The sequence below is a fragment of the Heteronotia binoei genome, chromosome 2, assembly GCF_032191835.1.
Source record: "Heteronotia binoei isolate CCM8104 ecotype False Entrance Well chromosome 2, APGP_CSIRO_Hbin_v1, whole genome shotgun sequence".
Classification (NCBI taxonomy): domain Eukaryota; kingdom Metazoa; phylum Chordata; class Lepidosauria; order Squamata; family Gekkonidae; genus Heteronotia; species Heteronotia binoei.
Window position 1 is genome coordinate 135,162,854 of NC_083224.1, and position 144,179 is coordinate 135,307,032.

General features: G+C 41.7%; 1 protein-coding gene across 1 annotated transcript; it reads right to left on the reverse strand.

Annotated features, from left to right (window-relative positions):
- Positions 1-15,781: 15,781 nt before the first annotated feature.
- LOC132566744 (vitellogenin-1-like) lies at positions 15,782-83,308 on the reverse strand. The gene is made up of 34 exons (XM_060232082.1): positions 83,254-83,308; positions 82,797-82,817; positions 82,495-82,646; positions 75,323-75,574; positions 72,235-72,396; positions 71,657-71,799; positions 68,680-68,821; positions 68,411-68,568; positions 68,153-68,318; positions 65,606-65,731; positions 62,980-63,192; positions 59,722-59,939; positions 59,519-59,616; positions 56,705-56,829; positions 55,608-55,712; positions 55,401-55,520; positions 54,967-55,156; positions 54,329-54,422; positions 54,026-54,214; positions 46,485-46,623; positions 45,063-45,273; positions 44,043-44,158; positions 42,724-43,320; positions 40,238-40,618; positions 36,553-36,759; positions 33,612-33,754; positions 33,385-33,523; positions 28,182-28,317; positions 25,432-25,615; positions 23,539-23,630; positions 22,538-22,629; positions 22,274-22,433; positions 20,298-20,347; positions 15,782-15,996 (listed from the first exon to the last, which is right to left on the reverse strand). Exons 1-34 carry the CDS (start codon positions 83,291-83,293, stop codon positions 15,985-15,987), a joined length of 5,373 nt encoding a protein of 1,790 aa, XP_060088065.1. The 5' UTR covers positions 83,294-83,308; the 3' UTR covers positions 15,782-15,984.
- Between the last annotated feature and the right edge of the window lie 60,871 nt (positions 83,309-144,179).

A 144,179-nucleotide genomic window follows, 5' to 3' on the forward strand; every position in this document is an offset into this window, starting at 1 on the left:
AATACAGATGGATACATGGGAATATTTATGCAAGAACTCTATGAAACTTTCAACATGTAAGGGTATTAAAAAGAACTGTTTTAAAATGATGTATAGATGGTATATGACTCCTAAAAAAATTGGCAAAGATGAATAACAAGATGCCAGACAGACGTTGGAAATGCAAAAAACATGAAGGTTCTTTCTACCATATGTGGTGGACTTGTGAAAGAGTGAAAAAGTATTGGCAGATGATCCAACAAGAAATTTCTAGGATTTTGGGATATGAATTCAAGAAAGCTGCAGAGACTTTTCTGTTGGGATTACAAATGGAAACATTTCCAAAAGAAGATAGAACTATAATTTGGTACTTGCTTTCAGCTGCTAGGACACTTTATGCGCAGTTATGGAAGCAAGAAAAAATACCAGAAAAATGGGATTGGATTGTAAAAGTTATGACATGGAGTGAGATGGACAAATTAACAAGAACTTTAAGAGACTATGATTTAGAAGATTTTAAAAGGGAGTGGAAAAAATTTAGAAGTTATGTAGAAGACGAGTGGAAAGTAAAAGGACTTTGGACAATTTTTGATAATGATTAAACTTTAGTAGAAAGAAGAATATTAATTTTAGTTCTTAGTAATTAATGGTACCTTTTAATGTTAGTATTTTGAGTAAATAGCACTGGCGGGGGTCAAGTAATGGGGGGAGGGGTGATTAGAAAGAACCATATGGGATAGATGAAAAGAAGTTATTAACGGAAATTGTTACCATATGTTATCAATTACATTGTTTAAAACACAGCCTCCCACAAAAAATCGGTTTTTATAGATCCTTATTTTGTCCTTTTTTTTTAGGGGGAGGGGTGGAGTTGGTCTGGTTACAGAAACTAAGTGATCCTGCCATCTTTCTGGCTATAGTTTTAAAAGGCTACCTTGAGATGAAGACAAACCTCTTTAGAAGCACTGGTGTGCTCTTTGTTAAACTTCTGTTTGGAGTCTGGGACAAACCAGATTTCCTTGCAAAGTAGAAATCAGGTGTCTCCTATGAGAAGAGAAAAGCTGTGGCGTGATTCACCCTATGGAATGTAAAAATGCACTGCCCTTCAGTGACTGAAAGTCAGGTGCACAAATACCTTAAAAAGGTAAAGGTAGTCCCCTGTGCAAGCACCAGTCATTTTTGACTCTGGGGTGACGTTGCTTTCACAACATTTTCATGGCAGAGTTTTTACAGGGTGGTTTGCCATTGCCTTCCCCAGTCATCTACATTTCCCCCCTAGCAAGCTGGGTACCCATTTTACTGACCTCTGAAGGATGGAAGGCTGAGTCAACCTGGAGCTGGCTACCTGAACCAGTTTCCGCTGGGATCAAACTCAGTCTCTTTTAAACGGAACCTTTTCTGGCCTAGTTACACTGCTTTTTAGAAAAACCTACACTCTTTTGACAGTAATGTCCCGGTGCTTGCACAGGGGACTACTTTTACCTTTTTACACTCTTGAATGTGTCCTCTATCTGGTCTAGTCAATTGAGAAAAACCTGAATCCCTAAACTGGATTACTTAGACTTGTTTAAAAGAAGAGGACACTTCCTAAAACATCCTTATTAGTGGAGCAGCCTATTTACTGGCCTTATTCAAACCAAAAACACCCTCAGATGCCATAAAACTCTAATAAAGCAGAGTAAAAGAGAAACAAAGATTTCAGGTTTTCACGGCTGGTAACATCATTAGGGTTTGTAGAATCTTTCGGGCTCAAGTGCCGTGTAATGGTTATCCTCAAGTGCCGCATAATGGTTAATCTTGATTCTTTGTTGATATTGCCCTTGACTGCAAAAGTTTTTGTTTTTATGAATTTTACTGTTAAACTTTACTCCACATCCCAGAATACTTTGGGCGTTTTCGCACTGACCTTAATCAGCAGCGATGCCCCTCTTCACCACGCAGGATCGGCGCGGATTTTGCACTAATTGCCGCGGAGCACCCGGAAGAGCCGGAAAGTCCCGCGGCTTTTGTGGCGCAAATGGAAACTGGTTTTTGGCGGTTTCCGTTTGTGCCACAAAAGCCGCGGGACTTTCCGGCTCTTCCGGGTGCTCCGCGGCAATTAGTGCGAAATCCGCGCCAATCCTGCGCGGTGAAGAGGGGCGTTGCTGCTGATTAAGGTCAGTACGAAAACAGCCTTTGATTCCCCTCCTTTTTTGAAGAGTGAGATGTATATTCTAAATAAATGTACATGTTCTAAATAAACTTTATATATATTTTTTAAAAATCTACCAATCTACTTAGTTGTGTCCCCCCCCCACTTTTCAAAAGATCTCTCTTAGAGACAAGCTAGGGACTTGAACATAGAAAATAGACTCCTAATTGTGTTACCAATATTCATTTCAAGAAGACTGCCTGTTTGTGAGCTTATGGACTAGATCTCTGAAAGGTGAGGCCAAAATGGAATCTGATGGTTCAGAAAGGTAGCTGGAATGGAACCTGGCTTGTCAGGGTTGAAGTTGGCAGATTACAGGTGAAGCCTAGCAAAATCTGATGTATAATTATTTTTAAGATCCAATAATGATTACCTATCAGAAAATATTTTTACTTGTTGGTTGACAACTTGAAACACTTCTAATTAAAATGTTTGGTGACTGGCCCAAACTTCTGTCATGTTTGAAATCTTTTTCCATTTCAGTGTGGACAGAGGAAGAGAGGGTTACAAACCTGCTAGGGGAAAAATTTGCTATTTCTGATCACTTCTATAGAGAGTCTTCATTGATGTGGCTTAGAGAATAATTATATTAGCATGCTTTCCCCCCTCATATATGCAACTTGTGTGCTGATAAATAAGCAGTTTATGACAAGAAGCACTGTAAGTTTGTGTGACAGACTGTCAAGAGTTAATGCCTAACAGAGTCTGAGAACCTTTGAGTGACAGGCTATTCAAATGGAATTCTGTAGAGAGAGTCAGGCTGTTTTCGCACTGACCTTACTCCGGAGCGACGTCCTTCTTCACTGCGCAGCGTTTGCGCGGATTTCGCACCAATTACTCCGCAGAACCCGGAAGAGCCGCAAAGTCCTGCGGCTTTTGCATCGCAAATGTAAACTGGTTTTTGCCGGTTTGCATTTGCAATGCAAAAGCCGCGGGACTTTGCGGCTCTTCTGGGTTCTGTGGAGCAATTAGTGCGAAATCCGTGCAGACGCTGCACGGTGAAGAGGGACGTCGCTCCGGAGTAAGGTCAGTGCGAAAACGCCCTAATGACTCTTGGGAACTGACAGTTGAAGAAGAGAGTGTTAAGCACAGACTGTGGACTGGGAAGGAGGCAGAAGGAATGGGAGGATCAGAGAGGATATTCTTTCAAGCTAAAAAGGAAAAATGCTTCCGGTTAAGAGAATTAATCCCTGCCCAGTGAAAAAGAAGATATCTCTTAAAAGAAGAGTGATCCCTGGTCTTTATATATTGAAAGATTTTGGGAACATGGTTGTATATTCTTGCCTTCTAGACTTTAAGAGCCAGTGAAACTCAGAAACCTATGCTCAAGGGTTGCCATGTCCCTCCTGGCCACCAGCAGGGGATGAGGGGAAGGCTGCCAAATGCAGGTTGGAAAACTGGAGATCTGGGGATGGAGCCTGGAGAGGATAGGGACCTCACCAGGGTACGATGCCATAGAGTCTACTCTCCAAAGCATCCAGAGGAACTGATCTTTGTAGTCTGGAGATGAACTACAATCCCCAAGTCTCACCTTGAGTTTGGCATCCCTAGAAGCAGAAAGTGAAAAAAAAGCCTCTCACCTCAAAGTTTTTAAAGTTCTTTTTGAATAACAGTTTTTAAAGACCTTTTTGAAATTGTAGGCAGCAAATTTTCTGGACTGAATGCAATTACGAAATGTCCTCAGTTTTATTATCAGTTCACCTCATATACATCCTAGCCTTCATTCTTCTTGACTTTTTCTTCTCTAAGTTAAATAAAACATTTTGTTTGTTTTGAACTCTCAAAAGCCTCTCAAGTGCCATTTTAGAAGCTGAATGTAAGAAGGTGATCATTTGTTCTCTCTCAGTTCCTTGGGCTTTATTATTTATATCATTTACATAATAATTATTTGTATTATTTATATAATAAAGTAACTGGGTGGAACAGCCATAGACATAAGAGCAAAATAGATAAAGGGACTGCTCAGCAAGAAAAAAAGGAAAATCATAGGAAAGGTATAGGCTTAGAGAGTTTATGTTCATTTCCATATATGATGGAAAATAGGGATTTGAAACTCATTAACATTTAGACTAAGCAGGCCTATATTTCAGGATTCCTGGAATGTTTGCAAACTGTACATTAAAGGGCAAATTACTGATTTAAACTAACCCGAAGAACCACTAGGTGGCATGAAGTGTTTGCATTTCAAACTGCAATTCAGTACAATAGTGAAGGTGCCTACATTTAGTTGTCTTTTTTTCATTCTTACACTATTATTTTATATGATGATGGCAAAAATGGCTGCTGACACTGCATGTCAGAAGCCCTTTTCACAAGTTGCAGCAAATGTGTATACATGTACCATCTGTTTGTAAGAAAGAGCTAATGCTTGTAAAAACAAAATTAGGAACCAGTGCTTGGACAAATGTGGGCTTTACATTGCAGTTTTATTATTACTTGCACTGAATGTAGCATATGAGTCAACACATAATCAGAGAGAAGTCAAATCTACACTGCCATAGCTTTGGTCCTCCCTTCCAGGTGCTTAGCTTCCTCCCTTCCAGGTGCTTCCAGGTGCTTGTACAGCGTTATTGAGCCACTTCGGCTCAATAACGCTGTACAAAGGAGGCCATGTCAGGGTTGAGGATCCCAGTCATAGAGGGGTGGGAAAGGTATGGTGGTGGGACTAGGTTTCAGGGAAATGGAAGAGGCTGGAGATATGATTGTCTGCAGCCATTGATGACATTGCTCCCCAGCACCCTCTTCACTGTCACACCAAAGCAATCCCATGGTCTATCCTGGAGTTGCGGAGGATGAAGCAACAGCTTAGAAGGCTAGAGCAAGTGTGGCAGTGTACTCATGACAAGGAGGTAAGACCTTCTTATAGAATGTTCATGAAGGTCTATAAGAAGACAATGAAGGTTAAAATAATAATATATATATATATATATTTTAAAAGAAGGAAATGAAGTCTGCTATGAGGGAGTTTTATGCAGCCTCCATTGCATCTGTGAAGTTGTGCCTGGCCCAATTGTTTAGGACAATTCACTCTTTAACCAAATTGCCTTTGGGCAACAAATTGATAGGGAATTGGATATTATGAGGCTTTTGCAACCTATTTCACAGATAAAGTCTTGTCTCACCACCAGGACCTCGTACCCACTATTGATGCAGTAAGGGAACTGGAAGCCCCTTCTCTGTCTTTGGGTCTGATTCTGGACCACTTCAATCGATACTTGGGAAGATGTTGCCAGGATCCTGGCTGCAGTGAAGCCCACCACCTGCTTCTTGATTCATGCCCATCCTGGCTGATTAAAGCATGTGGGGATGGCATTCAGGACCTCTGAGCGAAATTGTCAACTTGTCCTTTTCATCAGGGATATTCAAGAGGGATTGAAGGAAGTGGTGATTTGGCTTCTTTTAAAGAAACCAGCATTGGACCCCATGGTCCTGGCCAGCTATCGCTGATTTTTTAACCTTCTGTTCCTGAGAACACAGTGTCTGAGCTGTTTCAGGCTTTCCTGGAGGATGCATCTGTCCTTGATCCATTCCAGTCTGGCTTTTGCCTTGGCCATGGGACAGAGACTGTATTGGTTGCCTTCACAGATGACCTCAAGAGACATCTGAATCAAGGCAGGTTAGCATTGCTGTTGTTTCTTGATCTTTCAACAGTGTGACATGGTCGATGATGATCTTATGACTCACTGCCTCGTTGACATTGGAATTCCGTGGATTGCCTTACAGTGGTTCTCCTCCTTTCTCCGTGGCCGTGGACAAAGGATGGTGCTTGGTGAGGAGATCTCCTCATGACACTCACTCATTTATGGTTTGCTGTGGGGGCAATTCTCTCACCAATTATGTTTAACATCTATATGCGCCCCCTCACCCAGTTGGTATGGAGGTATGGGCTGGGTTGTCACAAATATGCGGATTACACTCAGCTCTATCTGTTGATGGATGGCCACCCAGACTCCACCCCGGATCATCTGGCTGAGGCCATGGCTGGGTGGTTGCAACAGAGTCGGTTGAAGCTTAATCCAATTAAGATGGAGGTTCTGTACCTTAGTTAAGGTGGAATGGAATTGGATCTCCAGATCTCAGCCATGGATAGTGCACCACTTACAGCAGCCCAGGAGGTGAAGAACCCAGGAGTGACACTGGATGCCTCACTTTCTATGGAGGCCCAGGTCACTGCGGTTGTCAGATCTGCCTTTTACCATCTTTGGCCGGTCAAGCAACTAGCACCCTATCTCTCCCTTAGGACATAGCTACAGTGACCTATGCAATGGTCACTTCCAGGTTGGATTACTGTAACTTGGTCTACATGGGCTTACCCTTGGGGCTAATCCAGATAATCCAGCTGGTACAAAATGCTAACTGTGTTGCCTTTATGGGCGACCATATGGCCAGCACTACTCCCAGCAGGAACTCATTAGCATATTAGGCAACTCCCCCTGACATCAACATTGTTTAACACAGGGCTTTTGTGAGAAAAGTTCAGCAAGAACTCATTTGCATATTAGGCCACACCCTCTGGTGTCAAACCAGCCGGAACTGCGTTCCTGTGTGTTCCTGCTCAAAAAAAAGCCCTGGCTACACCAATTACACTGACTAATCATTGAGTACCAGATTCACTTCAAGGTTTTGGTACTGACATTCAAAGCCCTGTGTGGCCTGGGATCGATATATCTGAGGGACTGCCTCTTCCCATATTTATGCTCAATCAATCATCATCTGCTGGTTGTCCCCTGCCTGAAGGACGTCCACCTTTTTCTTGACCTGGTGGAATATGCTCTTATTAGTAATCAGGGCCCTACCTGAACTACTATCTTTTTGTATGGCCTGTAAAACGGAGCTATTCCACCAGGCCTTCAGGTGAGGCAGCAGGCATCCATAGTATATTAAGTCTGGCCTCCCTTGTTCCATCTTCTATAGGGCTACTGATGTATTGATGTATCATCAGTTCCAGCTGTTTGTATTATGGTTAGTCTATCTTCCATCTGAACTGGAATAATTTTAATTGTTTTATTGCTTTTATTGCTAAATGTGTTGTTAATTATCTATTGTCTACTGTTACATGATTAAATTTGTTGTACTCTGCCCTGAGCCCACTCACAGGCTAGGGTGGAATAGAAATTAATAAAAATAAAATAAAAATACATGTAGATTGTACAAATGCACATTGTACTCAGATATACTGCCACTATATGGAGATAGGTGAAGCTTTATTGATACATTATGAGTACAGGACCTCTCCTCCTGAGAGGCATTGCTAGGAATAAAAGCACATAAAACTATCACCCCTAAATAGCCCTTAAGGTGAGCGCATACCCCTCCCAGATCTCGTTAACGTAAACATTAGAAGAGACAGTTCCCTGTTAACATAAACACGCCAAGAGACAGGCAAGAAAGATCACACAGTCTTATCTATAAGGTCGCTTCCCTTTTTCAGGTCCAGATGGAGCTAGGGGGAGGATAACTTCCTAAGGATGGTATTCACAGCTCTCTCAACAGACATTGTTCACAGGCCTCTCATTAGACAGACCAAAGATGTTACATGCAATATAATACACACTACAGCCCAGCCCCTCCCCCCCTCAATGTCCAGTAATGCTAGCAACAGAAGAAAATAGAGACTGAAGAAAATATAACAGGGAACATAACAAGGCTCCTGACAATGAACAGGATTCAAACAATTCAGTGCTCTAGATTAATCCTTTAGATCCATTAGGCACAGTTTGCACTAATAATTCGTCACTTCTACTCAGGACTGTTGACAAGAATTTGCTTTGTTTTAAGGCTTTTCTGTTGAACATCAAGTAGCAGTGCCCAAATGCTCTGCTAGGACTGGATACAAGAAATGCAGAAATATTGTTCTATAGGCTGAAATGTCCAGTTTCTGCACTTCGTGGCATGGAAGCCACATTTGCCAGCCCTCCACTTTCAAGTGAGGAGGATGCAGATATGGTGGACTGCCCATGCTTGGGAGTCTTGGCTCTGGCAACAACGAAGGATGCAAGCATCCTCTTTACTTAGAAGAGTTATAGCTAAGTAAGGCTAGTTAGGGCATAACTGAGTAGGCTATAATGGTGCATGTTTGTGCTTAGAAGTAGGGCCAGTTCTGAGTTTTTGTCGGCCCATGTAGATTGTACAAATGCACATTGAAAAGGCTATAACTAGGGGAAAAGGCTGTAACTAGGCTCCCTTTCCTACTCTGAGTTTCTGCTGGAAATAAAGAAAGTGTCCAAATGAAGCAAAATAAATATCTCAAAAGAAGTGTTGTATATGTGATCTGAATTGTGTTTAATATGTAGAGTTCTTGCCTGGCTCATTGGAGCCTGGAAGACTGAGCTTGGGGACTCAGGAACAATGGGCAGCAGGATTCAAACCCCTGCTGTCCTGCTCCAATCATGGACCCCCCACTGGTTTGAATGGTCCAATAGTATGCTAGCGCGGGAACCTTGACTGTATATATAATTGGACCCGTTGGCCCAGTAGTTAGTCTTTTAGTGCAGCCATATGCTATGCTCATTGCATCAAACCCACTATATTATAAGAAGGTAGGTTAGAAAAATCTATAGTGATTACACACTGTGCCTATATTAAGGCTGAGTGAAGAAGTTTTTTAAACCTAGTCTCAAAGGTCTATGTCTAACATTATCATCAAGTGGTTACTCACCTTTAAATTCCAATATAGCACATGTTATAGGTAAACCAGTGCAAAATCTGGTAATTACTGGAGAGCGTTTTGTTATGACATTAAAAAGAATGAAATTGCATGGTGTTTTGTTCACACATAGAACATAAAAAAATAAATCTCATGGACCATGAAAGTTCATTTAAAAGAATTTTTAAAACACAGGAAAAATTATTTATTAAGACTAAAGTCACAGATTTTGAGTTTTATTTTAAAAAATAATTTCCTCAGGATTTCATAACAGATCTGCAATTCAAAATTATCCTAGAATGTAATCTCAGTTTTTTGTAATCTTAGAAGTACAATGTGTCAGAAAATTTCTGTCTTTTTGTGCACAAATCTTAGAGATTCACCAAGTAGCAACAAGACATCTCAGCTCTGAGTCAGCTTTTCACCACCAAAGTTATAGGCAGAGGTACCTGAATCCTTAGTTTGTACCAGCAATGACTGAACATCCCAGAGTAGAATGATGGCACCTGGAATGGTAGGAATGTTCTGCAACTGGAATGACAGGTCTCAGAGTGGAATGACAGCTCCTGGGTGTAGGAGAAGCGTTTGGGACCTGAAATGATAGTGCCCAGAACGGAGTGACTGCTCCTGGGAGTAGTAGAAGTGTTTAGGACCTGGGATGACAGGTCCCAGAATGGAATGACAGCCCTTGGGACTGAAATCACTGCTCTCCACCTATAATCATAAATTTTTGGGTGGAATAAAAATACATTACACTGCCTTCAAAATCAGAGGGACCATTATTCCACTTTGGGGGCTGTCATTCCAGCCCTCGAACACTCATGGTACTCCCAGGGACCAAACATCACCATCATCATAGATGTTAAACAAAATAGTGTAGATGATGGCCCCCTGGGGTACCCAGCACACCAAGAGGTGTTGTGGTGATATCTTCTCTCCAAACACCATTCTCTGTCCCTGACCCTGGAGGAATGAAGTAAGCCACTTCAAGGCTACTCCATGGATTCCCACATTGACAAGGTGGTGGGCCATCACAGGTCCCAGAGCAGTTTATCTGGACCCAGAGATGTTTATCCAAAATCCATTCCACATTCTCACTGCAATTTTGGTGCTGTAATGTGTTTCAGTGGAGCCCATGCAGCAACTATCAGACCATCGCATTAATTTCTCATGTGTCAGAAAATTTCTGTCTTTTTGTGCACAAATCTTAAAGATTCACCAAGTAGCACCAAGACATCTCAGCTCTGAGTTAGCTTTTCACTGTCAAAGTTATAGGCAAAGGTAGCTGAATTCTTGGTTTGTACCAGCACCAACTGAACTTGTCAGGTCCCAGAATAGAATGATGGCAAAATGCTCAAAATCTTAAAACACAAAACATATTCAAAGACTTACCATATATGGAACCAGAAATGCCAAATGTTCAAACTAGATTCAGAAAAAAAGAGGCACTAGAAATCATATTGCAAATTTATATTACTAGAACATACAAGAGAATTTCAGAATAAAATCAAAAGCTCTCATCAACACCACATTTCAAATGAATCAACTTTCTTCCTGCCAGCTGTCTTTATTGTCTAACTTTCATACTCATACATAGTAATAGGGAATATGAATTAACTTAATTTTTTTTAGAGATCAGGAAGACACAGGGGGAATTGGAGAGTGACACGAGTCAAAATGCACAGCAACAGGTGGGGAATTGATCAGTTGAGCTGGGGAAAGCAGAAGCCCAAGGGTGCAGTGACTGCTACTGCAGAAAAGGTGAACATGTCTTTCATAGACTATCGCAAAGCTTTGTGTTGATCATGAAAGCTATGCACCCTTAGGTGTGCTACTGCATCTGATTGTTTTGATGCGCAACTTGTACTCTGGACAAGAGGCTACTGTAAAGACAAAATATGGAGGGACAGAATGGTTTCCAATAGGCAAAGGAGTCAGACAAGGATCTATTTTATCTCCCTATCTCTTTAATTCATATGCAGAACATATAAAGCAAGATGGATTAGATTTTGATGAAGATGCAAGAAAAATTGTCAGAAGGAACATTAATAATTTGAGCTAAGCAGATGACAGCATGATATTGGCACAAAATAGTGAATATTTGAAAGGACTACTACTAAAGGTTAAAACAGAAAGTGCCAAAGCAGGATTACAACTGTACATGAAGAAGTTAAAAGTAATGACTGCTGGGGAATTACAAAAATTTAAGGTTGATAATGATGAAATTTAAATTGTTCAAGATTTTCTATTTGGTGCCACCATCAAGAAAAAGGGAGACTGCAGGCAAGAAATCAGGAGACTGAGACTGGAAAAGGCAACCATGAAGGAGCTGAAAAGATTCTTAAGTGAAGGGATCTGTTGCTAGCGACCAAGATCAAGTTAATTTATATTTCTATTACTATGTATGGGTGTGAAAGTTAGACAATGAAGACAGCTGGCAGGAATAAAGTTGATTCATTGGAAATGCGGTGTTGGATGAAAGTTTCACAGATACTGTGGAGTGCTAAAAATACTAATAAGTGATTTCTACATCAAATCAAGCTTAAACATCTCCCTAGAAACTGAAATGACGAAACTGAGGCTGTCATAATTTGATCAAATTATGAGAAGCATGGTCGGTGTGTGGGAGTAGGCCATGTAGGGATCCACCTAGGGCATGGCATGGCCTATGGGGTGCTGCTAGGCTCCCCCTCCCCATAAGCAACCCAGTTTCTCACCTCCCCTTCTGCCTGCCTGAGACCCGGGCAGACAAAAAAGGCGGCTTGGCCTCGCTCCTAGGCTGCCTCCCCTGCAAGGAAAGGCAGTCTCAGAGTGAGGTAAAGGCACCGTGCTGCCTCTTTCACCTGCCTGATGATCAGCTGAACAATGAGGGTCTTTAAAATGGGGACAGATCAGCTGCTTCTGCCATTTCTTTGTTTAGCAGGGAAATGGCAGAAGCAGCCCCACCTCCCTCCAATTTAAAGACCCCCCCATGAGGGGCAGGAAGGGGGACACAGGTGGGGCAGCTGTCTGGGGCGGCAAAAAAACTGATGAGAGGACAAGAGTCACTGAAAAAGACAATGCTAGGAAAAGTTGAAGGCAGCAGAAAATGTGAAAGACCCAACATAAGATGGATTGATATCATTAAGGAAGCCAAGGCCCTCAGTTTGCAAGAGCTGAGCAAGACTGTTAATGATAGGACATTTTGGAGGCCATTAATTCATAGAGCTGCCATAAGTTGGAAACAACTTAATGGCACTTAACACACACACACACGTGCAAGTCAATTGCATTCCTGGCTCTCATTATAACCAATGAGTCTTCAAGCCTCTCCTAGTATTCCTGTGAGTAATCCTGTCCTTTGTTTTAGTGCATCCTGCAGCAAATACACCAATTCCTCCCAAACATATAGGAGAAAATATGGTGGGCAGACTGTGAAAAGCTGGGGAGAGGGGCGGTAGGTTGGAAGGTGTAGAGGGAAACTGGATAGGAGGTGACTCCTCCTCTGCCTTCAGCTGATTCATCCAGACTTCCTCCTTCACTAACAAGAAACTGTTACTGTGAGTGAGCCCTCTAGCAATTCTCATTGGTCAATAAATGACCATCTAAGCCTCCCTGTGATTCCAGCTTTGCACAAAAGGAAATTTGGAGAGTACCCTGATACATCTCATGATGAAGAGAGGCTTCCCAAACTAGTCTCTCACAGCTGACCAATTGGGATGGGAACCCCTCAGAGCTAGGTCTTCAGTATTTGAAAGCACAGAAGGAGGACGGTTGAAGAACTAATCCTTTTGGCATACCATTGGGTATGCAGACTAGCAGAAATGAACGGTGGATAGAAGGTCACTCCATGCTTTGAGCCAGAGGAATTGCCTGGAATGAGAGGAGGGAGGGGGAGAGGGAAAGAGTGTGGCTCAGGATCACCCAGTAAATTTTATGGTTGTGTGGGGGTTTCAACTGTTGAATCCAGGCCATCCACTACTGCTTTAAAAACTATTTTAACATTTCCTCTTTTCCGGCAATTCCCAACATATTGGCCCCACTATAAGATATGAATTTGAAAGGATGGACCCAGAAGGTATCATGAAAACTTTTAGGCTTTTATTAGAATTAGAAGCAAGAATAAATGCAGACCATGGCTTACATTACTTACTCCAGAGTTTTTCTGTAGGAGGAAGAAGGATTTACACTCATGGAGTATATGTTTCTTACCTCTTTCTCTCTCTCCCAGCAGGGAACCCCAAGAAAGAATTTGGGGGGTGGCAGCATGTTAAGTTGTTGTGGGAGAGGGCAGGTGAAAAGGTTGCATATCCATGAATGGAAATCCTTTTGTCCATGACAAGAATCTTGGGCATCTAAGTAGAAATATTTAAGTATCTTTACTAAGGATGTACTGTTCCGAGGTTTCCATTTTGTGGGACTGCCCTTTTCCCTCAGCATCAAACTTTTTTGCATCACAGTAGACAAATTAAGAAGGAAGTTGTATACATTGTGTTCTGCACTATACAAAATCAATAGTTCATAGCTTTTAGAGATATTCAGTGTAAGTTCTGTATATAAAATAATGCTATTATTTTTGATGCTTAGGTTTAATTTTTTGAAAAAGAGGTTAGGAATAATTTCCAATAAGTTTTTTTATACATGTCCCAGTGGAACTGGCATTGTCTATAGTATTTTAGGGAAAGGAGTATTAGTGTATTGACGTTTCTAACTTTAATATTGTGCTGAAATTCTTTGGCAAGATGGATTTTCCTGTGAGCTAATTCTTTACCTCACCTAGTTCAAGAGATATTTCTAGATTTCATTATGTTTGGATCTCACAGCTGGCAGCAGCTGTGGATCCTCTCTGCCTCTTAACAGAGGCTCAAACATCTCAGTATGGGGGCACTAATGAATGTGAATCGTTGCCTTTGGAATAGACAGTAAAAATGAAAGCGGCTCTTTAAAAATGGAAATAATGTGAGACTTGTCTAACCTCTGTTCTGAATGGAACAGAAGAAAGTAGATCTGTCCTAGCTTCTCTAGCTACTCCCCCTCCAACTCCCCCCTCCATCCTTTTCTCCTGATCTGTTTGAAGCTGCTTTTGGACCAAAGTCTTCCTTAACTCAGAGTGAATGTCTGCCATTCTCTGTGTTACCAAAGGTAAAACCAAACAACTACTGCATCGTTGTGCTTTTTCCCCAGCATGCTCACTTCACCCCTCTTTTTAAGCTCATTGGCTGCTGCTGAGATTTCTGTTACATTTATTCTGAATGCACCAGATTTGGCCTTTGAATGAACCATGTAACTGGATATTGTTTCTTATTGATGTCAGCAGAATGAGAATCAAATAGTTACTTATATCATGACAAACTGCAGAGCCAAGCCGCAAGAAGAATATAAGACAATTATGCTGTTTTGCTGCTACATTCCAGTAGCATTTATATGAGAATGCTTAGGGGTTGTGCTCTATCTTTAAATTACAGGGAAACATTTAAAAAGTTTTGCAAGTTTTTGAGTCTGGTAGGATTTTTTTCAGGTGGAGAAAGATTTGATGCAGAGAGAATCATAGTGACATTTAAAATTCTGTTCTTGGATATGTTCAAAACAGATGGGCACGAGCCAGGAAAATGTGGTGCAGTTAATTGTTTACGGTATGCCCAGTTTACGAACCACAAACTGTCACGAACTTTTAGCCACCAAATGAACTTGTTCAGTTTGTGAGATTTGTGATGTAGTAGAACGACCACCTGGTATGCTGGAAACAATAAAGTCACAGAGGATCTCTGGCTGATTCTCTTCTACCTGCCCTCCAAGTTTAGTGAGGATTGGATTTGCTGGGTCTGATATATGCCCTCCCCTCCCCCGAAAGTGCCCCCCAGGAAAGTGCTTTCTGGAAAAATGATGTGCAGGTTCAGGAGTGTATAGAACAGACCTTATGGAGGCTAGAGACACCAAACTTGCAGAGGACCTCCTGCTGACTCTTCTCATCTTTGGTGAGGATTAGATTTATGGGATCTGAGTTATGCCCCCCTGTTCAAAAAAAAAAAGTGTCCCAAAAAAGTGCTTTCTGGGGAAATCACAGGCACAGGTTCAAGAGGTTCAGGAATGTACAGAACAGGTCCTTCACAAGCTAGAGACATCAGTCTCATAGGGGGATCTCCTTTGATGCTCCTCTACTTGCTCTCTAAGTTCCATCCCCTGTGCTTTGAAATTTGGTAAATATTTAGATTGAGCAGAGACAGTCTGTCTGGAAATGTATCCATTCACAAACTACTACAAATGGCTTGAAAGTTCATGGAAATTTCATACCAGTTGACCTGCCACAAACTTCAGTTCACAAATCACTAACCAGACAAAATTAATCAGAAACTTCAGTTTGTGAGCTGTTTTGTGACCATCTCAAATGTTCAACATTAAATTTAATAGAAGAGGAAATATAAATATGCTAAACTTCTTTAAAATGTACATGTGATCAAAGGGAAAAGAAAAGGTCCCCTGTGCAAGCACCAGTCATTTCTGACTCTGGGGTGACTTTGCCTTCCCCCGTCATCTACACTTTCCCCCCAGCAAAATGGGTACTCATTTTACTGACCTCGGAAGGATGGATCAAAGAAGAGACGGCAATTTTTACTTTTGTGCTTTCAAGAGTGGACATGTTTGATGGGAGATTATGAAGCAATCCCCCCTCCCCTTGTTTAAAAAGATTAAACTGTAAGGGTGTGAAGCCACAATTTGGATAAAGGTCATAGCGTGGGAGGGAACAATGTTAACTTTTTCTCTGTGTTGGTTTTGAAATCTGAATTTCCCCTGAAGTTGCTATTTACTCCTGGTGATTACTCTATTTTTCCTCCCACAGAAAGGACTGCAATTTAACATTTAGAAAACTTTTAAGTAGTTTATCTTATATGGGGATGGCTAATCAGTGAACAACAATAAATTATTCTATCTGTAAGATATTTTCTGCTGGATAGTTTTGTGAGAAAGAAATACTGAGAAAGGTATAGTTTATTTAACAAGTGATTTTATTTATTAAGGATTCCATAGAGTGAGTAACACATTTGCTTTTATGTTTTGCTTCACAGTAGAATATTTTCTACATACTATTTACTTAGTTAATTTAGCATATTTACTTTCAGGGGCAGTTTTGACACATTCCATTATATTCTTGATAACATGCTGTCAGAATTCTTCTGTACTTCAGACAAAATCATTCCATAATCTGTAAGGAAAAAAAGTAAAATTGCCATCAATTAACTATATTTTAATTAACAGAATTCAAAGCAGTATACTGAAGGGCTTTCAGGAATCCTATACTCATCTGAATTGCCAAAAAAAGATTAATTCATCTGTTTACTAAGTATGAATGGTAGCAATATTACACATTTCTAAATATTCATCACAGCTGTCAACCATAGTTTAAAAAGTGTTTAGTCAATGTTTTTGGGTTCAGAAACAGTTCTGCCACCAGTATAAACTAAGCCTGTATTGAGGATTAACTCTACAACCATGGTTTACATAGTAACCCTATTACAAGTTGATTTTGGAGAAATATGCAGGCTTGTCATTTTCTCATGTGCCAAATTATTCCATCAAGAATTTGTTAGTCACAATCCTAATTACCAGCATATAAAGACAAGTGAAAAATTTGTTACAAATATTAAACAAACAAACAAACAAACAAAAAAGGCTGGGCTAAAATGGAATAATGACTACTTAATCTGAATTTTATGATGAAAGGATTGTGTTTACAATAGGAAAATAGTGTTAAATAGCAATGTAATGATAGTAACATTATTGAATTATATATAATGTTTATTTACCAAGTATTTTATTCTATAAAAGGAAGTGAATGTTTGCAATTCACAAATATTTTGTTCTTAAAGTACAGTTGTTAAATACAATGCACATCATTCGACAACTTATTGCAATAATTATTCTGAGATGGATGTTTTAGGGGTTGATGCACCCAAATGGTCACTAGGCCACTTCAAGTGGCTCAGTGCTGAGCAACTATCACAGAGGCATAATCTGGGACTTTTTTTTGCACGCCACTGCACCTTTTTCTTGTGGGTGAGTTGGAATGTTGACCATCAGCTACTGTCCCACCACCTTGTTGATGTGGGGATTCAGGGGTCTGCCCTTCAATGGCTTACCTCTTTTCTCCAAGGCTGGGGACAAAAGACAACCCTCTTCCGGCTAGCTTACACCTAGTCTACATCTAATCTGATATGGGAAATGATAGGTAGCTTACCACGTAGCTCTGTTATACATATTGTTATACTGTTTAGTTTTTAGTTTTTAATTTTTTGAATGTTTTAAATCTTAATATTTTATATGCTAGTTTAAATTATGTCTAATTATTTGTTGTGAGCTGCCCTGAGCCACTTGTGGGAAGGGCGGGATATAAATCATTAAAAAAAAAGAAAAAAAAGGTGGCAATAGGGGAGCAATCGTCCCAGAGACACCCACGTGTGTGGGGTGCCTTAGGGGGTGGTTCTCTCCCTGATGTTGTTTAACATCTATATGCGCCCCCTTGTCCAGATTGTCTGGAGATATGGGCTGGGTTGTCATCAGTATGCAGATGACACCCAGCTCTATCTATTGATGGAGGGGCCGGTCTGGCTGTGCCCCAGAAAATCTGGACTTGGCATTGCAAGCCGTAGTGAAATGGCTCAGGCAGAGTTGACTGAAATTGAATCCAGCAAAGACAGAGATCCTGTGCCTTAGTCGTGGTGGCCTGGGTAGAGAGATCCATTTGCCAGCCTTTGGTGGGACGCCACTGGTGCCAGCATCGAGGGTTAAGAGCTTAGGGGTGTTCCTGGAGCCCTCATTAACAATGGAGGCCCAGGTAGCAGCCACTGCCAAATCTGCATTTTTTTCATCTTAGGAGGATAAGGCAGTTGGCTCCATACCTGGAGTGTGATGACTTGGCAACAGTGATCCATGTGACAGTCACCTCGAGAATAAACTACTGTAACACCCTCTACATGGGGCTGCCCTTGACTCAACTCCGGAGGCTGCAACTGGTGTAAAACACAACAGCCAGGTTGTTGTTGGAGCTACCTGTATGGGAGCACATCCAACCTGCGCTGGAAAAATTACACTGGTTGCCTGTGGCATTCTGGATTCATTTCAAGGTGCTGGTTATAACCTTTAAAGCCCTATATGGCCTGGGACCTGTCTACCTTCGGGACCCCCTTTCCCCATATATTCCCCAGAGAGCACTATGTCCAAAATCTCCTTCAGATTCCCAGACTGAAAGAAGTTCTACTGTCCACCACTAGAGCCAGAGCATTCTCAACAATAGCCCCCACTCTGTGGAATGCCCTCCCTGAAAATATCAGGGCCCTGCGGGTCCTGCCACAGTTCCACCGTGCCTGTAAGACTGAACTATTTAAGCTTGCCTTCAATAGTTAAGGGGAGGTAGCAAATGTCCCACATCACTGACAGTCCCACTGGACAAATATAGATATTGAGAAACACCAATGTGCATCTTGGATTTTATGGTTAAAATGTGTAGAACTGATTTTATTGTATATTGTTTTTTAGAATTCGATGTGGTTTTTAACTGTTGTTAGCTGCCCTGAGCCCGTTAGGGGAGGGCAGGACATAAATCTGATAAAATAAAAATAAATAAATAAAATGTTGGTGAAATGAAAAAAAAAATCTTGATTCATGTTGCAAATCTGCTACATTTCCACCTTAAAGGCTATTGCCATCAGGAGCTACTTATTTTATTTACTTGACACATTTGTTAGCCGCCTTTCTAACTTGCAGAATTCAAGGAGGCTTATAATGTAAACAAAACAATTATTTTAAAACCCACATAAAATATCACAATTTAAAATTTCCAGTTGGATTCTCAATGAATAATAATGAAATTAGACAAATGCAATCCTAAATAAAACTTTCAACTGCATCCTGAAGATCAAAAGTGACGGGGCCAGGCACAACTCCATGGGGAGGTTATTCCATAATTTTGTAGGACTGCCAATAAAAAACCCATCTCCTATGTGCCCTCCAGATGAGTTTCTTTGATTAGTGGGACAGTCAAGAAGATTTCTCCCTGTCAGATTAATTACCAGGCAGGAATGTATGGAAGAAGATTGTCCTTTAGATACCCCAGTCCCAAGTCATATACAGCTTTAAAGGACAAAATTAGCACCTTGAATTGGATTCAGGAGCAGGTCAGTAGCCAGGGTAATTCCTGTAGGATCCAGGAAAACTGCTCCCAGTAACTGGGCCTGACCAGCAGTCTAGCTGCAGCATTCTGCACTACCTGCAGCTTTTGAACACTCTTCAAGGGTACCCCCAAATAAAGCCTTAGATGCATGGATGACTATTCCTTAGTTATGAGCAGTGTTCCCTATAAGCTGAGTTAGCATAAGCTAGCTCATAGATTTTTAGACCCCAGTTCACACATTTTTGTTTTAGCTCAGGAAAAATAGTCTCAGAGCACAATAATTTATGCAATAGCTCACAACTTCAATGCCAGTAGCTCACAACTTTAATACCAGTAGCTCACAAAGCAGAATTTTTGCTCACAAGTCTCTGCAGCTTAGAGGGAACATTGGTTATGAGTGGACCAGGAATGGATATAACAAACACACCAGCTAAAGCTAGGCAAAAGCACTCTAAGTCACAGCGGCTGCCTAGTTTTCTAAGGTAACTGCTGTGTCATGTAATAGGGATGGGTACAAACCTAAAAAATCCAGTTTGATTCAGTTTGGGGTTTGAGGAGGCCCCCAAACCAAACTGACCCAAAAGGCCCCCTCTCAAAAATGCTCATCTATCTGTGAGAGTTTTATAATTGCATCCACAGGGACACTTAAGTAAATGATACTTAAATCCAACTTGAATAATAAAGACTTCAAAATATTTGAGAGAGCTTCATTTTACATTTGGTGTTTTCATTCATATGGCCACAGATTTCGTAGAATACTATATTAAATTATATCAAGAAATAAATTCTGTATCATTTTAATGACACTGATATTTTCTGGTGATTTATATATTCAAGGAAAATAAATCAAATTGAGCTGTTTGTTCTGAAAACATATGGCTTAGCATCTTAACTTCACAGGATAAGTTATCAAACAGAAATTCCATGAATGTGTGTGGGTGGCTGTCTATGTCTCCATCGGAAGCTACATAAAGGTCTTCCATAACATTTATTTATATGAATAGTGTCCTTAAGGTATCTGTGTTGGAAGTGTTACAGCAGGAACAATCTACTTTTTTACCAGTTTTGTAACTTCAAAAAGATATTGAATCTCAGTACTTCCTGTTTACATACCGCTGTAACATAAAAATACAGATGTTACCAAAAATATTAAATTTGGCATCAAATGTTTTTGGTATCAAGATATGTTATAAATTGATCAAATGATGAGATGACACTCCTCTGGCTAGCAATAAAGAACAGGAAAAGGAAACAAAAGGTGAGGGGAATTGCTTCCTTTTGGAAAACAGAAGATGGCATCCTTATATTGTTGTTATACTATGAACAGTTTTACTTACACTGTACCGTTGATCTGGTTGATTAACAAGTTCCACCTCTGGATATAAGTCTATCAGTCAGGGAGAAAAAATTAGTTTTGAATGTATTCAATTTACAGTGACCTAGCCACATTTCTGTAATGAAATTATAAGCATTATAATTAATTTAAAATTGGTAATAATATACAGTCCTGCAAAATATGGATACTAAAGGTTTGATTTCACCTTTTATATTTCATTGTGCTATGACTGTTACAAGTCATGTGAATCTAGGCAACACTGCCTTTTCAAAGCAGTACAGTAAAACTGGACATGAAAGCACAAATATATACATACACACATACAAGCACACTTTAATGATAATGCTCATTTAGCCCACCAGCCCTGGGCAATGCCACACTAAATTTAAAAAAGAGTAATTTCAATAACCAACCAGTTACTGGACTTGAAGTCCCTTAGATTTAATTACATGAGCAAAATATTTGCCTACTGCCAGAGTAACTCCTAAATCTATCCCATCAAAAATTTCTTAAATTTATCTGATGTTAGCAACTACATATTATCACAAATCCCTAATACTGCAAAAGGTACTTCATTCCACTAGGGAATGCTCTGAAGTTTCTATGTGTTCAGAAGTACAGTCACAAAATCTATTAGAGTATGTGGTCCTTTGCATTCCACATTCCTTTACTTTAAATGCTCTTCTGTATTGAGGAGCAGTTTTTTTTAAAATAATCTAAATATGGCAAGGGCACCTTTAGGTAAACAATCCTACAATCCTAAATATAAAGGGGAGCATAACCTACTGACTCTCTTCATGGTGCTAATAAAGTCCAAGATATTCACATGTTTATTCACCACTAGGGATGGACAGGAACCTCATTTCTGTGGCCAAACCATGAACTAATACAAACTGGGAAGTTGGTTCGTGACCTAAATTGGTTAGTATGGGTTCATGATGCTTTCCTGCAAAAAGCAGCAGAGAGCAGAAAGCAGAGGTCTAAATGGCTCCAAGCCACTTAAACCCTGCTTTCTGCTCTTCACAAACCATCTTAAAATTCACAGAGGTTTGCAGCAGCTCTTCAATTCACAAACTTCAGTTTACAACCATGAACCAGCAAAATTATGTCACAAACAGCTACTTGTTCTCATCTCTATTCACCGCAGAGCATGCTGCTGACCTTCCCATTATCTCCAGCTCACTACTGCTAAAACCAGGCAGCTGGAATTTAGTCTCCATGAATTGCTTTCATGGGGTAACACAGGAGTCAGATTTTAATAAATAGGGACACCCACTAGCTTCTGTGGCAAGTAAATTTTCAGCCAAATCCTGAAACTCATTGCCCATGCCTGGGCTTCCAGAGATCACAATCCTAATTCTGCCTTTAAAAAGGCATTAGCCAAACAACTTGGCATCACTGTGATCTTCCACAAAAATAATGATAAAAGGGAATCTAGTGTCTCTTTGTGGGCCTTCATATTGGAGCTCCATAGAGAAGCTGACCACCTATATTTTCAAGTGTACTGATTGAGCTCAAGGACAGAATATATATTTTTCCTTAATCAGTTCCAGGTGTGCTGAGTGGATCTGTTGGGTTGGATCCCATGATCTAGAAATGCAGGGATCAGTGGATTTCTTCCACATTTTCCTTCCTCAAGGAGTTCTTTCTGATCTTGGAAAGTTCACTACAGGGGTTGTGGGCACCCTTGTGGATTTATAGCCAAACAGGGTGGGAGCTGCACTGGGGAGGGGAAAGGGGCAAACATCTCCCTTCTTCCACTTCCATCAACATGTGTTTCACTGACAGATTGTAGGATCCAACACATGTGAATTTTGTGGAATGTTTTTGATATTCTGGAATAAGGAATTACTGTTCAATTTGGTACAAGTACAAAAATAATTGCAATGTGTCTATAATATAAGGATAGATTTGCTGACCAAAGTTGAACTCATACATTAACATATATTGCTATTGTAATTTGTAGAATCAACTGACCTGCAACACATTCACTGTCTTCCAAAAGCCAGGAATGGAACAAAGCCATATCGTTGTACGCCAACTCATGATTTGGCATGTGGCCTTCATTTCGTTTTTCTCCATCATTGCTTCCACAAAGTCCACAGGTCTTACCTCTCATTCTTGAAGAAACTGTAACCTGCATGAACAGTAGAACTTTGCTGTATATGGTTGCTTACTCATAAAACTTTGAGAAAGAAATAATCAGGGACGGGTGGCATAAAGGTAGGCTGATTAACTTACCCATAGTGTTTCACAATCATACGTCACATTCTCTAGGCCATGTTGTGAAGCATTGATGAAAACAAGACTCTCATTTATGAAGATTTTTATGCCTGTTGTGGAGAGATGGGCCAGCTTTAAAAAGATTGCCTGTTTCTGAAACAGCAATAATTTAAAGTACCAAACACACATACACCTTTCATTTACTTATAGAAGTTGAGATTCAAGATCATTTTTTCCCCTGTAAGATTTATTGTTTTAAAACAATTTTATTGGTAACATATGGTAACAAATCTATTTCTTACATCTTAATAACTTCTTTTATCTACCCCATATATTACTTTCTACCCACCCCTCCCCCTGTTACTTGACCCCCGCCGGTGTTATTTACTTAAAATGCTAATATTTAAAGGTACCCTTAGCTATTAAAACAAAAACTTATATTCTTCTTCTTTCTAAAACTTAATCATTATCAAAAATTGTCCAATGTCCTTTTATTTTCCACTCTTTTTCTACATATCTTCTAAACTTTTTCCACTCCATCTTAAAAACTTCGAAATCATAGTCTCTTAATATTCTTGTTAATTTGTCCATTTCACTCCATGTCATAACTTTTATAATCCAATCCCATTTCTCTGGTATTTTTTCTTGCTTCCACAACTGCGCTTTTCCCTGTAAGATTTATGTGGCTAGGATTCTGTAATTCAGCAGCAATGCACAAGTACGTATGTCCATTTTGTCTTCTCAGGGTGTAACCACAGTATATGTAGACTGGTTAATTAGGCTAATTCAGGAGTTGTTGTTTAATTGATCAACACAATGAATAACTCACTTGCAAATTAATTTTTTATATTCTCATAATTGTATGGTCCAGATTTTTATTAACTTAACCTTCAGATTTTAGAAGTGATTAATTTTTTTTGAGAAAACAAAACTGTACAGATAGAATACATAGCATTAAACTCAATTCAGTTGAATGGCAACGTTATTTTAGAGAAAGAGTGTAACATAAGATACCATACCTTTGTCATCCTCATATTTATATTTGTCTATGGGTTCCCCATTATATGATACAAGGAGAGAGGAACTTGAGACAGGTGAGATTGTGATATTTCTTTGAAAAAAAATAAGATGTTCCCTTTGTTAGAATATGGAATCTCATATTACAGAAAAATGTGAAATATTTCTGACCTGTATTTCCATTTACAAATGTAATACAAACAACAACAATATTATCTATGAAATTGACCCCCAGTGTGGTGCATGTAGACACTCTGATCCCCAAAAGAATATTTCCTGGTGCCTGCTTCCTTTCTGCTTAAAGCATCTCTTTCCCAAAGCAAAGAGCCAATCTGGTTTTTCTCCATCTCATTAAAGTAGAAGGTGCTTCAGAAGAGGGCATTGGTCTGCATTTTATTTATTTATTTTAGTATATTTCTATTCCGCCCATTCCCCATAGGGCTCAGAGTGGAGCACAACATATAAAAACAATAAAATACAATAAAACATTTTAAGAACAGACAGCTCAACAGCAAACAGAAAATTTCCAATCATCACAATATTGCCCAGTCTGGCCATCTTCCATCATGACAAGATATTATCCCATAAAGATGGCAGATATTATTTCATTTTATACCACAGCACAGCATGGTGATCCAAGTGGACAAGCCTGCTGCTGCACATGGCTGTTCTTACATTGTGTCTGCAAAGAGAAGCTATCTGGAAACATCTGCCTCCATTATAGAAGAACACTTAGCTTTATACCTATGAGCATCCTGTGATTGCCACCCCCATGGCAGCCATTTTGTGGTGGCACCCATTGCCATTTCTTAAAATAATGCCCATAGGCTTAACAAAGTTGAGAACTTCTGCTCTAAAGTGTACATCTCTTTTTTTGCCACTCCTTTGGCATGACAGTAGTAGGAAGAGGTACTTTGCACCTCTTAAAGCACTAACAGTGTGACTTGGAATTGCCATCTCAATGAAATGCTAGTTCAGGAATATCACACTTTACAATCTGGCCCCTAGGATTGCAGTAAAGCCCGTATCCAACCTACCTGTGGAGTTATACTGCTATGGAATCACCATTAAAATGGCAGAAAATAAAACAAGCATATAGCACATGGGCCACAGTACTAGCCAAATGTGAGAACAAATTTATAATTATTTTAAACATAAATCTCATAATCATTTTATCTTCATGATGGTCATGTAATTCATAAGCGCTGGCTTGGTATTCCCTGTACTTTGTTCCCTGAGTGTGTGCATCTGGAACTAGTGTCTTCTTTATTCATGTGATTATAACTGCAATTTTAGTATCAGTAGCAGATAGCCATATTAGAGTCTGAAGATCCTAACCTACCCATTTGTGGATGGCAACTGATATTTCATATATTTGTTACTTCTGTATTATTCTTTTCACTACAGGATTTCAAAGTAATGTTATAATCTCACATCAGTGTATTACATTAGCTTTAGTCATAACCACTTGCCCTGAATGATTAAACCTAGATTTCCACCCCAAAATCCAATGTTCTAGTAACTGCACTGTTCTGGCTCTGTTCAATAAGAACTTGTTGTTGCTAATGTTGTGTATGAGATCTCATTCCTCATCAGACAAAGTAGCTGAGCTCTGAAGCTGGCTGTGCTTCCTAAACAGAGTTACACTCTCTGATCCCATTGACTTCAGTGGGTTTAAAAAGGTATAACGTCTGTATAGGAATGAACTGTGAGTATCTGAGATTTCTGAAAACTGTAAACATTCAAGGCCTAAACAAGCTCTTAAGAAAGGCATTTGTTCATAGAAAAAAAAAACAAGCTCTTAAGAAAGAGGTTTGTTAATATAAAGGAGAGGGAATTCTTATTTTAAAAGCCTGTAGAATAAGTGTAAATTCTTTACATCTAATAAAACTTACACTGAAGTAAGATGAATATAAACTTCTCTTGGAAGATCCAGTTTGGGTTTTCTTGTCATGATAGAGAAACGTGGCTTTTCAGTGCATTCTTGGGCTATTAAGGTTCTGCAGTTTTCATTAAAAGAGCCATTGAATCTCATGTCATCAAAAGTTCTGATACTTGTTTCCTCCACTTGGCATACAGCTAGGAAGATATGAAATGTGAGTGACAGCAGCAACAGTGCTCATATAATCATAAAATGGTAGACATAGGAAGAGTCTGAAGAACCTGCTCCACCATATCTTATGTTCAATCCCTTCTCGTTTGGATGTGTTATTTATAACAAGTTTGCTCGAATGCTGTATTAGAAGAGAAATCTATGGGCAAGAATGGAACTTTGTGTTATTATTTAAAGCTAAGCTTTAATCCTGCAGGCCCCAATTAGGATCTGGGCCATATGAAAAGTTCAGTTCTGGTAGGCATTTGTTTTGCTTCCAAGGCCAACAGCACTATAGTGTGAGGTTTTTGTTTGTTTTTAAATGTGTGTGAGTGTTTGTGCACCTGGAAGTGATGGAAGTTTGTGCACCTCTGGTGACTGACCTCTATGGGGGCCTTGAGGTTATTCAGAAAGGTGGCTAAATAAAACCTGCTTCCACCTCTCACCTCTGGTATTTCAAAGAGGTCTCCCATCCAAGTACTTGGCAGAATTGTCCCTGCTTAGCTTCTGAGATCTTACAGCTATCCAGGTCAGGGCTTTGGCATGGGAAGTTTTGACAGGTGAAGTCATACATGGATGGAAGAATTAAAATCCAAATCAAGATCCTGCGTGGCTGAAATTTAGCTGTAAACAATCTGAATCATGGCTCTCTCAGCATCTATTCCTTTTTTGTCCAGTGTCAATCTCATGATTTATGTGACAGTGCTAAGTCATGGCTTGGACTTACCCCTGTGCAACCATTGCGGGCTCTGGGGATTGGGGGTAGAGCAGCAGAGAACTATGCAGTCTTTAGTGGCTTGACCACATGGTCTGTGCAGGGGTGGGGTCCACAGCAGCAGGAAGACAGGCAAGCATGGGGAATGGGCTGAAAATAATCTTGGAGGGCCAGGATGTCCCACCCCACTCCTACAAGAAGCTGGCTATCATCAGGGCAAGCAATGCCAGTGTGCCCATATCCCATGGTCTGGGGACTCCCTTAAGGGGTCTTGGAGTGGAACCATTTCAATGGCATGTCCAGCTCAGGGGCTGTCAGCGGGGCTGTCATCACCAGGTGGCAAGAGGAACCATGCAGTGGCCAACACCTACATGGTTCCCTTGGGTTTGTTATTCATGGTTGCATCTGCAGCAGCTGGGCTGGGGTGTCCATCAGTTGGCAGGCAGTAATCTGACACAGGATCCATCTCCAAGCTGTGCCAATGTTCCTGTGTGTATTCAATAAAGCTGAGCCAAGGTTACCAGTGGTCCATTGCATCATTCTTCATCTGCATACACACACCCTTTATGCCTCTGAACTCACAATTAAACACCTGATTCCTAGCAGAGCTATATTTGGATATAAACTAGACAAGTCCAAGCAGTGGCAGGAGAAGAAGAAAGTAATTTCAGAATGTTGACAGTGGAATTTGGACATGCATGAAAGGGGACCTCATTTCCATGGGAGAAATATTTATTTCTTCTACCTAGAAAAAGTATTTATTACTTTGAGCTTTTATGATCTTTAATGCTGCCTTGATGGAATAAAGTGCAACTATTTTTAAGCATGGCTTTAAAATATATTTAAACCATTTATATTTAATTTTTACTCTAATATCCTTGCAACACACATAAAAATAAATAAAGGAATAAACAATGAAATAAATATATAAAGTTATAGTTTTATGTTAAGGAAGTGGGTGTTATATTTTAAAGTTAAAATTATCCTCTAGTTTCTTGATTTCTACTTCTGTGAGAATACCACTGCTGCAAATTCTGCCACAGTCAGCAGGAACTAACAGGGTTTTAAAAATAAATAAATAAATATTGGTCCAAAGAAAGATTTGCTCCTCTAAAAGGAAGAGAAGAAGAGGAAGTATTTGGATTTATACTCTGCTCTTCATTTGGAGTCTCAGAGCAGGTTACAATCTCCTTCCCTTCCTTTTCTCACAACAGACACCCTGAGAGGTAGGTGGGGCTGAGAGAACTCTGAGAGAAATGCTCCTGATATAATAGCTCTGCAAAACTATGACTGACCCCAGCTCACCCAGCAGCTGCATATGGAGGAATGGGGATCAAACAAGAAAGGCAAAAGGCCAAAAACCAAGCCGGGCCAAAATTACATGGAAAATGATTTGCATCAGCTTAGAGTCTGCCTCTCTTAACCACTGCACCAAAGTGGGGGGTGGGGGTGGAATTGGTTATTTATATATTCTGCAGGTATGTCATATCAGCACAAAAGTGAGTAAAACATTTTTTTTAAAGTGGTCAGTTTTTTTCAAAAGAAATATATTGGTTATTAAATTGATGATTACTTTCTTTTTTTCTTTGTTTAAAAATCCTTCTGAAAGTACATAAATTTCAAGGGGGGAAATGAATGAACTATGGATTTTGACTTTATCAGTGTCATTTTGATAAAAAAGTTCTGATGATGTAGGAGTTAAAATCCAGAGAGAGACTTGGCAAGGGAAGAAGGGTCCTTTGAAATTCTATGTTTCAAGGAAGGTTCTTTTGTAATCTCAGGACATCCAGTGCTAATACATTGATTGACCTGGGATAAAAGCAGGGGGTTTTTTTTACCTTCATCTTCTTTGAGTATCCGTGAAGCTAATTCTTCAAAAAAATTGAAGGCATTCAATTCTTTACTTGGATAATGTTGAGGTGGTAAAACAACTGAAGGCCATGGAACATTAAGATCTTCCTTATATAAGGTTTCCTGGAAAGCAAATAAGGAAACGATTACAATCTCTTTGGGTAAAGACATCTTGTTTAAAATGTAATGACAGAGTAAATGATTTATGTTTTCCCCCAAATGTCTGTATCTCATAGTTTTAGCCGTTGAACTGTGATCGGTGAATTTCAATTTAAAAACAAAAGAAGTTCTGAAAAATACATTTCTTTCCCAGCCTCTAGCATCAATCAATGAATATGGTGAAGAGAAAGCTGTCATACTAGAAAGTACTCCACATATTATAGAATACTCACAGCTCAGTTGAGGGGACCAGTCTGAAAGCTCTCAAGGAACTGACCAGGCATTAGCCTAGCACAGGGGTGGCCAACGGTAGCTCTCCAGATGTTTTTTTCTCTACAACTCCCATGAGCCCCAGCCATTGGCCATGCAGGCTGCGGCTGATGGGAGTTGTAGGCAAAAACATCTGGAGAGCTACCGTTGGCCACCCCTGGCCTAGCATACTGAATGTAAAAACACCCTGAGTTAAACAGCTGTATCCTGAAGTTATATTGCTACAGTCCAAAAAGCAAAAGGCAATTATTATTTGTTCGATTTATATCCTGCCCTACCCCACCAACGGCATGGAAGAGGGCTGTCTTGAGAAGTGGTGGCAGAAGTTACTTGACTCCTTAAGCCATTCCAGCTGTGGAATGTCCTCCCAAACTGGCTGAAAATTATGCAGGCAAAAACTGGACCCATCCTTGGACCCCCGAAGTTTGGTGTGTGTGTTGTGTCTGATCTGTATGCTCCATTCCCCAGTGGGCTATGGGGGGAATGTAAAAGCCATCACGGGAGAGCTGTCCTGTGTTCCCCTCTTGGTCTCCTGCTTGGCAAATCAGGGACAGGCTGTGACTTGCAATCATCTATGGATCATTGTGGGGTATACTGGCTCGGGGGCTCCTGCCATTCATGCTATATGCCTCTGTTCTCCCTGTTCTCTGATGCTCTGCTAAGGGGTGGGTGGGGAGGTGGGAAGAAATGGAATTTAAAGACTGTAGCTGCATCAAGGGACACTGGTTGGCTGCACTTGTGTATGCCGCTTTCAGGGACATCATTAGGCATTGTTCCCTGATTCGTGGGTGTTACTGGATTGCTAGGAACTCTAGCACACTAATGATGCAGCATGAGCCTCACAGAGGGTTTGTGTTGTCCCCCTGCCTTGCTTCATGTTTTGAGATCGTTATATTGCTTTTAGATTGTATACTGTTTTATTATATGTATTTGATTTTAATCTTGTATTATTGACTGTTATTACCCGCCCAGAGCCCATTTGGGAAAGGGTGGGCTATAAATTGGAAATAAATAAATAAAGTAAGTTCATAGGGAAATGACCAGTGAACCACCTGGCTGCTGCCACCACAGACATCCTCAGGATTGGGTTATCATATTACAGTGTGAAAGAACAGATGTTCTGTGGAGAACAGCTTCCATTTTATTTCTCTTTTCCAATGCCAGTCCTATGTTTCTGAATAGATTCTTTGGAACAATGGAAAAAAGTATAAGAACAGATGGCTGCAACCCTCATATATGGATACAACATAACTTCTATCCATAGGCATTGGATTTCAAAGATCTAAAATAGGTCTCAGGTGTACCTCAGCTTGTTCTATCTATCTTTGTGGATCTTCTAACAAAAATCTGTAATCTTTCATTGAAATCTGCCTCCATTCCTGAGGACTGGAAGGTAGCAAATGTCACCCCCATCTTTAAAAAAGGTTCCAGAGGAGATCCGGGAAACTACAGGCCAGTCAGTCTGACTTCAATACCGGGAAAGTTGGTAGAAACCATTATCAAGGACAGAATGAGTAGGCACATTGATGAACACGGGTTATTGAGGAAGACTCAGCATGGGTTCTGCAAGGGAAGATCTTGCCTCACTAACCTGTTGCATTTCTTTGAGGGGGTGAACAAACATGTGGACAAAGGAGATCCGATAGATGTTGTTTACCTTGACTTCCAGAAAGCTTTTGATAAAGTTCCTCATCAAAGGCTACTTAGAAAGCTTGAGAATCATGGAGTAAAAGGACAGGTCCTCTTGTGGATCAAAAACTGGCTGAGTAATAGGAAGCAGAGAGTGAGTATAAATGGGCAGTCTTCGCAGTGGAGGACGGTAAGCAGTGGGGTGCCGCAGGGCTCGGTACTGGGTCCCATGCTTTTTAACTTGTTCATAAATGATTTAGAGTTCGGAGTGAGCAGTGAAGTGGCCAAGTTTGCGGATGACACTAAATTGTTCAGGGTGGTGAGAACCAGAGAGGATTGTGAGGAACTCCAAAGGGATCTGTTGAGGCTGGGTGAGTGGGCGTCAACGTGGCAGATGCGGTTCAATGTGGCCAAGTGCAAAGTAATGCACATTGGGGCTAAGAATCCCAGCTACAAATACAAGTTGATGGGGTGTGAACTGGCAGAGACTGATCAAGAGAGAGATCTTGGGGTCATGATAGATAACTCACTGAAAGTGTCAAGACAGTGTGCGTTTGCAATAAAAAAGGCCAATGCCATGCTGGGAATTATTAGGAAGGGAATTGAAAACAAATCAGCCAGTATCATAATGCCCCTGTATAAATCGATGGTGCGGTCTCATTTGGAGTACTGTGTGCAGTTCTGGTCGCCGCACCTCAAAAAGGATATTATAGCTTTAGAGAAGGTGCAGAGAAGGGCAACTAGAATGATTAAAGGGCTGGAGCACTTTCCCTATGAAGAAAGGTTGAAACGCTTGGGACTCTTTAGCTTGGAGAAACGTCGACTGCGGGGTGACATGATAGAGGTTTACAAGATAATGCATGGAATGGAGAAAGTAGAGAAAGAAGTACTTTTCTCCCTTTCTCACAATACAAGAACTCGTGGGCATTCGATGAAATTGCTGAGCAGACAGGTTAAGACGGATAAAAGGAAGTACTTCTTCACCCAAAGGGTGATTAACATGTGGAATTCACTGCCACAGGAGGTGGTGGCGGCCACAAGTATAGCCACCTTCAAGAGGGGTTTAGATAAAAATATGGAGCACAGGTCCATCAGTGGCTATTAGCCACAGTGTATGGAGCACAGGTCCATCAGTGGCTATTAGCCACAGTGTATGTGTGTATATAACATTTTTTGCCACTGTGTGACACAGAGTGTTGGACTTGATGGGCCGTTGGCCTGATCCAACATGGCTTCTCTTATGTTCTTATGTTCTTAAAGTGTCTCAGTTTTTGAAAACTATATATTCTATTTCTATGTAGAGATTTTTGAACATCATAGAAAGTCTTTTCAGTTTCTAGTATTAGTGTCACCATGTATAGTTACAGATATATTTAAAATTAGTCAAGCAAATCTTGTTCACATTAATCAGAATGATTCATAGCAGAAACTAGATAGCAGAAACCAATGAGGCTTAAAAAAAAAAACTTTTAAACAAGCAAACATCTGGGCTGAAATTTCTCCCCAGGTGTATTTTTTTTGCAGAATGTATGCAGAAGTGGCTCTGTAACATTTTCCTTTTAGTACCTTAGTAAACAATGTCCCTAGAGTAAAGCTGCTTGCCATTAAAAGTTTTATTCTTTAAACAAGCAACCCATTGGATATAAACAATCTCAGAAAAAATCAACTGATTTTAAGTTTGAGTAGGCCCCCCCCTTTTAACCCCAGACGATATGATTGGACATGGTTGGTGAAATTTTTTTACTCTAAACAATGTAAATATATTCAGGATAATGGGGTACAGATATTCCCCATGGGTTTTTCCAGAAAGCCCTGATCCTGGGAAGCATTAAGTATTTCAGAAAAATACATCACCTCCCTAATCTCAAAGGACAATATACTCAACAGAACTGGTAAAAGTTATTAAATATTTTTAAAATCTACTTCTTGTGAATGTGTACCAAGGCTTTTGGTATTTGAAACAGACTCTGTTAATTTAGAGTACTAAGTGACCCATGGGTTGGATCCATATTAGACTATCTCTGCCCGTTTTTTCTTCCTACTGCAGATTTCTTCATGTCATTCCTCTGTGGGGTTCCCTATCGCACAGGAGTAGCATTTCATGGAGAGCAATGGGGGGGGGGGGCACAGAAAAGTTCCATTCTGCCACTGGAAAATTTACTCAGAATTCAACTTTATAAACACAATTTGTATACTCCCCCCTTCAGCTTTCCCTCCCCCCCTTTCAGCTGGCACCTTATTTCCCCCTTTTCCCATTTCTTACATTATTTCTTTTCCCCATCCATTTCTCAGCCCACATATCCACTCCATTTTCTATGTTTCCTTCTCTCTTTCCTACCCCCCAACCAACCTACCTTTCATCTGCCCTTCATTGTCAGCTATATTTATTATTCACTCACTTCATTTATACTCTACCTTTCTCCATAGTGGTGATCCAAAGCAGTTTACATAAATCTGCTTTCCTCCATTTATCCTCACAACAACCTGTGAGGTAAGTTAGGCTGACAACATATGAATGGCCCAAAGTCACCCTGTGAGTTTTTACAGCAGAGTAAGGATTTGAACCTGGGACACCAACTTCCTAGACCAAAACTACAACAGTGGCTTTCATGAGGTGGCTGTGGTTAAACAGTAGTAAACAACCAGTCCTGGGTAAGTTATACAAGTTGCAAGATTGCAAGTTGCCTGGTAGTTGCTGCTGGGCCTAATTTAGGCTCAATAAGTCCTCCCTCTAAAGGCAAAATAGTTCTGGAAAGATCCTTGACCCCCCCCCCCCCACCTTTTACTGGCAGAAACAGTTAGATGTAGTGCTGTGTTGCCTAGAATGACCCAGCACTTGTTATAGACAGCTTTCATAAGAACAAGTAAGGCAAAAGGCCAAAAACCAAGCCAGGCCAAAATTACATGGAAAATGATTTGCGTCATGCTGTGACTCATGACCTTATCAAGATATATTCAAAATTGGGGAGGAAATTGTAGATATGGAGCAGAGACTGTGTATGCTCTTTGTACCCCAACTCTTATGTCAACAACTCACTCTTTGAGAGCCCTGGCTAAATATCTATCTATACTTGGATGCGTACAGCTCAGTTTATCCTTCAAAGAACAAAGCCAAAGAGAGAATTTACATACCTCGGGCAATCTACAGATAACAAAAACTGATCGTGGAGATGATGCAGCTACTTCTACCACAAGCTCTTCAGAAGGATTATTTTGACAGATGCTGTTAAAGCCATACTGGGATGCTAAACTAGGAATGAGTTTCTCAGCCCTAGACAAAACAAGATATGATTTAGACAGAATTTTTTCAACTAAAGAGGACTACAATTAGTACATAGACAAATAAATTATTGTTGTACATGGAAACTGATCCCTTTAGCATTTCTGGAAGCTTTTTGGTTTTAATCTTCACTTGGATTGCTGGATTTCCTGCAAGGTGGCCTTCGGAAATGTCTATTTCAAGATTTTTATACCGGCATTGGCTCCCCTTGCTCAGACGGACCTTTAGGAGCAAATTAAAAAAAAAACTATTAGTATTATAGTAAGGAAAAGGAAATGTAATTGTTTTTGTAATTTTGCTCAGCTTCGACAGTCCTAAGCAATTCTCTGCATAAGCCATATCCTCAATAAACATTGGCTACATCTCCTTATTTTATGGTGCACTTTAGAAGAGCTTGTAAAACTTGTGAAAAACCAAACCAATACACGATTCATATATTTTGCATTCCACTAACAAACAAAAAGTCAAGGTGAATCAAATCCCTGGTTGGTGGGCTATGTTTAGCTTTAAGAATTAAACCTGATCTACTGGGTATTGCTAGCTCATTTTTGTCTTCTCCATTGCTTCCTACAAGTATTCTTGCTCTTATAGGTAAGGACTGCCAGCTAAGCATTTATTAAAGAAACTATCTGTATGGATGGTGGACTATGATCTACCAGGAAAAGAAAAAATAGGTTTTACTGCTAAGCATTCAAGTCTGGATCATTGCACTACTCTCTCTTTTCTAGCTGAAAAACATCTTCAATACCCTAGAGGCAAGCTATATGTAGCATATATTGATCTCCGTAAAACCTTTGAATCAATTGACAGTCAGCTCTTGTGGGACAAACTATATAAATTAGGCCTTGACTATCATCTTTTGATCTTATTTTGCAAATTCCACCTCTTTAATTCTTGTCAGGTCAAATTTACTAGTAGGGGCACTCTCACACAAAAAAATTCTGTTACCAGGGGGGTAAACAGAGTTGTGTCTTGGCGTCTACTCTGTTCAATCTGTTCATCTCAGATCTTTCCTCCTATTTAGCTAAATCTGATGGGCATGTCCCTAAACTACACTCTAGATTGGTACCCATTCTTCTATATGCTGTTGCTGTCTTATTCCTCACCAAAGTGGGATTAATGAATTCTTTATCAGCTTTTATCTCTTATTGTGCCCAGAACTCCTTATCTATCAACTACAACAAAACCAAAATCCTGCTGTTTTCCAAAACTTGGAAGTGGCATAGTTGGAAAATTAATGGTAGAACTGTTGACCAAGTCAAATCCTTTAGATACTTGGGCGTTCATTTTCACTACAACTTAAAATGGTCTTTGCATTGTGACCAAGCCCTTCTCTTGGCTAAGAATAAGTTATCTGCACTAACATGTTTCCATCATCAAAATGGCAATCAGTTTGCACTGGTGGCTTTAAGGATCTTTCATTCTACCTCGCTCCCCCAGCTACTCTATGGGATCCCTGTATGGTTTCAAGGTTTCAACAAAACTGTCAAGAGTCAAAGCTTCCTTTTTACATCACATTTTAGGTATTCCAAACTTCTTAGGCTATTTCACTCTGTGTGCAGAATTAGGCCTTCCCATAATCGAATCCAGAGCTTGGATTACCACAATTAAATACTGGCTCCACCTATATTTCCACTCCCCCTCCCAATAGTTTGATTTCTCTATTACCCACTGACCTTTTTACACCCAAATGATCCTGATTAGTACTTGGGAAAATCAAGTCGCTTGGTATCGACTTAGATTCACTGTGAAACTCTAGCAGAGTTTATATTTTCCAACTGATCTGCAGAAGAATTTTAGACATTGATTCCCAACTAATAATTGCTGGAGCTAAGGGCACGTGTTTGCCCCATCTCAGGGTCTTTCCCTTCCTCCAAATTGCATGGCTCAGTACTTCTCTAATCTAATAAACCCATGCCAATGGCATACTTTTATGCTGGCCAGACTCAATATATTCCCCTCACCCATGACCTTTAGCAGGTATATGGACATCCCTTGTGAACAGAGATTGTACAGGTGTGGTAGAGAACCTGATTCTTTCAGACACATCTTATTAGATTGCCCGTTGCTGATTTCCCAGTGCCACTGTTTGATCAAACCACTTTTCTCAACCCCTAATTTTGCAAGTAATAAATGGACAGAATTCTTGCTAGCTAACAAATGTCCCCCAATCACTGAGCAGGTGGTGGAGTCCTTGGCTCTAGCAGTGAAAGAGATAGGGGCCAAAAGTGGTAGGGGTACCAGATAGGAGACAACTTTGCTTTATCCTTTTGATTAAGACTTGACTGTAACTATGTTTCTTAAGTTGTTTGTACTAGAAAACTCCTGAGGACTGTTTACTTCTATCTTAGCATGTATTTCTCTCTCTCCCTCTCCACCCCCTGGTTATGCCAATAAAGGTTGCCTTTAAAGAAAGGAAGACTGCCAGCTCCTGACTGAGATTCTTAGAACACAGTCTCACATGCTGCTTTTCAGAGAGGATCGTCAGTGGGATTACCTTTTGTATATGAAAAAGTCAAAAGGCTGCATATTTATCATATTCACATTTGTAGTTGTTAAGGGGAAAGTATACGTATTCTGATTTTGTAGATGAAATTTGTAAATCCCAGATAGAAAATACTTAATTCATTTTACCAATGCATCTGCAAAGGAGTACTCGGAACACTTTCAATACAAAGCTTTTATCCTCCTAATTAAAATAAGTGAAATAAAAATGCTTTCAAAATTCTAATAAAAGGTTTCACCCTTTGTTTTGTAACTGAATCGTTATCACAAAGAAAATTTGGCTAATTGCAATCTTAATGAGAGTTACTCCCATCTAAGCCCATTCATTTCAATGGATTTAGATAGGAGTAACTCTGCATAGGATTGCACTATAAAATAAATAGACAACAAGATTAAGAAGAATGCTTCTCAGCTTCCGGAAAATGGCCCATACGTTATGATTCATTACGAAGCTTATATGCCATATTTTATATTTTTATGGGATGGACTCCATAGTAAATTCCATATTGCTTTACCTTCGCTGTGTGAGGCCATATATCAACGAACAGACATACGCCCTGCTTATCATCATTAAGATCTTCCATAACTAGTTGCATATCAAGCTTGCTGGGTTGCTCCTTGAGATATAGTTTTGCTTGGTAGCCCTGTTTTTTGTTGTTACTCCTAATTGCCTGAGCCACAAAAGTGAGGCTAGGTGAGACTCTGTCTCCCAGGAAATCAGCCTGAAAAAGAAATAAACAAAGAAAGCACACTTGTAAGGCATATTGTGATCAGTTGCCTTAATGCAGGGAGTGTCTCATAGGGAACAGTGTAAAAATATACTTATCGAGGCAGAGCTTTAAAGAAGTTGTTCCTAATTCCTCTTTACTTTCCCAGGGCTGTATCCACATATCACTGGGTATTGTATTCTTGTTGCATTGGATTAGTACATTCTTATTGTACTACTGCGATCATTCACAACTAGATTTTTTCTGTGTGAACAAGCCTATCCAGTTGCATATTATTGCTATATGACAGTTTGGTGCAGTGGTTATATGAATGGACTCTTATCTGAGAGAACTGGGTTTGATTCCCACTCCTCCATATGCACCTGTTGAGTGACCTTGTGTCAGTCACAGTTTTCTCAGAGCTGTTCTGCTCTAGAGCAGTTCTTGGAGAGCTCTTTCAGCCCCATCTACCTCACAGGGTGTTTATTGTGGGGAAGGGAAGAAAAAGGAGATGGTAAGCCACTCTGAGACTCCAAGCGAAGGGCGGGGTATAAAGCCAATCTCTTCTCTTCTTCTATTAGTGCAACAAGACTATAACATCTAGTGATATGTGGATGTCCAGGACTGCTTCAAAGCACTTTCTAGGCATCTTGCCAAACTGGCATCTGCTCACACAATTAAGAGTGACAAATTATTACTGGAACAAGTGGCTTGAACTCTAGGAAGAAATCCTTGGTTGTTCTTGGGACTCCTGTGTTTAAGAAAGGCAGATGGGAGGGTTCCCTCAGCATTTACTGGCACAAGTGCCCTGCTGCAACAACAAAAAAGAATCCTCCTTTATAATTTCAGTCCTAGTTTTGTTTATAAAACATGTTAATAAAATGTCTGCATACTTAGCATAGCATAGACCAAATTCAAGGTTTTGATTATCACATACAAAGCTCTTCATGGCCTTGGTCCCTTGTTATCTGTGGCACCCCCTCTACCTCTATGCTCTGCCATGACAGCTTCACTCCTCAAAGCAGGGTTTTCTGCAAGGACCACCATGCAAACTGGCAAAATCAACAACTGCCCGTAATTCTCTGTTGTGGTCCCCACATTATGCAATGGCCTGTCTGCTGAGTTCAGGGAGGCTCCCATCCTCCTGGCTTTCCTCAAACTGTGCAAACCTGAATCGTTTGGGAGAACTTTTTTACACAGGTAATAAGGTTGCACTACAATGAAATGTTTCAGAAACATGCTTTTGTAGAGATAAGGACTGTGGACAGGGTACAGTACATACTGTGTGTTGCTGTAAAGATGATCCTACTATGTAGTTTCAGCATCATTTAATGTGGTATGTTAATGCTTAAGCATTGTTTCAGCTCCTCTACAATCCAAACCTTATTGCTTTGTTTATTGGATGTCCCAGCCTATTGATTATGTTTGGCTGAACTGTGAAAGCTTCATTGAGAAAGGCAGACACACTTTGGTGGAGACAAAAGCCTGGATTGCAGTGTTTAAATTCTAGCTCAAAATTCACTTTAGAACAGATTCTAACAGCCTTCTTGATTGTATGAAAAGAGACCCATATATTTCATCCTGGACAGCAGTGCTTATGTCCAAACTTAACCAATTGGGGATAGAGGTTGATGATATTTTTACTTCTGATGAGTCATATATCTTAAGATGTATTAAATTGAGACTGTGGGAGTTGGAGGAAATGAAACTACAGCCAACAGACCCTTATATTTGCTCCCCAGCTTCCTTAGGTCTTTATGCTTTCTGCAGCAAAATGCCCCATTATCTATCAGACTTAACCATTCCAAGTCATCGCAGCGCATTTATGTTGGCTAGACTAAATGCGTTTCCCTCCAAAGTTTTACAAGGGAGATATCATCGAGTACCTTTGGCGACAGACTCTGTTCCTGTGGAGCGAATATTCCTGACTCAATTTAGCATATATTGCTTGATTGTTCCTTTTATCTTAATCTCCAAAAAGACTTATTTTGCAAGCTTTCTTTCTCCCCAGATTTGTCTATTCTGCCACCCTGTTATTATTTATTGAACGATACTGAGGGGGAGGTTAGTGAGGCTGTGGCAAAATTTTTGGCTGACATCCTTAAATTGGCTATGTATGAATGCATCTGTAAGCTCCAATGTTTCTCCAATGTTTAAATTTTTACATTGTGTATTTTTATTTGCAACTGTTATGCCATTAAAGGTTTGGTATGGTATGGAGAAAGGCAAACTATAAATAATGCAAATAAGCAAATAAAATAAATAAATGCAAAATACAACAGCTTTAAGACAATTGGACATAGCAGCTTGGATCCACTTTAAGATTTCTATCAATAGAATGGAGACAATTTTCTTAGATCTTCAACTCCCTCATGCTGTTCCTGGGGTGTCCCCTGCTGCCTAGGAACATTTGGTGGGGCATTTTGGACTGTAGCTAGAGGAAGGAGATGTTCCTGTGATGAAAATCCCTTAGGCTTATGGAAATCTTTTGGTGGATCCAAGTGAAAATTACATTTGTGCAAGCATATACAGATCTAATGACATGTGGACTGGGGTCACACTGCAGCTACATTCTCCTAGATGCTCACAGGTTGTATCTGAAAGTAGAAAAGTTTACCTGGCTGCCAGAGTCCACTCTCCCAATTGGAGGAAGCTTGCTATACATTTGACAAACAGTATTCACACAGCCACTTCTCAAAGAGCGAAACAGGGTATAATGGGCTATCCATCAGCAACAACAAGCTAATGTTGCCCTCCCCTCCCCTAGTTTAAACTGGACTCATTCCAACCATCTTCCATTTATACTTGGAAAACATGCAGCAAGATTTCAATTGACTCTTGGGTATCTGATAGAATTGATCATTTTAAAGACCTTTTTAAAATGGATCAAATGAAGCACATAGTCAAGAATCAATTGTCATCATGTGGCATGGCTTCCGAATGCAAACCAAAGGTGGTTAGAGGACAAGGGATCCATGCCGTTTTGTTTCTGAAGATATAACTAAAAATGAAGATATGAAAGTAAAAATGGAAAAATCACAGAAAAATTACATTTCAGCTTATCCTTAGAAATTAATGACAGGATAAGGAGTAGGGGTTAAAGGACTAGAGCGCCCTAAGGAACTATACTTGTCAACAAGTACTTCCGCAAGGCCTGCAAGACTGTCCTCTTCCAACTGGCATTCAGTTGACTCGGCACCGGTATTTAAGAGAAGTAGAAGAAGGCTGTCACCACCAGAATAGCACCAACTCAATATTCTGTTTTTCTGCTTTAACTGTTTTAATCTAAGAATGGTTTTAATCATTGTGTATCTATTTTATTACTGAATGTGTAATTTTAATACTTATTAATTTAATTGTTTGTGGGATTTCATGTTGTGAGCCACCCTGAGCCTGCTTCGGCGGGGAAGGCAGGATATAAATCAAATCAAATCAATAAATAAATAATCACCGGATTCCATTTTCCTTTAAAATAACTATATTAAAATATTACCTCCTGTGAAGAGGTGGAATCACTGCTGCTGCTGCTGCTGCTCCTACAGCCACTTTCACTGCTGCTGCAGCCACTTTCACTGTTGCTCTTGCTGCTACTTTCACTGCTGCTCCTGCTGCTTCCTCTGCTTCTCCTGCAGCCATTTTCACTGCTGCTGCAGCTGCTTTCACTGCTGCTCCTGCTGCTTTCACCATTGCTCCTGCAGCCATTTTCACTGCTGCTGCAGCTGCTTTCACTGCTGCTTCTGCTGCTTTCTCTTTTGCTCCTGCTGCTCTTACTGCTGCTTCTACTGCTTTCACTGCTGCTGTCTCTATCATCCTTATTGGAGGAGCTTGATTCAGAGGAAGATGATGATCTGCTTGTTTCTTCCTGAGTTGCATCCTAAAATTCAAAAGTTAAAGAAGTGGGAGGTAAGGGAGAGAACACATTTGAAACAGACACTGATAAAATAGAAGAGCCAATTGAATAGTTTTCTAACTCCATCCTAAACTATTCGTTTTCTATGTACATTTGAAATACCAGGTTGCAGATACCAAGTTTATGCCTTGGCCATTGCCTTCTAATTGTTTCTTTGACAATAGTTTCAGATTTCTGCTTCTACTCTTGTTGTTGTAGACTAATGTGCACTGTGTACATGTGCAGTAATATATTTGGATTCAGTGTAAGTATTTATTTGTACCATGCTGATCTATTGATGCATATCAATATTTGTACCTTGCTGATCTATTGATGCTGGATGAAAAAGGTGTCCAAAATGATGTAACACTGCATAAGATTATACTGTTGATCCACCTGATTAACTATTTTTGCAGCACTCAAATGGTTTAGAAAGATGTTAACCACAGCCTCCTAATTCGTGAAGTGGTGGTGTTCTGGAGTCCATTTCCTGTTTCTACTGCAGAGATTCTATGGCTCCTTTCCAGCTGCAGAGTCAACTGTGGCTGTGGGAGGGGCCACTTTGGCTCCCTCAGATGGAGGAGGAGGTAGCAACACAGGGACACGCAGCATTATGGCATGGTGGAGCTGGCAGGCACTTAAGGCCGGCTCTGCCCCACACTTCTTCTTTCACCATCTGCTCGATCCACTGTATGCAGTGCAGGTTTTGGCTGGTCATCTGTTATGGGCAGGGTAGGAATTTTTCACCCTTCCTTTGATTGGCATGTAAAAGAAGGGCGTTTTTGCCTGCCTTGCGCTGCTGTCAGTGGCCTATGGGAAATTGGATGGATTGGGTCCATTAAATAGGATCGGTCACTTAGCAAGGTTAGTGTGGAATAAGGGAAAGTGGATCCATTGAGCATTATATGGCACTCTAACTGTTGGGGGTCAAAGGGTCTGTCAGGCCCAGTCTTTAGGTTTCATGGCCCAGAGCAGGGAATGAAGACTGCCTTTGGTGACGCCCTGGCTAGGCTTCTCCACTCCAAGTTTTGCAGCTTGGGAGGAAAGAGCTCCAGGGTGGCACCACATTTGCCATGCTGGCTGGCTGTGAGCCAGAGGGATGACTCACAGCCAAGACAAGGAGGGTCATCCAGTATATGGCAAGGAGGTGGTCCGGGGAACCCCTGGCCTTAGCCTGTTGTTTCCATACTTGGGTTTGCCCTTGCCACAAATGTGTAAATAACCAATAAAGTGTTTCTTCCAAGGGGGGCGGGCAATCTGGACTTGAGTGATTGTTGCTTGCAGGCATGGCTTTCTGCCCTGAAAGCAGTTAGCAGTGTTCTCCTCCCACCACTTCTTTCCCCCCACATAGGAAACAATCCAGAGTGCTGGGATCACCCTGTTTAGGTGCCCATAAAATTGGATCTCTTTGTCCAATCAACTTGAAACTAGGGGGTTATTTAATGAACTGCTCTGCTGCAGTTTTGGTGCCTGCACCTTTAAAATAACCCCCCAGCTACTTGGAAAGTTCCCTCATAGGAAATAATGGGCTCAAAAAGTTCAGAGTCCTCCCCAACCCCTTGGCAATATCAATATTTTTCTGGTTCAATATACCTGGACCTCCCTTCCAATCCCCTTCCTCACATTTTTGCATATATTTTGCATAACATACATTAACTACAGTTAAGGCACCACAGCATAACCCGCCTTTCTCACTATCTCTTTTGTGAGAGAGCTCAACAAGGCTTTTTCTAGTGGATCTTAACAGATGAATCTGCTCTGGTTAGATCAGATTCATACATTTGCTATGACATGATGTAATCCTAGAGTTCCACAAGGGTTTTCTTTTCAAACTGCTGTAGAAAGCTGCCACCTGGTAATTACAAAGCACTTGGCATTTTTTGGCCATTTGTATTGATTTGACAGGGGGCATGAATGTATGAGATACTGAGTTTTGTCTTCGTCCAGCAAAAAAAGTCCAGTTAGGTATAATATTAATATTCAAACCTACCTGCTGGTTGCAAGGGTTTCTAAGAAATATAGATATTAATTGCATTCCATCAACAATGATTTAATTGAAATGACTCAATGATTTAATTGAAAAGACTCACCCCTTCATTTTTGTTGCCTCGAGCTCTGTATTTTTGAGACAATTTGCCAACTGTGTTTTCTTTTCTTTTTTCTTTCTGATTTAACCAGGCACTTCCACTGTTATTGTCACTTGTTCTGCTGTTGATTTGCTGTTTTCCAGGTGTCTTGCTGTGTCCTCTTTCAACTTCACTGTGATCTGAACGATCAGATAATGATCTTCTACCACGTTTCCTGTTATCTTGCCTTCTTTGCTGTTGCTCATTCTCACTGCTGTTTCTGTTATTGCTCTCACTGCTGCTGGTTCTACTACTACTACTACTACTACTACTACTACTACTACTACTACTACCACTGTGTCCAGTGTTCTTACTGCTACTGCTACTATCACTGGTCCTTTGGCTGCTTTCACTGCTAGTTCTACTACTGCCCTCACTATTACTTCTACTGTTGCTGCTACTTTGAGGTTTCTTAGGACTCTTTAAACGGTTCTTGCTATGCTGTCCACTTTGAGCTTCATGACTGCTGAAACCATCCAGACGTCTTTCTTCATTGTCCGCATCTTCACCACTGCTTCTACTGGAAACACTTGATGTACTTTCACTGCTGCTGTACATAGTCTTGAAGTTCCAGTAAGGGATAGAACCAGAGAACACAGTATCTTGTTAAAATCTCCGGAATTCAATGTGAAATTTTGTATAATAAAATTTTTGTATACATCATATTGATGCTATAGTAAATTTGCATGTAGAATTAGTAATGTGCCTTCCCTAAAGGAGAACAAGTTCCCATCATGTCTGCAGCAACTGGAAAGACCAAGAGCCCGGCAATACTTGTCCAAAACATTCAAGATGAAAGCTCAATATGTTCTTACTAAGAATTCATTGCCAATAAATCATTGGTTTTGTGAGCACTCTACTTGTGTGAGCCATGAAATTACTATGAAATACCAGAACTATTAATTCATGCAAGACTGTGAGCCCATTCTATGAACTAGAACACTTGCTTTGGAAAACCAGATTTGGAATCTCAGTCTTGAGTTCCTTCTGGAAAAAAAGCCCTGAGCACCACCATTATTTAAAAAAGCTCTGCAGAATCCAACAATATGATGCATATATCCTTTATGTGTTCATAGGTAATCTGGCTGGATACTATACTAGAAAAAGTGCCATCTAAGGCATAAATCATGATTGTGTTCAGTTAACTGTGTTTTAGTTTATTTGCTGTCTAAAGTCTTGCGGTAACATACACTGTTGTAAAATACTTTTACAACATAAATTATTTAGACAATGGCTATAGAATGTGTTACATCATATTGTCAAGATGGACACCTTGGACATACCTGAATTCTCTTATTTGTCTTCTCAGTTCGACCATCTGTTTTTGGCTCTCCAAGTCTGTGTGCATCACTTAGCTGAACTGCAACTTGTATCAACTTAATTGGTGGCTCTGATTGAACTGAAAGTATAAGCTTTTTAGAAACAATCCTACAGGTTATCCTGATAATATACATGATCATTTAGGGTTTCTCAAATGTGGCCACTGGTGACTCAATGAACAACGATATAATATAATTGTTCTTCAAATAATATTTCTGAAGAGTTATCATATAAACAAGTAAATTGTCATTTGTCATTTCTTTGCATTGTGGTATTTCAAAAGTCTATTCAAGGGTAATTAATCACCTTTAATTCTGATAATACGAAATAGTAAAGGGGTGAGTTAAATTCTTTGAAATATAACTAGCAAACCAACACCTGTACAAACATTAATCTCTTATTGAGATAAGAAATTCTTCTTCTTATTGAGCAAGTATGAAAAAGTTAACCCTACAATTACTGTGAAGATAAATGTTAAAATTATCAAAGTGCCTTAGCTTTGCTTAATCACATTATCATAATAGTTTTAAAAGCAGAACAGATTTCAGCTTTTTCTCTCACTAATTTTAGGGATTATCAAAAAGCTTGTTACCCACCAAGAAATCTCACCTAGTCTTCTTCTGAGACTTCCATTCAGAGAAATCGGATTTGTTTGTTACAGAAGTGCATATTTATAAAAAAAAATAACAGTTGTATCTTTCTCTAAATCTGTTCTATCATAATCAAGTGACGAATACCAATTTCAACTCTTAACCTCTATCAAAAAGTAAAATCTTTCTTTTCTGTAACTGTTTCAGCTGTCCAAGATGAAAGTAACTCTAAGCAGAGTTATTTGACAGTTGAAAAGTGCTTAAACTCTTGTTTAGCTTGCAGTCAGCAAGAAAAGAATAGTGATATCATCACTACTGCTACACACTTACAAGTCAAAGCATGGTTGGAATTATTTTCTGAACATTTTAAAGTTTGATTAAGTGCTACCTTACCTGGATACATGGTGCATGTAATATTATGGTCACCTATGAAGCGATTGAGTATGACATTGCTAGGTCCAGCACGTACAGCTGAATATTTAAGGCAAGTCTCAAATCCAAATGTACTTGCATTAAGGTACCCAAGAAGTGGAACTGAGCGATGGCCACACCGTTCTACCAAATTGGTGCTTCCTGCTGACCTGGTTTTTGAATATCGTCTTTCCTGGATAGACAATGAATGCATTACAATATTAGAGGCTGCAACCTACTACTTGCACTAATTCACCTGGACCCATAGCTATTCAAAGACAGTTATCATAAAACAGAATGAAGATTAGTTTGGGGTGGGGGAGAGAGCCTCCTAGTCTATAAGAAGAACACCACCCATTGGATTCTCAAAATCACATCCATACACTGGTACACTTATTGCATGAAGCTTTTTTTTTTCTGAGACTGATTTCGCACTCAGCTTACCCTGCGGTCATGTTCCTCTTCTCTGTGCAGCGTCCGTCGGATTTCCCACTATCTGCACGGGAGTTACAGGAAGAGTCGCAGCTTTCGTGCAGCAAACAGAAACTGCTAAAAGCCAGTTCCTGTTCGCTGCGTGAAAGCCGTGGCACTTCCTGTAACTCCGGCGCAGATATTGGGAAATCTGACGGATGCTGCGCAGAGAAGAGGAACATGACCACAGGGTAAGCTGAGTGTGAAATCGGTCTGAGTTAGATCCCCACCCTGGATTTGAATCAGATTTCATAGTTTTAGAAGTCCTGTTTAGATGTTACAGTGAACAACTATGTAAGTGCAAACATCTGTTTGTAAGAAAGAGTTAATGTGTGTTCACTTTACAAATGAAACTGGGAATCAGCACCTGAATAAATGTGAGGTTTCATTCAGCTGTATTGACTGACATGAGAATTACTCAATGCACACATAAAGAAAAATCAAATATACGCTATACAAGGATTGTATATGCATTCACTGTAACAAGGGCTACAGAGAATGCTGACATTTGTGTAATAGTGTTTACTGCAATAGTCACAACTAATTCCAGCTAGACCAAGGCTACTCATTTTACTCACCATTAAAAATCAAAATTATGTGTCTTCTGGAACCAACAAGATATAAGCTATCCATATGCTACACCTCAATTTTCCAAGCAGCATAATTCAACATTACTACCAAATCTGTACCCATTTTGGGAAGTTGACTAGAATTAATTTGTTAACTTGCATAGCAATGATAGTGCTTTTATGCGTGGCTTACCAATTATATATGAAGTCTAAAATACAGTTGCTTGTTATGCAAGGTAAGTTTTACCATTTTACTTTTTAAAAAACATGTTTAAAGAAATAATACTGTGTTTTTTTCTATGTAAAAGTAACATGATACCATTTAAAAACAAAATGAAATAATATAAAATCCAACATGGATTACCTTTAGTTTATCATCCAGTACAGAACCTGTTTGAAAGTTCCAGTCCATTATGTTTGGCATTTCCTGAGGGGGAAGAATAGGAGTTGATTTTGTAGCAGATGCCTCTTCGCCATAACCAAAAACAGCATATGTGCTAGCTCTGGAAGATAAACAGAAGGAGAATATTGTGTTACAGTCACAAAAAATGTTAAAATAATCTTGAGAACAAACACCATTGCTTAGAAATTAACCCCAAAATTACACATGCAGCTATAGCAGCAATTTTTAAAAAACAAAATCAAATCAGGACAGTGCAGTATTTTGAGTGACATATTTGGACTTAAGCTCAAATACATTTTATGCTATTGAACAAAAATTACCTTGTAGCAAATTAGAGCACTGGTCTATTTATTTATTTATTTTATGACTTGTATGATTTCCCACAAAAGTGGCTCAGGGCGGCTCACAACAGACAATAAAACAAAATTTAAATTAACATTTACATATATAAACAGTTAAAATAGTCAAAACGTTTAAAACCTTAAAACATCAAGTCTTATAACAATATAAATAGCAAGAGTCTAGTAAACTACATTTGTTTCCCATCTCAGTTAGGTGTAAGCTAGCCAGAAGAGGGTTGTCTTACAGGCCCTGCGGAACTGAATAAGGTCCCGCAGGGCCCTCACCTCCTCCGGCAGCTGGTTCCACCATGTAGGGGCCATAACAGAAAAGGCCCTGTCTCTAGTTGATTTAAGGCGGACTTCTTTTGGCCCAGGGATAGCGAGAAGGTTTTGAGTTCCCGACCTCAGTACTCTCTGGGGAACATGTGGTCTAGTTAGCTCAGAATGGTTGACTCTGAGAAGCAGCAGATATCCAGAAGCACAGCTGTCTTCTGACACCTGCTACCTAGAATCCTTTAACTGGAGATGCCAGAAATTAAATGTAGGGCTTTCTGCATGAAAAGCATGTGCTGTACCACAGAGCCATTGCTTGTTCTCTACAATGGCCTTCAAAGGCATGGCCAATGCTAATTTAATTTGAAGTTAAAAGCAGCTCTTAGGAAGTTTCTAAACTAGAGGTGGGCATGAACCATACCACAAATCACTATTTGTGTATGAATCGGGCTGATTTGTATTTTGTTCCAAATTGGTCCAGACTTTGGTGAGTTGTTTGGTTCATTTTTGTAGTTCGTTTTCCCAGACAGACTGATGCTGATTCAATCATTTCCTATGCAATGCTGGGGTGGCATTTCTGGAAGCCCTAGAGACACCCATAGCAGTTGTCCATAGCTTGATTGGCAGCTCTGGGATCCAATCCCAGATTTCCCATTCTGCAGCACGAAAAGTTGTCATGAGAGCTGAAGCTGAGCTTCCCTTGGGGTACTTGCTGAGGGGGGTGGGGCTATAACTTGGACATTCCAAATCCAATCTTTGCCAAACTTGGAGGGCAAGTGGAGGAGAGCCTGCTGAAGACTCTCAGTGAGTTTTATACCTCCTGAATCAAATGAACCAATGAAACATGAACTGGGTCCAAAATCAAATGAATCACAAAATGAACCACCATTTCCCCCAGTTCATGTCCATCCCTATTCTTAATCCAACCAATTGGTTTTCAGCTTCTCAGCTCATTGACTTGCAAACTCAGTGGTATTTTTATGGCCTGTGTGGGACATGTTTACAGAAGCTATAGAGTCAAAACAGGAAAACTAAAACGGTGTCAGTGAAGTGATTTCACTGTGCGATAGACACATTTTGCACAGTGGCAGTAAACATGCAAAATTCAAGAGGAGAGTGCTGCACCAAAAATGAAGCAAAAAGCAAAAACAAAGAGAAGAGAACAATTGTGGTGGGAAGGGAAAAAATGATTCCGTTATACTTGGACAATGTAACTGAATAAAATAATTTTTCTTCCCACAGTAGTAAACTTTTCTTTCCCCCATGAATAATATGAACCACTCTTTCCTAACTGCACTTCATTGCACAGCCAACAATATGCTATTCCAGAGCTGCCGTTCAATACTTTGGATAGCTCCAGGTGCCGGCCAACCTACCATCATCAATCCATCCAGTTCTGCCAAAACTAGTTATGGTTTACATGACTAGGCTTATTTAACCAACCTTCATCCTGACATTACAAAGGCACCCCCTAAAGTGATTTAGGGGGAATGTCTAAAATTCTTGCTTGGCCCCATCAGCTAATCCCATGAAAGGTGAATGGGCAGCACCCAACAGCAAAAGCCTGCTCAGAGAAGTCATGACTAAAATATAAACTGAACAATCATGCTTCCCTCTTGGCTGCCAGTCATTTTATCACCCAATGGGACTTTGCACTCCCTTTTGAATTCCAGTGGGCTGGGGCAAATTACTCCTCAGCATTAATGCTGGGAATTCTAGTATTCAAATGCAAGTCTTACTACATTCAGAGGGACTAAATCCTTGGCAAGTGCAGGGCTTTTTTTTGTAGCAGAAACTCCTTTGCATATTAGGCCACACATCCCTGATGTAGCCAATCCTCCCAGATTTAGTCCATCTGAATGTAGTAAGACTTGCATTTGAATACTAGAATACTAGAATTGCATTTGAATACTAAAACAGGGCTCTTAGTACAGGGGCTACTGAAAGCTCCAGGAGGATGGACTACATCAGGGGTGAAGGAGTTCCTTCTACAAAAAAAAGCCCTGGGCAAGTGAATACAGAAACATGGATGGGCTGAGGTGACCTGTATAACTATGAAGCGGGAGGTGGTCTGTGTTCCCATGTCTAGTTTAATGTGCTTCACATACTATAACAAAGGCTAAGAGCACCTAATCCTCTGTATCTGAAAGACAGATCTGCATTCCTTTTATCTTTCTTTCTCTTCCTCCTATCAGTGGCTGTAGCAGTGAAGGTACTGCAGAAAACATGCAGTTGTGCTTCATATGGTACACCTCAGTCAAAAATAAATAAAGAACACATTATCACTCATGGGCTTTGTTTCTTTTCCAACAGTGCTCTGTTCCTCATAAAGGGCATGACAGCTGTGCTCTATGTTAGAACCTTTAGGAAAAAATACCGGAACCAAAATATTCTTTTAGACAAGCTAAGGGGATGAAAGAAATTACAAATCAACTTACATTTTAAGATACCTCATCTAGGCAGAATAGACTAAAAGGAAGTGGCTTTAATTTTAGTCACATTCAATAATTTAAATGGCTTCCAAATAGCAGCCTGTGTCTTCATGCTTTTTTTTTCGGGGGTGGGGGGAGGTTTCATTTTTTAGTACTTTCTTAACAAAGCCAACAGTCACCTTTTCCCACCTAATAAAAGTGGAGAATCAATACTTCCCCACTGAGTACAGAGAACCAACAAATGTAGCTGCATCCCAAGTGACATGTGTCAGTGTCTACAGAATCACATAGCATAATAAAAATAAGCTTCCAGAGCCAGTTCTGATGCTTTAACAAGAAAACAAGTAACAAAGGTACTGAAAATATTTGTGTGCTGTGATCCCTCTTTGAGGGAGAAAATATAAAAGGGATAAATTGACATGTTCTGAATAAGAGAGGTTGTTCATTTATCTACAAGGAAAATGCTCTATGAGTGAGATGCTACAGTTAAGGTTTCTTATGCAGACTGACACAACAGATCCTTGTCCTTATATGACCCTTGGGGAGAGGTGCTGACTGGATAGTTAATGCCTCTTTGAAAGAGAACAGAACCTATTGGAAAAGTGTCAGAGTCCAATCCATTTCCTTTTGATAATGAACACTGTACTATATACGTCACTTAATGGTCAGATGTAGAATTGACAGATTATATCACATAAAGGGACAATCAGACGCTTTCTCTCATATACATATAACATTCATCATTCAGTGACTGCGACATCAACTGCTGACATCTATAGCACAGTTTAAAAACATGAACATTATTATTAGTTTGCATGTTCACTTATTGATTGTCAGGGCTTTTTTTGGCAGCAGGAACTCCTTTGCGTATTAGGTCACACTTCCCTGGCGTTCCCAATCCTCCAAGGACTTACAGGGCTCTTAGTACAGGGTCTACCGTAAGCTCCAGAAGGATTGGCTACATCAGGGGGTTGTGGCCTAATATGCAAAGGAGTTCTTGCTACAAAAAAGCCCTGCTGACTGTTTTTTAGTGCTGGTACGTCATGCTATCAGATGAGAATCATCAAGTGACATGACTGACTGGCCCACAAGCAAATGTATGACTAAATTTCAATTTTATTTGTTTAAAACATTTATTAGTTTCCTTTTTCTCTTGTGGAACTCAAGGGAGCTTACAATATAAATAAACATTAAAAACACAATAAAAACAATTATAAGATCTATTAAAAGGCACAGTTTAAAAACTCCAGTGACAATTGTGTGAAAGATACTGTCAAGTCACAGCCTGCCTATGCAGAAGTCTTTTGTCAATGCCTTTCTCTGCAAAGTCTTCTTTGGTGGTCTCCCATCCATGTATCCGCCCTACTACTGAAATCTGATGAGATCTGGCTATTCCGCATCCCTCCAAGTAGGACTGCCAATAAATAAATCTATATCAATCAAATGCAGTTTTAAATAAAACTGTCTTCAACTGCCTTCTGGAATTTGGCAGTGAGGGGGCCAGGCAAGCCTCCCTGTGGAAGCTGTTCCATAACAGTGGAGATGCCACTGAAAAGGCCCTCTCTCTTATGCCCACCAGATGAGCCTCTTTGAGGTGGAGCCAGCAGAATTTCTACCTGAGCAGGAACTTATGGGAGAAGACCCTTCTTGAAAAACCCTGGTCCCAAGTCATGTCAGGCTTTAAAGTCAAAACTGAGCGAGGTCCCACAAGGCCAATACCATGAATTGAGCTTGGGAGTGAATTTGTAACCAGTGTAATTGCAGTAGTATCAGAGTTATATGCTCCCAGTACCTGGTCCTGACCAGCAGTCTAGCCGCAACATTCTGTACTGGCTCAGCTTCTGAACACTTTTCAAGAGTAGTTCCGAATACAGTGCATTACAATAGTCCAGTCTAGATGTATTTAAGGCATGAATCACTGCGGCTAGATCTGATTGAACCAGGAATGGGTGCAGACAGGGCTTTTTCTGAGCAGGAACACACAGGAATGCAGTTTCAGCTGGTTTTGCATCAAAGGTTGTGGCCTAATATGCAAATGAGTCCCTGCAGGACCCTTTCTACAAAAATCCTTGTGTGAAACAATGGTGACATTAAGGGGTGTGGCCTAATATGCAAATGAGTTTGTGCTGGGCTTTTTCTACAAAAAAAAAACCCTTAGGTGAAGACTGAAGTTGTGCAAACATACTCTGAGCTACAGCAGTCACCTTGTTTTCTAGGGTGATGGCTGTGTCAATCAGCACTCTCAAACTGAACCTGGCTCTTAAGGAGTAGTACAACCCTACCTACAGAGAAATCTGAAGTCCCTGGTCTGCCTTTCTAATAACACAGAGAACCTCTATCTTGTCAGGATTAAGTTTCAGCTTATTCACCCCCCTGCCCCATATAGCCCATGACCGATTCTAAGCGCTTGTTGTTTGCAACATCAATAGCATCCTTAGAATTAGGTAAAAAGATAGGTAGAGAGTGGGGGCTGCTGGGGGGGGGCCCTCCATCCGAAATTTTTTTCCATGGCCCCCCCAACTGGAATTTTATGGTTGCAGGCGTGTGGGTATCATCTGTATATTGGTGATATTGCAGCTCATTAACTTATTAATTCAGAACAGCTCTACCAATTGCAAATGGCCATGAGGGAGCAAGTTTTGATTTGGCAGTTTTATGTTTGTGTTCAAAATTGTTAACAGGGAGGGACCAACAGATTGTTGGATAATATGAAGCAGATGTGTGTTGCAGAGGACAGTAGTGGTGGTGGTAAGAGCTTTTCCAGATGAACAAGAACTTCAGAACCATGAAATTCTTCTTTATGAGCAAAAGCTGCATAAACTGTGGCCAAAGATGTAGGCTATGATTTTGTGGAAGAGACTCATATGATCTGATCCATTGTGTCCTGACAGCAAGGTACAAGTTCAATAGTGCTTTGAAGACTGACAAGATTTTCAGGGTATGATCTTTTCAGGGTTTGATTCTGTGATGGTTGTATTGCACACAACTGATTGTGAGAATAGTATAGCAACTGAAAGCTCATCTTGTGAAAATTGTGTTGGTGTCCAAAGTGTTAATGGACTCAAGTCTAACTGTTCTACTGCAGACCAACACTGATACTCTCTAAAACTGTGTTTTGATTGACTGTCCCTTACAGCTGACATTTTTTTTTATGGCAGAATGAAAATGCTGTACAAAAATGCTGCCATGCTGACCACCTTATGTATATAGCTCTCAGTATCTCCTGTGCTTTATATGCAAGCACATTCTTGTTGCCTTTTACCTTTAAAAAAAACAAAAAACAAATCCCTTGCATAATTAATCACATTTGCATCACACACATATGTAAACTTATAGTTATGTTTATTTGACTTTTTCATACTTTAAAAACTAGAATAAGAGCTCTCCTTAAGGTATATTTTTCAATGGTTTGTCACTGCAGATACATGATAAATTTTGGATAGTGCCTTTACTGGCAGTTTTCTACAGTTCTGCTTTAAGCTCTAGATGATGGTTTCTCAAAAAGTATGCTTATTCTTTCTCATAATATTATGAAGAAAAATACAATTTTAATTGTCCATCTGTTGTTGCACCAAATATTACTACAATAGGAGCCAAAATTTAAATATCCCGAATTAGAACTGTAGGGCATCCACATAAAGTTTGGAAGGGCTGTCATGAGTATATGTTTTTTGGGGGGAGAGGATTATGCTGAAGAAGTGGTAAAGATTCTAATTATGGCTGAAATACGAATTCTAAGCTATCAATTGTAGCTTAGCTATTTTTCATATAATCAAAATTAATACTTTAGAAAAAGAAAGGAATTGGATTCTTTGGACTGGATTTGGATTGGGTTGGATTCTATGGATTTTTGTCTGCTAATGGTGGAAACCATAAGCACAAAGATCCTCTTGCCAGATGTCAAACAGACATATTTCTAAAAACATTTACTTGTTGTACATGAATTGATTTTATTAGAATTTATTTCCATGTAAATATTTTAGGATTACAATTCATTTTCTTCCTAAAAGGCTACAACTTCTGCACTGACTCAGCTTCTGAATACTTTTCAAGAGTAGTTCCAAACACAGCACATTACAATAATCCAGTCTAGATGTATCTAAGGCATGAATCACTGTGGAACTTCCCTGCAATTGTATTTTTCTGGTGGCTTTCTGTAACGCTACATGGCTAAATATAGTTACACTTTAACTTCGTGTCATGCCTTCTTCATTCTGTTTTTAACCTATTACAAATGGTATGCTCAACCTGGGGCTTTTCCTTCATGCCCTGAAACATCCTCACACTCTTTTTGGTTTGCTTGCTTAGCATACAGCCTGATGAAAAGTTCCAGAAAACTTAAAAGATTGCTTGTTGCATTTCAGCTGTGACTTGATGAAATCACAAAACAACTGTGAAAATCAACACATAATGAAAGACATCTAAATGCTGGGGAAAAAAAATTAATTCAACCTACCTTAGAGAAAATATATCAGTTTCTTCTTTGCATGGAGGCATTTCAAACTTGAAGCTTTTGTTCTTAATGTTCACAGCAACATCAGCAGCCTTGACAGGGAGATTTACAGTCAGTTTGGCATATTCTTCTAATCCAGCCTGAAGTAGAGAGTTTCGGATTCCCATCTTGAAGATCATATGCTTGTCTATGCTGATAACATAGCATAACATGACTAAGGTTAAAAATTATACAGTAAGGACTGAGAACTGACTTGTACCACATTTTAAGAGTAGGGAATTTTATATACCTGGATATGTTATTTACCTGAAAGACAACTCAGTTTTCAGTCTAACTTCAGTAAGACGTGATTCGGACAGGTTACCATTTTGTGGAAGCTCAGGAGTAAACCAAGCTTTAGCTGTTAAAAAGAAAGCATGGAAAATGAACATGTGATTACTAGTGCCCTCAAAAAAATGGATGCTTAAATGCACTAAGTTACATCTTACTGACAAAGGAATAGGAGTACCAGACAAAGGAGGCCATATATTCTTTGAACTGCCATCCTTTCATTTAGCTAGCTGAAATTTGGCATGGTTTGAAGTTGTTTGAGTCACAGTATTCCCATTTCTACACAATGCTAACAATTTATTCACAAAAACATCCTCATTCTTAATATCTTGAGTCTCATCAGTTTCGGTAGAAATCGTTTCTAAGTAAAAAAGTTCAGGATTGCAATTTCAAAGTCCCCCCCCCCCTTTCATTATTTACATATGTTGCCTTTAAGAAAGTCCCAGAACAGAATCCTAATCAGGGTCATTCTTCCTGAGATTGTATACATATTAACAGTTCCTTCCTGGGAAATACTTATGGCCTATTCTAGTCATTGGTAGAAATTATTCAAACTATACAATATAATTTTTGACCAATACCACAGGGTTGAGAATTATATTCTGCTGCCTTACCATTTCCTGCGAAACTTGTGATAGCGACATGAGTCAAGCTTCTTTCCAAAGGTAAACCAGTACCTACAGCCACAGCATAACTGGCATCAACAGATGTTAAAGCTTTGACCCACCGAATGGGAATACCTCTTGACAGTCTATATATAAGTTTAGCTATCCAAGAGTCACTATGTTCTGGTTTGTAGAGTTCCTGCAATGATAAATTTGTGTCTTTAAACCAAGAAAAATTGACCACCACACTCCATGTAAATGATGTTTTCGCAGGAGAAAGCTCGTCAGTGGGATTATAACTATTGGTGATCAAAGTTAGAATTCATTGCACCTGCTCAAACTGTAAATCAAGACTGTTCAAGCACTTAAAGAAGAAAGAGTTAAAAAAAAGAATTGTATTTTAAGCTTTTGATCATGAATCGGACAGTGCTATCAAAAGGCACCTGGCATGCTTCCACAACTGTCTTCACATCTGTTGCTGCAGTGATGATGTTTTTGTCAAACATTTGTACATATCCTCCCACTGTGAGTGCTTCATGGGGCATCATTTTCTGGTCAGAACGCTGTGTATGATAAATGGAAACTCATTAGAATGGACATAGTACTTCTGTGATTAATCCTTTTCTTGGTTTATTTTTTGGTCCATTTACCATTTTCAGAAGCTTTTTTGCATCAACCGGCCTGTCATTATCACTATCAGCTTCATATCTTCTTTTAAGTGAGAATTCTGCAAGATTTGGAATTCCTACACCCACCTATGATGGAAATAAAAACACATTTGTCAAAAGGACTTGTGTATACTATTCAAGACAGACAGCATATATTAATCAACCAAATGACAGCTGTAATCCAATGAAATGTATTACATTTGATATATTTACAGGGTAGTCCTAATCACAATTACACTGTTATAAACCCATTGACTTCAACAGACTTAGTGGGGTGTAACCCTGCTTATGACTTCACTATTAAACCTCAAAGAGGGGAACTTTATTGGGGTCCCAGAAAAGTGGTTCATTGCCATTAAATATGACTTAACTGATAATTTAATAAAGAGGGTATGTCTAATATTTTGCTTTTATGACCCTAATATAGTAAAAAGAAGAAGATTAAAAATTAAAATTCAAGGCTTGTCATGTTCTGGAAAACCCTTAATTAAAAGCATTTAAAATTATTTTGGTCTCATGTAGGTACATGTTATTACTAGCAATAAAGCTATAGAATACTAAGAACAGAACAAGTTTGAGAAGTCCAACTTTTCCCTTCCTCTATGCTCTCTATGAAGCCACTGCTGAGGGTCAAAGGATCCTCCAGGATAATCTATCATGCTGCATGAGGCCTACAGAAACAAGGAGCATTAGACTAAATTTGTATGAGAGGAGTATTGTCTGTGAACTTGAGCTCTATTCATGAAAAGTACAATTCCATCCAATTCCACATTTGCACACAGTACTTTGTCCCTGAGGGTTCCTGAACTCTAAACAGCATGTTTCTGGGGGAAGGTGGGAAGCTGTTCACAGAAGCTTGGATCCAGTTCTTCAAGGCATCCTGTCTACTACTTATAAAAGTAGATGATTTGGAGCCTCAGTTCCAAGTATTATCACTTTTCTTAAAAGGAGGAAATGTCACATCTGAATGGCCCTGCTCCATAATATGCCCATCAAAGATTCCAAATTATTGTCATACTAACAAATAATTATAAAGATTTAGTGTTAACATGAAATTAGGTATGTAAATATCTAATTACCTCCAATGGAGAAAATTTATTTCCAAGAATATTTGCCTCAAATCTGGTTGACATAAAATTTGGGAGTATACTCCCTACAGTATTCAGGATGAAAACTTCAGTTGTCACACCAGCCATAAGAGATTCTGAAAAAGCAAGATAACAATGTACAATAAATTCAGTGTTCCTCAAATAGCCCAATGCAGATATAATCAATTTCTAATTGCTTCATGAGAAAACAGCGCATTATGAAAAACAGCCAAAAAATACAGCTGTAGAAGTAATACAAACTTCTGGAGCTTGTTTTTTTGGACTGTTATTAGGTTTGTGCCTGTGAAATTGTGCCTTCTATCCATTATCTCTTCTTGTTCAGTGGGATCTGTACTAGGAGTGCTTATCTGCAGTTATTCTGTATAGGATCATGTGGCAGGATTTCTTTTTCATAGCTTGGAGTGAGTCTGCAATGTAGGAACTGTATGTCAAAAATTTGGCAAGTGTTTAATGGCAAGAGGGACTGAAATAAGAAATTTGAATTTGCAGAAATAGATATGGAAACCTGAGCTAACTGACATCAATTAGGCAGGTGGGAGGCTTTCTGAGTTCTACCATCCTAAACTGAGTTACTGGCAGAAAAATAGTGAAGACTTGAAATGTCTATTGAGGAAGGTTAAAGCAGAAAGTGCTAAAGCAGGATCATAGATTAACATCAAAAAGACAAAAAATGATGACTACTGTAGAATTGCACAACTTTAAAGCTGACAATGAAAATGTTAAAAATATTTTATTATTTGACTCCATCATAAACCAAAAGGGAGACTGCAACTAAGAAGTCGGAAGGAGACTGAGACTGGGAAGGGCAGCCACAAAGGAGCTTGCAAAGATCCTTAAATGTCACTGGAGAATTCATAACATAGTATTCCCCATTGCTATATATGGGTATGAAAGCTGGACAATGAAGAAAGCTGACAGTGAAGAGAGCTGATAGGAAGAAAGTGGATTTATTGGAAAATGTGGTGTTGAAGGAGAGTTTTATAGCTACAAGGACTGTCAGTAGAAAGGGTAAGAGTCCAGTAGCACCTTAAAGACATTTGTGGTAGGGCATGAGCTATCATGGGTCACTGCTCACTTCTTCAGATAGAGTTAGACTACCAAAGTCACAAAAAATGAGTTTGAGATAAAATGAAGCCTGAATTCTCCCTAGAAGCTAAAATGACTTAACTGAGGCTATCATACTTTGGTCATATTTTGAGAAAACAAGAGTCACTGGAAAAGACAATGATGCTAGGAAAAGTTGAAGGCAGCAGGGAAAGAGAAAGACCCAGGGCTTTTTTTGAGCAGGAACGCACAGGGACGCAGTTCCGGCTGGCTTGGCAGCAGGGTATGTGGCCTAATATGAAAATGAGTTCTGCTGAGCCTTTTTTACAAAAGAGCCTTATGTGAAACAATGGTGATGTCAGGAGGTGTGGCCTAATATGTAAATGGGTTCCTGCTGGGCTTTTTCTACAAACAAAGCCCTGGAAAGACCCAATATGAGATGGATTGACTCAATCAAGGAAGCCACGGCCCTTGTTTGCAAGACATGAGCAAAGCTATTAATGATAAGATGTTTTGGAGGCAATTAATTCATAGGGTTGCCATAAGTCAGAAGTGACTTGATGGTACTTAACACACACAAAGCGAGTTACTGGTTTCTAAAGTCAATGGGCTTAGAAGCATGAAGTCCGTATTAAATCAATGGGTTTAGAAGCTTGTAACTCTGCTTAGAATGCTGCTGTCAATATTCTCTTAGAAAGATTTATTCCTTGCAATAGATTATGTTTCAGCCTCAAGTGCCTCTCAGGTGTCTATGAGTTGTTCAGTTGTGGGGGACCCTGAGGTAATTTTAGGGATGAGTCCAGCTATTATTTAATAGTTCTGTTATACCAACAACTGAGCTCCAGTGGTCTTCTAACAAATAAGGTGTATTTCACTCAAAATAATAGTTTCCTTCTTGAGAATTACAGATATATCTAAGAAAATTAACCAGTTTCCTCTTCTGAAAAAATATTGTGTTTCTTACCTAGATAAATGCAACAGCATAATAGCATCCCAGAGAAACACAACCAACATTCAAAATTAACTCTCTCTGAATCAAAGCCTAAATCTCTACTTTTTTTTTAAATTTTCATGACTTTGTTGCAGAAGAGTAGAATGCAACTCTTGGACAGTACAAAAACAAACAACCCCCAAAAGGAAATAGGCCTTTTTAAACAACATGTTGTGAGCTAAAAAAAAAGTAATATTTTTTTCTTTTAAAAATCATTTCCATTTATGTTTATTTTATGATGCACAAAACAACAAATGCAAACATTTGTAAACTAGAATATTGGCTCATGGGAGATTAATTATGAAGAACCCAATTGTGTGTTTTATGAAACAAAAAAATAAAAATGTGACCTTTTAACAAACCCTCTCATTTTAAAAATACACATATATTTACATTTCTGCACAACAAAACAACAACACAAAAGCAATTCATTGAAAAGGAATAAAAAAGGGTAACTGGTTTTTTGGGTATTTACTCTTCAGTTACATTTCCTGAAGAAGAGCAGATTATGGCTATGCATTCCACTCTGGTAATTATTTCCTATAGTCTAGAAACCCTGCCACCCAAATCTGTGACAAGCTCAACACAGACGTTTCACAGTCATCATCAATGTTAAGCTGTTAAACTATGCTAGAGATACATCACTGTGTTCCTATTAGACCATGATTCTTGATTCTGAAAAATATTTAATTTTGAACCAACTGATTTGCTTGGAAGAATAAACAATAGCTGAAAAATATATCTCTTACCTTTGTAAAAGCTTAAGAGGAAAAATTTGCCAGTTGCATACTTAGGCAGTTCAGATTTTGAACTCACTATATTTAGAGCCATTCTGCTGGCAGAAGCCCTGATGGGGAAGAACAAAAACAAATCTTATACCTTTTCCTTTTGTTATTGCTATTTGGTGCCTGTTTTCCCTTTTAAAGGAAATCAATGTTCTTATTAATCTTACACTACTTGTAGATCTGGAGCTGTAGTGGTGGCCAGGGTGGTCAGGCTAGAGATGACAAAATGTTCCACTTGTGCACTGGGTTCATTGGCCAAAGATTTTGCCAAAACCATTAAAGTAGGAAGACTTGGTCTGGCTGAAAGCAGACTCATGACAGCAACTATTCGGGTTGAATAATGAAGCTTGTAGTTCAGAAATATTTGCATACTATTACGTCTTACCTGTAAAAAGAAGATAACAAATACAACTGTTAGATCTGTCCATTGCTGATTTCTGTCTACAATTAAAAGTTTACTGCTTTGAAGTTAAATTCAAGGTCTTGCAGGGGGCATCTAATTTCCCCTCCTCCACTATTCCTTCTCTCTCCCTTTCCTGAAATCCCCCATAGCCTCTCCCTGTTTCCGGTTTCCCTCTTTCCTTCCCACCAACTAGCCAATCTGTTTTTATCTGCTCCTGTTTCAGCTCCAGATGCCTGTTTCTTTTTTCTTCTCTCCACTTAACATCCTCTTCCTAGGAATCCTCCAGCCAAATAGTGTGTGGTGCTGTCTAAGCAATGTTCAGTTGTGAAGCAGAGAATCAACAAGAACTTACGGAGGGTACCTCACTTTCCCCTGTATCCCCTTCACACTCTTACCTTTTTCCATTTTCCTGGCACCCCTATATTATCACATTTCCTTGCTTCTGTCTCTTCTTCTCACTAACCAACTGCCTTACCTTTTATTTGCTCCCTCATCTTCATCTATATTTATTTCCTTCATTTATATCCTGCCTATTTTGACAATGGGGACCCAAAGCAGCTTACATCACAACAAATGCTGAGGGCATTTGTTTCTTAAAGCTACAGGGGCTCTTTTATCATTTGAGGGGATTTTTAACCATCCCAAGGTACTTAAAAAAACAGTTTCAGTTTTTCTTTTCTCAGGTTTGTTGAAAGATCTGTCTTGACTGTCTACAACCCCAGTAATCTTTCCAAATATGTGTGTAGAGAGAGATATATATTTGTGATTGTCTAATTTTCTTCTTCCTATCGTTATGTAAGATTTTGATTCACAATTCAGAGGGCAAAGCCTGGTCTCCATGCAGCAATGTTCCCTCCATTCAAAACCAGAAACCTACCCCAGCACCATGCACCAAACTTCAGCAACTTGGTGGGCCTGCAGAGGACTAAAACCAACAACCACAATTATTGCAGGATGGCTGGGCCTGCTTATGTAGTTCTCTGAACTGTATGTTTATTAAATTCAAAAAAACTTTTTTTTTTTTAAAAAAAGACATGCTCTCAAAAAATTTATTTTATCTACATTAATTAGAGTCTGCCTTTCACACTGGGTCTCAAGGCGGATTATAGAATGTGAAACAGTGCAATCAGCATAAGTATCAGTGAACATTTCAACTGGACTAGAATCATGGACAATGCAAACAACAATCTATCTAAGGCTATGCAATACAGAAAGTGGATTACACAGTATAGGAAAATACAGTAAAAGCAGGTGACACATACAATAATCATTAGGACTACAATCCTGTTTCATTATAAGGATGCCCTCCTGGACTGTTTCATTCTCTCTCTCTCTCAGTACTGGGAAATGATAATGCAAGATGCTTCCTCTGGAAGTTTCTACCCCCTGGGAAAGTTTATTTTTTAAAAAGCCACAGTGCAGACTTACCAAAGGTGCCTTTGTAGGGGGGAGGGGTTGAAAAGAGTTGGGCCTGCTTCAGCTGACTGTGTGGCTCTGAATTGGGAGTTGTTCGCTTGGAGTGTTTGGTGTTTGGGCCAGCTGTTACCTGGCTTGGTAGTCACAAGGAAGGTGAGGGCTGAGCCAGGGGGCCAGGTCAGGGGCCACCCTTCCCTCTCCCCTCACCTATTCAAAGCAGCCACTGCATATTCTGACCCCCTCAGCTCACAGCTGCAGTTTCCCACCCTGCCACACCTTGCATTTTGTTGTTAACAAGTTACATTTCATGTTCATTGTTATTTGTAAGGGTCATAGCTTTGGGTGGTTTGACATAGCATCAAAGATGTTAATTTTATATATTATGGTTTTTTATATTTATTATTATTGACTCTTGGCAGGCAGGCCAGGGAGTGTATCAGTATATAGGGTTGCTTAATGCTGGGTCCATCCCCATGCTATGTCAGTGCTTTTGCTTTGCATCTATTAAGGTTGTGGCCTACTTTCACTCAAATCTGGTGTCATAGTTTTTCTTCTCACAGCACCCCCCTTCTTTATAAGTCATGGATTTGCAACAACAATAATTTCTTTGGGCCAAACCCAGGAAGAGGCTAGCAGTGCTATGTATGAAGTTCACCACTGGTTATTATTATTATTCTTTAGTAGCCAGTGTACAGAGCCAATTCAGATTGGGAACATGACCTTGGAGAATGGGATTTAGGGCAGCGAAGGAACCTCAATGGGGTATAATGGGGTATAATGCCACAGAGTTCATCCTCTAAAACTGTCATTTTCTCCAGGGAAACTGATCTCTGTTGGCTGTAGATTAGTTGTATTTCTGGAAAATCTCCAGGTCACACTTGGAGGTTGGCAACTCAGATGATGAAGAAGAGTTGGCTTTTATACCCAACTTTTCACTACCTGAAGCTTGGAGCAGCTTACAATTACCTTCCCTTCCTCTTCCCACAACAGATACTCTGAGGGGTAGGTGGGCTGAGAGAGGCCAATGGGCCTACAAGAGGTCTGACAGAATTGTGACTGACCCAAAGTCACTGAGCTGGCTTCATATGGAGGAGTGAGGAATCAAACCTGGTTCTCCCAGATTAGAGTCCACATTCCTAACCACTACACCACACTGGCTGTCCTATATGTTTGTATCCTATAGTTTGCTTCTGACAATAGAAGGCATCCATTGGTGAAAGAAGGAAACCAGTTCCCTCTGTGCTATTCATAAAGATTTCTTAACCACCTGGAAAAAGGTTTTTTTGGAGGGTGGGTGATTTTTGGGGGTTTTTTTAGTGAGTTGCAATGGGAAGGAGGACCTTGCAGGACACAAAGCATGATTTCAATGTGTTTCTATCCTTCTAAAAGCCATCACACTGACAGAGTGAAAACTAGATGCATATGTGCCTGAGAAACTGTTTTAAAAACTGCTCTATCCTAATACAATTATTCCTAGGGGGAAAAATATTTTATTATGATGGTAGAGAAATATGCCAAACAGTTACATAATACATTCTCTCTCTCTCTCTCTCTCTCTCTCTCTCACACACACACACACACACACACACAGAGCTTTTTTTCTTACCCATGTGGGGTCTTTCTTGGCAAAACTTTTTAAACACATCAGGGCAACATGCTGAACTCGAAGTGAGAAATGGGAAGCTGCAAATCCTGGCAAGAACTTTGTCAAGGACTTCTTGATAGATTCATGTTGCAGATTTTCATAGACCCGCAAAAGCAGGATAATATCATCTTCATTAGGCTTCCTTAACACCTCATCATCAAAGTCCTTCACAGGCTATAAGAAGAAAAATGGTTTAACATGGTTAAACATGAAAAAATGGTTTAACTATAAAAAGAAAAATGATTTAACCTAACAGTGATACTGGCAGACCAGGGTCCCAAACCAAAAATGCTTGTGTATGTCCAGGATATACTAACCATGAACAGTAGCAAAGGGATTAGATGAAGATGTGAAATAAGGATAGGGAAATGCCTGATTCTTCTTGGATTGGGATTCCTAGTATCAGCATGGTCAAGCTTATCTGCATGTGTCCTGGCACCACTTGTGCTATTTTATTCATACAAGTTATGCTAGTGCAAGCATGGTAACCGGCAAATCCCTTATTCTCAGTCACTGCCCTAATTAGTTCAAACTATTCTTAAAACAAATTTTACAAAATGTAAGAGAAGGGAACTGGGTGGTTGCTGCATAACATTATCAGTCCAGCCCCAAACAAATACTGCTGGGATGTTATGCTATGGCTCTGCCACAGGTTGGGTAGCCAGCTATGCTGGAGATCTGTAAAAGGCCTGAAAAGCTGAGGAACAAGGTCTCAGCAGAAGCTGTGTGATTGACAAAGAACAGGAAGGTGACCCAACCAAGTTTTTTGAAGCATTCTAGTCACCTGATGGTTGCTCCCTGCTCCTGATGCTGCCTGCCTGATATGTCCCTTATATGTAAGAATTACCAATATTGTAAACAAATCCCCACCAGAAACTTTTGCAGAACTGTTTAGCACTCTTGTTTTCAGGAGTATAACTGAAGTACTAAAGACCGCTACTGTGATTTAACTTTCAGTGCCGTTCATTTTCATTCTACGCATTGTTGTTGCATTGCCCACCTACCCCTCTTATGAAATATTAAACACATTATGGGTTAAACTGGGAATTGTATTTACATATAAGCTAATGTGCACCATTACATACATCTTAAAGCACAGGGTGCATTGAGCTTGCAAAGCAAGCTTCCTAACAGGGCAAACCCACCCTGGCTCAGGGCTGGGTCCTGAAGCTTTCAGACCCTACCCATCACTACCCACAAGCCAGTGCATAGAGGGGATGAAAGAGCATACCCCGCCCATGACTGCAAAGCCTTAAGGCTGGTCATATGCTTCCCTGACCCTGAAGAGGCCCCTAACCAGGCCACCTGGACTGTCAAGCCTCTAGGTAGCCCAACTGAAGACCCCTCATTGCTGATATCTTGGGGTGCTCACCAGCTTGAAACCCCTTCAACCCATGCTTTTCCCTCCATCCCAGTTAGTGCCTAACCAGTGATATCAGGCCTATTTATGCCTCACCCCCTCTCACCATGCGGAGCAGGTGAAAAGAGGCCCTTTCACAGCTAATTTGAGTGAGGCCCAAAGAATTCCTGTTCAGCCCCATAACTGGCGACTAGCTGATTCTACATGGTCTTAACAAGAGGGTGGGTGGGGAGCTCCTGCTGGACCAGAATGGTGAGGGATGGCGGCAGCTGCCAGACCTGGCCAGCTAGCCATTCCCTGATTGGTCAGTTTTCCTATGCTGAGCTTGAATAGGTTCTCCCCATCCTCGTGGTTCCATCCGAGGGAGTGGGAGGCAGGTAATTGCCGACAGCTGCACAATAGCCTCTGCTGGTTTTGCTCACCTTCCCCTCGAGTAAAACACTACACAAGTTATGGGTTAAACTGGGAATTTTATCTACACATAAGCTGATCTGCACCATTACATACATCTTAAAGCATGGATTTTGCAATGAGCTTGCAAAGCAAGCTTCCTAATAGGGCAAACCCACCCCTGCTCAGGGCTGGATCTGGAAGCTTCTGGACCCTACCCGTCAGTGCATAGAGGGGATGGGAGAGCATACCCCCACCCATGACTGCAAAGCTTTAAGGCTGGTCATATGCTCCAACTGGCAGGAACTGTACCCTCACCCTAGAGATTTTAAATTTAAGAGGCTCCACCTATTTTTATTCTCCTCTTCCTCTGAAAGGTTTGTGGTAGCAAATACAATGTTTTTATTCATCATTTTACATTGACAACAACATATTTGTGGGTTCAAATTCTGTGGGTCCTGATTCTGTGGTATTCTGTAGATATTAATAGTGGAAGTACACTTATTTATTTATTTTTGTTTGTGTAGTTTGACTTTTATCCTGCCCCTTCTGCAAGTGGGCACTTAAACTGCATTAACAAAGAAACCTCAGAATTGTAGTTTTGTGTGTGAAAAACAGCAATCCCTGTGGCATTTTCTAGCAACATCACCAAAGTTAACCAAACTACACTTAAATTTGACATTGGTTAAGAAAAGGAACAAAACAAAACAACAATAGCCATGGAGAGTGCTGAGAAAGATTGCCTTCCTACTAGTCTTGTCATCATTTAAATGTTGAAATTCTGATTTCATACACATTAGTAGTAAAACAGTGGATTGTAGATTAAATTTATTATACCTTGAGAACTGAAGCAGGGCAATTGTTTAAGTCCATACAGTATTTGTGACATAGCGATGCATAGGCAAGGAGGACAACTCTGAAAAGGTAATCATGTGGCTCTCGATGAACCACACTCAGGAGGGACTGTGGAGAGAAAAGTTAGCAATTACTGCAATTTACATCAAGAAACAAGCCAACCAACACATTTACATCAATAAAATCTGATTCCATGAATTGGAATTTGTTTCAAGGTTAATCTGCACATGCATAGATATCCTATAATCAAAGTTGTGAAAAGGTAAAATATAACAACAATGCTTAGTATTCAGAGAATGATTTCAGAGAACTTCACATTTATATTACCCTAGTAATATGAATGTCTGTGAGCCGCCCTGAGCCCGCCTTGGCGGGGGAGGGCGGGATACAAAAATAAATTTACTTTACTTTACTTACTTACTAGTGGTTGTAAAATAAGTTAGTATTATTCTCATATTGCAGAGGGACAGTTGAGAGCTTATTTAAAACCCCTAATTAATAAATTCCTGGAAGTGACAAGATTTTAGTTAGGGAATCTTGATATAGTCTCTTACAGTGCAATCTTATGCAGAGTTACTACAGTCCAAATTTTTTGAGATCCAGGAGCTTACGCTGCATAGAATTGCACTGTAAGCCACCTAAGCTCTCCAGAAGCAAAAATTTGACAAATACATCAGGCAAAGACTATTGGTTGGTTATACAGTTAATTTACTCAACTGGTTTAAAAGCAAATATGGCTCATGCTATGTACAGCTTTTCAAACATTTTGATTATGTACAGGCCATAAGACAGGCTTCCTCATAAAACGATCTCATGTCCTCCGGTGGAAAAGGTAAATATATCAACAGGTATAGTCATTCCTAGATTACTTTTAATTTGTTGTCTGGCTCTACAAGGCTACTGCCATGTCAGAAATACCTAATTCCATTTCAAAAGCCAGCAAAGCAGTCAGTTTTGATTGATGTATATGTGTGTATATGTAATTTACTCCATTTGATTCTGCCTCTTGACCAAAGAAGACAAATCTGTGTATTTACATACCCTTCTTGATTCAGTTAATAATACATGGATGGAATATATCTTGGCTACCTAAATTCAGACTCAAATCTGGAAACACCTTAGACACCAACAAGATTTTCAGTGTATAAGTTTTCAAAAGTCAAAGCACCCTTTGTCATCCGACCTAGCACTTCTACTGCAGACCAACATGTTTACTCTTTGAAACTACCCAAATCCAATGTCCAATGTCCTTTCTGATGCACCTAGGAACTCCTGTAGCAGGAACTCCTTTGCATATTAGGCTACACCCCTCTGATGTAGCCAATCCCCCAAGAGCTTACAGTAGGCCTTGGAAGAAGAGCCCTATAAGCTCTTTAAGGATTGGCTACATCAAGAGAGTGTAGCCTAATATGCAAAGGAGTTCCTACCATAAAAAAAAGCCCTGGATGCACCTACGAATCCAGGAGTGTGGAGATCTGATCTTGTTATCCAGTAGGAAGGTTTGGGGTTTAAAAAATAGGCAGCACCATTTGGGAACTCTCTCTTTTTGCAATTTTTATCTAGAGACCTTGTAGGTGTTATGAAGAGAGCCCCTGGATGACACAGAAGGCTTAAAAGTCAAGCAGGCAGTGGACTCATTGAGATGTCTTTAATTCTAGGAATAGTATTACACCCTGTAAAGTAACTATTTTTAGGCCCAGTTTTTTTTCTTTTAGTAATATTTTGCGGCACACAAGCTTGTCTAAGAACATGAGATTGCACTTATGTTTTACACAGGAGACTATTGGTTGGTTATACATTTCTTTGCTTTATGTCCAGATCCTTTAAAGCTTGGCACAGGCTTTAAAGTATTTCTTCCTCGTGGCAGTTTTTTTTTTTTGGGGGGGAGGGGGAGAAATCCAAAAATTGTAACATGTTTGGAAATTATAGTTTTTAAGACATTCTCTTTGTTATTAAATTCAAAGCCCATGCAGACTTCAGCAAACACATCTGGGAATTTAAAAGCAGTAGAAATGTATTCTCCCAAGAGAGAACAAGAAGTGTGATTTCTCTATCACACTCATTCATTTTCTTCAATCACCAGGCTAATACAGCTTTCTTCAGTTCAGTCAAGATTTCTACTGGCTTTTAAAACAATTGTTTCCACCATGGTCTCTTAGAGAAAACAAACTTTTCTCAGTAGGCAACTTATGAAAGAGGTCTCTTTTTCACATGCCCATAAATTACACTGCCCTATCATGAGGATTCCCTTTTGTAAACAACATTGGCTAATATTTGGATGGGAGACCTCCAAGGAATGTGAGGATCACAATGTGGAGACAGGCAATGGGAAAGCCTTGAAAACCCCATGGGGCTGTCATAAGTCAGCTGTGACTTGATAGCACTACCACCGCCCAATGCCCCCCCCCTTTTCTTCAGTCACTGTGAAAAACAGCTTTTTACTGAAATTTGAAACTTTCATTATAATGTAAAAAAGTTTATTTAAGAAATGACGATATCACTAATCAAAATATGCAAGGCACATTTTACCTTAGCTTCTTCAATAACTTCAAGAGATGGGGTGCTGTAATGGAAACTTATGATCACTATTTGTGCTGCTTCAAGTTTGGTGACTTCTCGCTGTTCATATTTGTGTTTCAACAATCTAATTCCATTGGGACTATCAGCAGAAGCAATTACATCCCAAAAAATACGTCTACAGGAAAAGAGAGAATAATCTGAATTTCCATCCTTTTAATTTAGACCTGTTTTAGTTATGTGGCAAAAGGATTCCTTATAGTCTTTTACCTGCAGGCTGACTGGTTAGCGCACTTTTTATATACTGAGTCATAAAGTTCGTAATCTGCTTTGTGCATATTCTGTGTAAGTCGCTGGAATTTCTTTGTACAGTCTTTTGAAATATCCTTCCACATGTGCTGTGACAGATATTGCAGGTCATCCATAATCTGTTAGAAAGGATTTTTATTTTTAACAAAAAGAACATGTCAGATGTTAGTCCATGTCATGGACAAAGAACATTCCAGAGTTCCTAGTATATTTCTACCTTCAAATTTTACCTGGCGTTCAAGTTGCTTGACAGGAGTGGAAAGCTGCTGTGACTCATCACTAAACTGGAATGCAAGTGGTCCACAGTCTTTGAAGTTGGCTGGAAGCTCTTCTGGTGTGTGTTGCTCCACTTTGATCAATTGAATGTTCTGACTGCAATGAGGAAACTCAGTTATTTTTAAAGCAAATTGTAAATACAGAAAGTGCTTTCTGGCCAGATACACTAGGTTATTTGCTTCCGCCAAAGAGCTCATGATAGCATATTTGGCTTTGTCATCCACCAGTGTATCTCCACAACAGTGGTGTGAGTTAGATTAGACTGAGAAAGATTGGCAGACTCAAGGTTACCCGGAGAGTTCAATGGCAAAGTAAATATTTGAACGGGGGTTCCTGTTCCTTGAGCAGCACTCTAACCACACTGGCCATCTCTGATCTTTGAGATAGTAAATGGGAATATTCGTTGAACCTTCATACAGCTATAATCATAAATCATAAACTGATCATTTATACTTTTAGTTCATATACATATATGCATTATTTTAATTTTGTCCTTGAGTCACTGATAGTTACAAAATGGACCCTGTGAGAGCTCACACAGTTCCGCAGGGCCTGCAAAACGTCACTCTTCCACCACGCTTTTTCATAATGCCATCTACAGCAATGGATTGGGCCCAGAAACACCACCAGTGGCTTTTCTGGGACCTCCAGAAGTTTAAAAATTGACCACTCTGATTACCACCACTATCATCTTGTTGTTCGGATACATCGAATTAGCACCAGATGTTTAAAATGTTTTAATGTTTTAACATTTTTATATTTAATATTGTTTATATTTACTGTCAAATGGTAGGGCATGCTATTGCTGACTCTCATATTATTAGCCACCCTGAGCCTGCCTTGGCAGGGAGGGCGGGACATAAATTAAATAAAATGTTTTCTTTATATATCACCTTTCATATCAGTACATTTTTCCCTCTCAGTAGTGCTGTACTCTCTCTCACATAGAAGGCAAGCCATGTTGCTGATGACTTATCACCTTCCATTGACTGAGCCACATGTCACTCAATATTGTTGGAGAGGACCCCACCCTCCAGCCCCAGGACAGAGGAGGATTGGGCCACTGGGGAAACTACCTTTGCCGATGACTCACTTTTCTTTCAATGGCTGTTGCTAGGCAACCATAGTATTCCAGGCTTAGTTCTGTCAGGAAAAGGGGAGGGGAGGCCCTTTCCAGGACTATTTTGGCCTTTGAGTGAGAACCCAGTCCTGACTAGGTTTGCCAGTTCCAGGTTGGGAAAATCCTGGAGATTTTGTGATGGACTCTAAGGAAGTCAGAGTTTGGTGAGGGGAGAATATTATATTCTCAGCTGAATATAATATCATAGAGTCCACCCTCCAAAGCAGTTATTTTCTCCAGGAGGAGATATCTGTTGTCTGGAGTTTAGTTGTGATACCAGGTAATCTTCAGACATTACTTGGAGGTTGGCCACCCTTAGTCTGACAGCACCCTCTGGGTGACTTGATGGCATCGGACTGACATGACTTAACTAGGCCTGGCTGCTTGCTATTGTTTCACCAGTCACAGACTTTCAGCCTAACCTACCTCACAGGGTTGCTGTGCAGATCAAAAGGGGGAAAGGGGAATTATGTAAACGGCTTTGGTCCCCACTGTAGAGAAAGACTGTACTTTTCCTAGATAAAGGCTGTGAAGAGGGGGGAGGGGCTGGAAAACTGAAGCCAGAGGGGCAGATAAAGATATGCTGATGGTTGACTGGGAATAGTGTTACCAACTCCAGGTTGGGAAATTCCTGGAGATTTGAGGGCTGGAGCCTGGAGAGGGTGGAGTTTGAGGAGGGGTGGAACCTTAGACATTTACGATTCCATAAACTTCACCCTCCAAACCAGCCATTTTCTTTTGGGGAACCACTGTTGCCAATCTCTAGGTGAGGAATAGAGATCACTCAGAATTACAACTGCTTTCCAGATGGCAGAGATCACTTCCCCTGAAGAAAATGGTTGCTTTGCAGGGTGGACTGTGTGCCAGTATACTCTGTTGAGGTTGCTTCCCTCCTGCTTTGGTCCCTACTGTGGAGAAAGACTAGTTTCCTAGGTAGAGGCTGCAGGGAGGTTGGAAGAGATGCTGAAGCCAGATCGGATCCCCTACAGAAAATGGCCTCCTTGCAGTGCATACTCTATGGTATACCATAACACAACCAGGCCAGGCCAAAAAAAGACAGATCATGCCCCAAGCACATGCTGATGCTAAATGCCACAAGGCCGAATACTACAAGAAAAAGAAGCAACAATGCACTGCTGATGAAAGTAATGCTGAGTTTCAGTGTTTACATGATTGTCATCATGCTATGATGCCACAGGTAATTGATACTGAGTTCCCAAGGCCACGGCACTTGCTCAGGGCTTCTTTCTTGAGTCTGATGTATTTATTCCCACAACAGAACTCATTCCTAGTTATTTATATTTATCTTTCTCTCACATAATCTAGATTATCTGTCTGTCATGTGATGTCCCTATATAAACATTGCTTATAAATCTTATAATTATATTGGAATATAATTGTATTTGAAAATCATATCCAGCTTACTGTAAACTCAGATAATTTTATCAGTATTTTTTTCAAGGAATCTCCTTTACGGATGGTTTCCACACTTCAGATTAATGCATAATAGTATTCAGTTCTGAACATCAAAATATGTTTGTTATGGGATTTAAAGATATTTAACAGATAATATTGCTCAGAAGTAAACTAATCAGAAACTGGAACTTTGCTAGCTGATATATGGATGTTGTTGCACACGTAACCATAGCTTTCTAGGATAATGTATAAGTTTATGAAATGAAATATGGGCAAAATGATACTGTAGATGTTGAGGGTCGATCTTGGTTAGGGAGTCTGACTAGATTAAGATTCTAAAGGGATAAATTTAAACCATTTGGAACATTAGATAATTTTATACAGTAGTAAAATACCTTGCTGTCATGACAATTCTTCCTCCATTTATCCTATTGAATGGCATGTACTGATGGGTTTCTGTAACGTCCACTTGATCAATCACAGTATCCTCTTGTCTTGACTTGATATAATAGCGAGAGGTAATGGCAGCTTCAGAATTCTTATTTCATGATGAAACAAAGAGAATGAGAACAGAAAACAGTTCATTATATATGTTTTATAAAACCAGAGCTAGTCCAGAAATGGCAATATGAAACCTCAGTCTGATCCATAAAAGATACTTTTGACCCTCCCAACCGCCATTCTTTCTCTAGGGCTGCTTGTCCTAGAGTGAGAGAGAGTGAGAAAGAGAGACAGAAAGAGAGAGAGAAACAGAAAGAAAGTTTTCTCCTACTATGATAGGCAATGTTAGCTGGCAACCCTTTCTTTCCTCTACTGCTCTATCAGTTGCTGAGACAAAAATAAATTAAAAGTTGCTGTCAGCATAACAGCATTACCATAGAATTGCTAGTGATTCCTAGAGCAGCATGGTGTCACTTCTGCATTTCTCCCCAGAAGTGACATAGAACCATTGTACTGACTGGCAATGACTTACCTCTTTGCATTCTTTGCATGGAGTAGCATATGCAGCACCAACAACTTTTTCTGGTCTGTTAAGACAATCATTTAAGTTTTTGGCTTTCATCACTAACATTCGGTTTGCATCATTGCTATCTTGAATAGTGTATGTTGCATTGCAAAGGCCTTCCATGCCATCCTGCAAAAACATAAAATATCTCGTTTCCTTTATAGAATATAACCTCACTTTAATACACTTTTAAAATCATCCTCTCCATTTTCTTCTTTTCATCAGAGACTCAATCACCAGATTTTACTGATATTTCACTGAGAAAACCCTTACAGTGTCAGTGGAATCATGGCTTGGCCCAGTGGAAAGCTCTTCATTCAGTTCCAGTGAGGGCTTACTGCATATGAAGCATAATTTGAACATTTTAATTAAAAATATGGTGAAATAAGTTGATCAGTCAGAATTAAATCTCAGAAGCAAGCCATTTCTGATTTTTGGCTGGCAGTTTGCTCTACAAAAATCCCATTACATCTTATCTACTTCTCACACATTTCTTTGTCATAAGCCTTAGAATTGCAGAACAGACATGCTGTAAAAGAAGCAATAATTAATTATTGTGTAAGAACTCAGGAGCCTTAGCCGTCTTCATATATTAGCAGGTTTCATTCATATCTACAATATTATAGTATAAATTTATATTTATCAAAACTGCAGTCTCTGTATATGCATAATGTCCACTCAATTTAAGCTTCATTTTTTTTTCAGGGTGCCTGGAGTCTTTTACATGCCTTAGAATGTTTGTTAGCTATGGAGTTGATTTGCACTTATCTGACATTAAATGGGAAGGTGTGTATGCTGTATTAGAAGCAACACTTTCACGGTGGTAGCTGAAGCAACACTTTCACATGTGGAAGCAACACTTTCACATGTGCTGCCTCTAGCCATTCAAGGCTTTCTCCCCTCTCCCAAACAAACCACCTGTGAGTGAATTTTGCAGGTGGAACTATGGATATTGAACAGATCAAGATGAGAAGCATTTTAGTAGGCCATACGTTGTCAGTTCCTCTTTGAATTATTTGATTAGATAAAACATGGGTAATGTCAAACAATACAAGCAATAATAGAAACTTTTTAGAGAATGGGACTAGAGCCTTGAACCCTGCCAGAGTATACAGGGACTTGTCTCATCCCAGGTCATATCACTGACCTATCTACAACAGCACTAGCTACTTTGACTGGCAGCAGCAGCTTTCAAAAAACTTATGCAAAGAAAGCCTGCTCTTATCTGACCTCTTTTAACTGAAAATGCCAGGGATTGAACCCTCTGCATCCAAATATGTGCAGCTCTACTATAGATCTCCTCTCAGTTTACCATTTTATTTCAAAGGGACTCAGAAGGAAGTTCAAATGGTTCCTCAATCCAATAATAATAATATAAAATAATTATTTTTTTAAAATTAAACCAACTAGGGTGAATTTTTGAGCTAAAATAATTTCAAACCTTTTCAAATCAACAACTGAATCGTAATTGGTTTCATCAATATAAATATATGTCTTAAAATAAAATTAATTGCTGTCTATAGTCAGGATCTCAATACAAGACAAGTTACAATGTTCTTTCATAATTCAGTACTGTGCAGCCATAAAACCGCACTCTGTCTTGGGGTTTATCCCCTGAAACAATTTTAACCAAGTATGATTTTATTTTGTTGGAACTTGTATGTTTAAAAAGCAATCTGATAATACAATTCTAAGCAATTTCAAAAGTGGATACACTGAAACAATTTAGCATGCAAATTAGGATGTCAAACTTGTTTGAGTAATGATAAAAAGTATAGGTGGCTTTTTGAAAAGATTACATCAATGTATGTTATTATATTTATCAAATTTGCAATTTAGAGTAAAAATTAATGGAGGTTTCACATTAACATATATCCCCTGGGCCTCTTTTAATGTCTCTCTAAGTAAAGTGATATTCTTTTAACCCCATTGACTTCAGGGAACTTAAAGGCGTATAACTCTGTTTAGGATAGTACTACTAGAGTATTAACAAGAGCCTGGAGAAAACATATGAAGCTGCCTTATACTGAATCAGACCCTTGGTCCATCTAAGTCAGTATTATCTACTCAGACTGGCAGCGGCTCTCCTTGGTCTCAAACTGTGGTCTTTCACGCCTAGTTGCCTGGAGCCTTTTTAGTTGGAGATGCCGGGGATTGAACCTGAGACCTTCTACTTACCAAGCAGATGCTCTACCACTGAGCCACCATCCCTCCCAAATAACAAATATGTTTTGTTTCCTTAATGTATAAGTAGACACACTGAGTTTCATCCTTAACTCCTATTAATTCCTTGAGTGCTTTATAGTGACACTGACTGTTATTGCCTGGCTTAAATCTCAGCTATGAATTCCCAGAATTCCTCAGGCAAGCTGCTTCAGCCTCTTGCCTGCAATGTTGCAAGAAATTTGTCTACTTCACAACATTGATGAAAGGATTTTCTCTCTCTGCCTCATACTGCTTCTTAACTTATTTGTTCTGAGCAGATTACTAAAATATAAAAAAGCTAGACCCCATTTGAATGGCCGCAAAAATCTATCAGAAATGCATAACATTTTGCAGCTAAAAGAGTGATAGGTATTTAATTATCTTCTAATAAAATAGGCAATTCTTGAGGTAATAAATGTGAAGTGCTTTGAGCATTTAGGAAAAAAAGGCATACAAGTACTAAACCCGTAATCTAGGTACAAAGTTAGTCATGTTGAACTCATTCAGTTTTATTGGGATGATATAAGTATGTACTAGATTGTTTCCTATATAACTTCCTTTTGAAGGCTACAATTTCAAGTTGTCCTGTAGATGTCAGTAGCGGGTAAACACCACGAGAATTCCAGCCTAAGAGAATCAATCCAGGAAAATAAATTTGAGGTTTGCTAGTGTCCTACTAACCTGCCTAGCACCTCAAGCCTTGGTGCTGACATTGGTAATTACTATCTGACACGTGGGTGTTGCTTATAATTTAAAAAAAAAATCATAATCAGTAACTTTTTCAAAGACTAAGAGGCAGTGAGTGAAGGGAGCCCTAGTACCACAATAAGAACTGAAATTAAGAGCTTACCTCTTGTACAGTATATTCACTCTGTTTATCTTTTATGGTGAGTTGCATGATATTCATAAATCCTTTGTAAATGTTAAGACTGTCAACTGAGTGGTCTGCAGGAGCCATGATCTTTCTGATGAGGCCATTTTCCAGCCGAAATGCAGCATGCTTGCCAAGTTTTGCTGCAAATGAGTTTGTCAGTTCAGGTGATTGAATGAATTCAGGTCTAGGAGAATTGCTTTTGTATTCATATGCCTCAGGAGAATAAATCTGTGATACACACAAAAGGCCAAAGAGTAAATTTTCCATTCAGTTTGTATGACTTACCACTCCCTTAGAAATCTACATAGGTGATTTAAATCCAGGCATTTGGACTCTTGACTAGGGGTGTGCATTCGGTTCGGCCAAACCGCATAGACCACCGAATCACCCCTGATGCGGAAGTATACGGCACTGTATACTTCCGATTCCATTTTCAGGCCATTAAACAGGAGCTGTATATGGCTCTCCGTATACTTCCGTATAGATATTCGGAAGTATACGGAAGTCAATGGAAAAGGCGGGAAAGGAGCTTCTGCAGCCTCAGGGGAGCTGCTTGCTTCCTCTCCCGCCTTTGGAAGCCTTTTCCCGCCTCTCCCATAGCCTCCCTGGGATCAGGGAGGGAGGGAGAGGGGGAGAGGTGCCCAAGCAGCCAATCCAAAGCATGCATTTGCAAAATGCATTGCAAATGCATGCTTTGAAGAGCTTTTGTGTAGCTGATGGCTGGGCTAATCCCTCAGCCATCGGCTACATTGTTGTTCTTTTGTTTACTTGGGTATCCAAGTAAACAGTGTTCTCTGGCCAATCACAGAGCAGTGCTATTATTTGAAACTGCTCTGTGTAGGGTCAAAGTCTGCCTGGCTGGACTCCATTCCATTGCTGTTGTGTTTTGTGTTGGTGTGAGAGAGAGATTGTGCTGCGCTGGCCCTTGGCCTCAGCTGCTGCTGCTCTCTCTCAGCCTTTCCTGACCTGCCTGGAGAAGAGAAGACGTTTATTTATTTATTTGTAATTTATATCCCACCCTTCCCACCAGGTGGCTCAGACGTCTAAGATAAGACAGTCTTGGGGTTCTTGTTTTTATTTTAGTTAGTAAAAGGACTTTTTAAGACTCAGAGTCCCTTTACTTATCCAAATTTGGGTGAGTGAGTACTGGGTAGCTTATTTGGGGTTAGGGGGTTCTGCTGGAGGTGGGGGCCTAGGGTGGGGTGGGGTGGGGTGTTTGCCAATTTGCCCATATCTTACTTTAGTGAGAAGACTTTTAAAAGTGCAGTGTCCTTTTACTTTTCTTGGTTTGGGTGGCTTGGATTTCTTGGGGTTAGAGTGGAGGGGTTTTTTTTGGGGGGGGAGGGGTTGGTAAAGTTCCTGTATTGTTAAAAGTTAAGTTTTTTTACTGTTTTAAAAGGATTCTGTGTTTGATTTGTTGCTGCTGTGTTGTGCTGCTGTTGTTCCTTTTCTCTTCTGGTTCTTGCGGGGGGGGGCTGTTTGGCCTAATTTTCATTGTTTAAAAGGCCACTTTTTTAACAGCTGAGTTTCTTGGCCTTCTCCTGTTGTCCCTTTTCCTGGTTCTGGACCCAGAACCAGCAGGCTTGTTGTGCTTGGCCAGCTCTTCCTGTGTTGTTTGGGGCAGGACTGGAGAACTGGCATCTGTAGATTGTGTGTTCTGTGGCAGGGAAGCTGGCACCTGGGTGAGAGACCCAGAACCAGCAGGCTTGTTGTGCTTGGCCAGCTCTCTCCGTGTTGTTTGGGGCAGGGCTGGAGAGCTGGCATCTGGGTTTGCTGCAGCCAGGTCTGCAGAGCAGACCTTGAGCAGATTGTGTTTTGTGTGGCAGTGACGTTGGCAACTGGGTTTATATTGGTTCCAGGCCTGCAGGGTTCATAGAATAGATAGAGGGATGTATTTATTTATTTATTTATTTTATGATTTATATCCCGCCCTTCCCACCAAGTGGCTCAGGGCGGCTTACAGCATAAAGTCCCACATAAATTAAGTTTAGGTATTTAATACAGTTAAAATATTTAAAACATTTAAAACATTAAGAGCAACAGAAGTCTAATAGATCCACACTTAGTTTCTTGTGCCGGTTAGTTATAAGCCAGCCGGAAGAGGGTTGTCTTACAGGCCCTGCGGAACTGAGCAAGGTCCCGCAGAGCCCTCACCTCTTCCGGCAGCCGGTTCCACCAGGAAGGGGCCATAACAGAGAAGGCCCTGTCCCTGGTAGATTTTAAGCGGGCTTCTTTTGGCCAGGGGATAACGAGGAGATTTTGAGTTCCCGATCTCAGTACTCTCTGGGGAACATGTGGGGAGAGACGGTCCTTCAGGTAGGCAGGTCCTAGGCCATATAGGGCTTTAAAGGTAATAACCAGCACCTTGTACTGGACTCGGTAGGTTATTGGCAGCCAGTGCAGATCCTGGAGCCCCGGCCGGATGTGCTCCCTTCTTGGGAGCCCCAACAGCAGCCGGGCCGCGGCATTCTGCACTAGCTGCAACTTCCGAGTTCGACACAAAGGCAGCCCCATGTAGAGAGCATTGCAGTAGTCCAACCTCGAGGTGACTGTGGCATGGATCACTGTTGCTAGATTGTCGCGCTCCAGGAAGGGGGCCAGCTGCCTTGCTCGCCTAAGATGAAAAAATGCGGACTTGGCAGTGGCTGCTATCTGAGCCTCCATCATTAAGGAGGGCTCCAATAGTACCCCCAGGCTTTTGACCCTGTTTGCCGCTATCAACGGCGCACTGTCAAAAGCTGGCAGGGGGATTTCCCTCCCCGGACCCCGACGACCCAAGCAAAGGACCTCTGTCTTCGCTGGATTTAGCCTCAGCCCGCTCAGTCTGAGCCACCCAGCCACAGCCTGTAGCACCCGGTCTAGATTTTCTGGGGCGCAGACCAGTCGGTCGTCCATAAGCAGATAGAGCTGGGTGTCGTCAGCATACTGATGGCAACCCAGCCCATACCTTCAGGCGATCTGGGCAAGGGGATGCATATAGATGTTAAATAACATCGGGGAGAGAACCGCCCCCTGAGGCACTCCGCAATCAAGCGTGCGCCTCCGGGATAGCTCACCCCCTATTGCGACCCTTTGTCCCCGACCTTCGAGGAAAGAGGAAAGCCACTGTAAGGCCAACCCCTGGATCCCCACGTCGGCGAGGCGGCAGGTCAGTAACTGATGGTCGACCGTATCGAACACAGTAGTGCATTTGGGTCCTATAGAGATTATCTGGTGTGAAGTTAAGTTTGGCCTTGGGTGCCCCAGGAATTGGACCCCCTGGTCCAATTTTTTTTTTTGGCCTTGTGGGTTTTGTGTGGGACAGTGCCATGAATCTGCACAGCAGTTTGGGGGGCTCTCCTCAAAACCTCCTGCTTCCCAGAGCCACTTTTCCCATGACAATTACAGTGAGGAAGTGGCTCTAATTGTTTTTTTCTCACCATTGGGAGCAGTGTTCCTTTTGGGGTGCCCACTGATGGGTGCAGTCTTTTTGGGCCAGGGGGGTTTCATGCTGGGGAGTCCCCTGAAGCTGCCCTGCAGTTTTGGGGCCTCTCCCTCAACCCCCCCTCTGGCCAGAGCCACTTTCCCCACAGCAATTATAGTGGAGGAAGTGGCTTTCACCATCATTGGTGGCAATGGGCCTTTTGGGGAGCCCAAAGACAGGGACCCCCTGGCCCAGTCTTTTTGGGACTTGGGGGTTTTATAGGGGAGAGTTCCCTGCGGGTTCCCTGTGGGATTTGGGGCTCTTCCTTAAACCCCCTGCCCCCCATTAGCCTCTAATTATGCCCTACGTTGCCATTGATTTCGTTGGCTCATAAGGTATAATGGTGGGATAGGGGCACCTTTTTTGGGTGCCCCTGTAATGGGACCCCCTGGCCCAATCTTTTTGGGACTTGGAAGGTTTGTAGGGGAGAATCCCTTGAAGGTCTCCTGAAAATTTGGGGCTCTCCCTCAAATTCCCTTCCCTCCAGGTGGCTTCCAATATACCCTATTTTGACATTGATTTCAATGGCCATAGAGTATAATGGGGCCGTATATTCGGAAATAGCCGCACATCTACCATATATGCGGCTAGTCCACGTATTTCGTATCTTTTTGGCCCCATGTATTTCCTAATTCGTGTAATTCCGTATTTTTATTTTTTTTTGCACACCCCTACTCTTGACCACACATTCTTGCAGCTGAGACTGTATTACAGAATACTGGAGCTATTCTTGTGCTATAATAGTCATTAAAAATTGGATTGATTTATCTATACATAAAAATCTAATTGTGAATGGCTGGAACAGCATAATATCCAGTAATGTGTAGATGTAGCCTTAGGCTTCTTAAACTGAATTGTAAAATCATGACTTATAATTTTTTAATTATTTTTAGCATCCATTTCAGTGTAAGTAAACTAGTATGTAGAACACATAAGAAACCATGAATTTCAGTTAAAATACATAGTAATCTTGTGGCATGTTAAAGACTAGCCCAACTTTATTCTAGAATAAGCCTTCATGGACTAAAGTCCACTTCATCAGATGCACTGAGTAGATTGTTTCTATGCGGTCATTATTTGTAGGCATTATTAAAAAACAAACAACATGGTCAAGGAGTCATGACATGCAAGAAGTACAGGGTGAAATGTAAGTATGTAAACAAATCTAATCAAGAAAGATACAGAGAAATATTCACAAGTTAACTCCTGCAAATGATGGCTTTTCCCAGGGAATTCCCAGATTACCATGGCAATTCCTAAGTGAAAAGAATCCCAAATTGAAACTTGTCTGACACTTTGCCTCTGAAGAAGTACAAGCTTGCACAGGAATATAACTGTGTTATATTGCTTTCACACATGCTGACCAATGAACTTCCAGTCCACTTTTGATGCACTTTAGCAATAATTTGCAAGCAGATTTTGCCATTTCACAAAGTAAACTCTAGTTGCAAAGTGCAATAGAAGTGGATTGAAAATACATTATTCAGGGCATTTAAAGTCTTTAAGGGTGCCACAAAGTTCTTGTTTATTTTTGCTGCAACAGATTCCCATGGCAATGTCTGGAATTAGCTTTAGTTCAGAAACTAGAAGTAATGTAAAGTGAGAACTCCAGTTCTGAAATATGGATCTGACAAACAGCCTTATCAGCAAATCAACTCAGGTCTGTCCACACATCTTAGACCTTGGTGCTCAAGAATTTATCAGCTCCCCAGCTGCAGATGGTGCATTGCTAGCTTTCCCTAGTCCCAAGAGACGGCGGTGGAAGAAAGTGTGTATGAGAGAGGAAGCAGGCAGGAACAACATCGATGGGCTTTTACACTTGTTTGATGGTTCTGTTGTATACATGTACTTGGAGCACAGTGAGCTTGTTCTTATATTCTTCCTTTCAGCCTAAACCAAGCCTTCATATTTTGTGAGTGATCCACTAAGCTGAACACAGTTTGCCAGCTTTCCAAGGGCGAAGGAAAGCCATACTTTTTGCTACTCATAGCAACAAATAGGAATGGGCATGAACCAGGAGGCCAGTTTGGGAACCTTACTGGTTTATGGTTGATGGCCCTGCAAGCCCCATTGAAAAGGATGACAGTGACTTTAAAAAGAGTTTGCAGAAAACAGCTGAGTGGCAGAGAGTAGCTTGCTCCATGCCAGTCAGCTGTTTCAGACTGTCTTCTACGGTCTCTTTAAACTTCAAAGGAACTGCAGAAAACAGCCTGAAAAACAGCTGTGTGGCAGGGAGGTATTCCCCTCCCACAGCTGTTTTGGGTTATCTTGTGCAGTCCCTTTAAAGTTTAAAGGAATTGCAAAGGACAGCCTGAAACAGCTGAGTGTTGAGAAGCATCAGCTCACCGCTCAGCTGTTTTTTTGGCATGAACCAACAAGAACTACTCTAAAAGTTAATGAAAGTTTGTGAAGGTGTCACAAACTTCTGTTCATGAACTATGAATAAGGCAAAATTCAAAACATATTTTGCTGCATGGTTTGATTCCTGCCTATCCCTAACAATGAAGGCGATGCCATGTACTTGGAAGGTCACGATTCACCCAGTGACAGAATATATGGCTTCAGGAAAGCATGGTTGGTTACTTATGAACACCTCTCCTCTGCTGGCAGACAGCGAAGTGAGGAAAGGGCTCCTCATGACACAAAGGTCTGATTCTTTCGTCCTGTAGCATGCTGTCTCTATATTAGACATACTGCTGTTGTACTTGCCATTCCATTGTGCATGAGTTGTGCCAGCCTATAAGACATCCACAAAGCAGTGATCTTAGGTTTGCCAACTCTTGGTTGGGAAATTCCTTGAGATTTTAGGGAGAAGCTTGGAGAGGGGAGGGACCTCAGGGGAACTGATCTCTGTCACGTAGATCAGTTGAAATTCTGGGAGCTCTACAGGGCCCACCTGGAGGTTGGCAAGCCTAAATGGTCCTACACAGGGACAGCACAGCAGAGGATAGGGCTATTTTGCAATTCAATGTGGATCTGTTCCTTTATCTACTGTCTACACATGAAGTGTGAAGAGTGTTGCCTAAAATATATAGACTTAAATAATTGTAATCTACCATTTAAATATCCAAGGGAAATATATCTAGAGAACTGCAGAAGTATATTTCTTTGCACTCTTTGGAACTGTATATCTGCTTACAGGGGAGGGGAGGAAAGGGCTTAATACAATGAAAAATTCTAGTAATTTTTTAAAAAAAGATAGCAGCAGCTAGCTCAGAAGTTCCAAAAGGAGCACAAAATGTCATTGCACTCTTGCAGTTAAAAATAGCTACATGAACTTAATTACTGCAAATGTGTAATGGCATGAAGCATCCATAAAAATATTACTGTTTATAACTTTATGACCTACTAAGTCCCTTCCCTCTTCAAGCTCCTCCCTAAATAATTTCAGGCACTACAGTCTGTGAACGATTGAACTGATCCCTCAATAAATTACTGTGCATCTGAAATTATATCCTATTGCCTTCCTAATCAAAAAGCAAAACAATTCCTTTAAAGCCTGAGGTTCACTTGACATGAGAATTAATCTGGTAATTTGTGAAATAGAATTTAGGTTGTTGCATAAATATAGTGTTAGTTACATCTACATGAATAAATAAAATGTATGATAAAAATGTTTCCCTAGCTCCTGAACACATCACAGAAAAAGGTAATTTCAGCTGTTAAATTAGGTTTGTTTTCTTACCCGAATAAGCCAAAGTCCTGGTCTAGAGCCACAGATTTCCACTTTAGATAAAAGTTTTATTCCAACACCTGAATACCATTCAGCTGCAACCCTGGTCACCTGCTTTAATTCATACTTATATGTGTAACATTTGTTTGTACTAAAATTAGGTTCTGAAAAAAAATCCAAACAAGAGTTATAGGCACTACATATAAAATATATTTAGTTTAGATAAACTGGTAAGACAAAATGAATATACATTTGTTCACTTCACTTTTATTTCTGAAGAACCTCATTGAAGGTATTATGGGAATGATACTTACTCTTATTAAGATCCTGGCAACCTGAAAGATAAAAAAGAAGGCATTTATTTCAATTTATTGAAAATATTTCTATCCCACCTGATTTCCTCAAACTTAAGGTGGCTTAAAATCATATTAAAATAATATATTTGGTCTTATGGGAATGGTTAATGTATTTTTGGGAAGCATAACTACAACATAGATAAACATGATTTTTTAAAAACTTGATGTCATTGTTGTCTACTTTGATTGACAACAATTCTTCAAGATCTCGGGCAGAGAAAAAGTCTACTTGGACACATGATCCCTGAAATCTTTTACCTAGAGATGCCAGAAATAAAACTGATGAATTTATACACACTGCCACATCTCCGCCACTTGAGTGCAAAGGATCAAGAATCAAAGTTAGAAATTTCATTTGAAAGATTTCCTATGTTTTTGCAGCATGTTCTTGGCTAGATAGAGAAGTGATACTTACCCACCAGGGTTAACATCAATACTAGGACAAGGCCCTTCATTTTGATGGCAAAGGCAAAAGCTCAGTGTATTGTCCTCTCTTATATAGAGAGGCATCTCAGTCACATGATTAACTTGGAAATCGTTTTGATGAACAGGCACATTTTAGTATTGATCAATCAAAAAACAAACATTTATGGTAGAGGGAACCCACTGTTGCTTCAAAACTTCTAACTGGCTGTAGTACAGCATGCATTTTTTTTTAAAACAGAAAAGAAAAAAAAACTTAAGAAAACAAAATCTTAACATTATTGCAAATTATACATAGTGAATGAATTAGTATAACACCTAAGCCCTGTGGCTTAAGAAAACAGGAAATAAACAGCTGAACAGGAAAAAAAGAGTGAGCTTTTGTTGTTCTACATTGTTTGGTTGGCCACAGTGGAAATGTGGCAGGGAAAATACTGATGAAGGAAAATAAAATATAGCAGAACTCTCTCAGCATCTCTGCATCAAAAGTCATACAATTTGTGTCCCAGGGAGCTGACTTTCTGGATTTCTTTCTTATAGTCAGAGTATAGGGTTGCCAAGTCCAATCCCAGAAATATCTGGGGACTTTGGGGGTGGAGCCAGGAGACTTTGGGGGTGGAGCCAGGAGACACTGGGGTGGAGCTAGGGGGAGGGGGGTGGGAAACGGCGCCGGGGAGCGTGGCGAGCCACCCCGTCTCGGAGCGGGCGACACCGCTGCGCAGCTGCCGCCTCTTCTCCGCTCGCCGTGGCTGCTCCTCCGAGATGGGCTCAGGCTCGCCATGCTCCTGGCCTGCCTCCGCCCTCCCCTGGTTTTGCCTGCACTGCTGCCACCTCTTGGCTGCTCCTCCGAGATGGGCTCAGCCTGGGCCCATCTCGGAGGAGCAGCTGCGGTGGATGGGGAAAGGGCGGGGGTGGTGGCGGCGCGGCGGCCTCACCTGCTCCGGGATGGGGCGGCTCGCCATGCTCCCTGGCGCCATTTCCCCCCTGCCCCCGCTTCTGTTTTTTTGGGGAGCGGGGGAAGAGGGTGGAAATCCTGGGGTCCCCCGCCAGGGCAGGAGGGTTGGGAAGCCTATCAGAGTAGCATAGTTCAAGTCACTCTGGGTTGTTTATTTTACAAATAAACAAAAACATCTACCACTGGAGAACAATGAGAGGGCATCTTTTTCACATTTTTGCCCAGTGTTTCCTTTTTAAACTATTGTTTGTTAATCTTTTTTCTCTCTCTCAGAACCCATCTTCATTATGTGCACTACCCTTCTCTATTATTCTCTCCCCCTTTATTTTTTCAGACTTGTTTTATATACAAATTTCTCTGGGTCCTCATCACAAATAAATCATTTTGGCTGTATTTTATAACACTTCTACCTACTCCCTGATATTATAACCATCTTGACCCTAGTTTGGTTGTTTGAAAGGATCTATTCATCCCCATGGGAGGTCAGTTTGCTTAGCATTACTATGTTAGTGGCATTCTTTGAGGCATTTAGGATTGGGAAGCTACTTTGTAGATCTCATTGGGACAGACGGAACCAGGCATTAATGGTGTCAGATGTGTAGTATGAAGGATAATTCCTTACAACAATGTTAGATTTCTGAAGCTTTTGATTCTGAACTGGAAATCCTATGAACAGAAGATCCCATCAAGCAGTTGTACCTCCTCCATAAAGATATTATTTCAGACTAGAAATAAGGTCTGTTATGAGGAAAAATAGAACAGGCTTTAGAAAGAGGTTCTAGGCAAGTGCCCCCCCCCCATACTGATTGTCTTCCCATCCCCATCCCCAACTCTCCCCCTCCAACTACCGCTCATCCCCTAACCACCTCTTCCTCTCAACTACCTCCACACCTTTGACACTCCAGTAATCCCCCACCTGTGACATTCACTCACCTCCCACCTTTACTGTCTTCTCCCAACCCTTGGCTTTCACTAACCTCCTCACCCTTGCTGTCTTCCCACCCACCCCAGCCCTTGGCATTCACATACCACCCCCTTGCTGTCTCCCACCCACTCTGCAGCTGAAACAGATGCTGGCTTCCCACTCCTCCATGTATGTGTATGTGTGTGTGTGTGTGTGTCCATGTCTGTGGTGGCAAATGGCCCTGAAACAGGCCCAGAATGGAGAGAAGGAAGAATAATTATAAGGGGTGCAGGGGGACATGACAATGGTCACACAGATGCTGAAGCTTATAATTTCTTTTGTGTTGCAGTGCATTGTGCTGCCTTTTCCTGTTATATTCAGCCTTGTGGCATTTAGCATCAGTATGAGCTTGTGGTGAGATCTATGTTTTCTGGCCTGGCATGGGTGAGGCTGAGGGGAGGAGAGAGAGAGAGAGACAAAGAGGGAGTGACAGGAAAGAGGTGGCAGCCATAGCCTCTGAGGAAATGCTCCTGGCAGGGCCAGGCCTTGCTGCCTAGTTGCATTACAACAGGGGTGGCGGCTCCCTTGCTATTTTGGTGGCCTTTTAAGGCTGCGTGTGCTGGGAGGCTGTCTGTATGGGCCACTGATGGCGTGGCAGAGATCTGTTGCTGTTGGCAGCTGCAGTGCCTTTCATGAGGCCACAGTAGAGTGGCAGCCCTTTCTGCGGCTGATTGACAGAGAGAACACAGAGGAACTTCAAAGATGTATCTGTCTCAGAGGTAGGAATATTTTGGCAGTTTGTTCAACATTACCAGGTCTGCAGAAGGTGAAGGCAGGAGAGTCAGTCAATGGGAGGCCAGAGATGCTGAGTGAGCCATGATGGGTCAATGGTTTCTGCAGTGCATGGAATGTTCCTCTAAGCCAATGAGAGAGCTCCGTTTGGCCACCACAACAGGACTTTTATATATAAAGGATGCTTGAAGTTTGTGTCAATTAGTGAAAGGAAAAATGTGTCACCTAACAATCAGAAAATGAATGTTACTCTTGCTCTGCCAGGTCATCAGAATTCTACTGAATGTGTGAAGCAGTCTGCTGTGCAAAATACAGGGATGCAAATTTGCAATGCACAACCACAGTCTGTTTAGAAACTGGAGATGGCAAGGGGCTAAAGTAGCAGAGATGGCAAGGGCAGGGATTTTATTGTACATTGTTGTTGGAGAGGAATGGAGGGCTGTGAATGTAGAAGAGAAGCCAGGATGTTGAATAAATAGTGAATATATAAATCATATACAGTAAAATCTTGGTACCAGACTGAAAGGAAGCATTTAAAACTGGCTAAATTATGATTCTTGTGGATTGATGATACAAGAATGACTGTCATGAGCAGCCACATAAAGTTATGCTGAACGCTCTTGGGTGAATGTTCAGATGATGTAAGCAACTCTCCAGTAGGCAAATCTCCAACAGAGGTCTTGCAAGGGAACAAGTCTGGGTCAGAATGCCTTGTAAAAAAAAATGCTTCACGACATTGGAATATTAAGTAACACAGAATCTGCAACTTGAAACAACCAGATTGAATAGGGGGAGGAGAACAGCAGTGTTTCCTAAAGTCTCCTTAATCTGATCAGCAAACACAAATGCTCTGCCCTGCCTAGGGCATCATGCACTCCAAAGCAGACTTCTGCATGTGTATGCTCTGTTACATTGGCAAGCATGTGCACACAGACAAACAGGTAGTGTGCATTTTGATCCCAGTCGCATCTAAATTAAAAATTTAAAAGGCTCTGGCTCTCTATAAGGGAATGATTAAAGAATAATTATAATGTTGGGAACATTTACAATTTAGGAACAGTGCTTGGAGAACAAAAGTAAAGTAGCATGTGTATTCATTAAAAAAATGTGGAGCTTCAGAATACTGCTGTCTAAAAGGAGAACATGATGTCTGTATATGCTTATGAGTGCTGTAGTATGAGAAGAGAAGGTACTTTGAATTTACAGGATACTTCTCCATAAATGAAACATGAATCCAGTCTAATTAACCTAATTAGAATAATCACTTTCACTCCCATTGTCTCTCCATAACATATTATTGTCTGGTAACAGGACTCTTATTGTCTGCTGTTGGACTGCTGCCGATAGTCCCCCAGACTCCTTGTTGTATATTCAGGTTGCTATATTATGGTGCAGGGAAACCATTTTCATACTGCTAAAATAATGCTTAACTACAAAACAGGGATTAGTAAACCAGCTCCCAAGCCATGACAGCATACTCACATAGATGCAGATGTTGAAGCACAGTGAGTTTTATTTAAGCAGTTCTTTTTTTTTAAAGAACCCTTTTTTCTTTCATACCTTCTAAAATTCTAATCTGAGGCCAAAAATCATCTTTCTATCTAACACTTAAATTTATGAAAGATGTTTGGTTATCATTTTGCTGCATGCTAGCAAAATGATAACCATTTTGAAACTTTGAGACTTAAAGACTTGATCTGATGGATTTAGAAAACGCTAGATGTGTGAATGAGAGTGCATGCAAATAATGAACTGTAACTGTAACAAGAGCCTTTTCGATGGCTGCCCTACCCTCTGGAGTGATTTCCCTGAAAACATCAGGGCCCTGTGGGACTTGCCACAATTCCACAGGGGCTGCAAGACAGAACTGTTTAAACAGGCTTTTAACATCTAATGAATTGTGAATATTTCACCACCCCTCAGCATGAATATCCTAATCCGACCCAAACAGAAATGAAAGGAGCTCAGTAACATCCAATAACATCAAACAATGCTAATCAAGAAGTAATAATAATGCCATCTAGGGATTAAAATTGTATACATTTGAGATGTTTTAATAACTTATTGTGATTTTATTGTAATAATGTAACTTTATGGTGTTTTAATTGATGTTAGCCACCCTGAGCCTGTCAGGGGAGGGCGGGATACAAATATAATTCAAATAAATAAATAAATACAATCTTCCCTCATTGTGAACTGTGGATCTTATAAGAAGAATTTGCCTTATGTGTAACAGAGGGCTCAGGCTAAGCTAAGCTTTGAGTTTGCTTTCTTCTGAAACATTCTAACTAATGGATTGGATTGGATTGGATGAAGACTCTTAGGTCGTTTTCGCACTCACCTTCCGCCAGTGCGACCCCCCTCTTCACCGCGCAGGATCTGCGCGGATTTCGCACTAAACGCTGCGGAGCAGCCAGAAAAGCCGGAAGCTCCCGGCGCAAAAGCTGCTCAAACTGAAACCGCCAAAAAGCAGTTTGGCGTTTGCGCGGCTTTTGCGACGGGAGCTTCCAGCTTTTCTGGCTGCTCCGCAGCGTTTAGTGCGAAATCCGCGCAGATCCTGCGCGGTGAAGAGGGGGGTCGCGCCGGCGGAAGGTGAGTGCGAAAACGACCATTGTGCCATTCTAAACAGAGTTACAATCTTCTAAGTGCATTGAAGTCAATGGGCTCAGGAGGATTGAAACTTTGCTTAGTATTGTAGTGTTACAATGCAGCTTTATACATGCATGCCAAATTAATGAATTTAATGACTTCTAAATAAGTGGCTGCAGGATCACAATGTAAGGCTTTAATCTTATGTATATTACTTCTGTGGTGGTAAACCTGACAAAGCTAATTTCTGATTAAACATGCACATTACTGTGCTGCTATGCAGGGCATCCTACTGTCTGGCACCCTAGGCAAGACTAACTTCTGGCATCCCCCCCACTTACAACATCACCGAGTCACATGGGTGGCATCCAGTTTTGTGCCCCCAGAAGGTCAGTGCCCTCGGCAATTGCCCAGTTTACCTAGTGGCAGAGCTGGCCCTGCCTATGCTCACAAGAAGCACCAGCGAAATCAACAGGTCTCACTTCTGAGTAAATATACTTGGAATCATGCTGCACTGCCAAGTTTATATATTACCACAATGTTTCCATAGCGTAATTCCACAGTCAGGCTGTGTCATTATCTCCTATATACAAGGAAAAAAATACAAAAAGATGAATTACAGGATATTACTGGCCTTTGTCTAAGAAGAAATATCAGAAGACCATTTCATACCTGCCCTGTTTGTTATGTAGGCAAGTGCTGGTCACCTCATGGTTTGGGGGTCCAGGTAGGAATTTTTTGCTTTCCAGATGATTGGCTGTTTGCTGGGATGTTTTTTCGCCTGCCCTACATAGCAGGTCAGTGGATTGTGGATTTGGCTATAGGAAGTTGCTGTTAAATAGGTTGGTTACTTTAGTTTGGGAGGTTTTACTGAGTTTATGATACTATGTGGCTAGGGGAGGACCAGAAAGCATAAATCCCAATATAAATCCCAATATAAATTTCACGTTTGGGGAGTTAGGGGTCTGGCAGGATCAGCCTTTGGGTTTGATGACCCGGGGTGGGAGAATGCAGACCATCCTGGAGGCTTAACTAGAGGGTGCCTTCCATTGAGATGTGCATCTGGTGGTTGGGCCCTCTGGGGCTTGCCTCCTTGCTGCGCTGGCCTGGTGGGAGCTGTGACACACAGCTCTGGCTGGGGGCTGGGTCCCTCACCCACTAATGGCAGGGGAGCGGTCTGTTGAGACCCCTGGCCCTGACCAGGCCGCAGTTCTGATTGCCCTTGCCATTTATTATTATATTTAATAAATTGGCCCTTAGTTATACCATCATACCATCATACCAAACCTTTAATGGCATAATAGATTCAGATAAAAATACACAGAATATAAAAATTTAAACATTGGAGATAAAATCAAAATAAAACCGAGCTTACAGATACATTCAAACATGGTCAGAATTAAATTTAAGGATGTCAGCCAGAAATTTTGCCACAGCCTCACTAACCACCCCCTCAGTATCACTCAATAAATAATAACAGGGTGGCAGAATAGACAAATCTGGAGAGAAAGAAAGCTTGCCAAATAAATCTTTACGGAGGTTATGGTAAAAAGAACAATCAAGCAATATATGCTGGATTGAGTCAGGGGTATTCGCTCCACAGGAGCAAAGTCTGTCAGCTAAAGGGACTCGCTGATATCTCCCTTGTAAAACTTTGGAGGGAAACGCGTTTAGTCTGGCCAACATAAATGCCCTGCGATGACTTGGAGTGGTTAGGTCTGATAGATAATTGGGCATTTTGCCACAAAAAGCATAAAGACCTAAGGAAGCTGGAGAGCAAGTATAAGGGAGAGTTGGCCGTAATTTCGTTTCCTCCAATTCCCACAGTCTCAGTTTAATACATCTGAAGATATATGACTCTTCAGAGGTAGAAAAATCATCTACCTCTAACCCCAATTGATTGAGTTTAGACAGAAGCACTGCTGTCCAGGACGAAATATATGGGTCTCTTTTCATACAATCAAGAAGGCTGTTGGGATCTGTTCTAAAATGAATTTTGAGCCAGAATTCTGGCTTAGTTATACTAATACCTTGTGTCTGACTCTTCGTTCCGACTTGGGGGGCAAAAAGGGTGCAGGAGCTCAGTGGAATATCTTATTTGCATATGTCCCATGATCTATATGCAGTGGTGAGAGAACTCCCCACTGCATGCAGACCCTGGCTGGATGTTCAGGAGCTGTGCTCCTGTGAGCTCCTGCTGAATTCAAGTCCTGGTAATACCCTACAGGACTGCACAACCAACACACTTGTTTCTTGTTCCAGATCACTACCAGGCACTGGTTGGAGTTTCCCTTTTCAGCACAGGGGCTCTAAATAAAAACATTCATGGAAACTCACTCTACTGGTGGCCATCAAACCCACAGATTTTCAGATTAGGTTTCTAACAAAGAAAGCATTGACTGTTGAACCTTATATCCCCCAAATTTTGTTGGTCTCTAGGCTTACTGTACTCAAATATAGCTTACAGGACTGAATTCTTCTGCAGAGCAACACTGTTACCCTCTTGGGAAAGGAAGCACCTTCTGGGGACAAGACGCTGTCCTTTGAGAACTTGCATACCATTTCTATTAAGAATCCAATTTTACCCTCTCTCAATGTACCAAATTGCAGCCAATTTTACTTTTCTCCACTGTCAATGGAACACACTGAGTGTTTCTCAACATGCATATAGTAGCAATTAGGGTTGCCAAATCTAATTCCAGAAATATCTGGGGACTTTGGGTGTGGAACCAGGAGCAAGGCTGTGACAAGTATAATTAAACTCCAAAGGGAGTTCTGGCCATCACATTTAAAGGGATCACATACCTTTTATATGTCTTGCCTCCATTGGAAATAATGAAGGATAGGGTCACCTTCTTTGGGGGTTCATAGAATTGGACCCCCTGGTCCAATCTTTTTGAAACTTGGATGGTTTTGAGGAGAGGCAGCAGATTCTATGCAGAAAATGTGGTATCTCTATCTCAAACAGCAGCCCTCTCAGAGCCCCAGATACCATGGATCAATTCTCCATTATACCCTATGGCGGGGGGGATGGTAGCTCTCCAGATGTTTTTTGCCTACAACTCCCATCAGCCCCAGCCAGCATGGCCAATGGCTGGGGCTGATGGGAGTTATAGGCAAAAACATCTGGAGAGCTACCATTGGCCACCCCTGCCCTATGGGAATCAGTCTCCATAGGGAATAATGGAGTGCACAGCAGACATTTCCTCCCCCCCCACTTTCTGATGACCCTGAAGTCAGGGGAGGGCCTCCAAACCAGGGGACCTCTGCCCCCACCTGGGGATTGAGTACTAATAGGGAAAGAACACTGGGAGGTTACAAACCAAGAGAAACGTCTTCTAAAAGTAACAATAACTTCTAGCTTACTCGATCTGGCTTACTCTGACCAATATAGTTCAAAAATCTGGAATCAATGCTCAAACACAGTATACAAGCAGTTAGTCAATTTTTCCAAATGACATTAGTGGTTACTTTGAGAATTTAGTGCACATCTTGTGAATATTTCTGAGAGCTTCTAAATTTTGTTGTTATTGTTACTTTTAGAACACGTTTCTCTTGGTTTGTAACCCACCTGGGGACTGGCAACCATAGCACCTATCTGTATATTTAAATTCTGTTAGGATGTCATGAACCAATAAAGACAAACTAATGAAATATTCCCAGAATAAGTATGTTATAGAGCAGGGGTCCCCAACCCCTGGTCCATGGACTGGTACCGGTCCGTGGCCTGTTAGCAACCGGGTCGTGAGTTGTATAATTATTTCATTATATGTGACAATGTAATAATAATAAGACAGCATATCATCCTGAAACCATCTCTCTCTCCCCCCCCCCCCCCCCCATCCATTGAAAAATTGTCTTTCCCAAAACCGGTCCCCGGTGCCAAAAAGTTTGGGGACCACTGTTATAGAGAGTAGGCAAATAATCTCTGCAGTATAAATACAGAAGAAAACGTCCTTAATGGTACATAGATTTTAAATGTGTTTTGCTGTAAAAGCAGTGTTTACTGAGTAGTGAATTCAGTCTAGTATATGCTTATACATTCAGCAACTAATTTCTTTTTAGAAGTCTGAAAGTTCAAACAGTTTAATAATAGAAGATTACATGGCCAGAGTAAATTTGTTTCTGGATGGGGCAGACACTTTGTAAATATGATACTTTGGATCCCACAGTACCTGGTCATAGTGACTTCAGGTCACAAATCGGATAAGAAAATTGTATAATACTGAGAAAGCAGTATGATTTTTTCCTCTGCCAATACAGATAATAGGCATTGATTTTAACCTTAAAAACATGCAAACTCACCAGTTTTTCATCAGCTAAGGCTTTTGGAGACTTACCATTTGATATTATGCATATATACTCAGAAGTAAATTCTAGTTTATTCAATGTAACTTACAGGTAACTGTACATAGAGCTGCAGCCTCAGACACTTGCAGTATGATCCTACACATGTTTACCAAATGCTAAATTTTATTAAATTCAAGGGTGATTCTTCCTCCCAAGTAAGTTGGCACAGGACTTAGAACCCAATCATGTGCAAGTTAGAAGGCAGTGCAGATGAATACAGTTTCATTTTTAAAGGTAGCTAATATAACAAATAATAACATATGGCAAGAGAACATATTTTAATTCATGGTTATAGTTTTGCTGATGATCATTTCTCTGTTTATAACAGTTTCCATATAAAGGGATTAAAGGGAAAGTTCCAAAAATATTATCATGGTTAAAAAAGTCTCAGTATTTATAGCAGATAAAATTTTATTTATATCAAATAGCTGAGATACCAGGGGTTCCTCTGATCACTTTTTCAGGTGTACTTCCATGAGTTCAGATATTCACTGAAAGGTACAGGAAAGACATTGAGAGCACAGGAGATCCATGCACACAGCTGGCACATGTAAGGAACTGATTCCTGAGGTCTGAAATACCCAGCTCTTCTGTTCAAATATTTCTTTTGACAGTATCTCAGTAAACATTCTGGAATAACCATTGTGCTAAGTCTGGAGAAGAATAGGCCCAAGGAAGTGAGACTTTCTACTACAATAGTAGGGTTGCCAATCCCCAGGTGGGGGCAGGGGATCCCCCGGTTTGGAGGCCCTCCCCCCGCTTCAGGGTCATCAGAAAGCAGGGGGAGGGGAGGGGAAATGTCTGCTGGGAACTCTGTTATTCCCTAGGGAGATTTATTCCCATAGAAAATCATGGAGAATTGATCTGCGGGTATCTGGGGCTCTGGGGGGCGTTGTCTTTTGGGGTAGAGGCACCACATTTTCAGTATAGCATCTAGTGCCTCTCCCCAAAATACCCCCCAAGTTTCAAAAAGATTGGACCAGGGGGTCCAATTATTTGAGCCCCAAAAGAAGGTTCCCCTATCCTTCATTATTTCCTATGGAAGGAAGGCATTGAAAAGGTGTGCCGTCCCTTTAAATGTGATGGCCAGAGCTCCCTTTGGAGTTCAATTATGCTTGTCACAGCCTTGATCTTGGCTCCACCCCTAATCTCTCCTGGATCCACCCCCATAGTCTCCTGGCTCCACCCCCAAAGTCCCCAGATATTTCTTGACTTGGACTTGGCAACCCTATACAATAGAATTATCTGACATACCTTCTTTGTGTAGATAAAGTATGTTTCCATTTGAAGGGAAATTTAATAGCATGCAGTTTATCTATTTCCTACACATTAACTTGCTCCTCCAATCAGCAGGGTACCCCCAACTGACTTTTGCCTCTTACTGTGGAACAAGCAGTGCCCCAGTAAGGACTTTGTTGAGACCCGGGTCATGGTGACATGATCTTCTCAGGAGAACAAAAAAGGACAGCTATAATTTTCAGCTTTTGCTAATTAATTCACCAATTTTTATATTTTTTATTCTTCAGTCGCACAGTCGAGTCCAACTCTTTTTTATATTATTTGCCACTAACTATATGTTTTATATTATTAGTTGTCGCTAAAATGGCAATATGGCTACACAACCTGATAGGTAAACATGCTCCAGGCATTCTCTTCATCCCTAGTGCAGAAGGCACAGAGAATAAAGGTGGTTGACTTTCTCTTCATTTTCTTTTGGGTACATAATAAGCTGTGGGGACCCAGGGGGTCAACATCCAATGTGTAATCTGCCACTATTCTATCAACCCAGAAAGGACCATGGGTTACAAAAGGCCTCAGTTGCTGAGAAGTAAGAGGGTTTACCTCCATGTTGTACATCTTCCTCTTTTCCAGTTTGTAGTGGTTAAGTGCATGGACTCTTATTTGGAAGAACCGGGTTTGATTCCCCACTCCTCTACTTGCAGCTGCTGGAATGGCCTTGGGTCAGCCATAGCTATTACAGAAGTTGTCCTTGAAAGGGCAGCTTCTGGGAGAGGCCTCTCAGCCCCACCCACCTCACAGGGTGTCTGTTGTGGGGGAAGGAGATAAGGGAGATTGTAAGCTGCTCTGAGACTCTGATTCAGAGAGATGGGCGGAGTATAAATCTGCGGTCTTCTTCTTCTTCTCTTCCCAAAACTTTCCTCCACAGCCTAGAGAATACCTGGAACCGCTTTTCTGACATGCCATCAACCCCATCAATGCAGAAAGGCCTTGGGTTGACAGAAGGCCTCAGATGCTGAGAAATAAGGGGCTTACCCCCACTTTGTTTCTTTTTCTCTCTTCTCAAGGCTTTCCTCCACTGCCTAGAGAATACCTGGAGCCTATGGTTTATGTTTAATTGTGCACAAGCCCAACAGCCATCCCTGCCCTTACTTACTTGGATAATTTTACTTTGCTTTTCTCCACTGATTTTGAACTCAAAGTAACTTACAATATGAAAAAGCAATAAGAAACTACTGAATACAACAAATCTGCCTGAAAGCAATGAAATAATCCACATGGTAGAGAAAGGGACTAGAGCAAGTGGTAAAAAGTCTGCCATGATGACAACCGTCTCTCCCCAGACCCTCCTGCATGTGTCCCTCTTTTGCCTGATTGCCTGGCCATTATATCCCAGCCACAGCTATAAGCAACGGCCCTTTAATAGGCACACTTGGTGATGTGGTAGTACCATACTTCATCCAAGCAGTTGGGGGTAGCCTGTGAGGAGCTGGGGCAATTAGGGCAGTTGTTGACCCAAAGGTTGGTGCCACCTATATGTTCACCTGTGGCAGCCCATGAAAGCTAGTTCAGTCTTGGACGAAGGTAAAATCTCTGAAGAAGCCATCTCCCCACATGTTCCCCAGAGAGTACTTAGATTGGGATCACAAAATCTATTAGTAATCCCCGGGCAGAAGGAGGCCCGATTGAAATCAACCAGAGACAGGGCATTCTCAATTGTAGCCCCCTGCTGGTGGAACCAACTGCCAGATGAAGTGAGGGCCTTGCAGAACCTTGTGTAGTTCTGCAGGGCCTGCAAGACTGTCCTCTTCCGGCTGGCATTCAATTGACTCGACACTGGTATTTAGGAGAAATGGAAGAAGGCCGTCGCCACCAGAATAGCACCAATTCAATATTCTGTTTTAACTGTTTTAATCATTGCAGATTTATTTTATTACTGAATGTGTAATTTTAATACTTATTAATTTAATTGTTTGTGGGATTTTATGTTATGAGTCGCCCTGATCCTGCTTTGGCGAGGAGGGCAGGATATAAATAAATAAATAAATAAAATCATTTCTACTGTTTAATGCATATGAGGGATTGCTGGGAAAGCAATATACAAATTGGACATAAAGTGTTATCTGGTTGTAAATGTCTTTTTCTTCAGGACTATTTCCTTTAGTCTTGATTCTTTTTCAATGCCTGCCTATGAGGCAACATAGCTGATCCAATAAGCTACATTATCATTGCCACAAAAAGTTTGACAATCCTTTTAATAAGAAGGGACAGCATGACAATGCAGTAATCTTAGGATACTGACAATTTTAATCAACTTAAAAAAATCTCTAATGATGAGCTAAAAGAATTTTGTAAGTTTGGATTCAAAACACTCACTACCTATAGCCATTACATGTCGCGGATGAGCTTGTTGTTCAATCTAGAACAGAGGCATGTTCAAGTTCTGCTTGAAACTCACTGTTTCACTGTTAGCCTACAACTTTTCATTATATCCTTGCTACCCACAAAGAAGTGTCACTTGGAAAAAGCACAGGGCATCTCATCTTCATGATGCCAAGAAACTGCATCTGGCAAGGAAAAAAGAAACCCCCTCAGATATGGAATGTCTTATCATAAAAGAAAATCCACTTTACATGAAAGCACATCAGCATCCCCATCTATAAATTCCTATTCACTTATGGGAAATGTATAGGAAGAGATAAAAAAGGAGTTATGATTGAGCATGTGATGAGACTTAGCATCTGAAGAAAGGGTAACAAGTGTTGTATGTTAATGAAACTTACAAAATAAAGTTGCATTAAAGTGAAGCTTAAAAAGTTGGGAGCAGTCACCTGGGAAATGGAAAAGGAGTGGGGAAATAAAAACATGCAAGTTGCCTATCAGATCAAACCTCACAAAGCAAATAAAACAATCCATACATTTGCAGCTTAGTAGTTAAGAGGCTTTAAAAGTTAGTTGTGAGGCTCTCTACACCAATGTTGGAACTGCAGGGAGAAAAAAAATGGCTTCTGATCTAAGATAAAGATGGCTTAAACCTGCAAGTGTAATCTATCCAGGATGCAATATGTTGACAGAATAACAATGTACATGAACAAAGAATAGTTTTGATATTGTTTTCTAGAATCAATATTTTACAGTGTAACATGGGATTCCCTTTCAAAGATAGAAGACTTCCTTTTACCAAAAAGAAAGATGCAGTAATACTGACTTAAAGCTGAATCACACATTGCATGGGGAGATCCATCACTGGATCTTTCCATGTACTTTTTTATCATTAAATGTAGCTACAGGGGCCCCTGAGTTATACTGAACTGTTTCATGGTAGGAAGGCTTCTTTTAAAACCAGACATCTCTGCACCATATTCTACAGATAAATGATTTCCCTAAGCTGCTATGAATTTTGCTAGGGGGGAAAAGTCAGACACCCATCTTTTTAACATTTAAAATGTCTGGGTTCTTTTTAATGTTGAAAATGTGGCAATCATAAAATTCCACATAATATGTAGTTCATTCCAAAGGCATATTGCAGCTGGGGGTATGGAACTGTATGATTAGATGACTTTCAAAAAATAGATGTAGTAGTGTTAGATTTGTTAACTTCTTCTACAAAGTCATCTTCTAAAAAAAACACACAGCAAATAAATGCTTCCACTCTCCACTGTTCTTTCCAGTAGAACTGCAGTAGTTAACACAATTAGAGTAAAGGTAAGGATTAGACTTGTGTGTTTCTTTCATTATTAGATACAACAATTTCAAAAAAATGGGGTTCTTCTTGGTTATTGTAGTTAATATGAAAATGAAATGAATTGTCTGTTTGAACAGCCTATAACCACCCTCTTGACTTTCTTTTGTTTTCTTCTATTTTGTTATTGTTCTCTTGCCTCTGTCTGACTCAACTGGTTTCACTTTTACAAAGCAGTCAGCATTTTGTTAACAAGAATCTAAGCTATGTTCCTTAGAAGGAAGGGAAAGAAAGAGGGTCAGGATTTCTTGACTGACTGCAAGCTGCAGCCATACATAAGTGTTTGAGATATTCCAGTTCTGAAGTTCATGGGGGTGGGAGGGTGACTTCTTCTCTCCTCCTAATGCTTGCCCTGCTCTCCCAAATCTCTCCTTGCAATCCATGCTCCCCTGATTGCCTGCTGCTCTCCAAACCTTAACCCTCTCCCACCCAAGCAAACCTCTTCTTGCTGCTGCCTGCCTGCCCCTCCTTGTCTCAGCCAATGCCCTTGCCTTGTCAGTCTGTCCTCTCCTCATACTACTGTTCTTCAGGCTACATGGCTGCCGTGCCAAACACCCTCACTTCAAGCTGCTATGTACTTCTCCTACAGATTTTAATGTTAAACATGGCATCTTCTATTACCTCAAAAACTGGGACTTTTATTAATTTTTTTTGGTCTTTTATTTAAGGACAGCCAATTTGATGTAGTGGCTAAGTGCCTGGTGTTAGCCAAATTGCCCTCAAATTAGGTATGGGGGAATTATTTAGGTGGTCAAAGATGGCAAACTAAGTGAGGTCAATAACCTGTGTATACAGGAGTCAGTCTTCCGAGGAGCCCTCTTAAATAATAAGGAGATTGATGTATTAAAAATGGGTCTTTATTAGAAAAATTATCAAATGCACAAGAAAACAAATCAGCAACACAGTCCTAGGGAAAATAGGTAAGGAAACTGGATAGGAAAACATATAAGGGAAAACATACAGGGTGATTCTTTACCTCTCAGCAATGCAGAAGGAATGATTCTCTAGTGAAGACAATAAGGGAGGGGGAGCAAGCTATGACCAGCATCACTCACAAATAATGGGCACAATATTGATCAGGTAATTGGAGGTGGCTCAGATAGCAAGATAAGTGTACAGTCAGAGACACACCTGACGGACCAAAAACCTGGCCTTCTTTATAGCCAAATTTGTGTCCTGAGGCAGTGTCATGTGGTACATGACATCAGCCTGGAGATGGCTCCCAGGAATTTGAACAAAAGGATTAATGGGCAATGATGGTTTTACCTAGTGCAAACCATCGTTAAAGAACTTTGAGTGGTCAGTCTAGAGCCAAATTGTTCCTTGTTGTGACACCTTGATTGACACAATGAAAAAGGTCTATGTGACAGGATGAAGTAGTTGATAGACAATTATCTTCACAGATGTTCTACTGTGGAAGACACTTGCCTTGATGGTTGGCAGGAAGAATCTTTTGTTAGGTGCGAAGAAGTTGCAGCAGTTCTATTGTTGACATTGACTTCTTCATTTACATCTCCAAAGCATGTGTGGTCTCTGGAATGCAGTACATGGTGTTGTTATCTCCTCTTCATTGTGGTTTACAGGAGCTAGAGTTGTCTTTTGGGGATATCTCAGGAACATGGCTTTTATCAGGACTGCTTCTGGCACTGTCTTCTGGATGACAGGAGTGCAGTTGCTGTCTGCAGGGCTGAGCAGCTGGTCTGGGAAGTACAGTCTTGAGTCCTCCTTGCTGGGCAGGCACAAACAGTCACATAATAACAGACACAGGCAGGAAGCTGGCTGGAGCCTGGCTGGAAACACTGCTGCATAGTCCATACAAGGTAAATGTCCATATTGGGGCTGGCACAGAGGCCAAATGCTTATAGTCCAGTGCAGGGCTCTTTTTCTAGCAGGAGCTCCTCTGCATATTAGGCCATGTCCCCCTGATGTAGCTTAATCTACTGGAGCTTACAGTAGGCCCTGTACTAAGAACCCTCTAAGCTCCTGGAGGATTGGCTACATCAGGCCGAATATGCAGAGGAGCTCCTGTTAGAAAAAGAACCCTGGTCCAGTGAGGCTGAATGTCCATAGTGCAGTAGGCATGGATTTTAAATAACTGATAAACAATTCTGGCATCAGGGCCAGAGAACTATAGTCCATAATGGTAGGACAGGGGGTCTAGGGATAATCTGGGACAAACAGGTTTGATACTCCACTCCTCCTAAAATGGCTGGGGGAGACCTGGTAACCCTACAAAAATGCTAGTAAGAATTTAATAACTATATTTGGTCTTAAAAGCACTTCCATATTCAAAATGTATGAGCAATGTTTCCTAATTCAACTATTTAATAAAGTTAAAGCCTATTTTTTAAGATGCCATTAATGTTACATCTTAAAAACATGGGCTTGCTAGTCAGCAAGTGAGTCAGACAGCCAGTGTGGCATAGCAGTTGAGTGTCAGATTAAGGCTTGGAAGCCCCGGATTCAGCCATGAAACTTTAGTGACCTTGGGCCAGTCACTCTTTTTCAGTCCAACCTAAGGAGAACCATGCACACCACCTTTACATGGAGGAGGGATAGAATAAAGATTTTCCAGAATCTACAGGGCTAGGGTGGCCAGACCGTCCCGGTCACCCGGGAAAGTCCCGATTCTGGCCCCCAATTCCTGCCTCCTGGGCTGGCTATACCGGGACCATTAGAAGTCCCGGTTTAGCCAGCGGGGAGCCGGCGGGCCGCGCACGCGGGCGGGGAAGGCGGCGAGTGAGGGAGCCAGCATCCCTGCGGTCTCTTCCGGGTTCCTGTCCTGCATCTCGACCTGTGTTATTAGTGACAGGCTGCTTCGGCAGGCCGCTGCGCCGGCCCCCTGGGTCCCACAACGATGGGACCGATGCCACAGGGACGGGCTCGAAACACTCTATAACCCCTCAAAAGAACAGCAGTCTAGCTCGCTTCCCCCGAGCCCTGCCGCCATAAGCCTCAAGGGGGCTCATTTTGCGGCATCTCCCGGCAGGAGGGTGGCACCCGCACGGGACACATATCAAATGAAAGAGGGGGCACAGGGCTATCAGAAACAGCCGGCGGAGGGAAATGATGTCATTTGGGGGAAATGATGTCACAGGAAGTGATGTCACTTCCTGCTTCTGGCAGGTGGCGCGGGGGAAATGATGTCACAGGAAGTTATGTCACTTCCTGTTTCTAGCGGTGGCATGACGTCACCGGAAGTGACGTCACCGGAAGTCTTTGTCTTTGCTGCTAGCTATAATGGGCCAGGCAGCTGCCATCTTCCCCTCAGAGGAGGAATTGGAAGAATCAGCCCCTGCACCAATAGAATCCCTACCTGAGCAGCTGGGTCCAGCAACAGACCCAACAGGGAAAGCATGGTAAGGAAGTACATTTCCTAGTCATGGCTAGGGTGCCCAGTCTTCCAGGAAAGGAAAGAAACACAACATACATTGATGTCTCTATCTCCTCCAGCTTCTTCTGAACCAGCCTCTTTTGAATATAGAAAGAGGACAAGAACTTGACAGCTCTAGAGAGAAGATGAAGCACATGCCTGATTGCTCAGCAATGACCCCACTCTGCCATGGAAGCTCATTGGGTGACCTTGGACCAGCCATATAGCCTAAGCCTAACCATCTTCACCTGGACAGCAACTCTATGTAGGATTTACAGAAGTAAATCCCAGAAGTAAGTACATGTGAGAGGGGTTGATAATTTTTTATTAAATTTGTCCAGTACTTCTGTTGAACCCATCTGGCAACCCTATGTTTCCTGCTACCAGGGCTTTTTTTGAGCAGGAACGCACAGGGACACAATTCCAGCTGGCTTGGCATCAGGGTGTGTGGCCTAATATGCAAATGAGTTCCTGCTGGGCTTTTTCTACAAAGAAAGCCCTGCCTGCTTCCATTGTTCCCTGTCAAGATACAACTTGGTTCCTGCCCCCCCCCCCCCCCAGTTTTGGATTAAGTATATAGTTTGTGGAACCTGGAGTTGCTTGGATGGGCCCAGAGTCAGGTTCTGCCATTGGGTGGGCCTAGGGTCAGGTTCTCCCAGATTTTTTGCCTCGTGTAATTTGGCACAGGGATCAGACAAATAAATATTAAAATGTGTACAAGATGTCCAGCAATAGAAATAAGTGATAGTGAAGGAGAATTCTAAAAGTATTTGAAAAATCCACAAAGTGACTTAGCACAACTACCATATCTGTCAGTTCCAATGTCAGGAAAGTTGGGTATTATTTTAATTTTTTGCTTGGGAACAAGACAAGATATCTGATGAGTAAAAGATTAACATGAAAATAATTTTGCCCCTCTGATCACTTTCCTTTTCCTTTCCTCATCAACAGAGAATTTTCCTGTAACAATCTATATTAATCTCATTACAGAACTTGTAATATTAAAAATAGGTTTCTCTAGTGGGCCTCTCTTCCCTCAGCTGTTTGTGATCAAGAAGGACAGAGGTCCTACTTCCCTCTCACCTGATTTTATTCAGTTTCATATAAATCTGGTGGTGAGTAATGAAGGATAGTTTTCTATGAGCTCATTGAAGAGAAGCTATATGAGAGCTTCACAGTCCTTTACATTCCACAGTAGAAAAGCAAGCCTTTGGGGCACCTCAAAAAAGTTTTGAAGCACTTGATTTCATTCAGGATGGAATCAAAGAGCTTAAATAGGAGGAATTGCCTTTAAACACACACACAAAAATGAAGGGTTCCTAAATGGATCTTTTTGCTCAACGACAGGCAACCTGCATTTTGTAACACTGCAGGGGCTCTTTTAATAAGTCACCAAAAAGTTCCATTTGATGAGTTAGCCTTGATTCCCTCCCCCTGCCCCTATTATAGCCAAGGAGGTACTAACTTAATACAATAGGCAAGGTGTGTTAGTACAATTCAACAGAAACAACTGAAGTTAGTACAATGCTGGGAAACATAGGTCCTTAATAGAAGACGTAAAAGCAGCTCTGTATGTAAAACAAGATGCATTCTTCAAAATAAGTGGTGCCTGGGGCAGCTAGGCCAGTTGCTGCTTTAAAACTTCAGTAGTAACTTAAGGCAAAATAACCTTCACTTTGATGCAAAACAGTAACCCTGTACTGGCTGGCAGGCTCTGATCTGGTTTCTGTGCCCTAGTCTGTTTGTCCATGGAGGTGCAGTTAGAGATGGATTCTGAAGTTTGGTGTTGTTCAGACCAGGAGAATGGGAGAGAGGAGAATGATGATGTAAACTGCTTTGGATCCCTATTGGGGGGAATGGGGAGTGGGATACAGAATCATAGAGTTGGAATGGTCATACAAACCATCTAGTTCAACCCCCTGTTCAATGCAGGATCAGCCTATAGAATCCCTGACAAATGTTCATCCAGCCACTGCTTAAAGATTGCCAGTGAGGGGGACCTCACCACCTCCCTCAGTAGCTTATACCATTGCTGAACAATTCTTACTGTAAAAAAGTTTTCCCTACTAGTCACTCGATACCTTCCCACCCTTAATTTAAACCCATTATTATGAGTCCTCTCCTCTGCTGCCAAAGAAACAGCTCCCTGCCCTCCTCTGACAGTCCTTTTAATGCTTATAGAGCGCAATCATCTCCCCCCCTCAACTCCTCTTCTCCAGACTGAACATTCCCAAGTCCCTCAGCCTTTCCTCATAGGGCTTGGTCTCCAGGCCCCTGTTCATCCTCATTGCTCTCCTCTGCACCTGCTCCATTCTGCCCACACCCTTTTGAAGTGAAGTCTCCATAACTGCACACAATACTCCAGGTGTGGCCTGACTAACGCAGTGTACAGTGTAACTGTGACATCTTGTGATCTGGATGTTATTTATTTATTTATTTCTGTTTTTAGCCTACCCTTCCTGTAGAACAGGCCTTCTGCTGCTGTATTCATAGCCATTTCTAAGTGTCAAGCTGTAACAACCAGTGGTTTATAGTTCCCCTGACCTGGTTTTCACTGATATGGTCTAATAAGTTTCCAAGTACATGGGGCTCTGATTCAGTTTCAGACTATGGTTTGTGGGAGAGTGGGCTTCAGCTTTACATTCAAGCAATTTCCCCAGCCTGAAATGGGCCCAGAATGTGTTACATACTCTGTTGGGAGGCAGTAGGAGTAGCCCATTACTATATGTGCAGATCCTTAATAGGACAAATAACATCCCCTGGGCGGCATCAGGTCAAGACAATGGTGCAGAGGGGAAGGCTGGAGCTACTTCTCCCTCTGCACCATGACCCTGTTCTGAATTGCATGTATTTGGAAAACCCCTGAACTCTGACTGTTTCAGTCAAAGTCAAGCTGGGGAACCTAGAACATTACACATCGTCTTATGTAATTTGACCTAGATAATTGAAATTAATCAGCTTAAACATGAATTGATATCTCAAAAAAGAACATCATCTAAGCCCAGGGGAATTAGAAGCCAAATTAGAAGCAATAAATCACAAAACTTGCAAGATAACAATGATGAATCACTAGGCCTGTAGCTAGCAGGGGGCACTGTGGATGGTACCCCCTATCAAATCTTCAGTGCCCTCACCCCAAGCTTTCCCACACCCTAATATTCCCCTTTAAATCTCCATTAAGTCCCCATTAAGGGCTGCTTTTGGAATAAGGCTTGAAGCTGGACTTGTTCTTGCTGGGTGACTTGAGGGCACTGGAGAAAGTGCAGTTGCTCAGTTCCTTGTCCAAGCCAAGGTGGCTGGCTGCAACCATCGCCTGGCTCTCCATTGCTGCCCCTATGCTTGCAGCTGGATCCCACCACTGATGGAAGTTGGTGCCATGGGGCCATCAGGCTCACCAGGTCCCTTCAAAGTACTTCAAGAAAGAAGAGGTTGCCAGGGAGTCCAAACAGATTCTGGAATTTATTTGTGATTAGCAAGCACTCACCAGGATTTGTTTTGGGAATATGAGCCTTTAATGGGTAAATGGCAGAAGAGATAAGCCAAGTCCCCACCACCATCTTTTTTTGGGTATAAAAGTTAACCCCCACCATGAAATCTTGTGATTTTATTTAAGTAGCACCTCTGGTGCCCTGGCACCCCCTTAAAAAAAATCCTGGCTACAGGGCTGTGAATCACTCACAACATTCTAGAAGTTATGTTGATCATCTCTCCTTACCAAGAAAATTAGTGGAAGAGGTCTCTTAAAAGTTAAGCAAGCTGTTGAAAAAGAAAAATGAGCACTTAATGACGACACCAAGAAAAGCAGAGAGAAGCTTCTAGTTGAAGTGTATAAAGTAGACTTATTTAAGGTTACAGAAACCAAAGAAGATTACAAAAAGATTGAAATCAAAACACACTTTGACATCTAGAAACAAAAATATTTGCATGGGCAATATTTGAAAGACAGAGAGAATAAAGCTGATAATGAGAAAAACCAGGATGTGACTGCAAGATGGACACCTGAAGAAAGAAACTGAAGGACTCATTCTAGCTGCACAAGAGCAGGCACTGAAAACAAAAAGTATGAAAGACAAGAATTAGAATACCAGCAAATGTTGACTTTACAAGGCAAAGGATGAAATAGTCAACCACATGGTCAGGCCTGCAGTAAAATTGCTCAAACTGACTATAAATAATACCATGATAGAGTTGCAGCTATGTTGCACTGGAATCTTTGCAAGAAGTAAGGCTTACCATCAGTCAAAAATTCATGGGAATACAAACCAGACAAGATCACAGAGAATCGTGAATGAAAGATTCTTTGGGACTAATTGCAAACAAATAAACACCTGGAGCATAACAGCCCTGATATCACAGTTGTGGCGGAAAAAAATGAGAAATAGGGTTTAGATAATTGACACTGCAATTCTAGAAGACAGCAGAATAAAAAAAAAGAATAAGAGAATATCACAAAATATTTGTTTGTTTAATCTAGGCTTCCCAAATCCCCCGCTTTGCCTGGTGACCCCCGATTTGAAGCCTTCTTCTCCCGCTAGCCAAAACTCTGGAAAGCGGGGGGGAATGGCAGCCCTTCCCACCCAGCCCCAATCTCAGCAACTTTTCCTTGCCCTGCCCTTCCCACCCAGCCCCAATCGCAGCAGCCTTTCTTGACTTGAAAGGCTTCCATTTAGGATGGTGTGTCTGTGTGTGTTTCTATGAAGAAGCTGGCAGCAAATGGTGAGTTGAGAGGCTGATCCGCTGCTTCAGACTGGCCAGAAAGAGGGGGGGGGGGAGAGAGGGAAACGTCTTCATTATTTCCTATGTGATCGATTCTCATAGGGTATAATGGGGAATTGTTCTGAAGGTTTCGGGGGCTCTGGGGGAGCTGTTTTTTGAGGTAAAGGCACCAAATTTTCCATATAGTATCTAGTGCCTCTTCCCAAAGTACTCCCCAAGTTTCAAAACGATTGGACCAGGGGGTCCAATTCTATGAGCCCCAAAAGAAGGTGCCCCTATCCTTCATTATTTCCTATGGAAGGAAGACATTTAAAAAGGTGTGCTGTCCCTTTAAATGTGATGGCCAGAACTCTCTTGGAGTTCAATTATGCTTGCCACACCCTTGTTCCTGGCTCCGCCCCCAGTGTCTCCTGGCTCCACCCCCAAAGTCTCCTGGCTCCACCCCCAAAGTCCCCAGATATTTCTTGAATTGGATTTAGCAACCCTAGTTTAATCTAGTAGGTTTATATTCTGCCCTTTCCCATAATGGGCTCAATATCAACAAATAGTGTTAGCGCACCTTTGGGAGAAGAAGGTTATCATTGTGCCAGTTTTCATTGGAGCCCTTGAAGCAGTCTTATGAAACAACTGTACATTCTGGGCATTGCACAAATACTACCAGCTCAGCTCCAGAAGATGGTGTTGCTTGGAACAGCACGAATCCTGCAAAGATACATCTTCAGTCCCCAAGAACTTGGCTTGATATTGAATTGAAGAACACCATCTACCAGATATATATCTGATTGTGATGAATAAATCATAATAACAGTTTGATGAGTAGTTGTAATGCATTTTGGTTCCTTGTAAGACTTTGGTCAAGCTCGCTTGGCTTCAAGATCTCATCTAGGCCACTTGCCTGCAAAAACATCCTCTCACAAGAGATAATTAGGCGGATGCCTTCAAGCAATATTATCCACCACCTAGTAGGGTCTTGGTGCCATCCTTAATGGCTCCTTACTTAAATACTTTGAAGCTGAGAGCAAGGACCTCAGGCCATGAAAGCCAAGGACACCAGCTGGCTGCACATTATCTTGGTTCTCTTGGTAACAAAGAAGAAAGGTTGCATCATCCCTGGACTCTGATTGGCTCTTGAATCCAGAGGAAATCAGACTCCATATTGTATAAAATACCTATGCATTTGTTTAGGGGTTAGCTGTTCAGCTGTTGTCCAGATACCATGACAGTGGCTACGCAGCTCTCCGCTGTTCCAGAAGGCTGAATTCCATGTATTTGGAAAACCCCTGACCTCTGACTGCTTCAGTCAGTCAGTCTGTGGAACCCAGAACATTACCTCATGTATCGTCTTTGTGAATGCTAGATCTGATTTCCATTTGGAACCTATGGTAACTATGTTCTTTTGCAAGTATTAGTTAGTCTGGAAAAGTATAGTTTTATTTCTTTTGCTCCTTCACTGTCTTGTCTTTAAAATATATTTGCACATTTAAATAAACATTTCTATTTTTTAACTCTTCTGTGAGTCTTGTCTCTTCAGCCTCAAAGCTAAATCCAGAAGCCTTGGACTGCTCAACCCATGATTAATATTTAGTTTTGGAAACTCAGAACTGCAAGCCCACCTTGCAGGTTGACTTTCTGGAATAATTTCCCTGAACGGCTCTGAGATTTGGCTCTTGCCTCTGGAGTTATTGAGAATAGCAAAAAAGCCTGGTGGCAGCCTACTATTATAGTATGTAGAGAAGGTATAGACTTTCTACAGGTTTTTGGGCTTGGGAGAGAGGGAATCCAAGACAGTGGTAAAAAATGTGGCAAATGAAGTTCAATGTTGATAAGTGTAAGGTGATGCACATTGGACTAAAAATTCCCAGCTTCCAGGCTATTGGGGTTTGAACTTGCTGAGACATAGTAGATAGCCAATGAAAGTGTCAACCCAGTTTGCTACAGTGGTAAGAAAGGCAAACTCAATGTTAGGGATAGCCTTGACATGGATAGCCCAAGTTAGTCTAATCTTGTCAGTTCTCAGAAGCTAAGCAGGGTCAGTCCTCACCAGTATTTGGATGGAAGACCTCCAAGCAATACCTGAGTAGGGTTGCCAAGTCCAATTCAAAAATATCTGGGGACTTTGGCGGTGGAGTCAGGAGACTTTGGGGGGTGGAGCCAGGAGACATGGGGGGGTGAAGCCAGGAACAAGCATAATTGAACTCCAAGGGAGTTCTGGCCATCACATTTAAAGGGGCAGCACACCTTTTCAAATGCCTTTCTTCCATAGGAAATAATGAAGGATAGGGGCACCATATTTTGGGGCTCATAGAATTGGACCCCCTTGTCCAATTGTTTTGAAACTTGGGGGATATTTTGGGGAGAGGCACTAGATGCTATACTAAAAATTTGGTGACTCTACCTCAAAACATAGCCCCCTCCAGAGCCCCCAATACCTGCTGATCAATTCCCCATTATTCCCTATGGGAATCATTCTCCATAGGGAATAATAGAGTGCCCAGTAGACATTTCCCTCCCCCCTCACACTTTATAAAGCAAGGGGAGGGCCTCCAAACCAGAGAATCCCCTGCCCCCTCCCTCTCTCTCACACACAAATACTCACTGGGTCTTGTTCCTGCAGAACTTTACTCCCTCTGAAAACGAAAGCAAAAGAAAGGGAGGGGCCGTTCTCTGAGGAAACTGTTACTGATCCTTTCCCATGAAGCCCTTCCTGTTCCCTACTTCCTGCTCAGCCTTAAAGGTACACATTTTAAAAACTGTTTGCAGGTTTCTAAACCTGCAGGAGCTCTAAAGCTACAGAATGACTGTTGGGGCGGGGCTCCCCCCCGCTAGGGTTGCCAAGTCCAATTCCAGAAATATCTGGGGACTTTGGGGGTGGAGCCAGGCGACTTTGGGGGTGGAGCCAGGAGACACTGGGGTGGAGCTAGGAACAAGGGTGTGACAAGCACAATTGAACTCCAAAGGGAGTTCTGTCCATCACAATTAAAGGGACCTCACAACTTTTTAAATGCCTTCCTTCCTTCCCTCCACCCTTCCCTTCTCTGATTTCACCTCAGAGGCGGAGCGGGCGACGCCGCTGTGCAGCTGCCACCTAAGAACATAAGATAAGCCATGTTGGATCAGGCCAATGGCCCATCCAGTCCAACACTCTGTGTCACACAGTGGCCAAAAAACAAAGTGCCATCAGGAGGTCCACCAGTGGGTAGAAGTCCTTCCACTGTGTCCCCCTCCCATGCACCAAGAATAAAGAGCATCACTGCCCCAGACAGAGAGTTCCAACAATATGCTATGGCTAATAGCCACTGATGGACCTCTGCTCCATATGCTTATCCAATCCCCTCTTGAAGCTGTCTATGCTTGTAGCACAGTTGAATTCTGGGTGTAAGCTTTTATGTGCAGGCAGGCACACTTCGTCAGATACCTGAAGAAGTGTGCCTGCACACAAAAGCTTATAACCAGAATTAAGCTGTGTTGGTCTTTAAGGTGCCAAACTTGCAGCAGATTCATTCTGAGACCCAAGAACGGAGGTACTCAGGCAATAAAATCAAAATTCAACCAATATTTTCCCCAATGGCATGATCATCCATCCAGCGGAAGAGGCCTTCTACCTCACGTCTGCCACCGACCCAGAGAAAAAAGGGTCGAGAGAATAGGATTTCTGACCACAGCACTTGGAGGGTCTTAAGAGACAGACTGGCCCCTCCCCCCCATTTCAAGTGGCCTCCAGCACAACTGCAGGCTACCTGTGGTGAAAAACTACCTGCTGAGTTGACTGGGCACCCTGCTCTGAACTTCTGCACTGGCCGCGCTTGCCTCTGTGGCGTAGCGGGAAGTTTCAGGAAGGCAGACACGTCACCTTCAGCTTTGCACGCTGCTTTCTCTTCCCCCCCCCACTCCCTCCTTGTTCCCGCTCCCCGCGAGGACTCGCACCGGCTCTGTGTTGGGGAGCGCCAGCTCCCGCAGGCTGCTGCTGCATTAACAGTGCACGGAGAGAAAGGAAACGGATCAGCTCCACACCGGTCCAAAAGGTGAAAAGGAAACTCAGGAGGGCCGGAACCAGCAACAAGAAGGGCAGAAACGCCATGGCAGGGGGTGGGGGAGAAAGGCACTTCCCCCGCCGTCTAGAGGAACCGCCCAGTTGGGGGAGGGGCTTTCCTCTTCTCCGCTTCACCGTAGCTACGGTGAAGCAGAGAAAAGGCAGCAGCAGCGCAGCGGTGTCGCATGCTCCGCGAGTCCGGGTCCTCCGAGATGGGTGCCGTTTCCCCCCCCCTTCCCCCCGCTTCCATTTTTTGGGGAAACGGGGGAAGAGGCTGGAAATCCTGGGGTCCCCCGCCAGGGCGGGAGGGTTGGGAAGCCTATACCTGAGTCATGACATGAGGCAGACAAGGGGAAACCATCTGTGAATGTCTCTTGTCTTGAAAACTCTACGGGATCACCATAAATCAGATGTGACTTGACAACACTTTCATTACCATGTTAAGGAGTATCAGAAAGGAATTGAAAATAAAATGGCCAATATTATAGCTCTATGGTGCCATCTCATTTAGAATACTGTGTACAATCTGGTCACCATATCTCATATTGCAGAGCATGAGGTGAGTGTAATAGAGGTTTATAAAATTATGTGCAGAGTGGAGGGAGCTGACAAAAAGAACTATTTCCTTTTTGTTCATCCTGAAAAAGTTCTGTTTGTCAACTATTTCCACAGAGAGGGATTGAAATGTAGAATTTGCTGCCAATAATGATGACCACAGACATAGACAAAGGGGATTGGACAGATTCCTGGAGGATAGGTCTATCAGAGGCTACTAGCCATGATGACTAGAGGGAACCTCACATTCAGAGAACATCTGAATCCTAATGCCAGGAGGCAACATCAGGGGAGACCTTGACCTCCATACCTGTTGTTGGCCCTCCAGATGAGCTGGGTGGTCACCTATCCACACAGAACACACCTATTCACACAGCCCCCTATGGCCCTCATAGTGCCTTTTTAGCACACTGTACTGGTGCAGGGGATCAGTTGTATGAAGACTGCAGAGAGTCAGCCCAGTGACTGTTTATTATATTTAACAGACCACGTTCCCATCCCAAGGATTTGGGGGGGGGGGAGACTTCATTGAAAGTTTGGCAAATCTATTCCATATGGAGCGTTGCAAGCATTGGCCTTCCCCTGGCTATGGCTCTGTGTAAAAAAGTTAACCATCTGTCTGTATGTGGGTTGGGACTGTAAAAGAGTTCCATATAAATTGGTTTCAGTGTAGTGCACAATATATTATAGGAGAAGCAAACAGAAAAATTCTATCAACTTTCTTCACAATCTCTCATTTCCATTTCTTTTCAGAACAGTCTGCGCCACTGAACTATAATCAAGACCATCCCTTCAAAAGGAATGCTTTAAAGACCTGAATGGACAGAGCTTTTGTATTTTTAGTAGCTGTATTTAGGATGAGAATTTGAAAAGCTGTGGCTTTTCCTAGACTAGTATTCCAGGTTCCACTTGTCAAAAATCTCCTTCATAATGTCTATTGAAGGCAAAATGGTATGTCCATGAAAGCAAAATGAAACTGCCATGTTCAGAGCCAATGTAGAGTCAGTTTTTTTTTTTTTTTTTGTGGAGGGGCATGACAGGGGATTGCTTTGGCCTCTATGTCCCACTAACCAATGTGGGGAATAGGACAAGGTGCACTTTTGATGTGATGCATCGGGATTCCTCATACCTAATCACCACCCCTGGAATAGAACACCTTTGAATATCAGATCCTACTTGTATTTATAGGGCAGAACCAGGGGTCATTTTGTAGAAAAGGAGGTGCCAGAGCTCATTAGCCCAACTAATTTGCCTAACTCATTAGCATATGCTGCACACCTCTAATGTCACTGGAAGGTATAATAAATTATATCAGCTCAGCATCTACCTTAAAATGCTTCTTGAATTTTTTTTTGAATCATACATTTTAAATTACTTTCTCCTATGTGGCCACAGTGGCATGATGAAGATTTCCATCTGTCTGCTTTATATGTTTTGGCTATTTTCTCATTTTTGTGAGGAAAAATATTACAAAGTTTGTCAAAATTCTCACAGGGGTTTGAACAATGGAGCCCAGAAGCAAGTATGGGGGAGGGGGGTTAAGAAAGAAAAAGCACAATAAAATTTAGAAGTTTTGGAGCTCTGCTCCTGTGAGCTCCTGCCCAAAATGAGACCTGGACAGAACTGTTATGTGCCTTCCTTTCCTGAGGCACATGATTGGCCACTATCCAAATGCTTGAGCCAAAGGACCTTCACATTCATTCAGCAGAGCTGCCCTTATGTTCTTAATAAAGCTATGTAACAAGTTGAAGCAAAAAAAAAAAATACTGAAGAGTATTTTTGTGGATCCTCTCTTTGTGTGGATATGTATGAAGTCCATCTTTGCTTATGTCCTTCCTGTGTGCACAGTTTATTCGTTGGGCATGTGACTGTGCAGGGCTTATGGAAAGTCAGATCTTTTGAAGGCCAGGCATGCCACTTCTATGCTGGGAAGAATGAAACAGGGACATGTTTAAGGGTGGTGTGGCAGTGAATGACAGGAACAATGTGGGAAAGATCCATATACACAAAGGAGGCATTATTTTCACTTATTTCCCTCCTCCAGTATTAGCTTTCCAGCTTCCACCTGCCATGTTGCTCCTGGCGGACCTCCATCCCACAGGAGCAGCATTTCAGGGAGCATTCTGGGCTGCAGCCGGAGAGGGAAGGGAAGGAAATCATACTCTTGTGCACCCAATTTGGATGGTATCCAACCCATTATCATCTATTCTGGCATAGTATCTTCCTTCTAGGGTTGCCAGACATGGCTTGGCAACTTGCTGGAGTCCAGGGATGTGGGGATAGGGGGTGTACCAACAGCAACAGCATAAGAACACTTCCTAGGGGAACCCAGAAGTGACATCACAGCTCTCAAGGAATTTGGCAATTCCTAGAGAGGATTGGCATCACTTATAGGCTTTCCCTGGAAGTGACATCACACTGTTGACCAGACAGCATTTTTTTTTAAAATTCCCACTGTTGCTGGCAGGATCTGGCAACTGTACTTCCTTCCCAAGTTAATCTTCACTGCTCAGTAGATGTTGTCTTATATTAGAATTGTGCAAAAGTAGGAAGAAATTACTTGTCATTCCTTTAACGATTTCTTAAAAAATTTAAAACATCAGTTTTTAATCATTCTTTCTCTGTGATGGTTATTAACAACCAGTTAATTATTTTTCTATTGGAGAGAAATCTTCAGGTCTCAGAACCAAAACCTACCTTAAAGTTTATCTCCACATTCTCAGCAACACTGTTTTCAGGACTTCTTGAAAAGGTGCTTCAGTGTCTTGACTGGAAAATGATTTTTAAAAATCTTCCTTCATTAAGAATTCATGAGTGATGAATTCATGTCTACAGCAGAATCTTTGCTTCCCTGTCCCCACAATAATGCCAGTTATGTCCTGGAGGGTGGTTCATGCACCACGAATCAATTATTTTTCTTGGACTGGAACATCGACATATAAATTCTGGCTTGTGCTCACTGTTGCTCTTTTGACTTCAGGCAGTGGAGACTATGAAAATTACTAAACTCATAATGTTTCCTGTTATGATGTACTGTATGAAAGCTTAAAGCTACAATATTGCTATAAGAAGAAGTAAAACATTTAGCCAGACAGGCTGACAAGGACTACATGTTATATGGTGTCTGGGAATATTTTGAGCCACAATATGCCCCAGTTAAGACAATAATGTATATGAAGTCTGCAACATTAAAGATAGTGACAAGCCCTAATCCAAAAGGCCTAGAGATGACACCGGGAGGGTCAACAGAAAACAAAAAAGATACACAGCCATATAACGAATGCTCCTAAATGGCACAAAGTGCCCAAGACTGTCAAAGTGGACAGGGACATCTTTAGTTTCCTCTGCAGATTTTTCAAGATAATCTTAGGACACATTCCTCTATTTCCAATCTCCAGTAGAAGTCCTATCCCTTGAACTTTAAGAAGCAGTCAAACGGGACTTATGGGAGATTCGTGATAACTGACCTTTATAAGAAATCTTCCAGCATAACCCTCTGGCCTAAGGAGACTTCCAACAAATGCCAGAGGTCCCTCCACTGAAACAGATAAGTAAGATCCAACTCAGATTCATCTTTTACTTTCCAGTAATTATTCTGTTGACATTAAGAGCTACTTTTGAAAAAAAAATGCATGCTTTGCTTCAAATTCTAGTTGATATTGTGAGATGCATCCTATTTCAGGGGCACAGTTGTACTAGCATAGTTAAAATTCTGGTGCTGGTTATTTCAGAAGCACCAGCTGTTATTTTGGGTCAGGGTTTATATCTTCATTTCATATTCCTCTTGAACAGCTTTGTGCAGCGATAAAGGTAAATATGAATAGGATGCAAAAGAGTAAACAAACCTTTACCCTGAAATTGTTCTGGGCACCCTGAAAGAACAAATAATTTTGACAGGTAGATAGGAAACAGGTCAAAGTGACCTGATGAAAGCTTGCTTAAAAGCCGATTTTGTCAACATCCAGCCTCTTTTTTGCTTTTTCTTTTTGCCTTTCAGGGTGACCCAACAGCATTTACAGGGACAAAGCTAAAGCAATCACTGACTTCATTCACAGACATAATTTCTAGTTTCTCCTGTGCAGGTGTCACTTTGCTGAAAGAAGTACTTTCCCTGCATTTTAGAGCAGGTGGACAGAATCCTGTGTGTCCATGGGGGTACAAATTAGAGCAGCTGAAATGGCATTTCAAGCTCTGCCTCCCACCTAAGTGCCTTTCAGTTTCCTTATAAGTCCCTTTGTTTTAATTTTGAATCCATGAAACCACCATTATAGGAAGACCAGCCAATGTGGGCATTTTGTTTCTCTTGGATATCATGTGTTCTTCATTTTCACCAGTGATGATGGGGAGGGGAGGTTACACTCTTTTAATGCAATTTTTACATGCACTAAAACTTTTGAACTTAGGGCTATAATGCAGTTAGGCTCCTTAGACCAAGAGAAGAATGACCAGTGCAGCAGGTAGGAACACCATGAGGGCACTATAGGGATAAAGTGCTGGAGGGGGGAATGTTACCCTGGGGACCCAGGAAGCTAAAGAGTTGTCCTGGCAAGTGGCAAATTTCCCTTTATTGAGTGAGAGAAAAGAGAAATGTGACCTTGAGCAAGTCACTCATAGTACCTCAGTGACACCTACCTCATTGCGAGCACGAAATGGAGAGGGAGAGAATGCACATGCCCTGAGCTCCATTGAGGAAGAGTGATTTATACTTGTGACGAACAGAATGGGGGGAAATTTATAGTACACATAGAGAGGACCTATTATTTATTTACATATTTATATCCTGCTTTGTATCCTCAGACTCAAGGAGACTAACAAAGTAACAAGTCACAAACAATCCCCCCCCACAATATAACTATCAGTGAGCAAGAAAAAAAATATAGCATAGATTAAAACAGTACAGCCAGATTTCCTGAAAAACAATTTGCTTTTCATTAAATGCCTGTTGAAATAACACAGTTTTACATGCCTTCCTGAGTGCCAAAAGTGAAAGACCCCTCTGCACCCATTTTGATACAGCATTCCAAAGAACAGGTGCTGACACAGCGGGGGGTGGGGGAGCCATGAGCTGACTGTTGCTAAATGGACAATGTTGGAGAGCGCACTACAAGGAAAGGCTTTTGAAAGAGCACCAGTGCTGCATGGGAATATACCAGGAGATGCAATTCAGTAACTGTGAGGGCCAAAGGCCATGAAGGGCTTTAAAGGTAAGAACTAGCCCTTTGCAATAGGCCTGGAACCTAATAGATAACCAGTGTAGTGATGGAGCTGAGTAAGATGTTGTGAGCAGCTAAGAGTTTTGCTGCTGTGTTTTGTACCAACTGAAATTTCTAAGACATCTGTTATTAGCCCAGACAGCAAGTCTTTTATGTGATGTTTGGGTTGGGGCTAGCATCAAAGAAGGAACTGTGGTTTGGAGGTTATGGTGACTCTCACTGGACCTGGCAGCAGGCAGAACATGATGTCTAGTCCTTTATCTCCTGTGGTGCTCACTAGATGTGAGGTGCTTAGGCAGTTTTCTTAGGTTTCTCTTGCTAACCTCCTATAAAGGTCTTTTGTTCAATGCCAGTCAGTGTAGTTTTGATTAAAGCAAGTTCTTTCCTTCTAGGCCACCCTTTCTTTTAATACTACACCAGCCCAATAGCTCATAGGATGGCTACATAAGCCTTCATAACAAACCTTCCTCAGTTTAACTTTATATTCCCTGAATACAAGTAGTCAGGGAGAACTCTGTGTGCCCTAGTTCTCAAACTCTGTGTTTGCCTCGCTACTCCAGGCTGGAAGTTTGTGGAGGGATTTTCAAGCAAAGATCAGCAAGCAGGAGGCTGGATCTTTCGAAAATGCCACCCAGCAGCTTATTGGGTTTTTTTTTTTAAGAAAACCTGTTTCCCCCAAAATTTGTTCTGAGACCTAAATGTGAGAGTAACATAGCCTGTGGGTGGCATATGTAGAAAGCATGGACCTGACTGTAAACAGCTTTTTCTGCCCACTGATTTCCCACTGTAAATGTGCTTTTTTCCACTGGTAGAGGCATTCCACACACACACACACCCCAGATGGAAGGAAGAGATGGACACAAGGGTTTGGACTAAAGGACCACTTTCTTTCTTTATTACATTAACACAAGGGCTATAACATAACAGGCAGCATGGCAGGGCCAGGGGACGAAATACCCCTCCCCTGCCGCATGACGGGCGAGCCACCCTGCCCCTAGGTATAGCCAAAATACATGGCTCGTACCCGGGCGGCAGCAAAGGTTATGCCCTGCAGTTCCAACCCCCAGCTGCACAGCTAACGGGTGAATCAATCCATGCAAACCCAAGGCAGTCCGCTTCATCACTCAACCATCCCGCACGGTCCAGGAATGATTTAGCCCAAAACTGGGGTGCTACAGGTGCTCACCCCATGCCCCAAAACTGGGGTGCTACAGGTGCTCACCGAGCTGCATAACAAAAGTTTAGGCCAAAACCCAGCCAACCTAAAAAGTGACCAACCTATTTAACCAGCCACACCCCAGCCAATTCCACAATCCCTTCTACAAGCAGTGTGAGGTAGGCGAAAAAACCCACTTCCTACAGCCAAAACAGAAGTGGCGAAAAAATTCCTACCTGGTCCCCCAAACTGAGAGCAACCAGCAGTCGCCCACACTGCATCAAGGGTGGGAGGGAGGGCCGAGCACAAGGCGAAGAATGATAGGAGGGAGCGGAGCCCGCCTCTAGGTCGTGCCTGCTCCGCCCCACCTCTGATGATGCCCTGCCCGTTCCTCCTCCTTGTGAAGAGGCAAAACAGCCCCTAGACGCAAGGCTGTGCAGCCTCCCTCTGGATGGGAGCTGCAGTTGGGTAAATCTTTGTTTGCTCACCTTGACGTGTGGTCCATTCTTATTTCTTCGCCATATGTTTAAGGTTTCTTTTGTATGGACTCTTTAAACTCATTTGGCTTTTTAAGGCAAATGTATATTTAAAGGTTTTACACACCTAAAGGGTAAAAACATAACAACAACAACAACAACAAATCCACTGCATATATAATAAAAAAAGTTTTGGAAAACACAGATTAAAACTTTAGTAACAGAAGGACAGCAGCATTGTATCCATAAGGTGTCTGAAACCTTTAAAAAAACCATTTCATAGAATCATAAAATCATAGAGTTGGAAGGGACTTCTAGGGTCACCTAGTCCAACCCCCTGCACAATGCAGGAAACTCACAAACACCTCCCCCTAAATCCACAGGATCTTCATTGCTGTCAGATGGCCATCTTGCCTCTGTTTAAAAACCTCCAAGGAAGGAGAGCCCACCACCTCCTGAGGAAGCCTGTTCTACTGAGGAATCGCTGTAACTGTCAGGAAGTTCTTCCTAATGTTGAGCCAGACCTCTTTTGATTTAATTTCAACCCATTGGTTCTGGTCCTACCTTCCGGGGCCACAGAAAACAATTCCACACCATTCTCTATATGACAGCCCTTCAAGTAATTGAAAATGGTGATCATATCACCTCTCAGCCTCCTCCTGTCCAGGCTAAACATCCCCAGCTCCTTAAACCTTTCATAATAGGACTTGGTCTCCATACCCCTCACCATCTTCGTCGCCCTCCTCTGGACCCGTTCCAGCTCGTCTATATCCTTCTTAAAATGTGGTGCCCAAAACTGAACACAATACTCCAGTTGAGGTCTTACCAGAGCAGAGTAAAGCGATACCATCACATCATGTGATCTGGACACTATACTTCTTTTGATACAGCCCAAAATTGCATTTGCCTTTTTAGCCACTGCATCACACTGTTGACTCATGTTCAGCGTATGATTCACTAAGACCCCTAGATCCTTTTCCCACAAATTACTGCTAAGACAAGGCTCCCCCATCCTATAACCATGGATTGGATTTTTCCTACCTAAATGCAGAACTTTACATTTATCCCTGTTAAAATTCATTTTATTTGTTTTAACCCAGTTTTCCAGCCTGTCAAGGTCATCCTGTATCCTGTTTCTGTCTTCTTCTGTGTTTGCAGCCCCTCCCAATTTAGTATCATCTGCAAATTTAATAAGCATTCCTTCTATTCCTTCATCAAAATCATTGATAAAGATGTTGAACAAAACAAGTCCCAGGACAGATCCTTGAGGCACTCCACTTATCACTCCTCTCCAAGAGAATGAGGCACCATTCACAAGCACTCATTTGTCTTCAGAACCCAAACAAAATTAAGCGGCCTTTATGAAAAGAATCTCAGATTGGGTGGTAAAATGAATAAGAATAATGAAGTGCCCTTTTCCTTTGAGACAATGGGCATTACTAATTTCTGTAGATCCACATGGTGACAACTGGTCTCTTGGAATGCACACCTAGTGACACTGGCCTTATTTAGATTGTTGTTGCATGTATTATCCAGCAGATGGCACTAAAATAATATGACATGGTATCAGAAAAGTCACCATAAGGCAACTTGGGGAAAAGGTGCATTTGCAAACAAAGACTCCTTTGCTATATATGTTTTAAAGATGTAGGAACTTTCTCAAGTTTGCCCTCCTTTGTGAAAGAAAGAAAATAATGTAGCTGAGAAAATGGTGTGTGATACAATGTACTGAAGTGAGCCATGCGTGTACTTTCTGAAAAGAGCCTTTTGTTATGTCTGAGTGTATGCAATATAAAGAATCTGCATGAAGTTAGAAATAAAAAGTGCAATTATTGTTACCTCCAGAGCAGAGGTGTATCTTTTCCTGATATCAGAAGAGGGGGAGATTATACACATACTCCAACAACTATCAGGGAAATTATGTGGGTAAATGCCCAAGCGTGCAGATAAGAATGCCCCTGTACGGAAATGAAATATGCATTTGAATTAAAGCAAGCTGTTGGGGCAAAAATCACAATGCTGTAGTTGTTATAACTTCAGAGAACTATTTTTTCTCCTGAGGTGTTTTATATTATGGCAAAAAATGGTTCTATGTGGCAGCTGAAGCACAGTAGTAGGCAAATGAGTGAATGGTTGTATTGCCAACAGACAAGGCTGGTGCATAGGAGTAGGCCAGGTAGGCGGCCACATAGGGCACAAGGTGCCTGCTCACCCTTCCCCCACTCCAAGTGCATGTGTTGCCCCACCACTCTCACCTTCCTGGGTCAGCACAGATGCAGAGAGGCGAAGGCAGTGGGGTACATGTGTGCTCTTTGGAGCCTGCCCTCCCTTGCAGGTGGATCACAGAGTAGCTTGTAACATCCTCCTCCCCTCCTCTATTTTTTCCCTGACACCAGGCCTGTAAGGTAAGCTAGGCTGTCAGAGGGTGACTGGCCTAAAGTCACCTCACTAGCTTTCATAGCAAGTGGAACTTATAAATCTTAGCCTGACACTCTGTATTACCCCATGTTGGGCAAAATGAATCTAGTAGTGAACACTTTTGTGCCAGCTGCAGGAGATCTGGGATGAGCTTCTGTTAATCCTCTGTTGCAGATACTTGGCCTGACTGTGGTCAGAGAGGCAAACTGAAGGGCAAGAGTCACTGGGCTCTTGGTTTTTGCTTCTTAGCTGATGACTTGCAGATATGGCCCTGAATGAGCCAGTTCTGTGGATCTAGGACCAGCATAAGACTCAGTGTGCTCCATATATTAGGTTTTTTTCCTTTTTTGTCTAAGCAATATTGTTTTTATTTTAGCCCTTGGGGGTTGGTCAGATATAAGATATAAAGACTTAGATAGATAAATAAATAAATAAATCTAGGACTTTTTTTTCATTTGGCATGTTCACACTCCTTCTTTCATGAGGACCACATTGTTTTGTGAAATGTAATATTAAAGGGGGGAAAAATCGAAATAGCAATAGGTATTTTAGCACATTGCCCTCTTAGCACTGACAAAGAAGTTATAAAAACTTTCAAGTCCACCAAACGTTAGGAGGTTCTCTGCTTTATAAGCTTGCCAACCCTCAAGTCCTAACAACCCCAGAATTCCACAGAATAGGTCAATACAATAACAATACAATCCCAGGTCCTGGCAGGGGATCTGTAATGTACCGAGACTGGAGACGATGATAGGGCAACATGCTTTATTGGGGGCACATCACAAGAGAGGGAACACGTGGGCCGGGTCCCGCTTATATACATAACCCGGAACAACCTCCCAGGCTGGCCAGTCCAATCCTGGCCAGTCAAACTTCCCGCCACTGATGGTCATAGGCGGAGCCTTTCACGCGCTGCGCAGAGTCGCCTGGGGACTGTCCCCCAGTCGCCTCCGCTGCATGGCTGCGCGGTGCGTGTATTACAATAAGGCGTAATAACGCAATAACGTGATAGTGTACTAACGCAATACACTACACTCCTCCCCCCCTAGTTGATGTACATAGTCCTGTAGGTAGGCGGGAGCCCGGTGCTCCCGGGTTGATCGCCTAGGGGCTGCTTGTGGTGTCGGGGCGGCTCCCATGGCTGGAGTCTCCCCAAGGAGTGGCCCCTCCGATGGCTGCCCATTTGGTTATGTTGGGGGTTCTGGTTCTGCCGGTCTCGGGGGATCGTGCGCGGGCCGGATTGGTTCTGGCGCTGTCGCTTCTGGCAGACCCCTTGTTGGCTCACCCCTGGCCCTCGCGTCCCTTGCCTCAGTGGGTTCCTTTGGCAAGGTGCGGCGGCGCAATTGGTCGATGTGCCGTCTTAAGATCTGTCCCCCCTCTATTGACACTTCATAATGGCTGGACCCTAGTACGCGCAGCACTTGTCCCGCCACCCATTCTGGGCCCTGCGCGTAATTCCGAGCGAACACCGGATCCCCCGCGAAGAAACCCCTGGCCGCTTCCCTGATCTTGAGGGACCCGCGGACGTCCAAGGCTCTGTCGGGGTGCATCTGGTCCAGCCTTGTGGTGAGCTTGAGCCCCATGAGGAGCTCCGCCGGGCTCACCCCCGTGGCTGGGTTGGGGATTACCCTGTTATCAAACAGGAATGTGGCTAGCCGGTGGTCCCAATCGGCCTGCACAATCCGACCCAGGGCCTCCTTAGTTGTGCGCACCATGTGCTCCGCCTGGCCGTTGGTGGCCGGGTGGAATGGGGCGGACCGTATGTGTCTGATTAGGTACCTCTGTAAGAATGCCTGGAACTCCCCAGAGGTAAAAGCTGTCCCGTTGTCTGAGACTATTGTGTCCGGGATACCGTGTGTGCTCAGGGCCCTGCGCAGCGCTCGGATTGCGGCTGCTGATGAGGTGGATGCTACTGGAATGACCTCCAGCCACTTGGTGTAGGCGTCCACCACAATCAAAAATATCTGACCCTGGAAGGGGCCCGCAAAGTCTATGTGGAGCCTCGACCATGGTTTCCAGTTGGTTTCCCATCGTGTGGCGGGGGCGCTGGGCAGTTCGGGTCGAGACTCCTGGCACACGCTACACCTCCGAACCCAGTTCTCTATCTCCTCATCCATCCCCGGCCACCAGACATAGCTCCGCGCTAAGGCTTTCATCCTTACTATATCTGGGTGGGTTTCGTGGAGCAACTCTAGTACTCGCTTCTGTAGCGGGGGGGGGGGGACCACCCTGCTACCCCACAAGAGGCACCCTTTTTGGGTGGCTAGTTCCTCCCTCCTTGCTTGTATTACAATAAGGCGTAAAAACGCAATAACGCAATAACCTGATAGTGTACTAACGCAATACACTACAGGATCCCATGGTTTTTCAGGCTCCTCCCCACTGCCAGTCAGCTTACTGGCAAGGAGAAGCCGCAACCTTAGCAGGCTTAAAAGAACCTAGCAAACTGCTTGTGTTTTGGATGGTGTGTGTGCCTTTACATTTCAGCAGGATGCAAAAGTTGCATGGATGGGGCAAGCAAACAGAGCCACATGGCTCTTCCTGGTGAGTGTGTGAACCATGTGAGAAAGGAGGAGAAGTCAGTACAGTCTCTCTGTTTGTTTTGCATTCCTTTCAAAAGTTGTGTGTATAGTAAAATGCAGTTAACTAGAAGCTGATTATGGAATGGAGGAAAACTCCACTCTCTAGGCTGTTCTCCTTTTGTCTTCCTATTAGTCTGAAGAAGTAAGTTGAAATACAGCAGATGCTTATATTCAGCAACTCTTGTGAGTAAATTGCCCAAATGAGATCACAAAAATGTGTGCTTGCAAACTGTTTATTTGGGCTGCTTTGTGAGTGTGTATGTGTGTGTTCACTTTCATTTAGTGGAAGTACAGCTGCTGGGGGATGACAAAATGAAGACTGTATTCAGGGGAACTGCACTGCTGTATTTTTATTTATTTATTTTAGGGAATGTGAAAGTCTCTTGGCTCTATCCACAAAGTCTCCAGGCTCCACCCCAAAAGTCCCCAGATATTTTCTGTGTTGGATCTGGCAACCCTAGGCAGTTGTCAAAATCCTCACCATTCTGCCTTGAAACAAGAACTGAATCCAACAAAGTATTTTAAAAATGAAATACAATTCCTTTTGTTTCTGATTACCAGCACAATGAAAAGTTGTAGCTGTATAAACTAAATTATTTATAATAATTTGTTTAACCAGAAATCAGACTGGCTATTGACAGTGACAGACTGCCACTGAAAAGTTCATTTTAATAACATACAAATACATAATTACCTTATTGCAAAGGAATAATGTAAAAATTGGAAACTGGACTCAAAGAAGGGGGAATTAGCTTTGAAAGGGTTCTGTAAAGGAACAATGCAGAACCTTGTGAGTCTGTGTATACCAGGATGAATCTTGGTAGGGGTACCCCAAAATAAAATTATGGAGAGAGTATGATAATGAGTGAAAACAAAAATAAGCAACTTTATTGTATACAAAATAAACTAAAGCAAATAAAATGTTAAGAACTTATACTAGGCACCTGAGAACTGTTTCCCTAAGCAATCACACACACACCAACAAGAGGGCACACTTATAAAAACTAGAAGAGAGGAAATTGGGAACATACAACCCAAAATCCTGGACTTGATGTCTTGAGAGGTCCAGGGTCGGATGCAGCTGAGATCCAAGGAGAAGAGCAAGGAGGAATAGGAGAAAAAGGTCTGCAGAGTGTAGCAGCAGTTCTCAAGATGAAACCCGAGTTCTGGCCAGCATAGATGTGGACCAAGGATCTGAGGAACAATTTGCTATGCATGGGGTCTTTCTTTTATGAACAGAAGATCCCCAGGGTAGGTTGGGTTTTGGCTGTTCAGGCTTTGGATTGAGCCAAGATGAAAAGTTTGAATGTCACTGGCTGGTTCACTGTCAGCTTTTGGTGGAAAAAAAACCTGTTTTTTTCATTGTTCCTATCTTATCCTCCATTGTACATAACCCTTTCATGACCCACTTTTCACCATTTCCATGTCGTCTCTGAAGGGCCTGTGAGCTGGGGAGAATGGCATAGGACTGATGTTGAAAACTTACCACTGATTGAAACAGCCAAAGAGAAAGAGTCATCAGGGAGCACAGAACTTTTGAACTTGAATAAATGTGTAACAGAAATACGTCCTTCACATAAGAACAGTTTACTAGTGCTAAGCAAAATATGAAACATATAACAATTAAATGGAGGCATCCAGCATTCTTCTGATGCAGCAATTAATATTGAAAAAAAACTCCCCCCCCCCCCCGGTAAGGAAACAAAGTATTTTTTGCTACTCTACTTACGGAGTCCCATTCAATTTCATTCACTTCTTCTAGATTTGAACATCAGACAGAATGAACCTATAGACTCTTAGGATACAAGTCATAATATAGATCCTGCTATGTTCTCAAGCAAAAAGGAAAGTTAACAATACAAAACAGCTCCAGAAACAAAAGCTAATGGAGTAATACAGAAAAATATTCCACAGTATTTCTGGAATCATCTACCAGTCATGATATTGCATACCAAGGACACTCCCTCTTTAATCATATGTGGAAGGCATGGCACCAATCAATGCATGGCAATGACTCAGTCTAAATTATCACATTATGATATGTACGTATGTATATAATGCACAAACGGCAGCCATAGAGTCCACAGTGCCTCATCTGTATGTTAGATACCACAGGAATATGGATGAGGGAGACCAGCATTTTTCAGGGATGAGGAGTGGGGACACATGCAAAAGGAAGGGGGAAAACTAAAACTTACAGTAAGCTGTACTGTGAACTACTCTACAGCTCAGTGGTGAAGCATCACAAAGGGAAACTAGAGATGTGGGTTTGTTTCTCAGCCTGGGGAAATGCAAATATGGCTTTCATAAGAGAAAATATTATTTTTTGGTAAAAGTGGATGCAAAAGGAGAGAAGCTGATAGAGCAAAATGTTGGCTTCTTGCTTCAGAGATCAACCATAAAGACTCATGGGAGGGCCTTTAGAGGGTTTCTCAAAGGTGAAGCCCATGAAACACTCTCATTTGGCCAGATATTTTGCATTATGGATTCATCTTCATCATCTTCTTCACCATATTTTCATCTTCTTCACCATATCTTCATCTTCTTCTTCACCACCACTACCACCACCACCACCACCAACAACAATAACAACCAACACTATTGATGCAAAGTCCTCATAATTGTTTTTATCACTTTTCAAAACTGTAGCAATCATGGAAAATGATAATTTGGTGTTCTATATTCTCTAGAGCAGGGGTGTCAAACATACAGCCCACAGGCTGAATCAGGTCCCCAAGGAACTTGCTCTTGTCTTCTTCCTTCTCCCTCTCTCTTGCTTCCTTCTGCACCTCAGCTTGCTTTGCAAGGCTTGCTTAATTGCTCAATCAGGAGCTTCACAACAAAACAATTTTCTCCATTGGTTGAGGCTCCCCCCCCCCGGTGCCCTGGGAAGGGAGGGAGCCAGAGCTTCCTTTGCCTGGTTCCCTGGATTCCATGGGATCCATACAAAGAAAGCACCTTTAAGGCCAATGAGTGCTAATGTTTTGAGCATGTTTTATTTTAAGGGTTTTTTTTAAAAAAATGTTTAATCATGTTTGTCTGTGTCCTTCAAAAAGTATATCTCTTTGCTACCTAATCTTAACCCCCATGAGTCTGACACCCCCGCTCTAGAGGCTCCGTCTTTCAGAGGTAACAGAAATGACTCTGTAATCCTTACAGTTGTCTCATGATAAATACCAAATGAGTTTTCAGAGATTTTACCATGACTAATGCTATTGAACCTAAAGACCAAATTATAGCTCCCACATCTGTCATCTATCATGGCAGCAAAACTTTTGAGAATTTAGCATACCATCTGGAAACACAGTAAGAAGAGTTTGTGCAGACCAGTGTCCTATTAGTGCTGATGATTAAGCTAACTAGAAGGGGTCTAGTTAGTTTCATCTTCCACTATTATAATCTGAAAATAAAGGCTTATTTTTTTTTCAAATAACATCTTGTCCTTCATCAGGCTTTGTACTCTTAAAGTTATGACCTGCTAAAAGGTGTTTTCAAGAGTGACTGTAACCTTAAATTATGCCCAGTGGATGGGTTTAGGTTACACTTAAACTCTCTTGCTGAAAAAAAAATTACCCCAGAACAATTCTCTTGTACTGGCGGGAGGCTACTGCCAACTTGGTGGGGAAGAGAGGAAGTAGTTAGGATCTTATGCTTGCTCTAATGTGAGTTCTGCCCCAGTGATGGCATAGAGTTATGCCTGAAAAGAAAGGCAGCATAAGTACGAACACTTTAATTGAAGTCATCAGACAATTCCAGACCACTTCTTCCTCCCTTTCTCTCTCCAACAGCTGCAACAGAGGATAGTATTTCAACTAACTCTGCAGTTAATCATAGGGCCTAGTTGGCTACACACAAACAAATAATTACAAACCAAACTCCTCTCCACGCCAACCATTCCTAGAAAACTGATGGAAAATCTTTGTGCTTTTACAAGTGGAAATCTCTGTACAAAACTGAATACAGTTCAGTAGGGTCCCAGTTTTCTTCTTGTGATTATTGGCTATAACATTTTAACATTGAAATTATCTTGGGTTAAATGCTCAATCTTTCCCCCCTCTTCACAGAAATCTGGGTCAAACAAGGTAAAATGCAGATGGAATCCATTCTTTCCCCCCAAAAATTGCAGCTATGCATAACCCCAATTCAAATGGGGGCCACATGGCAAGAGGTAGTTTACTCCAAAGGGCTTTTCCCTTGAAACTGATACCATGCTGTTATTATATTTTTAAGAAGGAAAAAAGGTGCCCATCTTTTCATCCTTGAGAGTTAATGATTACATGTGAGATCAGGAGTCAGTTTTGAAAGACAAAGCTGTGTAGGTATAAAAATATTAACCCCCTCTTCCTTACATTATGTGGTAGCAATCCAAACAGGGGCTGCACACTGCTGCAAATGGGAAGTTTGAATCATGGATCTCCTAGTTTCTCATGTAGTTTGACCCTATCAGCTTATCTTGTGAAATACTAGATCATGTGACTCAACAAGACAATGGACAGAACCAATGACATTCTATAGTGATGTTCAATATTATTAAATCACTGAACCTGAGCAAATAAAATCATATGGGTCTGTACCACAAGCCAGGTATCATACAGTAAATGGAGTGGTATTAAGTAATGCATGTGCAAATCTCAGCATATAACTTTTTTGCGCTAAAAATGAATGAAATTGTACATAGGTGCCAAATTAAGCTGAAACAGAATATTTGTAAAAAGGCCACTTGGTCTATGACTACATACTGCACATATTCATTTTTGAAGAATGAAATTGGTAATTACAGATGTTGCTCGCTGGTTGGTGTAAATAAATTACTGCCTCTGAAATTATCCAGAAATCATACTGATTTTTTTTTAAATGTGATCATTTCAATTTAATATATTTTTAAAAATTACACCTACTTGTATTGAAAAGATTTCAAACTATACATTAAACGAAGGACTGCAGTGCCATTTTTGTGAACCAAGGGCAGTGAGGAAATTATTATTATTTTTACTTCAGGAAACTATTAATTTAGATAAATGAACAGGAATCTGCTCCAGTGGGAAGCATCATCCCTTCTAAAATTCCAGAGCTGAAAATAGGGTTGCCCCAGTTCTCATATGAATCATTCCTAAGTTATCCCCTATTCCACTTATACATTTTGCGTTTAATGTTGCTGAGGCTCTTCTCTGCCTTTTATATTTCTTTAGTTTGCATACTATCTTTTATTGATAGGGAAGTCAAGATTGGGGTTGCATCCTACCAATCAATTCTGCTAATGGAAAGCACTTCTATTAGTTGAAGGGGGCTTTCCTTCTGCTCTCTGCCTACAGACCCTCCCAGATTGTTTTGTCCACACAAGAAAATTGAGTTGCTACAGTGCAACAATAGCTCAATATCCAGCAATGTATGGATAACAGCCTAAGCTATTTCAACAACATCTATGAAATGCAAACAGATCAATTTAATGTAGGTTCAAGTGCAAATAAAACTAATTACTAATGTCTATGGATCTTTGGTAGCTAAAATTAAAATATATGTGACATGGGCTGATAAGTCACCCTTGGTATGAGAGATACTTTTATGCAATGACATGCTGTAGTCCAGGGATGGCTTGCTACTCACACGTGTGGCTCTTTCACACATATTGTGTGGCTCTCAAAGCCACCACTACCCCATTGGCTGGCTTGGAGAAGGCATTTGTTTCTTTAAATGACTTCTCCAAGCGAAGACAGCTGGTGGCTTGGAAAATGCATGTAAAGTTCCTTCCTTCCTTCCTTCCTTCCTTCCTTCCTTCCTTCCTTCCTTCCTTCCTTCCTTCCTTCCTTCCTTCCTTCCTTCCTTCCTTCCTCTAGGGTTGCCAAGTCCAATTCAAGAAATATCTGGGGGTGGAGCCAAGAGCAAGGGTGTGACAAGCATAATTGAACTCCAAGGGAGTACTGACCATCACATTTAATGGGATCGCACACCTTTTTAAATGCCTTCCATCCATAGGAAATAATGAAGGATAGGGGCACCTTCATTTGGGGCTCATAGAATTGAACCCCCTGGTCCAACCTTTTTGAAACTTGGGGAATATTTTGGGGAGAGGCTCTAGATGCTATGCTGAAAATTTGGTGCCTCTACCACAAAAACAACCCCCCAGAGATCCGTGGATCAATTCTCCATTATTTCCTATGGGAATGAGTCTCCATAGGGAATAATAGAGTTCCCAGTAGCCATTTCCCTCCCCTCCCCCCATTTTCTGATAATCCTGAAGCGGAGGGAGGGCCTCCAAACTGGGAGATCCCCTGCTCCCACCTGGGGATTGGCAACCCTACATAAACAGGTTCCTATACAAAGACTCTGAAAACAATGCAAAAGTACAGAGACACACCCCCTCTTACTGGCTCTACAAAGACTTCTGTGTGTTCTCTCTCTCTCTCTCTCATACACACATTTAACTGGCTCTAGTGCCTCCACGAGGTCTGAAACGTACAGGGGCTAGGCTGCTCTCTCTCACACACCCACTCACACCCACCCACACTTATTCTGAAACAAAAGCAAAACAAACTGAGGAGCTGTGCTCTGATGAGGACTGCTGCCGACCCTTTCTGATTTCTGCTCAACTTTAAAGGTGTGCACACACACACACATTTTGAAATGGGACCTGTTTGCAGGTTTTCAAGCCTGCCAGAGATCTAGAGGTACATGGTGGCTGTGGGGGCTGGGCTTCCCCTGCCAACCAGCTGGCTGGGGGCGGGGGAAAGCCTGTAAAACTGGGGGATCCCCTGCTGGGACCTGGGGATTGGGAAGCCTCCTTCCTTCCTGTTTTGTAATGCAAAGCTGGGAAGCTTCCTTCCTTCCTGTTTTGAGGCTCTCAGTCATCTGATGTTTATTCTATATGGATCTTATCTTAAGCAAGTTTGACCTCCCCTACTGTAGTTAGTCACTAATGGCTTCCAGTATAGTAATCTCTCTCTCCCAGATGACCCCCCCGGGCGACTCGGTCTTTCATCAATTGCGGACTAGTGGGCGGGGGGGAGGGGTGGCGTTATTCATACGGGAGGGTTACTCCTTCCAGGCTCTCCCGACCCCAATGATTGAGGGTATTGAATGTGCTGGTCTAGCGTGGGATGTCGGAGAGGGGTTGGCGATCTAGCTGGTGTACTGTCCACCTAACGCACCAGTCAGCACCTTACCATCCCTGATGGAGGCGGTGGCGGGCTGGGTGTTGGAGTACCCAGGGCTTATGGTCCTGGGTGATTTCAACGTCCATGCTGATGACACGGCCTCCAATCAGGCGGTGGGTCTGGTGTCATCCATGGCGACTCTAGGACTCTCTCAATTTGTTACAACACCCACGCATCAGGCTGGACACACGTTAGACCTGATCTTTGCGTCCAGGATTTTGGTGAATGATATCGCGGTAGAAGCGGTACCATGGTCGGATCACCTAGCCTCAAGGCCCGTATGGAGACACCACCTCAACCCTGTATGGGCGGAGAGCCTATTTTGGCTCACCCGCGGAGCCTAATGGACCCGGAACGGTTCCAAATGGCCCTGCGGGATCCCTGCCCCCCTGGCGATTCCCTTGATGACCTGGTGGAGGACTGGCAAAACCAGCTATCCAAGGCAATCAATGAGATTGCACCTCAACGTCCTCTGCGCTCCCGTGTGAGGCTGGCTCCATGGTACACCTTGGAGTTACGCCAGCTGAAACAAGGGCTCAGACGACTAGAGAGGCAGTGGCGGCATACTCGTGATGAAGCGACGAGAACAACCTACAGAACGTTTATGAGGTCTTATGAGATGGCAGTCAAGGCTGCAAAGAAAGCTTACTTTGCGGCAAGGATTGCGTCTGCAAATTCGCGCCCAGCACAATTGTTTAGAATAATTGGAAATCTTACTGCACTGCCTCAAGGCAGACCAAATGTGAGAGAATTAGAGATATGCTGTGAGGCTTTTACGAAATACTTTGCAGATAAAATCACATCGCTCCGTCAGGACCTGCCTATCACATTGGATACAGTACAGGAACTTGAGGCTCCGTGCCTGTCTTCTGATTTCGTTCTGGATCGCTTTGACCCACTCAGCCTGGAGGAAGTCGATGGAATTCTCTCTTCCGCATGCCCAACAAGTTGTGATTTGGACCCTTGCCTCTCTTGGCTGATTAAACCTTGCCAAAGGGAGCTTAGATGTCATTTACAGGACATCATAAATAGATCCCTCTCTGAGGGGCACTTTCCAACACCCTTGAAAGAGGCTATGGTCTGCCCCCTCCTGAAAAAAAAGTACAGCAGACCCGGCCGAATTGGCAAATTACCGACCGGTCTCCAATTTACCGTTTCTTGGTAAAATTATTGAGAGGGCAGTGGCGTTGCAGTTGCAGGGTTTTCTGGATGATGCTTTCATCCTAGACCCTTGCTAGTCTGGCTTTCGCCCAGGTCATGGGATGGAGACAGTGCTGGTCGCCTTGGTAGATGACCTCCAGTGGCATCTGGACCGAGACAGTGTGGCGGTGCTGATGCTATTAGATCTGTTGGCTGCATTCGATACGGTCGACCATCAGCTACTGACCCGCCGCCTCACCGACATAGGGGGCTGGCCCTACAATGGCTTTCTTCCTTCCTCAAGGGATGGGGACAAAGGGTGGTGATCGGGGGTGAGCTGTCCCAGAGGCACACACTAGATTGTGGGATGCCGCAGGGAGCAGTTCTCTCACCGATGCTATTTAACATCTATATGCGCCCCCTTGCCCAGATTGCCCGGAGGTATGGGCTTGGGTGTCATCAATATGCAGATGACACCCAGCTCTATCTGCTAATGGACGGCTGGCCTGACTGCATTCCAGGGAACCTGGACTTGGCATTGCAGGGCGTGGCAACCTGGCTTAGGCTGAGTGGGCTGAAGCTGAACCCGATGAAGACAGAGGTCCTTTGCGTGGGCTGCTGCGCCCTAGGGAGAGAAATACCTCTCTCGGTTTTTGACGGTGTGCTGCTGAAAGCGGCGCACCGGGTCAAGAGCTTGGGAGTTCTACTGGAGCCTTCATTATCACTGTAGGCCCAGATAGCAGCCACTGCCAAGTCGGCATTTTTTCATCTGAAGCGGGCAAGGCAGTTGGCTTCCTTCCTGGAGCGCCGGGACCTAGCAACAGTGATCCATGCAACGGTCACCTCAAGATTGGATTACTGTAATGCCCTCTACATGGGGCTGCCTCTGTGCCGAACCTAGAGGTTGCAGCTGGTGCAGAACGTGGTGGCTAGGCTGTTATTGGGGCTCCCGAAGTGGGAGCACATACAGTCAGGGCTACGTGCACTGGTTGCCGGTTACTTACCGGGTTCATTACAAAGTGCTGGTTATTACCTTTAAAGCCCTATATGGCTGAGGACTTGCCTACCTGAGGGGCCGATGTTGGGGTTAGGGGGTCGGCCTTACAATGGCTTTCCTCCTTCCTTGAGGATCGGGGACAAAGGGTGGCAATCAGGGGTGAGCTCTCCCAGAGACGTACACTACATTGCGGGGTGCCTCAGGGAGCAGTTCTCTCGCCAATGCTATTTAATATCTATATGCGCCCCCTTGCCCAGATTGCCAGGAGGTATGGGCTTGGGTGTCACCAGTATGCAGATGACACCCAGCTCTATCTGCTAATGGACGGCCGGCCTGGCTGCGCCCCAGAGAACTTGGACCTGGCACTGCAGGCCGTGGCAACTTGGTTAAGGCTGAGTGGGCTGAAACTGAATCTGGTGAAGACAGAGGTCCTTTGCTTGGGTCGGGGCACTCTGGGAGGGGAAATACCTCTCCCGGTCTTCAACGGGGCGCCACTGAAAGTGGCCCGCCGAGTCAGAAGCCTGGGAGTCCTACTGGAGCATTCATTATCAATGGAGGCCCAGATAGCAGCTGCTGCCAAGTCAGCCTTTTTTCATCTGAGGCGGGCAAGGCAGTTGGCCCCCTTCCTAGAGCGTCGGGACCAGGCAACAGTGATACACACAACGGTCACCTCGAGACTGGATTACTGTAATGCCCTCTACATGGGGCTGCCTTTGTGCCAAACCCGGAAGCTGCAGCTAGTGCAGAATGCGGCTGCCAGACTGTTGCTGGGGCTCCCAAAGTGGGAGCACATACAGCCGGGGCTGCATGAACTGCACTGGCTGCCAGTTATATACCGGATTCGATACAAAGTGCTGGTTATTACCTTTAAAGCCCTATATGGCCAAGGACCTGCCTACCTTAGGGACCGTCTCTCCCCGTATGAACCCCAGAGAGCACTGAGGTCAGCAGGGAAGAACCTGCTGACTATCCCCGGGCCCAAAGAGGTAAGACTCCAGAGTACCCGTACATGGGCTTTCTCTGCTATGGCTCCACAGCTGTGGAATCAGCTTCCAGAAGAAATGCGGGCCCTGCGGGACTTTGGACAGTTCCGCAGGGCCTACAAGACCATCTTGTTCCGAACGGCCTTCACCAGCTGAAACTACTAAACTACCAAGCAAACTTGCCAGCGATTATAGCACCAACTACACTAATGTTTTTAGAATTTTAATAGATTTTAATCAATTGTAGTTAAATGTTATTTATTGTACAATGTATGTATTAAGTTCTTGTTGTTAGCCGCCCTGAGCCGCTTTGGCGGGGAGGGCGGGATACAAATAAAATGTGACTGACTGACTTTCCCCATACGAACCCCAGAGAGCACTGAGTTCAGCAGGGAAGAACCAGCTGGCTAAGGAGGCAAAACTACAAAATACTCGCACACGGGCCTTCTCTATCGCAGCTCCACACCTATAGAACCAGCTCCCAGAAGAAGTGCGAGCCCTGCGGAGCCTTGACCAGTTCCACTCTTTTTAGGATGGCCATTGCCGGCTGAGCGACTGATGCTAGGTGACTTCTACCACCATTATTTTTATGAACAGAATTAGCACCTGAAATGTTTTTGTTTTAAATTGGAATGTTTTAAGATTAATGTGATTTTAAACCCTTGTATAATTATATGGACATGTTGTTAGCCGCCCTGAGCCTGCTTTGGTGGGGAGGGCGGGATATAAATAAAAATTATTATTATTATTATAGTAATCTCAACAGTACACAACAGTACTCCCAAAGTACTCCCAAAGATTATATCACCCAATAACATTCAAAAGATTATATTACCCAGAAGTTGCCAACTACTTCATAACCACTGATACAGACCTCAACAATTTTGCTAGAATCTCTACTGTAAAGTCACTTTGTCAAACCAGTCATTCCTTCAAATATGCAGTTGGTCCATTGGCACAGTATTTATAGCCTGAATATTGTTTTCCCAAATACTATCTTTTTTTAGATATTGAGAAATTGTTGCCCTTGTGACAGGCAAGGGGGCTGGTGCTGCAGGACCAGAGCATGTGAACCAGAATAAATGTTCAAAGTAATGCAAAGCTGGGAAGCTTCCTGGAAACCTTGCTGGAATCTAGGCTCATATACTTCTCCCATTATAGCAAAACTTCTTCATGCTGTGTCAACAAGACTATTATGTCCGATTCAGTAGCTTGTAATACCCTCATCTCTTTTGGAAGTGTTGCATACAAATCATCTATTAAAAAGATAAGAGTATGTGGTATCACTAGAAATTCATTTAAGATTTGGTAGATGCCTTTTCAATTTTGCTTAGCTTCAGGGGAGATATCCCTTCAAACTACAATCATGCAATGCATCTCTCATTTTCCCAGGAGTTCATAAATCTGCTTTCATGCATCTTAATATCTGCCCCTTTTCTGTTGTCGTGCGCAAGCAAAGAACCATGTGTTTCTAAATGTGAAGTCCTAGATTTAAAAATTTCAGATTCCTGCTTCCTCTATATTCTTCTGAGACAGGGATTATAGTTAGGAAGATTGGTCCCCAAAGAATTCTTTAGGCTATATATCTTAGGGGCAGGGGGGACACACAACAATTTACCATAGATGTGTGAACCACTTAGTGTGAAATATAGCAAAAGAGTGAAATCTTCACTGATAATAATTTAAGCATAGCAGTTTGACCTTTCTAACTTTTCTCTATTTACTCCATATTTTTACTTAAGTTTCTCAGTATGAGTGGGAGATAGTAAAATGTTTTATGGATTATACAGGGTACAATCATTACCTATAATATAAGCCTCCCAGAAAGTTATAATCTCAGCACTCTAGTACTACTTGAATTTTAGCCCAATACGGTTAGCCATAGGACATGCTAGAGCTCATGTTTTAGGACACCATAATTTTTAAAAACTTTTATTTCTTTTAGGATTTTTTTTATTTATATTAATTTATTGTCTGGAACAGCAGCTTCAGGCAAAATCTGTCTGAGCTAACTGTCATTATTTTCATTAGAAAGTAAACTTAGGACACAGAAGACAATTTAAACATTTGATGGATGACTTAAGGGCAAAAGGTTCAAGGTATAGATGGTACAATTTTAAACAGTTTGGGATGCCTATAAGGCTGTGATGAGAGGAACTTTAATTACATTGAATAATAAGGATGGAAGGGCAAATGAAAAGCAATTGTTGGACTTACAAAAGGAAATAAGTAAAAAAAAAGAAATTGAATTAAGAAAGAGACCGGGGAAAAAGAAAATTTTGCGAGAAATTACAATTTTACAGAGCCAGTTAAGTCATTTACTGAATAAAGAGGTAGAGTGGAATTTGAAAAGACTCCAACAAAAATCTTTTGAAGGGGCAAATAAACCTGGAAAGTATTTGGCGTGGCAAATGAAGAAAAGAAGGGAAAATAGATACATAAACAAGATTAGAACCGGTGGCAAAGAAATTGTAGATCAGGAGAGCATTAAAAGAGAATTCTACAAGTACTATGCTAACTTTTTAAAGGCCAGCGAGTTGACAAAGAAAGAACAGAAGCTTATTTACAAAATGTGAAGTTAAATCCAACAACAGAAATTATGAAAGAAACATTGAATGATCTAATTGAAAAAGGTGAAATAGAAGCTGAAATTAGTTCAATGAAAATAGGGAAAGCACCGGGACTGGATGGCTTTTCAATAAAATTTTATAAAGCTCTTATAAATATATTAGTTCCAAAGCTCCAAAAATTGATGAATAATATCCGTTTGGATGGGCAAGTGCCAAATACTTGGAAAGAAGCAGTTATTTCATTGTTACCAAAAGAAGACAGAGACGCTACGAAGGTGAAAAATTATAGACCGATTTCATTGCTGAACAATGACTATAAAATCTTTGCAAAAATCTTGGCGGAAAGGCTAAAACAATACCTGCACAGGTTTATCTGTGAGGAGTGAGCAGGTTTTCTCCCGAAGAGACAAATTAGAGACAACATCAGAACAGTGGTGGATATTGTTGAGTATTATGAAAAACATCTGGAAAAAGAGGTGGCACTTTTTTTTGCTGATGTGGAAAAAGGCTTTGACAATCTTAATTGGGATTTTTTGTGTGCGGTGATGGAAAAAGAAGAGTTAGGAAAAGACTTTATAAGAATGGTGAAGGCGATATATAGTGAACAGCGAGCTAAACTTTGTGTTAATACAGATTTAACGGAGCAAGTGGTTATCAGCAAAGGCACAAGACAAGGTTGCCCTCTATCTCCTTTGCTATTTATAATGACTTTAGAGATTTTGTTGTTGCAAATAACAGAAGATAAGGAAATAGAGGGGCTAAAATTGAAAGGATTTACTTATAAATACAGAGCCTTTGCAGATGATGTGATGTTTATTACTGAAAATCCAATACAAGCATTACCATTGTTATTGGAAAAAATCAGAGAATATGGTGACCTTGCTGGGTTTTACATAAATAAAGAAAAATTGCAAATTTTAAGTAAAAATTTATCATTGCGCAAACAGAAAGAACTTCAAAATGCAACTGGATGTGAAGTCACCTTGAAAGTAAGATATTTGGGTGTAGAGATCATGATGAAAAATATAGATCTGTCTAAAAATAACTATGAGAAACTGTGGCATAAAATTGAAGCTGACTTGTTGAAATGGAATAAGCTGAACTTGTCTCTTTTGGGTAGGATAGCCGCTGTGAAAATGAATGTCTTACCAAGAATGTTGTTCCTCTTCCAAACAATTCCAATTGTGAAAAATGTTAAACAATTCAATAGATGGCAAAAAAAGATTTCTGAATTTGTATGGGCAGGGAAAAAACCAAGAATTAAAAGGAAAATACTAATTGATGCAAAGGATGAGGTGGTTTTCAACTGCCGGATCTTAAATTATATCATGAAGCAGTATGTTTAGTATGGCTCAAGGACTGGATAACCTTATCCAACCAGAAGTTATTGGCGATAGAAGGTCATGGAAATCTATTTGGTTGGCATGCATATTTGTATTATGGGAAGGAGAAGATGGATGGTTTCTTTTGGCATCATTTTATTAGAAGTAGTTTGTTGAATACTTGGAAAAATATTTTAAATATGGTGATGAGAGAAAACCACGGTGGATTGTACCAACAGAAGTTATACAATGGTTTTCTGACTCACAGGAAGACAAATGGGTTACATACAAACAATTGCTAAAAATTAAGGGTGGCAAAGTAGAGTTAAAAGCGGAGGAAGAACTGCAAGACAAATTTAATTGGTTCCACAGACTACAAATTAAAAGTTTAGTGGATAAAGATATCAGGACTACAGGTATAAGGCAAGATCAGACAGAAATGGAAAAAGTGCTATTAGGGGAAGACAAAAAGTTGATTGCAAAGATGTATAAATTGTTATTGAAATGGTCTACAGAAGATGAAGTAGTAAAATCTCAAATGATTAAATGGTCAATAAATATGAATAAAGAAATCTCAATGGAGTCATGGGAACACCTATGGAAGAACTCTATGAAAATATCGACATGTAATAATATAAAAGAAAACTGCCTGAAAATGCAATACAGGTGGTATATGACACCTAAGAAGTTAGCAAAAATGAACAAGCAGGCATCTGATCAGTGTTGGAAATGTAAAAAGCATGAAGGCTCTTTTTACCATATATGGTGGACTTGTGAAAAAGCGGGACAATTTTGGCAAATGATCCAACAAGAGATGTCGAAGATTTTGGGATATAGAGTTAAAAGGGCACCAGATACCTTTCTGGTAGAAATACAAATGGAAAGTTTTCTGAAACAAGACAGGACTTTGGTGTGGTATATGTTGTCAGCTGCAAGAACTTTGTTTGCACAAAGGTGGAAGCAAGCTGAAAAACCATATAAATGGGACTGGGTTTTAAAAATTTTACATCGGAGTGAAATGGATAGACTTACTAGAATCTTGAAAGACAGTGATGCAGAAAAATTTAAAGATGAATGGAAGAAGTTTCAGGACTATATTGAAAAGCAATAGAGAGTTAAGAGACATTTGGTGGTTTTTGAACGTATAATCTGAAATTGGGGATAATGGGGGAGATAGATGATTGGAAAGAATCTTTTGAATCAATATATGATAGCTCTTTTTATTAGCAGTTAGAAAATATAGAGATAATTACAATAAATAACGATAACTGGTGTGATAATCTCTCGGCTTGACTTCGTGAACGAAGATTTAAGAAAGGTGCAGTAGTCCACGTCTGCTGCAGGCTCGCTGGTGGCTGACAAGACCAATGCGGGACAGGCAGGTCCGGCCACAGTGACTGCAGGGAAAAGTCTGATTTGGGGTTGGTGCTGTAGCAGTATGATTCTTCCTCAATCTCCTTTTGTCCTCAAGACCAGCTATGCGTGTGTTCTCAAAGGAAGAGACAGCCTGGTGGATGGTGTACCTCCATGTTTTACGATCTGAGGCTAGGTCAGACCACTGGTGATGGTTAATGCAACAGGTACCAAGGGATTTCTTCAAGGAGTCCTTGTACCTCTTCTTTGGTGCCCCTCTATTTCGATGGCCGGTGGAAAGTTCACCATACAGGGCATCCTTGGGAAGGCGGTGGTTTTCCATCCTGGAGATATGCCCTGCGCAGCGCAGCTGCGTCTTCAACAACAATGCCTCGATGCTTGTAACCTCCGCCCGCTTGAGGACTTCAGAGTTGGTCACAAAGTTACTCCAGTGGATGTTGAGGATGGTGCAGGCTGGTGGAGAACCTCTGTCTTCTTCAGACTAACTTCTAGGCCGAATAGCTTGGCAGCCTCTGCAAAGCAGGACGTCATATGCTGCAGAGCTGATACCGAGTGGGAGACAAGTGCAGCATCATCAGCAAACAGTAGCTCTCAGATAAGTTTTTCCATTGTCTTGGAGTGGGCCTTTAGTCGCCTCAGGTTGAACAGGCTGCCATTGGTGCGATAGCGGATGTAGACACCATCGTCATCATCTAAATCTACTGCGGCTCTTTGAAGCATCATGCTAAAGAAGATTGTAAAGAGAGTTGGCGCGAGAACACAGCCTTGCTTTACACCTGTGCCTATTGGGAAGGGCTCCGAGAGATCGTTGCAGTGTCTGACTTGGCCTCGCTGGTCTTCATGTAGCTGGATGACCATACTGAGGAACCTTGGGGGACATCCTAAACGTTCCAAGATTTTCCACAGGCCGTTCCTGCTAACGGTATCAAAAGCTTTGGTAAGGTCGACAAAAGTCACATATAGACCCTTGTTCTGTTCCCTGCATTTCTCTTGGAGCTGCCTGAGAACAAATACCATGTCTGTGGTGCTCCTGTTAGCTCTGAAGCCACACTGGCTCTCTGGGAGGAGTTCTTCTGCAATGGTGGGCACCAGTCTGTTCAGGAGTATTCTAGCAAGGATTTTGCCTGCAATGGAGAGCAGGGTTATCCCCCGGTAGTTGGAGCAGTCTGACTTTCCCCCTTTGTTCTTATGTAGAGTAATGATGATTGTATCGTGAAAGTCCTGTGGTAGTTTGCCTTGTTCCCAGCAGGTGACAAGAACTTTGTGAAGTGTGCTATGTAGTACTATGCCCCCATGCTTCCAGATCTCTGGTGGGATTCCATCAACTCCCGCTGCCTTGCCACTTTTCAGTTGCTTGATGGCTTTAACAGTCTCTTCTAGGGTGGGGATCTCATCCAACTCTGTTTTCACTGGTTGAAGTGGGGTGAGCTGGATTGCTGAATCTTGAACGACGTGATTGGCACTGAAGAGAACCTGAAAATACTCCGACCACCGGTTCAGTATGGATGCCTTGTCTGTGAGGAGCACTTGGCCGTCTGCACTACGCAAGGGACTCTGAGCCTGATATGATGGACCATATGCTGCCTTCAGGGCTTCGTAGAACCCTCTTAAATCACCAGTGTCTGCACACACCTGGGTTCTCTCTGCAAGCTTGATCCACCACTTGTTCTGAATGTCTTGAAGCTTGCACTGGAGGTTGCTACATATAGTGCGAAAAGTTGCTTTTTTCCTGGGACAGGAGAGCTGAGCAAGATGTGCTTGGTAGGCAGATCTCTTTTTCGCCAGTAATTCTTGGATCTCTTGATTGTTCTCATCAAACCAGTCCTTGTTCTTCCTTGTGAAGAACCCGAGGACTTCTTCAGAGGTCAACAGGATGGTAGTTTTTAGGTGTTCCCAGAGTGCTTCTGGAGAAGGATCTGTGAGGCAACTGGGGTCCTCAATTCTTGACTGGAGTTTTGCCTGGAAGGCAGCTTTAACTTTGGCTGACTGAAGGCTGCCAACCTGAAACTTCCTCCGAGGGATACCGCCTCTCCTGGGTGTAGATTTAAAGTGAAGACGGAGATTGCAGCGTACAAGACGATGATCTGTTTGACATTCTGCACTGGGCATTACTCGGGTGTGTAAGACATCTCAAAGGTCTCCCTGGCACACCAGAATGTAGTCAATAAGGTGCCAATGCTTGGACCGTGGGTGCATCCAGGTTGTCTTCAGACTGTTCTTCTGCTGGAAGATAGTGTTGGTGATGGTGAGCTGATGCTCCGTGCAGAATTCTAGCAGGAGGCGCCCGTTATCATTACAGTTGCCAATGCTGTGTTTGCCAAGTACTCCTTTCCAGGCTTCCGAGTCTTTACCTACTCTGGCATTGAAGTTGCCAAGGATGATCACCTTGTCCTCTGTAGGGGTCTTCCGTATGAGGTTGCGTAGATCAGCATAGAACTTGTTCTTTTCTGCAAAATCTGCTTGAAGGGTTGGGGCATACACACTGAAGAGTGTTGCATGCTGCTTGTTTTGAAGTGGGAGGCGCATGGACATGATGCGATCTGAGTGACCTGTTGGCAGATTTCATGCAAAGAGTTTAGAGGCAATGGAATTCCTTACCATGAAGCCAACGCCAGAAAGGCGGCTCTCAGCCTTTGACTTACCTGACCAGTAGAGGGTATAGCCAGCACCGTGTTCTTGAAGACTATCTTCCCCAGGGAAACGGACCTCACTGAGAGCTGCTATGTCGATATTCAACCTGAGAAGTTTGTGGGCAACTAGAGCAGAGCGTCATTCAGGGTGACCACTGTCTACTGTGTCAGCATGGTTCTGATGTTCCAACACGCAAGCTTTAGTCTCTGCACACTTTGTGAGGCAGGTGCATGCCTTTTCTTTGTTGTTATTTTTTGACCGCAAGTAAGGATGCCCGTTGACTGCAGCTAGCCAACTGGGGGGGGGGGGGGGGAGGAGACGAGCTTTATTTAGGCCACCTTTTCTAGGCCCCTCTCCATACGGAGCAAGCAGTGCTGTCCCTAAATAAGGCTGCTTGGTCGTTCAGGGCGCTGCTGAAAAATGCTTTCGTCTCCGGGTCATTATCAGGTGACCAATACCCTGAACCGCCTACATGCAGGATCGGGACTGTGGCTTCCAGTGGCATCTTCCACCTGCCGTTTTGCCCCTTGCCCATCAGTGCAGGACTTGGTATGTTGTGCGTTGTGGATGTGGATACCCTTCAGGCCTGCGCAGAGGAATTTTTCAGGTGAAGCGCAGTGTGCGCAGTACTGGCTCCACCCTTTCACCATGGGGTCATCTGCCATGGCTCAGTAAGCCGGGACGCCGGCAGCGAGTCCTCCAGGTGGTAGATGTTACATTGACGAGCTCTGTCTGCCCGGGTTTGATGTTAGAGTTTTCCTTCTCTTGGCTGGCGAGGTTGGTGAGCCCAGCCTGCCCATCCGGTTATACCGCCGGACATACGGTCGCACCATGACGTGGCAAACTCTGTGAAAATGGGGGGGGACCAGCAAGAAGGTGTTGCCACGGATGCAGTAATGTAGGAGAGGCCATTGCAGTGACCATCTGCCAGGCATAGCCAGATAGTGACCACGCAGCGTTCACTACACCGGGAAAGGAGAGGCGATGTATTGCGCATGCACTTTCCCTGGGGGGGCAGGACACCCGGAGGGAGCCCACCCCCCCAGTGTGATAATAGATGAAAGATAAATGTAATACTATGGGTGAACTGAAAGGTTAAGGTGATATGATTTAGTATATTAAGATAAATAAGTTCAGGATGTGTTAACAATGTCCTGAAAGTAAGCTAGAAGACCGAATTATAAATAGAGATATAGATATGTTATTAGATTATATGTAAGTTTTATAGTGCAAGATTCTAAAATGGATGGTATCTTAATTGCTTTTTTCTATAGCTTGATGCACCGACGGAGGTAAAAAAAAAGAGGTGGGGGAAGTGAGGAAAAAAAATGTGTAATGTATTGATAAGGATTGAATTGTTGTTTTTTCTTTCTTTTTTATTATTCGAAATGCATCTCAGTATATGGCAAAATTTAATAAATTTGGTTAACACAAGATCTACAACACCTTCTAGAATTAACACCAAAAAAAGATGTCCTCCTCATCATAGGGGACTGGAATGTCAAAGTAGGAAGTCAAAAGGTGATCAGAACAACTGATAAGTTTGGCCTTGAAGAACAAAATGAATCCGGGCAAAGGCTAATAGAGTTTCATCAAGAGAACAAGCTGGTCATAGTGAAACCCTCTTCCAACAACTTAAAAGGCGACTCTACACGTGGACATCACCTGATGGGCAACACAGAAATCAGATTGATTATATACTCTGCAGTCATAGATGGAGAAGCTCCTTACAGTCAGCAAAAACAAGACCTGGCGCTGACCGCGGCTCAGATTATGAGCTACTCATTGCAAAATTCTGGCTTAAACTGAAGAAAACTGGGAAAGCCATTAGGCCATTCAGGTTTGACCTTGATCACATCCCTTATGAATATACAGTGGAGGTGAAGAATAGGTTTAAGGAACTAGATAGACAGAGTGCCTGAAGAACTATGGATGGAGACATTGTAGAAGGCAGCAATCAGCACCATCCCAAGAAAAATAAATGCAAGAAAGCAAAGTGGCTGTCTGAGGAGGATTTACAAATAGCTGAGGAAAGAAGGAAAGCTAAAGGCAAAGGTGAAAAGGAAAGATTCACCCAGCTGAATGCAGATTTCCAGAGAACAGCAAGGAGAGATAAGGAGGCCTTCCTGAAGGAACAATGCAAAGCAATAGAGGAAAATAATAGAATGGGAAGGACAAGAGATCTATTCAAGAAAATTGGAGAAATAAAGGGAATGTTTCATGCAAAGATGGCCATGATAAAGGACAAAAATGGTAGGGATCTAACAGAAGCAGAAGAGATCAGGAAGAGGTGGAACAAATACACAGAAGAATTATACAAGAAGGATCTCAATGTCCCGGACAACTATGACAGTGAAATCGATGACCTTGAGCCAGACATCCTGGAGAGTGAAGTCAAATGGGCTTTAGAAAGCATCACTAACAAGAAAGCGAGCGGAGATGATGGTATCCCAGTTGAGCTATTCAAAGTCCTAAAAGATAATGCTGTTAAAGTGATGCACACATTATGTCAACAAATTTGGAAAACGCAACAGTGGCCACAGGATTGGAAAAGATCGGTTTATAATCCAATCCCAAAGAAAGGTAATGCCAAGGAATGTTCAAACTATTGCACCATTGCACTCATTTCACATGCCAGAAAGGTCATGTTAAAGATCCTACAAGCCAGGCTTCAGCAGTATGTAGATCGGGAACTACCAGAAGTTCAAGCTGGGTTTCGGAGAGGTAGAGGAACTAGAGATCAAATTGCCAACATTCAATGGATTATGGAGAAAGCACAGGAGTATCAGAAAAACGTCTATTTCTGCTTCATTGACTATGCAAAAGCCTTTGATTGTGTGGATCACAACAAACTGTGGCAAGTCCTTAAAGAGATGGGAGTACCAGACCACCTCACATGTCTCCTGAGAAACCTGTATAAGGGTCAAGAAGAAACGGTCAGAATGGGATATGGAACAACTGATTGGTTTAGAATAGGAAAATGAGTTCAATAAGGATGTATATTTTCATCCTGCTTATTTAATTTATATGCAGAGTACATCATGCGGAATGCTGGCCTGGATGAAGCCAAAGCCGGAATTAAGATTGCCGGAAAAAACATCAACAACCTCAGATATGCAGATGACACTACTCTAATGGCAGAAAGTGAGGAGGACCTAAAGAACCTCTTGTTGAGGGTGAAAGAGGAGAGCACAAAAGTAGGCTTGAAACTCAACATTAAAAAAACTAAGATCATGGCATCTGGCCCCATCACACCTTGGCAAATAGAAGGGGAAGAAATGGAAATAGTGACAGACTTCACATTTCTGGGATCCAAGTTCACTGCAGATGGTGACCATAGCCATGAAATTAAAAGACATTTTCTGCTTGGGAGGACAGCTATGGCGAACCTGGGCAGTATAATAAAAAGTAGAGACATCACCCTGCCAACAAATGTCCGTATAGTCAAAGCGATGGTATTCCCAGTAGTAAGGTATGGCTGTGAGAGCTGGACCATAAGGAAGGCCAAATGCAGAAGAATAGATGCTTTTGAGATGCGGTGTTGGAGAAGACTCTTGAGAGTCCCTTGGACTGCAAGAAGATCAAATCAGTCAGTCCTAAGGGAAATCAACCCAGACTGTTCCCTGGAAGGTCAGATGCTGAAGCTGAAGTTCAAATACT

What these genes read in the sequence shown, in the direction of transcription:
- LOC132566744 (XM_060232082.1), bottom strand. Translation starts at nt 83,293, where the DNA reads ATGAAGGGCCTTGTCCTAGTATTGATGTTAACCCTGGTGG. An exon ending in GCTCCAGATCTACAAGTAGT is followed by an intron (nt 59,617 to 59,721) that starts GTAAGATTAATA and finishes CTTCCCCATCAG; the next exon opens with GGCTTCTGCCAGCAGAATGG. An exon ending in CAAAAAAGCTTCTGAAAATG is followed by an intron (nt 55,521 to 55,607) that starts GTAAATGGACCA and finishes TATCATACACAG; the next exon opens with CGTTCTGACCAGAAAATGAT.